The sequence below is a fragment of the Prionailurus viverrinus genome, chromosome X, assembly GCF_022837055.1.
Source record: "Prionailurus viverrinus isolate Anna chromosome X, UM_Priviv_1.0, whole genome shotgun sequence".
Taxonomy (NCBI): Eukaryota; Metazoa; Chordata; class Mammalia; order Carnivora; family Felidae; genus Prionailurus; species Prionailurus viverrinus.
The window spans coordinates 105,543,385-105,652,275 of record NC_062579.1 but is presented as its reverse complement, the minus strand read 5'-3'; the positions used below and the strand labels follow the sequence as shown (position 1 = coordinate 105,652,275).

The window sequence follows — 108,891 nt, the reverse complement described above, 5'->3', positions numbered from 1 at the left end:
TGACCCCATCAGTAGAGACGAGTGTAAAAATGGCACCAGGTGGTCCGGTTGTAGAAAGAGACAGGAACTCAGGGGAGGTCTGTATGCTTTCAGAAATGGGAGAGGCGCCTGAAGTCAGCTCCGTTTGAGTCTTAGGGGGAAGCAAGTTTGAAAGAGATGTGTTGATGTCTACAGGATTCGATACTCTGGTTGTCCCGGAAGTGACGGTAGACATTTCTGGAATGTGAGCATCTCCTGTGTGGCTTGAGAGAGAGGTAGATGTAGTCTGTACACTCCCAGAAGCGGGAGGTGAAGCTGAAATCCTGTCAGGTGGAGTTGCAAGTGGGAAGTCTGAAGGTGAACGTGTTTGATGGGTGGAAATTGCTGGGCTCTCAGCAGCTCCTGTATCTGTCATTTCCAAGGATGAAGTACTCTGGGAGTCTGAAATAAAAGGATTCTCTGCTGGGGACATTTCTGTCACCTCCATAGTTCTAGAGGTGTTTCCCAGGGATGTGGTCATCTGCTCTTTGTCAGAAGGCAAGGTAGAAACGTCAGTCACTAATAGGGTGGGGACCAGTGTGTTTCCAAGATGCGCTGAAGATTGAGAAATGTGATCATCTACTGAAGTACTAGCCTTATGGGCAGACGTGTCTGAGGACATGGTCTCGTCAACAACAGAGGTTTCTGTGGTGCTGGTCGCCAAGCTAACAACATCCCCACTACTGCTGAGAGTGTGCAGAAAGCTGAGAGCGTGGGTGGAAGTCTCCTCCACTTGAGATACAGGTCGGGTCGTCACTGGTGTAAACCGAGTTGAGATCACACGGGTGGAGGACACAACAGGAATGTTGTCAGAGACGGACTTAGAGCAGACAAGAGTGGGTGTAAATGGGGTTACTGTGTCAGCCGAGGTGAGGTGATGGGTGGTCTCAGCCTTAGTTGCCACGGGAGTGGGAGGTCTCCACGAGGGGACTGGACGTTCTGTCAGAGAGAGGACTGTCGCGGGTGTTTTACTGATGGCGATCACTGTGGCTCCTGAAGTGGTGTGAATCGAGCGTCTGTGTGTAGGCATGCCGTGGCTGGTTGCCGAAGCAGTCTGACCCAAAGGTGACACTGAAGCTGTGGTCGCAGGAGCTGATGGCACAGGGGTTGCTGAGGAATGGGTAGCTGTAGGCTGCGGAGGCAAGATGCCAGCAGGCGAGGACATAGCTGTCGTGTCTGTAGGGATAGTGGCAAAACTGGTCCCCAAAATCCTTCTGGTGGAAGCGCCCAAGGGTTCAGGGAATGTCTGTGCGCTCCCAGAAATGGGAGATGGGGTTGGATTCCCCTCAGGCGGAGCCTCTGAAGTCCAGTGTGCTGTGTAGGTGTGGGTGGAATGAAAGATTTCTGTGGTTCCATCACATGAACTCTTAGGTGTGGTCTTCATCGATTTTGTAGAAAGCCAACTTCCTCTCACCTCAGTAGTTGCAGTTCTATTCTCCAATGGGGTAGTCAACTTTTCTATATGGGGAAAAGGGGAAATGGCGACAGAAGCTGTTACCCTTTGTGCAGATTCATCCGTTGCTTCCGGCATTGTTGCAGATGGAGGACGCTCAGTTGTCACTGCTACAGTTGATTTTCCCTCAAGACAATGGGCAGTTGTTTCTTTCCTTGTCACAGTAGCCTCATATCTTTGTGTTTTTGCAGACTCTGCTACGGGGGCCGTTGCCCCTCCACATGCAATCGTACCACTTGTCTCTGTTAGGATGGTCTCAGAAGCGCTCTCCTCAGTAGAAAAATTTGGTTCAGTGTCAGCAACGGTAGATGCACCTACTGGGGGAGCAACTGTCTCCCTTGGCGTTGAAAGAACCTCACTTCCAGCTGCTGTAGACATAGGGGTAGTTTTTAGTAGGAAGGTGGTGAGTTTAAACTCAGGCAGTGTGCTTACAGATGCGGGTCTTGAAACTGTGGAGAAGTTAACAAACAACCACGAAACCGTCGAGTTGGATAGAGCTGTTGTGTATCTGTCTGTAGTACCATCAGCGGTAATAAGAGCATCGGCGACAGGGGTAGCCTCACTTTCTGAGGGTGCTTCTGGTGGGAAACCAACAGGACTAGTTGTGGACGAATGTTCTGCATTAGAAGCACTCCCATGGAATGCTAGTGTCAGCAGGGTCTGGTCTGGCCTGGAAGCCCAAGTGGCTTCACCGGTGGAGAGTAGTTGGGCACCATCATCAGTTATGGATGTGGGACCAGACTCATATGCCTTGACTGTGGAAGCTGATCTAGTAGAATTCAAAGAGGGCATGTTTCCACCATCTGTGGGGGTATTCTGGGTATGTGTCGGCCCAGCTGTTGTGGGGGGGAGCACAGTTTCAGCCACCGTGGCGGCAGCTGTGACTCCAGGAGTCGAGGCTGGATGTGTAGTCTCAGCGTCACTAACTGTCTGTACATCCTGAGCTCCGGTGAATGGAGAGGATGTCCTGAAAGAAAGGGCCATAGAAGAGGCCTTTTCTGGTATGAAAGTAGATATCGTATCCTCCATTCTGGGTGAAGAGACGTCCTGGAAATCTATAGATGTCAATTCTGCCTCAGCTGTTCTTGGCACAGGCATCATCTCAACGGGCCTCGTTGGGGGTGGTTTTGAATGAACTGTAGATGTTATTTCTGTGTCAGTTATTGCCAGTGTCGATGCTGTCTGATTTCTAGGAAATACAGAATGCACTGGAGCAACTGTGGAGATGAGCACAGACCCGGGTGGGAATGCGGATACAGTCCCAACATGAGTAGCTGTAGCCGAAGTCTGTTCCACCGTGGGCCGAGGCACTGTTCCAGCATCTGTAGATGTAAGAAACTCCTGGCTAGCTGTGAAGATAGAAAGTGCCTCAATACCTGTGGATTTCTGCTTGGGCCAAGATGTTGTAGATACGGGTGTTGACTCAACAGATGAGAATACAGATGTTGTCTTCATAATGGCCGACTGAGATCCAGTCACTGAAGTTTTGGGTATAATTGAATCCTTGGTAAATCCAGATGTGTACGGAAAATTAGTAGCTGCAGTTTGAGGAAATGTCTCAGTAGCAATGGCTTCAGCCATTTTTGTTGTCCCGGTGCTCTCTGAAGATGGGGATTTAGTTATTTTCGTGGAATTGGTGGTAGCGCCTGTGGAGGTACCCTTGGTAGGCAGAGTGATGGCTGCTGAAGTTGACAAACTGTCTGCCGTGAATCTAGCAGTCCCCGCTACGGATGTCTTTAATAATTTGGGGGCGGTCACTGTTTCCAGAAGTGGAGACGTTGTATTGGAATATGATAGGGTTGCATAATCAGTTGCAAATACAGGCATGCTTTTAAACATCATTGTAGAAGAGTATACTGTCTCTTGCGGTTTTAGTCCAGTAACTTGGGATGGAGTTGTCACATCTATTTGCTGAGAAAGAGTTGTACTCATTTCTTGAGTTGTTATATTTTCATAAACAACTGAAAAATGAGAAAGCACGTGTTACTTTGGATTCAGCTTTGGGAATCAGAGACAATTCTGTTAGAAAGAGCTCTATAATTTTTTCTTATATTTTTAAGAGGAGATAAACATCTGATATAATCAAACCACTTGCCTACTTGGTTTTTCTTAAGATAATTTTCTACTTTCTAAAATCTCTATATTGTTCTCAAAAGGCCCTGGTTAAGTAACAAGTAGAAGGACATCCATTTCACAGTGTCTCCATTAAAAATTGGAGGCACCGCTAAAGGAGGGATGAATGCTAGAGTCACGTACTGATTAAGAGGTTTAGCGCTGGGAAATGCACCAATTTCTTGAAAGACACAAGTGATCAAGACTCACTTAAGAAGAACTAGGTAACTTGAATAGTCCCATATCTATCAAAGAAGTTGTACTGTGTAGTTAAAAGTCTTCCCAAAAGGAGGGACAGCTTTGGATTCAAATAGATGTAGTTTTAAATCCTGGTGCCATCATTTTTCATTATGTAACCCTGAACTAATTGTCTAACCTCTCTGTGCTGCAATTTCCTCCTCTCTAATGCGAAAAAATAACAGCTACCTTATAAGATTGTTTTGAGAACTGAGCTAATGCATATAAAACACTTAGCATAGCACCTGGCACACGGTAAGTGTTCAAAAAGAAATTTAACTGCCATAAAGGAAAGTTTCAGACTTGGTCAAATTTCTATTACTCTTCTAAGCTGTATAAAGATGTTTTGATCTGGAACCTCAAGCTTAAACTTCTTGAACATGCACTACACACACACACACACACACACACACACACACACACACATATTTGTCAATAATGTATGTACATATATATAATAAATTTGTATTATGTACATTCCAAGCATACACAAAAATAGAAATGTCAAAAGGATATGATAAAAATAAATAGAAATAGAAGCTTTATAATATCTTCTTCCTGCACTCTGATGTACTGTCTGTGTGCCCCCCTAGAATTGTGTACCTCACTTTGAAGACCACTGGGGCCTAGATTTTATCTCAATTCAAGTGAATTAAATTTAACAAGTATTATGAATGCTATTCTGGGTCGTGTGAGAAAGAAGTATATAGCTCTCACAGCATGATTCCTTCCCTCAAAGCGCTCACACTTACATTAGAAAAGTCTTATATTACTGAAATGTTTTTAGACAAAATATAACATAACATTTTTAAACAAAACACTGAAAACAATAAAAAATAATAGTACAGTGTATAATAAAGTGAACAATTTGGGGCGCCTGGGTGGCTCAGTCAGTTAAGTGTCCAACTCTTGATCTCAGCTCAGGTCTTGATCTTAGGGTCGTGAGTTCAAGTCCCATGTTGGGTTTTGCACTGGGCGTGAAGCCTACTTTAAAAATAAATAAATAAGGTGTGCCTGGGTGGCTCAGTCGGTTAAAAATCCGACTTCAGCTCAGGTCATGATCTCACAGATTATGAGTTTGAGCCCCGTGTCAGGCTGTGCTGACAGCTCGGAGCCTGGAGCCTGTTGCAGATCCTGTGTCTCCCTCTCTCTGTTCCTCCCCAACTCATGTTCTGTCTCTCTGCATCTCTCAAAGATAAATAAATGGGGAAAAAATTTTAGTAAATACATAAATAAAGTGAACAATGAAATATAACCAGGTTCCAAATGTCTCTGAATTGCAGTGGGAGAGCAGTGCAGTGAGAGATCAACACAGGCTTCAAACTAATGAGGAAGCTTTCTTCTAGAAGATGTTGGCCTTTGAGGAATGATGGGATTTGGGTAGAGAATCAAAGGCACGTGGCAATGAATGTGGAGGCAGCGGAAGATCAGTCTAGCTAGGAAGGAGTATGTTGGGTAGGGCTGGGAAAGAATGTCAGACTAGGATGTAGCTTGAAGGGGAGGGTGGAGAAACAGGTAACAGAAGATAACGTAGCAGCTTCCACACACTCACTATGAGCCAAGCGCCGTACTAAATGCTATCCCATTTCTTTTTTAGTAGTTTTCTTAAGTTTATTTATTTTTCTTAGTAATCTCTACATCCAACGTGGGGCTCAAACTCATGACCCCGAGATCAAGAGTTGTGTGCTCTTCCAAACGAGCCAGCCAGGCACCCCATGCTATCTCGTTTAATACACCTAACAACCTTATAAGGTGGATATTACCATTACTCCCACTTTAGAGGCGAAGAAACAGAGTATTGGCAACTTTACACGAATTGCTCAAGTTCACGGTTCAGACCAAGGTCTGTCATCCATGCTCTTAAGCACTCCACCCTTGGAAAGGATGTAGATTCTTGAGTGAGGAGAATGAAATGAATAAAAGTAGTCTTTAAAGCAAATGACTCTCGTGGCAGTGTACAGGATGGGTAGGAACAGGAAGGCACTGAAAGCAAGGAGATTCTTTAGGAGGCTGGTAGGGTCCTATTCCTCACCTCACTCCCATCAACTCTGAGCCAACCCGACTATCCATCGCCTCCATACTTGCACTTGAGAGGTCAAGCACTGCTGGCCGTGGTCACACAAGGGGATGAATTAGTGTTTCTATAAATTCCTGATCACCACCCCCAAATAAGCCTCTCACACTGCCCAGCCACCCTACTATTTTCTCTGCTCAATTTTTGCTACTACTCTCTACAATAACTATTTGAAGCCTTCCTCATTACCAAACTCTGCCCCCTCACCCCGTGTTTCTTCTGTAACTGTGCCCCTTACTTTATAGGACAAAATAATTGAAGTGATCAGAAACTCAGCTGTGCTACTGTCTCAGTTATCCCTCACCGGCAGGTATGGCTCCTTTTCTTAAGGAGCCTTTCCTTCCTGATTTAAAACATATTCCAGTCTCTTGTAACACAAAATAAAAGCCCTACATCGGGGGCGCCTGGGTAGTCCAGTCGGTTAAGTGTTCGACTCTTGATTTCGGCTCAGGTCATGATCTCACAGTTCGTGGGATCGAGCCCCGCATCGGGCTCTGCACTAACAGCGAGGAGCCTACCTGGGATTCTCTCTCTCCCTCTCCCTCTTCCCCTTCCTCCCTCTCTCTGTCTCTCCCTCTCTCTCCCTCTGTCTCTCAAAATAAATAAATAAACATTAAAAACAATAAAAGCCCCACATCCCTCTACAGGTACTGCCCTGTCTCCTTCTTCCACTTTAAAGAAAGTTTATCTATACTGGCTGTCTCCACCCTCCCCGGCTCCTTTCTTTAGCCCACACTGAACTGGGTTTTTTGTCATCATTCCACTGCACAACACCCACTAAGGCCACCAATGGCTTCCATAAGGACAAATACTATGGATACTTTTTCAGTCTTCATCTTACTTTACCTCTCGACAGTTTTGGACAATGTTGACCACTCCCTTCTTCTTAAAATACTCCTTTCATTGATTTCCGTGACGTAACATGCTCTTGGGCTTTCTCCTACTTCTCTGGCCACTCCTTTTCTATCTCTTTTGCAGACCCATCCTATTTAACCCAGTCATTAAACATTAGAGTTCCTCAAAGCTTGGTCCAAGCACCTCTTCTCTTCTCACCCTGTGGTTTCTTTCTTTCTTTTTTTAAAAATATTTATTTATTTTTGAGAGGGAGAGACAGAGCGTGAGCTGTGGAGGGGCAGAGAGAGAGAGGGAGACGCAGAATCCGAAGCAGGCTCCAGGCCCCCAGCGGTCAGCACGGAGCCCGACGAGGGGCTCGAACTCACAGACTGCGAGATCATGACCTGAGCTGAAGTCAGACGCCCAACCGACCGAACCACCCAGGCGCCCCCTCACCCTATGGTTTCTTCACACACCTCCATCTTCCAGTTTATACCTATACACAGATGAATGACAAAGTTGTATCTCTCGACCGGATCTCTATTCTGAGCTCCACATCTGTATACCCAATTGCTTACTTGACATCTGTTGGCTATCTCATTAACCCTTCCAACTCAGTATGCCCCAATTTGAACTCGGTCTTCTCTCCAAACTGGGTCCTCCGTCAGGACTCCCTCAGTGAATGGCATCATCATGCGTTCAGTTGCACAAGGCAAAATCCTCTCCCTCTGTCTCCTTCTTTTTCTCTCTCGCCTGCCATAGCCAACCCATAATTTTGTCCTATAACTCTTATCTCCCAAATAGCTCTTGACTCCATCTGTTTATCTCCATCTCTATCACTTACCACCCTGACCAAGCCCCCATTGGCCTCTCACCTGGACGACTGCACAGCCTCCCACCTGATCTCTGCTTCTGCTCTTGGTGCCCCTCCAGTCTCTTCCATAAGAAAATCAGGGTGATCTTTTTTGAAATGCAGATTTGATCATCTCTCTCTCTCTCACACACACACACACACACACACACACACACATTTAGCTCCCTTTAGTGGCCTTCCATTACTCCTAGGATTAAAAACAAATGTGTTTCTTAATAGAGCTTATAAAGCTATACACAGTTTGGCCCCTACCTACCGGTCCAGCCTCACTTTGCAGGACGTTTCTCCTTTGTTTCTTGGGCTTCGGCCCACCAGCCTCGTTTTAGTCCTCCAGTATTTGGCATTCTCTTTCCCACCACAAGACTACCCCCTGTGCTGCTCCCTGTACTTGGAATGTTCTTCCCATCCTTCTTCATTCGATTAACTTCTCCTCATCCTTCAGATCCAAGCTCATGCATCACTTCCTCAGGGAAGACTGCTACCTCCCTTCGCCTCCAGGACTGGATCAAACCAATCTATTCTAGGCTCTTATGACAGCCCGTACTTCTTTTTCACAGTAGTTGTCACATCTGCAGTTTTACACTGGTGTGTGCTTATCACTACTGTCTGTCTTCCCCACTACACCATGTGGGCAAGGACCGCCTCTTTCTTTGCTCACCAGTGTAACCTTAGTGCCTGGCATAGGGCCTGTCACATGGCAGGTGTCCAGTAAATATTTGCAGGCTAACTGAACAAGTGGATGACAAGGGGTTGGAATGAAATAAGTCATGCTGGGATTCCTAAAGGAAGAATTGACAGGTTAGAGTAACGAAGAAGCTTACGAGATGAAGAGGACGGAAATCTCAGAGAGCCCAAATTTTGCTTTTGGGCAACTTGGAGAATAGCAGTGATACTCATAGAAAATAGGAAAATTGGGAAGGCAGCCTCTCTCAGAAGAAAAATATGCAGTTCTGACTTGGGTAAGTGGAATTTGGGGTGAAGAACATCCACGTGAAAATGGTGCATAGTAAAATTCAAGACTGAGTCATAATTTTTCTCTGGTTCAGATCACCCAGAATGAAATCCTGCATATTTACCATTGGGAAGTTAGCATTTTGAATTTATCCACCTGGGAAGCCTATTACTTATGATGTAGAAATAATTATGGTGGGGTAGACAATCTACTAACTTGTCTCACTGTCTTGAGCATTAAAATTACCTTTAATTTGCATATATAGAAATTCTGAGATGTGTGTAGGATGTTCTTTAGGATTTTGTGGTCATTAGCAAGTAGAATGAATGGCAATCAGAAGTCTGCAACTGACTGTACAGTCAGAGTTGACAAAAGTCACACATGTATAAAGTCGCCACACACGTGTATAAGGGGAAAAGTCTACGTTATATAAAAAGCACTCTCCCACTTAATTTTCCAACATTGTTTCGATGATCAGAGATTCGCATTCTGTTAGGCCCCGTCGAGAAACTGCTACACTTCTACAGCACAATATTTATTTCAAGCTTTCTGCCTTCAAATTTGTCCGTAACTACAAGCAGAGGGAGAATTGTCAGGGTTTTTTGGTTTCCATTTTTGCAGATGGCTTTACCACAGCCAACTGGCTTAGCAAAGCTGTTAAAGTGTCACTTATATCACATTTGAGGAGTGTGGCATCCCAGAGCCTGAATCACTCTCTGTGAATACACTAATTGTTGAGAAAGAGTACACAATTTCCAGTTCTTTACAAATGATTCATGATGGAGCTGCATTTACTTTTTAGGAAAACAATAAAATACTGAATACCGCAAAAGTCCAAGTTATCTTCTTTGATGCAATATTCAAAAAGCACCGTTACAGGAGTCCTGATGAGTAACAGGAAACTCTTTCAGAACACAGAGGATGGGAGTTAGGTATGATATTTTTATCTGAAGAGGGCTGAGCTATAGATGTTAATTGTTATTAACACTTCCAGTAAGCGTCTCAAAAGAAGCATAAAACTTAGAAAAGGAAAAACAGATGAATTGAACAAAATTGTCAAGCAGGTGGCATTTTAAAGTAGCAGGTATCTCTTGGAAAATAATGCAACTTACATCACTTCACTTGAATCCGAAGCCTGGATTTATATTTCAGCAAACCTCCCATTGAATCTTTAAGATGAGAGTTTTTTCCCAGAGGGATTAGTGTACCAAGTTTTTCCTCTAGTGTCTTTATTAACAAATACTCAAGTCTTCCTTAATTAAAATCACAGAATCTTTTTTTTTAATGTTCACGTATTTTGAGAGAGAGCACACGAGCAGGGGAGGGGCAGAGAGGGATTCAGAGACAGAATCCAGAGCAAGCTCCACACTCGGCACGGAGCCCCACTCGGGGCTTGATCACGTCACCACAAGATCCTGACCTGAGCTGATATGAAGAGTCAGATGCTTAACTGACCGAAGCACCCAGGCACCTCCAATTCACACAATCCTAGAACTAAGTCTTGGAGACTGGATTCAACCACTTCATTTAGATATTAGGCCCAGAGAGGTACAGTGCTGACAGGATGAGATTTCCACAGATGGAAAAAGTAGAGAAGTAAGACAGTACATGTCAGTGTTTCAATTATCTAGTACCCATAAGTGCATGCCCTCAATTTACACAGAACCACCACAAACCTAGGAGAAAGAAGAGACTCTACCTTAAAAAAAAAAAAACAAGGAAAGACAAACTTAGATAATAAAAGCCAAGTTCTGCACATGCTGAATAGCTCAAGAATAAGCAATCGTCCAAAATAATGAGACATAAACCTTAGAAGAGAGTATCACTGTGCTAAACCAAAACAGAAAGGTGCCCTTGCAGGCCTGGGCATTGAAACTCAATGGGAGTCCCAAATTATAGCCATGCCCTGAAACAATACCTGCCTTGAAGAATCATTCATATTCCAAATAAAGGCAATCCAATCAAACGTCAATAGCTTTTTAACCAAGATTTATAGGAATTAAAGATTATTTCAAACCCCAAGTCTGCCAATGAATTACAGTGGGTTAGCAAAGATGTTCAACTGATACAGAAAAAGCATTTGACAAAATCGCACGTCCATCCATGATAAAATCCCTTGGCAAGTTAGGAACGGACAGCATTTATATCAACCTGATAAAGAACATAACCAAGAAACTTACATATAAAATCAACCATAATGGTGAAAGACTGAATGTCTTCCCTCCAAGACTGGGAACAAGGCAAGAATGTCTGCTCTCACCACTTCTAGTCAACATACTATTGGAAGCAGAGACATTCCAGTAAGAAGAGAAAGAAATAAAAGGCATTGCAGGAACGCCTGGCTGACTCAGTAGAGCATGCAACTCTTAATCTCAGGGTTGTGAGTTTGAGCCCCATGTTGGGGGGTAGAGTTTACTTAATAAAAAAAAATTAAGTCATTGAAGATTACATGATTGTCCATGTTGAAAATCCCAAGGAATCTTTAAAAAAAAAACAAAAACAAAAAACTCTTGAAACTTAGAAGTGAGTTCAGCAAGGCTGGATGGTACAAAATGAGCACTAAGCCAAGAGTTCTTAGGCTTGACACCAAAAGCATGATCCACAAAAAGAAAAACTGATAAATTGGACTTCATCAAAACTAGAAGCTTTTGCTCCATGAAAGCCCGTGTAAAAAGGATCATAAAAAGCAATCTACAGACTAGGAGAAAATATTTGCAAAACATATATCCAACTAAGGACTAGAATATATAAAGAATTCTCAAGACTCAACAGTAAAACAAATCCAATTTTTAAAACTAGGCAAAAGACATGAATAGCTCACTGAAGAAGATGTACAGATGGCAAATAACCATAGAAAACGGTGTTCAACATCATAAGGCACCAGGGAAATGTAAATTAAAACCATAACGAAACATCACTACACACTACCAGAATGGCTAAAATAATAAATGCTGGCAAGTATGGAGAGAAAATGCATAACTCATCCATTGCTGGTAGGAATATAAGAAGGTACTGGCACTTTGGAAAACAGCCTGACAGTTTCATAGAAAACTAAACGTGCAACTACCATACAGCTCAGCAATGACGCTACTGGGCATTTGTCCCAGAGAAAGGAAAATTTGTGTTTACACAAAAACCTGTACACAAAGACTGTAGCAGGGTGTGGTGGGGGGTTTTTGAGGGGTGGCTATAGCCAAAACCTGGAATCAGTCCAAATGCCCTTTAATGGGTGAATGTCTAAACAAACTGTGGAAAATCCATACCATGGAATCCTACCCAGCAATAGAAAGGAACAAACTATGGATACACACAACCTGGAGGAAACTCAAGGGAATAATGCTGATGGGGGTGGGGGGGGTGGGGCAGAGCCAATGCCAAAAGGTTACACACTGTCTGATTCCATTTATTAACATTTTTGAAATGACAAACTTTTATTTTTTTTTTAAATTTTTTTTCAACGTTTTTATTTATTTTTGGGACAGAGAGAGACAGAGCATGAACGGGGGAGGGGCAGAGAGAGAGGGAGACACAGACTCGGAAACAGGCTCCAGGCTCTGAGCCATCAGCCCAGAGCCTGACGCGGGGCTCGAACTCACGGACCTCGAGATCGTGACCTGGCTGAAGTCGGACGCTTAACCGACTGCGCCACCCAGGCGCCCCGAAATGACAAACTTTTAGAAATTGTGGACATGGGGCGCCTGGGTGGCCCAGTCGGTTAAGCGTCCGACTTCAGCCAGGTCACGATCTCGAGGTCCGTGAGTTCGAGCCCCGCGTCAGGCTCTGGGCTGATGGCTCAGAGCCTGGAGCCTGTTTCCGAGTCTGTGTCTCCCTCTCTCTCTGCCCCTCCCCCGTTCATGCTCTGTCTCTCTCTGTCCCAAAAATAAATAAAAACGTTGAAAAAAAATTTAAAAAAAAAAATAAAAAAAAAGAAATGGTGGACAGATGAGGGGTTTTCAAGGGTTAGGGAGGTGGGGGGCAGAGGGAAGTGGGGAGAAAGGCAGGAGAGAAGTGGGTGTGTTTATAAAGGGCAACAGGAAGGATCCCTGCAGTATTGAAAGTGTTCCCTGCCTTGACTGTGGTGCTAGATGCACAAATCAACACAGGGGATAGAATTATGTAGAACTTAATACACGCAAATGGGTACAAGTATTAAACTAGAGAAATCTGAATACGGTTAGCAAGTTGTATCGACATCCACATTCTGGTCGTTATGCTATAGCTTTGTAAAAGGTTACTCTTGGGGAAAACAGAGCAAATTGTACAAGGGATCTCCAGCTGCATGTGACTCTACAGGTATCTCGATTGAAAAAAAAAAAAAAGGCAAATGCAAAAGCCCACACCGTGCAGGTAGTTGAGTGATAACTGAATGTCCATTCCTACTGGAAGGACCACAGAAGCCATGAAGTCTGGCCTCCATCTTTGAAGGGCTTGCAAACATGTTTTGCCACATTCATTCTGTTTCCACTTGTGAACAAGTGATCATTTGCACAAATGATTTGCATGAGCTTTGGTATTTCTGTATTAAAGTGGGGATAATCCACGCTAATTCACAGGGGCCTGTGGGCTTAATTGCCATTTGCTCCTTCACTCTAGACAAAATTGTATTATTGTAATCATTGGGAGCCAGAGAACAGAGGTATAGAGTAGCTGAATATTTATGAGGCATTTTGTTGCAGGTGTACCTGCCAACAGAATATTAAGTAGAACATTTGCTAAGGTACCAAATTCTGCTTATGCTTTGGGTATATCACCTCATATTAAATCTTTGTGGTTTTCTAGCCTACATATTGCATCTGGCTTTTTCTTCCAATCACGACCTTTGGAAATATAATTCAGAATGTGTTTATTAGATTTGTGAGAGATAATAGTGACCAGAAACTGCTACAGACAGATCTGCCCATGGGGCAGAAGAAATACAAAACGAGCATCTTTAAGATGATGACAAAAATATACATGTTTCAAAATGGTGTCTGTATTCAGTTTCCAGGAAAGGACATGAAAAATGAATCCTGAGACAGGGAGAGAGACAGGTGAAACCTTCTATCTCTGAATCTATAGGAGAACGTCACCCTGTGCAGGGGAATACAAATAAGGAAGTTCAAGGAAACTACAAACAGCCTCTGCTTACCTTTCGTGATAAAAAAACGAGGATAGCCCAGAGACTTGATATACAAGGGCCAAACCAAATTGCCTTTTAGCTAGTAGAACCCATCGCTATGGAATCTTTCCTATCAGAGCTGATAATTGCTTAGCGGGCTTAATAGTGGGCCAAAGGCCTCAGAAAGTGCATGAATGATATAATCAATCTCTGCATATTCTAAGAATGGTTAGTTCACAGTAATTCTAAAGCAGCTGGAGCATTAGATCTCTTAATAAACCTGAGCAAATCAATAGCTCCACCGATACAGGGGCTCTGAGTTTCGATACAGTGCAGCTTTCCCGGGATGGGCTTGGTTCATGTTATTCCACTCTTTTCCAAGGGGATTTCTCAACTCCATAACCAGGGGCTCATTTCATCTGAGCGCCTTTGGGAAGACTCTTCGTCTTCGTACATTCACAACTCAGAACAAATCCTTTGCCGGATCATGTGTCTGAGCTAAGATTAGGCAATTATACTCAACATAACCTGGAGAGGAAATTCAGGTTGTGCTCAGTCCCTAATGGTCACCTCAAGAAATTCCTGTCACCAACCATTCCTTTTTAAAACACTGTAGACTTTGTCACAGCTGAAACCTGGAAATAACTTCAAAGTCCTTCAAAGAGAGGTCATCGAATAAATTATAGGAGACCCTTACTCTCTCATACTAACCCACACCCTCCTCCCAAAAAATCAGGCAACTCTATGTTCTGTATTTTCGGATATGGGAATGCCTCCAAAATATATGATTAAATGGATTTTTAAAACAGATACGAAGACTATGCACATAATGATGATCCCAACTGTGAAAAAGAAAAACAAAGACTATTTACAGGTAAACCAAGCTTTACATTGTGTCTGCAAGGATACAGAAGACATTGTTAACATTCATCACTTTCAGGGAGAGGAACTTAAGGCAAGAGGTTGACGAGAAAGGAGGCTTTTACTTTTTTTTTTTAATTTATTTTTTTAATTTTTTTTTAACGTTTATTTATTTTTGGGACAGAGAGAGACAGAGCATGAACGGGGGAGGGGCAGAGAGAGAGGGAGACACAGAATCGGAAGCAGGCTCCAGGCTCTGAGCCATCAGCCCAGAGGGAGGCTTTTACTTTTAATTTATGTCCTTACTCATTGTTTGAATTTTTACCAGTGTATCTATTGCTTTTACTTTAAAAAATAAATCCATCTTTTAAAAAAATTTTGTGGGAATGCAAGCTGGTGCAGCCACTCTGGAAAACAGTATGAAGTTTCCTCAAAAAACTAAAAATAGAACTACCCTACGACCCAGCAATTGCACTACTAGGCATTTATCCACGGGATACAGGTGTGCTGTTTCGAAGGGACACATGCACCCCCATGTTTATAGCCGTACTATCAACAATAGCCAAAGTATGGAAAGAGCCCAAATGTCCATCAATGGATGAATGGATACAGAAAATGTGGTATATATATACAATGGAGTATTACTCGGCAATCAAAGGGAAGGAAATCTTGCCGTTTGCAACTATGTCGATGGAACTGGAGGGTATTGTGCTGAGTGAGGTCAGTCAGTCAGAGAAAGACGGAGATCATACGACTTCACTCATATGAGGACTTTGGGAGACAGGGAAGATGGGCATAAAGGAAGGGAAGCAAAAATGATATGGGGACAGGGAGGGGGACAAAACAGAGGAGACTCACAGATGTGGAGAGCAAACTGGGGGTTGCTGGAGGGGTTGTGGGAGGGGGGATGGGCTAAACGGGTCAGGGGCACTAAGGAATCTACTCCTGAAATCATTGTTGCACTAGATGCTAACTAATTTGGATGTAAATTTTTTTTTTGGATGTAAATTTTAAAAAATAAAAAATAAAATGAAAAAAATAAAAAAGAATTTTTGCTACTCAATAAAAAAATAAAATAAAATAAAAATAAAAATAAAAAAATTTTGTAATGTTTATTTCTTTTTGAGAGAGACAAAACACGAGTGGCGGAGGGGCAGAAAGAGAGGGAGACACAGAATCCAAAGCAGGCTCCAGGCTCTGAGCTGTCAGCGCAGAGACCGATGCAGGGCTCGAACTCATGAACCGTGAGATCATGACCTGAGCCAAAGTTGCACGTTTAACTGACTGAGCCACCCAGGCACCCCCAAAAGAAACCCATGTTTTTTTTAAATTTTTTTTAATGTTTTTATTTTTGAGACAGAGAGAGGCAGAGCATGAGCAGGGGAGGGGCAGAAAGAGAAGGAGACACAGAATCCGAAGCAGCCTCCAGGCTCTGCACTGTCAGCACAGAGCCCGACACGGGGCTCGAACTCACGGACTATGAGATCATGACCCGAGCCGAAGCCGGACGCCCAACCGACTGAGCCACCCAGGCGCCCCAAAAGAAACCCATCTTAATGAATAGTTAAATTAATAAAATAGCTAGTAAAAATGGTAAATCAATTTAAATTGCTAAAGCTTATGTTCTTTTCCCTTGCAATTCTACTTTTACTAATGTGCCCTATGAAATTGCTAGCCCACGTATACCTAGATGTACGTACAAGGAAATTTATTACAGCATTATTTGTAACTGCAAAAAATTGGAAGCAACTTAAATGCCCATCAGTAGTGAGTTAAATAAATCATAGTACATCTATACAATGGATAAATGCAGCCCTAAAAACAGATGAGGTTGATCTAAATGTACTGATACATCCATGATAATATTAAGTTAAAATACATCAAATGATAAAATAATACGTATGTACGCATATATTATTTTTGTTTTTTTGTTTTTTTGGTTTTTTTTTAACGTTTTTTTTTTTTTTTTTGAGACAGAGAGAGAGACAGAGCATGAACGGGGGAGGGGCAGAGAGAGAGGGAGACACAGACTCGGAAACAGGCTCCAGGCTCTGAGCCATCAGCCCAGAGCCCGACGCGGGGCTCGAACTCACGGACTGCGAGATCGTGACCTGGCTGAAGTCGGACGCTTAACCGACTGCGCCACCCAGGCGCCCCTGGTTTTTTTTTGAAAACAAAACACACACGCACAAGCACACATTATAAATCTATAGAAAAAAATCTAAAAGAATAGATACCTCTGTGGAGAGGGTGTGGAGTAGGTTTTACTTTATATTCATGTACTTTGTCTTGTTTGAGTTTATATTATAGTAAACTCCATATAATAAACAACCATAATGTATTGCATTTGTAATTTTTTTAAGCTTTTCTTTTTTTTTTTTTTTTTTGAGAGAGAGAGGGCTCAAGTGAGCGAGGGGCATAGAGAGGGAGAGAGAGAATCTCACAAGGGGTAGAGAGAGGGAGGGAGAGAGAGGGTTGGCGGGGGAGAGAGAAGTGGGGCTCACCCAAAGTGGGCTTGAACTCACAAACTGAGATCATGACCTAAGCTGAAGTCAGACGCTTAACCGACTAAGCCACCCAGGCACCCCTATTTTTTCTTCTTTGAAGTAGGCTCCATGCCCAACGTGGGGATTGAACTCACAACCCTGAGATCAAGAGTCACATGCTCTACCAACTGAGCCAGCCAGGCACCACCTGCATTTGTAATTTCTAAAACCGAAGAAAAGATGCTTAAAAATGACTCCAAAATTAAATTGCTAATGACTGGCAACTTGCTGTTGTTATTATTTATCACTGTGTTGTCTAAATATTCCAGAGACATCTCCAACTATAGTGAATGCTTGCTTATTAAGTCCAGGTAGGGTTCGTGGTTTTCAGGAAATGTTCCCCAAAAGCCTTGTTCTCATGAATATATAAATATATACATATATAATTTATGTGTCAATAGATTTATTGAGATTTGTAACCTAGCAATGTGCTCATTAAAATTTATTTGTTAAAGGTCATCATCCTTCTATGGACCATAAATACCAGTTTATTAGGCAAAAGCTGAAGCTAGGCATGTTGTAATCACTCCTATTTATTCATGTAACTGCCCCCTTTTCCCCATATGTCATGTGGCCAGGACGGAGGTAGAAATTCTGTGGTGTTACAGCTCCTTCTGTGGTGAGCTGCAGCCAGTAGCCGAATCGCCCCAGGTGGGTTATTAGCACCAGCAAATCCCTTCAAAGGAAGCTTGTAAAACAGTGGTCATAATCTTTTGGGGGCCACAGACCCCTAGACATAGTCCTGCACGGTGCGGGGGTGAAAGAACACGAGCTTTGCAACAGGACAAATCTTTGCTCACATCTCAGCTCCGCTAATTTAATTGGTGACATCAAGCAACTTACTTAACCTCTTTGAGCCTCTCTTTCCTCATCTGTAACATGCCTGGTACAGGGAAAGAACTTCGTAAAATGTAGCAATTTATCAAAATACTTTTGAATATGATGGAAACTATAGACTTCGTCCTCAGGAAAAAAGAATCCATCTTGCATTTTTAGTATGTTGCATGCAATTTCAAGGGCTTTGCCCACCCATCGAGGCCATTCTGGACCTCTGGACCCCTGGTCTAAGGTTTAGAAAGAACATTTGAAGAAACCTGAATAGTAGAAATAATCTTTTCTACTCCTTTTGCTGGTTGTCATTTCAGATTGTGTTTTCTTTTCCTTTTTGTTGTGTTGGATTATTTGTGTATTATGCCTATCAGGACTCAATCAGACCAAGAAGATAGATTGTACATTAAAGAGTGTACAACAGAGCAAAGTAAATGGGGGTTGTCTAGCACTTTAACGCATCAGTTAGATTTAGCATTTTACCAACAAAGTGGTAGAAAAGGTCATGGCAATTCACTAGCCAGATTAGGTTTTCAAAAACCACTCCTGAGCATATGGATTTAATAGAGCCATACTTCCGGTTCTTTAGATCAAAGATAAAGTTACTTTAAACTGCTTTGGGTGAGCTGTTCAGGCTTAACCTGCTAGTCCTTAGCTCCTTTTTGTAATCAGAGCCAGCTAGGACTATTCTCTTTTATTTCCAAGGCTTCAGAAAAGAGAAAAACCAAATGCCTTCAGGTAGTCACCCAAAGGAATAGCATTCCGGTTCCTTTGCTTTAGTCTGATCTCCAAGAAACACAGAAACCCTCTGGAATGCACCTCTGCCATTAAATCAAACAGTACCCAGACACTGGTGAAAACATATCTATATAATCTGTGAGAGCCTATTAAGCATGGGTCTAGCCCTCATTCCCTTGATACCTCTCCCCCAAATCCATAAGAATCGTCAATAAAACCTAAAAATGAGTGAACATTTCAGGAAATGAGAAAAAAAAAATCCCATCTGGATGTTGTTATCACTGACTTTACCCACACTCAGGACCTGCTACTGCTGAGGGTGGAAAAGATTGGATTTGAGGGGAGAATGGGGTTGTACAGAGAAAAGCAACCCTATATTTTCTCATCGAAATTGGAAAGAAGGAGAAAAATAACATGCGTCATTCCAAAAAGCCAGTTTTGTTACAAGAACTCCATCCCAAACAGTTCTCTAACATCATCATTGCTCACAAAAGAAAAATGAATTGGTTTATAAATCCCATTGCTTGCTAAAAAGGACCCAGGACTCCTTGGTAAAATGGCTGATTCTTGAGCTTAGCAGAAAAAGTACAAGATGAGCCTATAACATCCTGTTGTGCTGAAACTAAGGAAATACTCAAAAAAAAAAAAAAAAGCTGGGAACATGTCAAAAGGACACAGGAGCCAGATGGAAGGACTCCCACTGGCCAAAAGAGGGCCAATTTGAACATCAAAATAGATGATAGCAACAGATTGTAACCCATCGAATAAGGGAAGAATCCATGAGTTCGTGTTGGTATAAACACATAAACAATGGAAGGAATATATAAGTAAATGTGGAAGAAGAAAACACTCTCCCTTACAATAAAATACGAACTAATACATGTTGAAAAACAATGGAGTTTTAAAAATCATCACTTTGCAACCAAGTCACTGAGGCAAGAATCATCAATAGATGTAAAACTACTGGGTGAAAGTTTGCTAATAATGGGATGTTTACATAGCCTCCAGATATTCCCCCCGGAAATTAGTTAATTACAAAGGGGAAAATAGGAACTGCACAGTGGAGAAATCTAGAATCATCGTCAGAATCAAATGATCATCGCCAGTAGTGGGAAAAATTGGCATCATGAAAGACAGGAAAGGACTAAGGATCTGTTCCAGATTCATCTAACGAGACGTGGTAACTAACTGCGATGCATGATCTTGAATTGGATTCTGGACCAAGCAAAAAATAGCTATAAAAGAAATTAGTAGGATAATTGGTTAAATTTGAATATGGAGTATGAATTAGATATTCGTGCTGTATCGGTGTTCCACAAAGAGAATGTCCTTATTCTAAAGAAGTACACACTGAGATATTTTGAGACATTTAGGGGTAATGAGGCATTATGTCTGCAACTTACTCTCAAATGATTAAGAAACAGGGTGTGTGCGTGTGTGTGTGTGTGTGTGTGTGTGTGTGTGTGTGTGAATGGAGGAAGAAAGACAAGGAAAAAGAAGAATAAAACATGGGGAAAATGTAATAGTGAATGTGGGTAAAGAACATATTGAAGTTCTCTGTCCTGTTGTAATTTTTCTGCAAGCTTGAAACCATATCAAAATAAAACACACACAAAAAAGGAAAGAAAATAGTATTTGTCCTACATTAAAAAAAAAAAAAAAGATGACAAAACGGTGGCAACCGTGGGCCCCTCTGAAGAAAACAGAGCCTTGGCCAAGAGTGGGTCATCCAGAGCAGCAAGCAGACGACTGCATCAGCACAACCCTTGCCTAGGAGGACAATTCAGAAGTTACTCACAGCAGCGCAGTCTCATGTCAACAGTTGGGATGATCTTGTTGATGAGCCAAACATCTTCTTCCCAACTAACTACGTTTCCACCCAAACACTTCATAAAGTCCTCATTTTCCAGGACATGGTCCCAGAGTTGAAAGTAGTACAAGCTGCCAGCGAAGCCAGGCAGTGGGCTTTTAACCTGGCTGTCCCAGTTCTTGAGAAAATGTCCTAGAATCAGAGTCCCGTTAGGTGTCAGGCTTTGTGGTTGATCCATCACTACCAGTATCCTTTCTGTATTCAGGAAGAGCTCTAATCTGCCCTTGACACCATCCCATAGCAAGCAGATTGTATGCCACTGAAACGGAGCCAGTTGGTAACGGATATAAAAAGTCTTCCCCAAGTTGGACAGTATTAGCTGCTGATGGTCTCCTGCAAGTCCAAGGTCTATGTCTTCTCTGCCCAGGAAGGTGTTATTAGTAATATAGGAGAAGGCCATCCAATCGCTTGATTTGTCATCCACGAATACCAGGTCAATGCATGCTGTGAATCGACTGAGTTCAGGAACCGTGTTGGTCAGGCTCACGTACGTGTCAGCTCTTCCATAAAAATCCAGTCTTTTTCCTTTCAGTGAAAGTGCATCTGTCCAAATTTGGGGATAGGGGAAAGAGAAAGCAAATGAAATTTCAGTAACAAAAATTCAATTTTATCATCTTTGGCCACATAGTCATATCCAGGTTACACAATACCATTATGAGTCAATACTGCTGCAAAACAGCCCAAATAATGGAGATACACAAATCATCTCTGTTTGACATTGGCATGTGACATTTTTTGGCAGAAGAGTTTCTTCCTAATTATATTTTGCCTGCGCTAATATGAAAAGTCAGATTAGTGTTCCCAGAGCACACACCAGCTGGACATTTCGGGGAGGCAGCTAGAAGTATGTAAGTAGTTGGCAGGGAAGAGGCCAAAGAAAAGGCAGCTTGGACTTAAAATTTGCTGCACATAATCTTCGCTCGTGTAATCAAAAGATAGCTATTTCCATCTACCTAACTGCCTTATTATATTCATGGTGCAACAGCAATTTATTTCTCCAATGCCTTTTCCTGAGCCAAATTACTTGATTTATTCTGTCTCTGGAGACTGCGTCTCGCTGAAGGCACCGACAGGGGCCCAGAGGGTGACCAGGCGGACAATACCGAAGCTTCAAGGCTTCTGTCTGCACTCAGAAATAAGATAAATGGCACTGCCTTGAATGTACCCCAATTCCCCCCTTCCAGCTCCTCACCAAGGGAGCTGCGTATCTTTAAGAGGTTCCAGGGGGCCATGGACCCAGTTACCACTGGCTCTGGAGTCAATGAGCCTGGGTTGGAATCTCAGCTCTGACATTCATCAGCTGTGTAACTTTGAACACGTACCTTAACCTCCCCATGCCTCAACGTTTGCCTCAATAAAATGGGGAGTCAGGGCCCCAGTATGCAGGCACAACTCGGGCCCACCACTCACATTATAATCTACACCAGATAATACCCCTATCTAGTGACCTTACAAGCTTGAAGATTCAGTGAGATGATGCATGCCAAGCCCTCTCAAACATTGCTGAAGAACATGGCCATCAGTACAGTCATTTCGTGGTCGATCTGGCAATATCTATGAAAATTTAAACTTGAGCATGCCCTTTGCTTCACAGGAAGCCATTGGTGAATGGTGACAGCATCAGCGTTACAAACCTCACACCCCAGGCCACGAGGCAAATATCTGAGAATTGGCAAATATCAACCTAATTCCAGCCCCAGCACGGTACCTGACAAACCAAAAAGAGCTTTATGACAGAACAGAATTCCAACCTCTCTCTGCATTAGGGATGTGACCCTGGGACTGCCACTCTACAACTGACAGTGTCCTGCCAGAACAGCACACTACAAAGGCTGGCAGGAAGTGACCGCTTCCCTGCTTCTGGAAGATATCCCCAGATGAAAGCTTCTAGGTATTCTCCAGCCCTACAATATTCTCTCGCCCTCCATTCCTCCACTGATGTCTTGCAAAGGCAAACAAGTACGTGCCTGCCCACACGCACGCATGCGCACACACGCGCACCCCCCCCCCCACCTCCCGCCATGTGCCGGAACCCATACCATCCACCTGCCAGTGAGCTATTTCTGAACTGTCCATGGTGGATGAGCAAATGTTTATTTCTATCCCTGGCTTATGTGATTATATTATCTTATCATCTTTCATGTGGCTAATAAATCTGGAGGTCATCCCACAAGGCGATAATCACTATGAAACCCAAATCTCGATTATGGTTGGTTAACTGCTTTTCTGTTCAACCCCCCAAAATGACGTCAAATACAACGTTTAAGAACAGGTTTTATGATGAGCATAAATCTCCAAGGCTCATTTGTCCTTTAAAGGAGAATGTATCATAATCCCATATTATCTACAGGGCCCCTCCTCTCTGCAATATACTCATATAAAGCCAGTTGCCAAAGGACACAAACATGCAACATGACTACATCAGAAATATAAAAAGATGGCCCCTCGCTATTTTTGAAACACAAGTTACAACAAGGAGATAACCATTTTTACCTTTTGAAATGATAGCACTTTAGACTGAGAATAGCCAGCATTGACAAGCTTGTGAGGAAACAAGTCATTTTAATACACTGTCGTGGGAGCACCAATTAGTACGATCTATTTCTTTAAGTTCATTTATTTTTTAGTAATCTCTACATCCAACATGGGGCTCCAACTCACAACCCTGAGATCAAGAGTAGCATGTTCTACTGACTGAGCCCGCCAGGCGTCCCAAGCATGTGGCTCTTGATCTTAGGGTTATTTATAAGTTCGAGCAACACACTGGGTACAGAGATTACTTTAAAAAAATTAAATCTTGGGGCGCCTGGGTGGCTCAGTCAGTTAAGCGTCCAGCTTCGGCTCAGGTCATGATCTCACGGTTTGTGAACTCGAGCCCCGCATCGGGCTCTGTGCGGCCAGCTCAGAGCCTGGAGCCTGCTTCGGATCCTGGGTTTGTCCCTCTCTCTCTGCCCCTCCCCCACTCTCGCTCTGTCTTTCTCTGTCTCTCAAAAAATTAATAAACATTAAAATTTTTTAAAAAATAAAAATAAATAAAATCTTTAGGGGCACCTGGGTGGCTCAGCTAAGTGTCTGACTTTGGCTGAGGTCATGATCTCATGGTTCATGAGTTCGAGCCCCACATCAGGCTCTCTGCTGTCAGCACAGAACCTGCTTCAGCTCCTCTGCCTCCCTCTCTCTCTGCCCCTCCCTTGCTCATACTTGCTCTCTCTCTCAAAAATAAACATTTTTTTAAAAATCTTTAAAAAGAAAAAGAAGGCTCCTGGAGGAGGATCAATGTTTTTTAGCATATTCACAAAGATGTTCAACCAGCACAATAATTCAGTCTTTTTTTTTTTTTTTTTTTTGTAAACTCTACTCTCAACTTGGGGCTGGAACTCATGATCTGGAGATCAAGAGTTACCTAGCTCTGCTGACTGAGCCAGCCAGGCTCCCCAATACAGTCTTTTTTTCTGACGGGCAATTTGCCAATATCTATGAACACTTTCATTGTGGATAGCTGTGTATATACTTTTGACCCATCAATTCCATTTCTATCAATTTATTCTAGACAAATGTACATGTATACAACAATGAAAGTACCAGGATATTTATTGCGGTATTGTTTGTAATTGAGAAAAAGTAAGAATATTTGTATGTCAGTCCATAAGTGACTAGTTAAGCAACTGTTACCTCTGTATAATGGACAATTAAAGCAAACAAGGTAGATCGATATAATCATGGAGAGATTTCCAAGGCTCCATATTATATGAAATGTGAGTTACATAAGTATAGACAGAATATCATCCTACTGTTTAAAATAAGAGAAAAATATGTGCCTTAGCATAGAAAAAAAGCCAGAAAAACACACACCAAGCAGTTAAGAATGAGTATCTTTAGGGGCGCCTGGGTGGCTCAGTCGGTTAAGCGGCTGACTTCGGCTCAGGTCATGATCTCGCGGTCCGTGGGTTCGAGCCCCACATCGGGCTCTGTGCTGACAGCTCAGAGCCTGGAGCCTGTTTCAGATTCTGTGTCTCCTCTCTCTGACCCTCCCCCGTTCATGCTCTGTCTCTCTCTGTCTCAAAAATAAATAAATGTTAAAAAAAAATTTTTTTTTTTAAAGAATGAGTATCTTTAGGTGTGAGATTTAGGGGGACTTTTACTTTCTATGTTACTTATTTCAGTAATATTTGCACTTTTTATTTTTTTGTTTTTAATGTTTACTTTTTATAGAATTTTTCAAAATTTTATTTATTTTTTGATAGAGAGAAAGAGACAGAGCGTGCGTGGGGGAGGGGCAGAGAGAGAGGGAGACACAGAATCCGAAGCAGGCTCCAAGGCTCTGAGCTGTCAGCATAGAGCCTGACATGGGGCTCGAACTCACGAGCCATGAGATCATGACGCTTAAACAACTGAGCCACCCAGGGCCTTAATGTTTATTTATTTATTTATTTATTTTTTGAGAGAGAGAGTGTGTGAGAGAGAGAGGGGCAGAGAGAGAGGGGAACAGAGGAACTGAAGCGGGCTCTGTGCTGTCAGCAGAGAGTCCGATGCGGGGCTCAAACTCACAAATGGTGAGATCACGACCTGAGCCAAACTCAGACACTTAATGGACTAAGCCACCGAAGTGCCCCGATATTTGCAGTTTTTATACAATCATGTGTTAAATTTATAATCAGAAAAATAAAGATGGATGGATGGATGGATGGATGGATCGATCGATAGAACCACTTGTAGCCATACTTGAGACTCTGTGTTTCTGGGGGCAGAGGTAAGGTCTACCTGGATATGAGCAGAAGTTGGTGTAATGGAGTCCAAAGAACCAGCTCTGAGTCCTAGGTCTGCCCCTTGCTCACTGCATGAACGTGGACAATTAACGCACGAGAAAGCTTTTAGGACAGTGGCATTTAGTGAGCACTGTATGAATGTTAAATACACCTACGTCACTTCTTTGTGTCTCATTCCTCCATGGTAAGATAGGAATAATAATTACCGTCCTCGCAGGGCCATTGTGAGAGATGGCGCAGTAGTAAGTGCCATTTAGGTTTTATGTATGAAATGTTTATAAACTGTGAAGCCCCGTGTAAATGTCAGCTGCCATGTTCACCACTGTCATTATTAGAAGTCTCTTTCTTCTCCCAAACCTCTTTTGTACCCTCACACAGGCAGGAGCGTCTGCACGGAGCCCTGCTGCAAGCCCCCGGGCCCCCAGCTGGGGCTCAGAGGGGACCAGGCTGTGCCGAGGCGGGACAAGGGCTTTGCCCTTCTGTTTGGACTGGCGAGCAGCGTTCTCAGCTGGGCCTCTCCAGGGCCTGCTTCAAAGGCCACTTGTGCCTTTGCATATGATTTAACTATCCATTGCAGATGTCTGCTTGGACGCTGCCATCTGTTCCCTGGCAATTTTCAAGCCCAAATTGCATGATTGCTCCCCCGAAGCGTGTTCCCTCTTGATTTGGCTCCTCTGTGTCTCCTCGCCCCTATCCTGTTTCCTTTTATTTTCAATTACATTTATTGTTTTCCTCACTTAAAAGAAAAACCCTGTTTCTTCCATTATAGAAGTGATACTGTGCATGCTTTTTAAAAGAAAAAATGGAAAGCAGTAGAAAAGTAAAAAGATGAGAACAAAGTTAGCCAGAGCCCTACCACCCGGAGACAACATGTTGGCAAATTTCCTTTGGCGTTCCTTTTCTGCCGTGCACGAGTTTTGTTTATTTCTACGTGGCTGAGATCATATTGTATGGAAAATTTGGTACCCTGCTTTTCTCACGTAACATGATGACATAAGTATCTCCCATGTTAGGAAAAACTTATGAGCCTCGTTTAAACGGCTCTGTTACAGCCCTGGGAGTGCCAGGCACCATTTTATTTACATTGAGAAAATTCACATACTACAAAATTCACCATATGAATCGTTTTAAAGTGTACAGTTCAGTGGCAGTCAGTACATTCGTGATGGGATATGACCATCACCATTATCTAGTTCTAGAACATCCTCAGCCTCCCAAAAGGAAACCCCATATCCGTCAAGCAGTCAATGACCCTTCCCTCCTCCGTCCTGCTGGCAACCACTAATCTACTTTCTGTCTGTATGGATTTGACTATTCTGGACATTTCATATAAATAGAAACATCCAAGTGACCTTTCTAGTTTCTAGTTTCTTGCACTTCGCATAATGTTTCCAAATCCATCCATGTTTTAGCACGCATCAGTACATCATTATTTTTTTTTAAGATCTTTTTTTTTTTTTTAAGTAATCTCTACACACAGCGTGGGGCTCGAACTCACAACTCTGAGATCAAGAGTCACACGCATTTCCAACCGAATCAGCCAGGCACCCCAATACATCATTATTCTTGATGTGGAATGACATTCCATTGTAGGGATATACTACATTTTGTTTACTGACTCATCTGTTAATGGACTTTTGGGTTGTTTCTACCTTTTAACTATTATGAACAGTGCCTCTGTGGACACTCATGTCATTTGTTTTGTGTGAACATGCCTTCGTTGCTTTTGGGTACATATCTAGGATGGGTCACGTAGTAATTCTATGTTTAACTTACTGAGTAACAGCCACTGGTTTCCACAGCAGCCACTTCATATTCCCTCCAGCAGTTTATAAGGGTTCTAATTTCTCTACTTCGTCACCAACATTTGCTATTTTCCATTTCTTTAAACTAGTATTATAACCATCACAGAGGGCGTGGAGTGGTGTCTCCCCATGGTTTTGGTTTACATTTCCCTAATGACTAATGACATTGAGCATCTTTTCATGTGCTTGTTGGCCATGTGCATATCTTCTTTGGAGAAATGTCTATTCAAGCCCTTTGCCCATTTTTAAGTTGTGTCATTTGTCTTTTTGTTGTTGAATTGTAAGCACTCTTTATATGGTCTATTTTTTTAAATTTTTTAATGATTATTTATTATTGAGAAACAGAGAGACACAGAGCATGAGCAGGGGAGGGGTAGAGAGAGGTAGAATCCGAAGCAGGCTCCAGGCTCTGACCTGTCAGCACAGAGCCCAACGTGGGGCTCGAACTCACAAACTGTCAGATCATGACCTGAGCCGAAGTTGGTCACCCAACCAACTGAGCCACCCAGGCGCCCCTGTTCTATTTTTTAAAAAATGTTTTATTATTTATTTTTGAAAGAGACAGAGCACAACTGGGGAACAGGTAGAGAGACGGGGACAGAGGATCCAAAGCTGACAGCAGTGAGCCCGATGCGGGGGCTCAAACTCACAAACCGCAAGATGACCGGAGCCAAAGTTGGACGCTCAATGGACTGAGTCACCCAGGCGCTCCGATAAATATTCTAGATCCTAGGACCTTATGAGATGTGTGACTGGAAAACATTTTCTCCCATTCTCTAGTTTGTTTTCTCAGTTTCTTGATAGTGTCCTTTGATGCATAAATTTTTAATTCAGATGAAATCCAATTTATCCATTTTTTCTTTTCCTGCTTATTCTTTTGTTGTTGTTGTTGATTTATTTTGAGAGAGAGAGAGCAGGGGAGGGGCAGAGAGAGAGAGAGAGAGAGAAAGAATCCCAAGCAGGCTCCGCACCGTCAGCAAGGAGCCTGACACAGGGCTCGAATGTACGAACCATGAGATCACGACCTGAGCTAAAATCAAGAGTCAGATGCTTAACTGACTGAGCCACCCAGGCGCCCCACTGCTCATTCTTTTGGTGTCGGTTCTAAGACTCTATTGCCAAAACCAAGGTCATGAAGATTTCTTCCGTTTTTTATAGTTGTTCTTACGTTTGATCTTTCATCTGCTTTGACTTAATTTTTGTACATGGTGTGAAGAGGGAGCCCAACTTCATTCTTTTTATGTGTTTATATGTATATGTGTAAGTTTACATGTCCAGTTGGGCTAGCACCATTTGTTGAAGAGACTATTTTTCCCCATTGAATGCTCTTGGCCCCCTTGTGAAAAATTAACTGACCATACATATATGCATGGGTTTCTTTCTGGACTTTCCATTCTGTGCCATTAACCTATAACTGTTCTGATGCCAATAACATACTGTTTTGATTACCATAACCTTGTAGTAAGTTTTGAAACTGGGATGTGTGAATTCTCCAATTTTGTTCTTTTTCAAGATCGTTTTGGCTATTCAGAGTCCCTTGCAATTCCATATGAATTGCACAATCATCTTTTCCTTATCTGTTAAAAAAAAAAAAAGCCCTTGGATTTTGATAAGATTTGCAATTAATTTGTAGATCTCTCCGGGGAATATTGACATTTTAATATTAAATCCTGTTATCTTTTTTTTAAAGTAAGCTGTATGCCCAATAAACCCAAGATCAAGAGTCAAATAGCTCTACTGACTGAGCCAGCCAGGCACCCCAAAATCATGTTACCTTAATATTAAATCTGTGAATGTGGGATCTTTTCCATTTATTTAGGTCTCCTTTAATTTCTTTCAGCAATGTTTGCAGTTTGAATGTAGAAGTCTTTCAACTACTTGATTAAATTTATTCCTAGGTATTTTATTCTTTTTTTTAATTTTTAAAAATGTTTATTTATTTTTTTTAGAGAGAGAGAGAAAGACAGAGCGTGAGTGGAGGAGGCGCGGAGAGAGAGAGAGGGAGACACAGAATCTAAAGCAGGCTCCAGGCTCTGAGCTGTCAGCACAGAGCCAGCCGCGGGGCCCGAACCCACAAGCCACAAGATTATGACCTGAGCTGAAGTCGGACACTTAACCGACTGAGCCACCCAGCCGCCCCATAGGTATGTTATTCTTTTATATGCTATTGTAAATGAAATTATTTTTGTAACTTTGTTTCAGATTGTGCCTTACTAGTACATAGAAATACCACTAAATTTTTGTGTGGATCTTGTGTCTTGCAACTTGGCTGAATGTGTTTATTAACTTAAATGTCTTTTTTTTTTTTTTTTGCAGATTCTGTAGGGCGTTCTATATGTAAGAACATGTAATCATCTGCAAATAGAGATGGTTTTACTTTTTCTTTCCAGTTTGGATGCCTTTTATATCTTTTTCTTGCCCAAGTTCTCTGGCTAGAACTTCCGGTAATGTTGAATACAAGTGGTAAAAAGTCTTGTTCCTGATCTTAGGGGAAAGTTTTCCGCTTTTCATCATTAAGTATAATGTTTACTGTGGGCCTTTGCTAGATGGTCTTATAAGCTGGAGGAAGTTCCCTTCCATTTCTAGTGTGGCAAGTGTTTTAGTCATGAAAAGGTGTTGGATTTTTGTCAAACTTTTTTCCTGCATAAATTCCACTTGGTCAAGGTATAGAATCCTCTCAATATATTGCTGGATTCAGTCTGCTAGTATTTTGTTAAGAATTTTTGTGTCTAGGGGAACCTGGCTGGCTCAGTGGGTAGAGCATGAGACTCTTAATCTCAGAGTCGTGAGTTAAAGACCCATATTAGATGTAAAACTTACTTAAAAGAAAAAAAAAAAAGAAATTTTCAGGGGCACCTGGCTGGCTCAGTCAGAAGAGCATGCGACTTTGGTCTTGGGGTTTGTGGGTTCAAGCCTCATGTTGGATGTAGAGATGACTTAACAATTTTTTAAATCTTTAAAAGAAAGAATTTTGCATCTATACCCATAAGGGATATTGGTCTGTATTTTTCTTTTCTTGTGGTGCCTATGTCTGCCAGCTACCTTTTTTTTTTTTTTAACTCTCTACCAGATTGATAGAGCAAACGATTGTGTCCCAGGTCTGTCTCTGGCAGATCCTGGGGGGAAAATAAAACTCTTGCTATAATGATTACTCAGTACGTAATTTTATTTTGCTTTTTGCTAAGTTCCAAAGCTGCTCTGCCTGGTGATGCCATGTTTACACAATTTTGAAGCAGAACTGAATTCACTGAGCATGAAGTAACGCCAGTTTTTCCCAGAATGCTCCAACTCTTGTATTGGCTGATTTTTCAGGGCAGTGGCTTAACCAGAGTCTTGGCCCTCTACTGCCAGTTTCCAGTGCCCAGCATCATGGCTGGTACATAGTAGGTCCTTTATAGCTATTTTCTGATCAATGGTTTGCCCACCATTAGGGCACTGAGTTGGAGCCTAATGGATGGCAGATAGAGGGCCGTTCCTTGTGCAAAGGCATCAGAGATGTGAGCGAAGTATCTGACATAGAATGAGAAGTTCTGAACTGTAAAGTTTCCTCTTCCTATCGGACCCCCAAAGTCACAAATACATTCATTTTAAAAGTCATGGAGTAAAAAGCTTAGAATTCTAAGAGACAAGCAATCCAAATGATTCTTTTTCTGCACAACCCCTTAATTTTCTGCAGACAGCATTAAGCAATCATCAGATATATCCTGTATTTGTTTCTCTGTCCTCTCTAGGCCATGTTTCTCCTTGCAATGTTAAAGTGTTTCAAAACTTAGGGGCCTGAGATTCTAGATACACTGCCTTGAACCATCTTAGGGGGAGTGGACGAACGAAGCTCATCACAGTCTGGCACCATAGGCATGGCCTGGTCTCTGTTTCTCCCCCCGATGAGGTGACCCGCTCTCCTCTATTTTACTCAAGATTTCCAATCCAGAGAGCCTTACTGAGCAGTCGTTTGGGTGCTGTAACAAAGTACCACAGACCAGTGGGTTGAACCACAGACATTTATTGTCCCACAGCTCTGGAGGCTACCAGCTGACATCAAAGTGTCGGCAGCGTCCTTTCTTTCTAAGGGCTCTGAGGGGCAAAACCTGTGCCTTGTCTCTCTGCTAGGTTCTGGTTTGCTGGCAACATTCGGTGTTTTGTGACTTCTTTTGATCTCCCCCAACCTCCACCTTTGTCTCCACATGGCCCTCTCCCTGTATGCGTGTCTGTGTGCAAATTTTCTTTTTTTTTTTTTTTTATTTTTAAAATTTTTTTTTTCAACGTTTATTTATTTTTGGGACAGAGAGAGACAGAGCATGAACAGGGGAGGGGCAGAGAGAGAGGGAGACACAGAATCGGAAACAGGCTCCAGGCTCTGAGCCATCAGCCCAGAGCCCGACGCGGGGCTTGAACTCACAGACCGCGAGATCGTGACCTGGCTGAAGTCGGACGCTCAACCGACTGCGCCACCCAGGCGCCCCGAAATTTTCTCCTTTTATAAGGACACCAGTCATCTCAGATTAGGGGCCCACCCTACTCCAGTATGACCCCAACTTTACTTAACTAATTACGTTTGCATTGACCCTACTCCCAAATGTGATTACATTCTGAGGTGCTGAGGGAGAGGACCTCAACATATGAATTTGGGGGGGACACAATTCAATTCATAATACTGCATAAGGCTCAAGGCCCAGCTTACCACCTGGAAATACCTCCTATCAGAAGGGGGAGACAAGGCAGAGCAAATTTTAGGGAAGGGACCCACCAGAGGCATCGGCTGCTTTTATACCCTGGAAAATCTGCCCACCCTGAGGACGGGCATTCTGCAAGGGTACACCATGCCTGCCTCAACTGGGAAATGTCAGCACTCGCTCCTAAAAGGGGAGGGGGCAGACCCTCATTTCCATAGTATGCAAAACCTATACCTGCACAAACTCTCGCAAATGAATGTTCAGGAGCATGGAAAACTCTTGTAGACCAGGTCTGAGTTCTAGCAGATCCGTGGCTGTCTGAGTTGATCTATGGATAGGTGCTTGATACTGGGGAGCTCCGTTACCCACAACACCATGGTCATCACGTGAACAGCCATAGGGAATGGGAGTTACTGCCTGATACCCAGTGCCTACACTTCCCGCTGGTCTTGTGAGTAACCGGCTAACCTGTGGATAAGCCAGATCTGTCATATGTAAAAGCATCCACCTTTGAGCCTCATTTCTGTCACCAGTCACTAACCACAGAGTTTTCCAACACACCTGCTCTTCCAGGCCACAGGACGCTGACCACATATGGGGCCTGTCAAGAATTCTTCTCAAAATAGGAAGCAGAAGAATCACCCCCACATAGGTAATGTGATTGTTCCTTAAATTTTGGGTCCAAGGCCCATGTCTTACCCAACAAAATGGATGTCTTTACTCAGAAAGCCAGAAGAACCCTGGAGAATTCATCTACTCAACTATGTATCAGTGCTAGAGTGAACTCATATTCACCTCAGGTCCTTGGCCCTAATCGGCTTACATTCCTGAGAGAGAGGTAGTCAATAAACAAGTAAATATAAGAATTACAAATTAGCGATGAATCATGGGAATCTACTCCCGAAGCCAAGAGCACACCGTATACTCTGTATGTTAGCTAACTTGACAACAAATTACATTTAAAAAAGAAAAAAAAAATTACAACTTGTGGGGTGCCTGGCTGGCTCAGTCGGTAGAGCTTGTGCTCTTGATCTCGGGGTTGTGAGTTTGAGCCCCATGTTGGGCGTAGAGATTACTTAAAAATAAAATCTTAAAAAAAAAAGAATCACAAATTGTGAAAAGTGCTCTGAAGGAAATGAATAAGCTGATGAGTTAGCTAATGGGGATAAGGCGAATGGGAATATCTACATTAGACAGGATAGTTTGGGAAGACCCCTCTGAGAGAAGAGTCGTTTCCACCCAGTTCTAGGAGACTAAAAACAGCCAGGGCTACAAAAATGTGGAGTAAGAGTGACCCAGACATGGGTAATAGCATATATAAAGGCCCTGAAGTAAGACTGTGCTTGACATGTTCAAGGAATAGGAAGGAAGCCAGCACGTCTGGGGTGGAGTGAGAGAGGCAGCATGGTAGGAAACGAGGCCCAAGAAGCAGTGGAAGACCAGATCACGCAGTGCTTTTTAGGTCTCATTAAAGAATTTGGACTGGGGTACCTGGGTGGCTCCGTTAGTTGAGCATCCAGCTCTTGATCTCAGCTCAGGTCACGATCTCATGGCTCGTGAGTTCGAGCCCCACATCGGGCTCCTCGCTTAACAGAGCGGAGCCTCCTTGGGATTCTCTCTGTCTCCCTCTCCCCCTGCCCCTCCCCTGCTTCTCTCTCTTCCTCTCGCAAAATGAATAAATAAACTTACATAAAAGGATCTGCAGTTTATCTTTAAAAAAGAATTGCGATTGTATTCTAATTGTCATGGAAATGTATTAGCAGGTTTTGAGTAAAAAAAAAAAAAGTGACAAGCTCTGAGTTGACACGTTAAAGGATTGCTCTGGCCGTGGTGTGGAGAATGGGCTATAGCAGAGCACGAGTAGAAGCAGGAAGACCAGTGAGGAGTCTATTTCAGGTTTATTCCTCATCTCCTGCTCCATTCTGCAACTATTCAGTCCCTGACCTGTCTTCATCCATTCTTGCTGGCTCGGCTCTCAACCCTTCAACCTTAGGACAGACTTGGTTTCTTCTTTTTGACCCTTGGTGTTCTTCTAGGAACATGGCTTTTTTCCACACTCTGGCTCCATCCATTTAGAGCATCTGAGTCTTGTGCCCAGTGTTGCCCTTAGCCCTCTATCCTACAATGACCCTCACAGTTGGGGAAGCTGGTGACTCGTCCGGAGCCTGAAGGGAACCGAACCTTAGTTATGCCATTGTTTCAAGGACAGAATCCTCCCCCACCCCCCAGGAAGAAAACGATGAGCTTCTCGCCAATTGAAGAAAAATTAGAATTAATTATTTGATAACCTCAAAAAAAAAAAATCATTGTCTCGACCCATGGTTTTGAGACTTAGTCTGGAAAACCTTGTGAATGCTTTAAAATGACTTCTTGGGGCGCCTGGGTGGCGCAGTCGGTTGAGCGTCTGACTTCAGCTCAGGTCACGATCTTGCGGTCCATGAGTTCGAGCCCCGCATTGGGCTCTGGGCTGATGGCTCAGAGCCTGGAGCCTGCTTCCGATTCTGTGTCTCCTTCTCTCTCTGCCCCTCCCCCCTTCATGCTCTGTCTCTCTCTGTCTCAAAAATAAATAAACGTTAAAAAAAAATTTTTTTTTAATAAATAAATAAATAAATAAAATGACTTCTTCAGGTTGAAAATCTGCCTATCCATCATAATTTCCATTGACCAGTGACATTCCTCACAAACTCATTCTCATTTTCCAGGACAACACATTCTTCCACTTTTTTCTTTCATGACTACAGGAAAGACTTCCAGATCCCTCTGTTCCTAGATCCCTCTATTTCATGCCCCGTGACCCCTCAAAAAAAAAAAAAAAAACCACGTAGAGTCTGTGTCACATATAGCATCACCAAACAGGAGTTCAAAAATGTGTGATTTCAAGTTGCATTAATTTATTAAATAAAACAAACTTAGTGAATCAGCAAATAGGTACCTAATGCCTAACCTGTGGGTCAAGTCCTATGCTGTATGTTTTGGATAGAGAAATGGAGAAAACAGCTTCTGGCCTTTGAGGAAACAGGCAGAGAAAGATAAATCAACATCTTAGCAGGTAGTCAAGGCCAGGTGACAGAGTCGCCGCTGTGCCCCATAGGTCCCATTTCAAGCTTTATTATGAGAAACATGGTTTCCCATCAGGCCCTGCACACAGCAAGAAGCCAGTCAGTGTTTGTTGTTGATGGTGATGATGATTTGGTGTTTTTCCAGAAGATTAGCACTCAATCTGAGGGCTATTCAAATTAAACCCCAGGTCTATTTCATCAAGAATTGTCACTCACTGGCATGCATGACCTTTTAGCTAAAGACTGATGTGCTAAGTGAACAATGTTATCAACTGAATTTACTTAATATGGACCAAGTTGCAGCCTTCCAGGACGACCTTTTCCCCGAAGTCTCCAAATTACCAGCTACTTCAGTTCAATTGTCTTAATCATCTATTCACTGCAGAATAAAAACAAAGACAGAATCTATCTCCAGTCCTGCCACAGAGCCTAGGCAAGGTCTGGGCCACCCCAGAACAGATGCCTGTTTGTCACCGTGGATCAGTGACCAGCTTTTGGCACGCCTCAGTTTCCCCATCTATATTCTATGATTGATTGTTGCCATGTAAAGGAGATAAAGGTGATATCATAATCAAATAAAATAAAGAAATACACAATATATACATAATAAAATAAAGTAAAAGAAAAGAATAATGACCGTATAAAACAATTTTAAAAACTGTTGGATTTAAAATACATATTGTATTTTTAAAAAGTTTTTTAATGTTACTTATTTTAGAGAGACAGAGAGAGTATAAGTGGGGAAGGGGCAGAGAGAGAGGGAGGCACCGAATCCGAAGCAGGCCCCAGGCTCTGAGCTGTCAGCACAGAGCCTGGTGCGTGACTCAAACCCACAAACCGTGAGATCATGACCTGAGCCAAAGTCAGATGCTTAACCGACTGAGCCACCCAGGCGCCCCTAAAATACATATCTTAAAAGAAAGAAAGATGATATTATCGTGCTGCAGGGAACTTTAAATACAGCATTTTGCATGAGAGAAAACAGCCCAAAAGAAAACTGAAAGCTTCTTTTAAGTGTGCATTAGCCATCAAATGGCATTTCAGAGCTGCATTAAGAAATGTCAAAGACAGCGCCTGCCTGGCTCAGAATTTGCTTCACGAATTTGCTCACACAACTTTTGACCTCGGAGTTGTGAGTTCAAGCCCCATGTTGGGTGTGGAGGCTACTTTATTTAGGAAAAAAAAGAAAATGAAATGTCAAAGACAATCATCCAAACTACTGGGTACTTGAAGCCAGTTTTCTATCAGTCTTACACAATCCTGAGTGAATGGATGCATTTACTGAAGTTTCAACTTGTCCTGCAGCCATATTGACCCAAAGGAAGCCGTTGAGAGGCAGCCCCACGACTTTGCAAATGGTTCATTTCACCTACTGTATATAAGACATTGAAAGAAATCACAAAAGTACATTTTCTTACCTGAGAGAAAGGTACCGCTCAACATGAGAATCAATCCATAAAACTTCTGACATATGATGTGTTCTTTCATTGTGTAAACCTGTGTTCAAAAAGTCAGAAATATGCCCAGCTGAGATTCAGAACAAAAGGTTTATTTCCAAAAAAAAAAAAAAAAAAAAAGGTTTATTTCCAAGTGTATGTGACCATACTTCTCCCTCCCGTCCAATGCAAGGCTTTTTCCTATTGCTTAAAGCCATGTCTGCCAGCCGCAGTATAGACGCTTGCCTGAGTTACGCAGCCTGGCTGAAACCTCACTGATTGGTTTATTTGCATACCCTTCCAACAAATTGTACCGAGTGCCTACATGTGCCAGAGCCTGTGTTACACGCTGGGAATAACAGTGCTGGGAAGACAAGTTAGCCCAGAGGGGAAGACACACATCGAATGTGTTAATTACAAAATGGGGCTGCACTCAACCTTAATGCACACATCTTCAACCCAACAACTTGAAATTGTAATGATCCGAAACATTTGGAAGAAATGGCCAAGGTAACTCCTGAAATCATTTCTATTTTTAGAGCAGACCTGTTTAGAGAGACCTGATCACCTCCTTCATTCACCCAGCTTTTCTCCTTAAAAAAAAAAAGTATAATTAAAGCTGCTTATTTGGGGAATACCCTGGAAAGCCCCCTTCTCCAGCCAAAACAGTGTTAAAACTACAAACCTTACAGAACATATTACAGAAGTTTGGCAGTAGGGTGCTGATGGGCCTTTTCTGATTTTAAATAAAATGAACTTCGGAATGACTTACAGATTTAAACATTTCTTTTCCTATAGGATAATGCAACATATTGTATTTCTTCCCCTTCTAAGTGCGAATAAGAAGGGAATCTGTATGACTTGGATGGATTTCCTACACCACAAACTTAGAAGTGGGGGAATGTCTAAATCTCTTACGACTTGTGAGATGAAATGCAGCTTAAATTCACAGCGCTGTAAGGAGGACCAGACTGAGAATCCATAACTAGCTGTGAGCCTGTATTTCTGTTCCTTCATTTCCCTGGGCCTCAGTTTCCTTATCTGTAAAAATGGAGATAATAATCTGCCTATTTCCCAGAGCTGCTATACAAGAGGATCAAATAAGGTGATATTTCAAAGGCAATTTTCAAAGTATAAAGTGCTATAGAAATGGATATGATTGCTATCTATAAAATGGAATTTTCAGTAGCAAACAATCCAATTTATATCTTTCTTGCATTTCCTCTAAACTTTTATAACAATTCCAATGTATGTTTCAGAAACTTACCTGGCACCCAATAAATAAATCGTGGGACACAGTACAGAATACTATGCAGCCATTAAAAGGAGTCAAGTAAGTCTCTCTGTCTGTCAGGTATGAAAAGGTGGGTGGGGAGACGGGATGGGCCCTGAGGACTTTCCTTTATATACAATGCCATTCTGAGCTGCTCGGCTTTTCTACGATCATCATACATTACCTATGTAATTTTTAAAATTGAAGGAAAGGAGACAGGAAGGGAGGGAGGGAGAGAGGAAGAAGACAAGATAGGAAGGAAGAATGGATACTAAGTAGGTTTCCTCTATGCCTAATACCATTCTGTACTGTTTGAGTATTTTATACTGAGCCTGCATGCCTCGTATAATTTTACAAAATGGAAAGAAAGATGGGAAGGAGGAAAAGAAGAGAGAGAGAGAGAGAGAGAGAGGGTAGAGATTAAGGACCTGTGTTTTATACCTCTTACAGTTACATGCAATGTGGTTCTTTTGTGCTTAATAGGTGTTTTCATCATTGAAAAGAAATTTATTTATTTATTTATTTATTTATTTATTTAAAAAAAATTTTTTTTCAACGTTTATTTATTTTTGGGACAGAGAGAGACAGAGCATGAACAGGGGAGGGGCAGAGAGAGAGGGAGACACAGAATCGGAAACAGGCTCCAGGCTCCGAGCCATCAGTCCAGAGCCCGACGCGGGGCTCGAACTCACGGACCGCGAGATCGTGACCTGGCTGAAGTCGGACGCTTAACCGACTGCGCCACCCAGGCGCCCCTTTCATCATTTAAAAGAAATTTAAAGGCAGGAAGAAAGGAGGGAGAGAAGGAAGGAAGGAGGGAAGCAGGGCAGAAGGAAGGGAGGGTGGAAGAAAGACGCTTACCTGAGAGCTGGATTCCTCCAACTTCCCACCCCGTGTCACTGTGGGGTCCAGAAGGAGAATTTGCTTCACGAATGACCAGATCTGGTCTCCAAATCCCTACGTTTGATGTGAAATGGAACGAGCCAAACGCAGGAAGGCTCATGATCTGCTGGCCATGCCTCAGTCACCTTTTTTTTTTCTTTCTAGATCAACTCAGCCTCTCTGCTCTTAGCTTTATGGGGCTTACTGACCAGGGCAGATCCTCTTTCTGTGGCTTGCAGTACGTCACGGGGCTGCTTTCCCGAGCATGAAATCAGCCCGAGCAAAGTTCTCAGGTTATTACATCCCTGCAATTACCCATTAATGTGAGGGCCCCTTCCCAGTGCTCACCAAGGATTATCTTCAGTTGCTAGTTGATTATCACTTTAATTAAGTTGGATGTATTAAACCGGTATTTGCTCACTTAACTAAGGCTCATTTCACTTTATTGAGAACTGGGGGGTGGGGGATGGTGTTCAGACCGGTGAGCAGAAAGCAGAGGCCAGGCAAGGATTAACATGTTCACATCTCACCCCGTCAGGACGACGGGGCCAGCTTTTTACCCTCACCACGGATCCATTCTTCAAAGTGCTTTGAAAAGAGATGTACAGAACTGGTTTTGTGGCCTTCTCAAGAGAGGGATGTAGTTTTGTGCTCCAGAAGGTGTCATTACAGCGCTTTGGAATGATGGAAATACCAGCAAATCCCATCAGGCTTCCAGGGATGATCCCCGCCAGGCTCTGCACTTCCAAGGTCAGGGCCCTAAGTTCAGAGGGTACAATGACACAATGACTCGCTCAAAGTCACAGGGATGATGAGAGGCAGAGCAGGAGTTACGACGACGGAGGGCTCCTGGTTCCCAGGCCAATGCACGGTCCTCTCCCTCTCACACCTCAAATGGAAAAATTCAGTTTGCTAACAGACTGAGTCGACCTGCTACCTTCAGGCCAGTGGCTCTCCGCAGGGGAACGGGGAAGGAGGCAGTGTATCAGAATTATCCATCACTCACCCCCCAGCCCAGAAACTGTTCGTGGTACGGCGGATGAGAGCCCAGGCTTTCCTGAAAGATAGATTAGTGTTTGATTCTCAGTTGTGTGACAGACAGCCAGGCTCTTAACATCTCTGGAGCCAAAAAGTGTCCTCATTTGTAAAAGGTGGCTAATGCCACTCACCTCATATCCCTGTGAAGATTACATAGGACATTCGGTGCAAAGGGCTTAGCCCAGAGCCTGGCAGGGGTCCCGGTGCCCCCGCTCCTACCTAGAATGCCACTGTCTTCTCTTCCCACCGTGCACAAGGCTAAGCTTTTGTGGCCTGCTCCCCACATGGTCCACACAGCTTACAAGGGAGCGTGGGGCGATTGTCAAGTGTCATCTTAGCACCTCCTTGGCACTGATTTCTTTTTCACGTCAGGCCCGCTCATTGGTCTGCCTCCCCCCTACCCCCATAACCCGATGAGCTCTGGAAGGACAGTAACTCCGTGTTTACTCAGTGGCTCACACGCTGCCTGGCACATAGAGAAAATTCTCTGGGGGTGCCTGGGTGGCTCAGTCGGTTGAGCGTCCAAGTCTGGATTGTGGCTCAGGATGTGATCTCGAGGTTCGTGGGATTGAGCCCTATGTCGGGCTCTGCTCTGGCAGCATGGAGCCTGCATGGGATTCTCTCTCTGTTCCCCCACCACTTGCTTGCTCTCTCTCTCTCTCTCTCAAAATAAATTAATAGACTTAAAAAAATTCTCTGGAAGGAGACCCTGGTGAGAAGGGTTGATTCTAGAAAAGGAGACTGAGAGGTCTTGGATGGGAGAGAAACTTACATTTCTCTGGATAGGCTTTTCTTCTGTTCAAATTTTCATCGTTTGCAAGTGTTACTTTTTAAAAAAAAAAAAAACCACTATGTTTATTTATTTATTTTTTAAATCCAACATGGTGCAGGGCACCCGGCTGGCTCAGTCAGTAGAGCATGCGACTCTTGATCTTGGGGTTGTGAATTCGAGCTGCATGTTGGGAGTAGAGCTCACTGAAAAATCTGATGTAGTGTAACTGAAATGGTGGACTGGAAAATGAAGCGTGCAGAAAAATGAAGAGGCTGGAGCCCTTTGGTTGAGACAAAAAATGTCACCTGAGGAGGGAGGCTTTCAGTGGGCATCTTCCATCCTCTGGAAGATTAGAAGGAGAAAGTTGAGCATCTGTTCTCTGAATGTACAGAGAGAAATAGGAAACGGACTGCAATTGCAGTGGGAGGTGTGAGTTAAACATAAAGAACTAGTTACTGCTGATAGGAGTTGATAAACACCAGAAAAGGCTGTCACAAGATGTGATGAGCCATCCGTACCCAGAAACTCAAAGGTCTAGACAGCTCACGTGGCTTTACTGATTTACGTGTCCTCTCACAGAGAGAGATGGCTGAGCTTATGAGACTCTGTCCCCGTTTCTGACACTAGAAGAGACCTTTACTCTGGTGAAGGTCCCCGTTGTCATCATCCCCTCTTCCCTTCCTGGGGTGAGCATCCCACCAGGCCAATTTCTCAACTGGAAATGTCTCTGGAAATTTCCATACAACATGGCCCCCCCCCGCAAACCAGCTATCGAGTTCAGGTCTCAACTGTAGATACAGGGAAAGGATCCGACGCTCGGGGAAGAAATCATCTGTGTTGGGGACTTGCTAAGAGATTTTCTTTTTTTTTTTTTAATTTTTTTTTTTAACATTTATTTATTTTTGGGACAGAGAGAGACAGAGCATGAACGGGGGAGGGGCAGAGAGAGAGGGAGACACAGACTCGGAAACAGGCTCCAGGCTCCGAGCCATCAGCGCAGAGCCTGACGCGGGGCTCGAACTCACGGACCGCGAGATCGTGACCTGGCTGAAGTCGGACGCTCAACCGACTGCGCCACCCAGGCGCCCCACTAAGAGATTTTCAAGGACAACTTTGATTAGGTCCGCTTGCCACCTTACACGCTACCATCCAGCTGACTCCCTGCTGGCTCTCATTCCCACCCTGCCTCCGTACGTTTGCCACATGTGTGGGCAACATGGTGATGATGACGATGACGATGGTGTCCATGTCTAGTGTTTTTGTGGTATAGATGAGATGATATCTGTAAAGCACTTGGAGCACTGCGTGGTACATAATAAATTTATAAGTCTTGGCTCTTATTCGCTTTTCTTCTGCACCTTGCTTTTCAAGCTCGACAGTATTCGTTTAGTCAAGAACGCTCGGCGGTTGTAAGATGCTGGGGCTTCAGCAGTGACCCAAACAGATAACCTCTCCCCCCTCACAAAGTTGACGTGCAGGCGTTCCAGCCACAGCGCGGTGGTCAGCGTGCCAGGAGCAGAGCAAGCCAAGGGGACAAGAAAGAGCAAAGAAGCAAGAGACATAATGGAGGGCCAAATCACACACGCTCTGGTGGGCCACTTCCAGAACTTTGGCTTTACCCTGGAGAAATGGGGAGGCAACCCGTGCAGAGTGTTTCAACACTTGCGACTTCAAAATAACATCGACCTTGCAGAAGAGTTGTCAGAAAAATCGGTTGTTAACATTTTGCCACATTTGCCACATCCCTTTTTATGTTTATTTCTGAAATACTTAAGAGTAAATTGCAGCCATGGTGCCCCTTTACCCTGAACACCTCAGCTGGCATTTTCCTGAGAGCAAGAATAGCTTCTTACATAACCACGGTATAATTATCAAAATTGGGCAATTTACCTTGAGGTAATATTACCTCCTATACGGTCCACGTTCACATTTAGCCAACCGTCTCACTAATGCCATCTTTCATGGTCTCCCCCTCTGATCCGGGAGCAATCTAGGATGACAAGCTGCTTTCTCTGCCATTATTTTTTAGTCTCCTTTAATCTGGAAATATTCCTCAGCCTTGCGTTGACTTTCATTACATTGACATTTTTTTTGAAGTGTATGCCCCTGCTATTTTACTGAATGTCCTTCAATTTGGGTTTGTCTAATCTTTCCTCAGAGTTCAGGCTGTGTGTTTTAGGCAGGAATAGCACAGAAGTGCTGTTGGGTCCGAGGGACATCGCATCAGGACACACAGGATGTCACTCTGTCCCATTATTGAGAATGCTAACTTTGATAACTTGGTTAAGATGGCATTTGCCAGTTCCCTCCACTGGAAAGTTATAATTTCTCCACTTGTAATTCGTAAGTGATGTGTGGAAAAATACTTAGAGTCCGTGTAAATATCCTGTCCCTCCTTCTTTTGGGGCCGCTGTAACAAAATACCACAGACTGGGTGACTTATAAACAACAGACATTTGTTTATCACAGTTCGAGAAACTGGGAAGTCCAAGATGAAGACACCGGCCAGTTCAATGTCTGGTGAGGGCCCACCTTATGGTTCATAGACGGCCATCTTCTCCTTCCATGGCCGGAGGAATGAGGAAGGCCTCGGGGATCTGTTTTATAAGCTCTCCTAATCCCACGCAGGAAAGCTTCACTCCAGTGATCTCCCAAAGGCCTCACCTCCAAGTACCATCACACTGAGGGTTCGGACTTTGACACGCAAACTTTGGTTCCTTTGAATTCTATTGACCATACCGCAATTAAAAAACAAAACAAAACAAAACACGCCATTGCAAAGAAAGCCCTTCTGTAGCCTGGTCCTTGTGGACTTCTCCCGCTCCATCCCCCACTTCCTTCCTCAAATCCTACACTTTGCCCAGAGCGAAACTTCTACAGTTCCCCCAAATATTCCATTCTCTTTTATCCTTCTGTGCTTTAGTGAATGTTGTTCCTTTTGCTTAGAATATTCTGTTTTCAATGTTTATTTATGTATTTTTGAAGGGGGGGGGACCCAGAATCGGAAGCAGGCTCCAGGTTCTGAGCTGTCAGCACAGAGATGGACTTGGAGCTCGAACCCACAAACCGTGAGATCATGACCTGAGCCGAAGTCAGACGGTCAGCTGACCGAGCCACCGAGGGGCCCTAGGAGGATTCTCTTTTTAATGTTTAGTTTATTAATTCTGAAAGAGAGAGAGAGAAAAAGCATGAGCAGGGGAGGGGCAGATATAGAGGGAGAGAGAGAGGGAGGGGCAGAGACAGAGGGAGAGAGAGAGAATCCCAAGCAAGCTCCACGCCATCAGCTCAGAGCCTGATGCAGGGCTCGAACTCACGAGCCGTGAGATCATGACCTGAGCTGAAATCAAGAGTCAGATGCTTCACTGGCTAAGCCACCCAGGCACCCTGTGCCTAGAACATTCTTTTCACAGCCTGTCCCCCCTGCACCCCTTGGCCACCTAAAAATTTCCTACACATCCTTCAACAGTCAACACGGCTATGTTTTTCTTCTGGGAAGTCTTCCCTGAGCCATCCCTTCTCCTTGCATCCCATCCTGGGTAGAAATTATCATTCGGGCCATTGAGGCACCAGCGTTACTCTCCTTCGGTCACCTTTCTGGACTCCTAGGAGAGATAAAAGTCCCGTTTTCAGGTTCTTTTGTGTCCTAATGTATCAAGGGTAATGATTGGCCCTTGATACAAGTTGACGTAAGTGGAGGCCCAGTGCTGGAATCCTTGGGACTGAACAGTGGTAGCAGGATTTCTAGGAGAGCCGAGGCTTGCTCAGACCACCCCGGCGATATAGGTAGGCCAGAATTCAAAGGAGCCTGGGGCACAGGGAAGTGGGAGACAGGCTTAGTTAACGAAAAGATACAACTCAGTTGAGTTTGGGGGCATCCGTAAGACTATGCCCTTTCCCTAAGTGGCCACCAAATCTTTTATAATTTTTTTTTTTTTTAGAAATGTTTATTTCTTTGTTTTGAGAGAGCGAGCGAGCACAAGTGGGGGAGGAGCAGAGAGAGGGGAAGAGAGAGAGAATCCCGAGCAGGTTCCGTGCTGCCAGCACAGAGCCCGATGCGGGGCTCAAACCCGCAAACCGTGAGATCATGACGTGAGATAATTAAATGCCTAGTGATGGGACGCAGTGAGGTAAACGATGTAGGCATTGCTACCCGGCGTTGGGGGCTACTGATCTTGTCAGGATTCGTCAGGAGGGATCACGTGCCTCTAGACTGTAGTTGACCATGGGTAACAAACTGTGGAAAGCAGAACTGAGGATGAGGAGAGACACCGGTACTGTGATTCATAGAGAGGCAGCAGTCACTCACAGTAGCCAGGAGAGGGAGATGTTTGGCATTTTGTGGGTTGCACCGTGATCTTGGTTTTGTCTGCACTTAGACAAAATGATGAAGCAGGCCTTCTTTGATCTTACTCATCCTGGTCTTAGGGTAACCTTGGCAAACACGGATGTTCTGTAAGATTGTTCGTGCCCAACAGGAGAATAACTGAGTCTACCTGTGGGTACCAAGCCAGCTTGTACTCCGGCTCAGCTGCGAGCCTCAGACCACTTCCTGGGTGACAGGGGCTGCTTCCTTTCTTTCTCTTTTGGCCAAGGACACGTGAAGTCCAGCTACAGGACATTACGCCATGATACCCAGATTTCCCTACTACCCATCGAGATGGTTGTTTGGAAAACACAGTCTGTAGCCGGGCGGGGGTTAGTCCCTCCTGCTTGCTGCAGGATGAACTGTTGCATTCTCTGATATGCAAGTGACCGCACAGGAAGAGGTCAATATAGAAAGATGGGGAGGTTTGCATCGGCCAATGTAACACAAGCCATTACCAGAAACAAGTATCAGTAGCAGGTCTTAAAGTCAGGGGCCTAGACTATGAAACCCAGCGAACAAAATCATGTCCCAGGATCCAATCAAGTCTGTTCTAGACGAGCGGGTGGCTTTTTCCTTTAGCCTAGTCGCAAACTCTTCCGCTTGCTCTGTATTATTATTGGCATAAGGGTAACAAGTAATATTTGCTGTAGCACAAACTCTCCCTTGGCTGGCTAGGAGGAAATCAAGGGCTAGGCCACTGTCTGTGAACAACACTAGCTAATGAATCTAGACGACTTTGTTGGGCTTCCAGAGCAGAGGTGTGGCAGAGACAAGTTTGGGGCCACCTGTCTGGCTGCGTTACCCCCATTATGGAACTGCAGCTCCACGTGTAGGCATAACAAGGGAATCAATTATCCCTCTTGCGAGTTCTCTTGAATAACCTATCTTTGCCTCGTTTGGGAGGCTTCTGGGTGTCTTTCTCAAGGTATAAGGCTGATAGCTGCATAAGAAGTAGTACTCTAGTGAAGCACAGATTATATTAGCAATAAAACTATGATTTACCACTATAGGAATAAGCCAATTTGTGTCTCTCGAGACAGACAAATCCCTTTAGTGGAGCTAAACAGTCCGTGCAAAGCAGGTTGAAGAGGACAGACCATTGCAACCAGAAGATCCTCAATATCAGGGCCCACTCTTGATCGACTAGGACTTGCTGATGAGATTATAAGGGCTTCAGCAGCAGCATTTTGTTGACGTGAGGCCAAGGTCCAATTTTTATAAGACTGCCGGTCGGGGTTAACACTGGGAAGGAAACAAGTACCAGAAGGGACCTGTAAAAGGGAATCTACCTCCTGAGGTGTTGAAAAGAACAGCTATTAAATTTTTGTCAGCAGGGACAGGTAGGGGGCAACAGAGCCAGCAGTCAGTTCAATTCAGGGCAGTGGTTACAGAAAAAAAACACATAAGAGGGTTTGGTGTTTTTCTTAAGAGGTAGAACGAGACCTGAGGAGGCAAAAATAATCGGATGGAGACGAGGGATGTCACATTAGTGTTCTAGAAGGCATCAAAATAGAATAATAAGCAAGATGTGTAGAAGAATGAAGGAACAAATTGAGTGCTGAAGAATCAGAACATTAATCTTGTTCTGTCGTCTCGGGCAGAAGCTGCCCACCTCTGAAGTCAGCAGCTTCTGGAGGATTCCGAAGAATCCCAGGCTCACGATCTCCAGGTGGGATGGATGTCTGCGAATCAGGATGAAGTGACATACGTCTTTTAAGGTGGAAATCATGAACTCGGGGATCAATACCTCGGAGCTCTACTGCTATGACAGCTGTTAACGGTAGCCAATAAGGTCCCTTCTGTGAAGGCTCAAGAGCAGTTTTTCTCCAGCCTTTTCCAGAAGACAAAATACCCAGCTTGCAGAGCATGCAGAGGCTGTTTGGGTAGATATTTGGAAATGTGGCTTGCACCTGTTGGCGATAAAGCCGGAGGGATGGTATGAATGTCTCGCATGAGTTAATCATACCTGCTTATAATAAGGGTAGAATCTAAGGCTGGGGCGGGGGGGGGGGGGGACGACAAGGGGTGAATTTCCCAAACACTTAGGGCTTATTATTTCACTAATCACTTTTTAAAGTTTATTTATTTATTTTTGAGATAGCGAGCGGGCGGGGAAGGAGGAGAGAGAGGGAGAGACAGGATCCCAAGCAGGCTCCACGGTCAGCGGAGAGCCTGACACGGGGCTCAAACTCACGAACCTTGAGATCATGACCTGAGCTGAAACCAACAGTCAGATGCTTAACCGACTGAGCCACCAGGGCACCCCCTCATTAATCCTTACTAATTCATGAGATAACTCGCCAGACTGAGAGGGGTTGACCTTATAGACATGAAAGCTAGCGGTAATACTTTAAGCTATAGAAAGTTTTAAGGTTTCCGAGAGCTTTGTTAGTTCTACAATCGGAGTTCCATTTATTCTCTTTACTTTTCATGAGGACTCTGGATGATAAGGACAGTGTTCTGGGTAAAAGAGAGACGTTTACAGAGCTCCTTCATAACAGTGCTGGTAGATGAGTTTCTCTGTCGCTAGAGAGATAAGTTGGAATGCCCCAGACTGGGAAAAAAAATGAAATCAAGATTGTATTTTTGCCACATTTAGGGCCTGTTATTGTGTTGAATCGTGTGCCCCCAAAATTCATATGTTGAAGTCCTCACCCCCAGGACCTCAGAATGTGATTTTCTTTGGAGACAGGACCTTTGCAGATACAATTGGTTCAGTTAAGATGAGGTCATCAGGGTAGGCCCTAATCCAATATGACTATAGTGTCCTTACAAAAAGGAGAAATTCAGACACAGACAGGGAAACTAATGCGAAGAAACACAGGGAAAGGCAGCCATCTACAAGTCAAGGAGAGAGGCCTGGAACAGACCCTTCCCTTACAGCTTCAGAAGAAAGCAACCTGGGGTACCGGGCTGCCTCAGTGAGTAGAGTCCGGGACCCTTGATCTCAGGGTGGTGGGTTCGAGCCCCATGTTGGGTGTAGAGCTTCCTTAAATCAATCAATCAGTAAGTAAGTAAAGAAGAAGAAGAAACCAACCCTGCCTTCATCTTGATTTCGGACGTCTTGCCTCTACAGCCACGAGACCAACCCATTTCTGTCATCCAAGCTAGCCAGTCTGTGGTACTCCATCACAGCAGCCCTAGCCCACTAATACAGGGCTGCACTCTCTGAGAGGAAACGCTTTAACCCACCCTGAAAACAAACAATAACCGGGCATATTTATAGCCCATTGAGGAGACATTTGTATAAAGCCTATTTGGAGGTGTTCAAAGGGCCCTCCAGGCTTTGGGTCGTGTCAATGACCCCCTTGACAGTTTGACCAAGATGGTGCTGTTAGCTGGTACGGCACGTTTTGACACCTTTATCTTTTGGCATTTGGTAAATCTAGGCGCAGACGACCAATGAGGCCATCTGAGCTGATTTCATTTCTGTGATAAGTTTCTATTTTAAGAGTAAATTTAAGCCTGTGAGAGCATATCCAGCTTGTCAGTTTGGGTTTTTGTTTCTCACGGATGAACAATTAACAAACGTAGTTGAATCGGCGTTCCTCAAGGGAGCCTCTACAAGGTCTGTGCAGCGTATGGATAGGTGCTTGCTGTTTTTTGTTTGCTTGTTTAACAGAAGCCAACAGTTATGGGGTTTCCTTTCTCGGGCAAAGGAAGGAGGCCGGGTTCATAGCGTTGCAGCAACCTTACGAGAGGTAGGTAACAAGCTAAAAGGTGGTGAGCATTTTTTTTTAATACAAAGCATGAAGAGCTCTGAAGTTTAGTTAGAACTAGCCTCGCTGAAGTTTCCACATGTTTACCTGCTGCTGTTACAGCTCTTAAACCAGGGGGATGTTAAAGCAGGCGTGGCTGCTGGGTCTGACGAAAGACCGAAATAAGCAATGGGCCTCTGATGAGGGTCTCGGAGGAGGAGCTCGTACAGCAGGACCCCGGGGGGCCTGGTCATGCTTTTTATGAACAAAAGGAGAGGTGGGATTGTGAATCTAGAATTCTGAACAATTTTGTGATAACGTCGTTATGTAGGTCTTTGTGCTTATACATAAATATGTTTCTTCTACCTTGAAAAATATTTGATCATTGAAATATATTCATGTATCACCTAGTCCTGGTCTACCTATGTCATAGTTCAGGCCGGGTCATAGTGGGTTGATGAGCACACAATAGGGCAGTCTGGGTGGGGCCTGGGTATACATACAGGCTTACCGCCTGGGACAGCTCAGACACCAGAGAAGAGCCTAGATGAAGACATCGGAAACCCACCTTCGTGGCGAGGCTCCGATCCAGAGAATTGCCAACGTCCATTCACCCACCACGCAAGCAGTCCGGTCAGAAGAACAAGGTAATGGGAGGTGGGGTGGATGAGGCACACAGGACAAGTAAGAGTGATCACCGAGCTAGGGCTTAGAGGTGAAACTCTCTGAAGAAGACTATTTCTTTACTATCTCTTTATTCATTTAGCCTGTTTGTTCCAAAATGAACTGGAGATAGCTTACAAGGATTCATTCAATACAGTAATCTAAAAGAATCTTAAAGAAATACATAGAGGGCCAACGGATAAGGGTACTGAGCAGTTAAGCTAGTCCAGAAGCCAGGTAAAGATCCAGTTCTGACACTGGGTCTCAGGACAAACTAGCAGCAAAAGGGAGCATTTAAACTAGGGGAGAGAGGGTTTCAAACGAGACGGTGGGCCTGGGCTTGGAAGGAAAAGTAGCACTTGTATGAGGGGGGATGAACTAACAATATTTCGGGCCAGGGTGAGCACTGATACCTTCGTGCCTAGAGCACACATGGTGGGGAGGAGCCTTGGGGATTGAATGGGGCTGGAGGGGACTTAGCAAGCCACATGGGGTCCTGAACGCCCCCCAAAGGAGCAGGACTGGGCTCCATTGCAAAGGCTCAGCAGTTTACACAGGCCCTAAAGTGTGAAAAGCTGAGATATGCCTTAGAAAATGTGTTGAATAATAAGGTAAGTGATGCATCTCAATGTGACTACATCTAAATCCCTAGGTATGGGAACAAACAGAGATAAGTGTCTTTAACAAGGGTAACCTGGTTACTGTGATGTAAGAAGTCTGTGACACCACAGAATAGGAAAAAGGAAACTACATGGAGGTACCAGGGCAAGAAAGACTTCAGGAAGCTCCTAGTTAATAATGGCCCTTTTTATTTGCACCTGTGCGGCCAGGGAAGGTTTTCAGAGGGAGAGATACGTTCCCTGACATTACATTCATGTGTCAGCACAAGGTACTCTCAGAGTGGACCAGGAACCCATGGGAGGAAGGAGCCATGATGCTTCCACTGTGAGGCGTTGATGACCTAACAAACTAAGGACTCCCATTGGTGGAAGCTGGCCAATGGCTGCCTCCTTCTTAACACATCCTCAGTGCAAGAGCCAATGTGCTTGAGTCCCACCTCGGCACCCATAGTATAGGGGAGGACGGTTAAGAGGAGTCTGGATGGCCCTCGAAATAGTGTTCCCTGTAAAACATTTCGAACTCCAACACTAAATCCTGCTCTAGGGGATGCAACGTAGGGTGGCAGAAGTCATCCCTGATAGCACTATGCACACGTCAGCACAAAGTGCTTCCTGAGTGGTTCAGGGACCCAAGGGGAGGGGTGGGGAGGAGCCATGATGCCTCCTTTGTGACGTCTTGATGACCTAGAAAACTAGGGACTCCCATTGGTGGAAGCTGGCCAATGGCTGCCTCCTTCTTAACACATCCTCAGTGCAAGAGCCAATGTGCTTGATTCCCACCTCGGCACCCACAGTATAGGGGAGGACGGTTAAGAGGAGTCTGAATGGCCCTCGAAATAGTGTTCCCTGTAAAACATTTCGAACTCGAATACTAAATCCTGCTCTAGGGGATGCAACGTAGGGTGGCAGAAGTCATCCCTGATAGTACTATGCACACGTCAGCACAAAGTGCTTCCTGAGTGGTTCAGGGACCCAAGGGGAGGGGTGGGGAGGAGCCATGATGCCTCCTTTGTGACGTCTTGATGACCTAGAAAACTAGGGACTCCCATTGGTGGAAGCTGGCCAATGGCTGCCTCCTTCTCAATCACATCCTCAATAGAAACAGCCAATGTGCTGGCTTGTCACATCAGCACCCACAGTACAGGGCAGGACTGTTAAGAGGATCGGGATGGCCCTAGAAGGTAGGGTTCCCCCTACCACAGAGAGCTCACACACTGAATCCTGCTCTAGGGGAGGCAATGCAGGGTGGCAGAAGTCATCCCTGACATCACTATTCACACATCAGCACAAGGTGCTCCCTGAGTGGCTCACGGAGCCATGGGGGGGGGGGGGCGGAGGGGGCAGGGGTGGAACTATGATGCCTCCTTTGTGACGTGTTGATGACCTAGGAAACTAAGGACTCCCATTGGTGGAAGCTGGCCAGTGGCTGCCTCCTTCTCAATCACATCCTGAGTAGAAGCAGCCAATGTGCTTGATTCCCACCTCAGCACCCATAGTATAGGGGAGGACTGTTAAGAGGAATAGGGATTGCCCTCGAAAGTAGTGTTCCCCCTACAGTATTTCGAACTCACACACTGAATCCTGCTCTGGGGAAGGTAATGCAGGGTGGCAGAAGTCATTCCTGACATCACTATTTACACCTCAGCACAAGGTGCTCCCTGAGGGCCTCTGGGACCCAAGATGGGGGAGGAGCCAAGGGCCTCCTTTGTGCTGTGTTGATGACCAAGAAAACTAAGGACTGCCACTGGTGGAAGCTGGCCAATGGCTGCCTCCTTCTTAATCAGATCCTCAGTAGAAGCAGCCAATGTGCTGGCTTGTCACATCAGCACCCATAGTACAATGCAGGACTGTTAAGAGTTCAGGATGGCCCTAGAAGGTAGCGTTCACCCTATCACAGAGAACTCACACACTGAATCCTGCTCTAGGGGAGGAAATGCAGGGTGGCAGAAATCCCTGACATCGCTATTCAAACATCAGCACAAGGTGCTCATTGAGGGGCTCTGGGACACACAGGGGAGGGGGGGTGGAGCCATGATACCTCCTTTGTGACGTGTTGATGACTTAGGAAACTAAGGACTCCCATTGGTGGAAGTTGGCCAATGGCTGCCTCCTTCTCAATCACATCCTCAGCAGAAGCACCCAGTGTGCTTGATTCTCACCACAGCACCCATAGTATAGGGCAGGATGGTTAAGAGGAATCTGGATGGCCCTCGAAATATTGTTCCCTGTATAACATTTCGAACTCACACACTAAATCCGACTCTAGGGGAAGCAATACAGGGTGGCAGAAATCCCTGACATCACTATTCACAGGTCAGCACAAGGTGCTCCCTGAGTGGCTCATGGGGCAGGGGGGAGCCATGATGCCTCCTTTGTGATGTGTTGATGACCTAGGAAATGAAGGACTCCCATTGGTGGAAGCTGGCCAATGGCTGCCTCCTTCTCAATCACATCCTCAGCAGAAGCAGCCAATGTGCTTGATTCCCACCTTAGCACCCATAGTATAGGGGAGGACTCTTAAGAGTAATCTGGATGGCCCTCAAAATAGTGTTCCCTGTATAACATTTCAAACGCAAACACTAAATCCTGCTCTTAGGGAAGCAATGCAGTGTGGCAGAAGTCATCCCTGATAACACTATGCACACGTCAGCACAGAGTGCTCCCTGAGTGGTTCAGGGACCCAAGGGGAGGGGTGGGGAGGAGCCATGATGCCTCCTTTGTGACGTGTTGATGACTTAGGAAACTAAGGACTCCCATTGGTGGAAGCTGGCCAATGGCTGCCTCCTTCTCAATCACATCCTCAGTAGAAGCAGCCAATGTGCTGGCTTGTCACATCAGCACCCATAGTACAGGGCAGGACTGTTAAAGGGTCAGGATGGCCCTGGAAGGTAGGGTTCCCCCTATCACAGAGAACTCACACACTGAATCCTGCTCTAGGGGAGGCAATGCAGGGTGGCATAAGTCATCCCTGACATCACTATTCACAGGTGAGCACAGGGTGCTCCCTGAGGGGCTCTTGGCGCCACGGGGGGGGGGGGGGGGGGGGCATGATGCCTCCTTTGTGACGTGCTGATGACCCAGAAAACTAAGGTCTACCATTGGTGGAAGCTGGCCTATTGGCTGCCCTTCTACTTTGTCACCAACACTATCAGCAACCAATGTGCTCCTCACCACCAGATGCTTTCCAAATCATAGGGTCAAGCCATTAGGAGGAATAGGGGTGGTCTTGGAAGGTAGTAGTCCCATTTCCACCAACTAGACCTCATCTTTGGTAAAAGACCTGCACGGGTAGTATTTGTCATCCCTGATATCACTATTCATATGTCAGCAACAGGGTACTCTCTGAGTGGCGGAGGGATCCATGGTGGGGAGGAGCCATGATGCCTCCATTGTTGGGTGTTGATGGTCCTGCAACTAAGGCTTCCCGTTGGTGGATTCTTCCCAAGGGCTGCCTCCCCCTGCATCATATCCCCTGTATCAGCAGCCAGTGTGCTTGTTTACCACCCCAGCACCTCAAATCATAAGGTCTGGCCATTTAGACAAATAGAGGTCGCCTTGGAAGGCAATGCTCCCCCCATGACACCTCCACCTCCACACAGTACAATCCACCCTGGGGAAGGAATTCAGAGGATTCCTGAAGTCATCCCTAACATTACCATTCACATGTCTGACCAAGGTTCTCTCTAATTGGCTGAAGGGACCAATCAGGGGTAAGAGCCAGGATGCCTCCACTGTAGGGTGTTGACTGGCCTCTGATTACATATTCCCATTGGTAGAAGCTGAGCCAATAGCTACCCTCCTACTTAATAATAGAGTCTCTCTGCCAACCACAGTGGGGGTTTGTGTCAGATCTAAAGGTGAAAAGGTCTCTCCCCCATTACCACTCCCCTGAGTATACAAAAAGCCTAAGTGGGTTTTAATGAAGGGATTATTATATCTTGAGACATTAAGTGATAAATGTCGCTGAGAGTTTGTGGAGTAGGAAAGACAGTATTGCACAAAATGGGAACGTAATTTTTAAACCTTTCCACCTAATTATATGTAAATGTATATAATATATGATCTATATAATTTATATATTATATAAACATATAATGTAAAAACATTGCCAGTCAGAAAAGGTATGGGTCTTTTCCTGACCCCATTTGAATCTGTTGAAAGGGATTTTAATTTCCTTTTGGGATATATATATGAACTGGGTCGTGGTTGCTATGGAGATCTCAAAGCTCATCCTAACTTCTCCGTGGTTATGTCTGAAATTATGTCTTTGGGGAGATTCAAATTATGAGAATGAGGACTGTGGGTGTCTGCCTCTCAAGATGCCACTTGTTATCAGCTACCCTCATCTACTAAACTAGAAAGACTCATAGATTCCCAATCTTAATAGATGATTACATTTCATAGTAGATCTTTTATCCTGTCAACCATCCTGAATAACACACCAAATTAATTTGGGGGCATAAATGGATGTGCTTTTTAGGAGAGTTTGGCTCTATTTTCAGCTGTGAATTATGCATTAGTAAGAATTATTTGGACAGCATTCATCATCATTTCCGAAGTTAATGAAATTCCATTACACTTCAGTACATTTTCATTTCACCCAGTGGTAAATTAATTCTCCCTCACTCTTTCTGTCTCTGTCTCTTGCTGCTCTTTTGCATCATTTACAGTAGTTACAGAGTGGGAACAGGGAGAGGCTTCCTAAGTAGAATAAGTTAAATAAGGGCCAGGAAAGACAGATGTTGCTGATTCCCTCTATAATGGCGATGTGCTCTATAACTCAGTGCCAAGATGAGGAAGGCTGCTTGTTTTCACAGCTGTCACTGCTGTTTCCACTGCTCAAGAATTCAGGGCAGGGTCTGGGTTCTGGGACGTAGCTGGGCTACAACCTAGAAGTCTGGCATACATCTCCTCTGCTTAACACGCAGCTCACAAGTGTTGTGAGCTGCCCGCAGGCAGTGCGTGCCACCCAGTCACATTGATGAATAGATGGCTTGACCTGGGGGAGCTCCGTGGGCAAAAGAGAGGGCCAATAGCATTGCCAGGTCCAGCTTTGCCCCACCCAGGAGAAGCGAACCTGGAGCTCTCCTAGGTGCTGGATGTTCACCTTTCATTGTCATTGGTCTCATCCTTCCTGGTCCCACCCTACTTCCAACCTAGTCATGGCTCAAGCCAAATCCTGCTCCCACAGGTCCCCTGCCCAGTGGCCAATAAATCCCTTCTTCTGTCTGGCTCTCTAGCAACTGACCAAGGTGCACCCTGGAAGTGCTTTGACCCCCACTCACAGGAGGCTCTGCCTGTTTCTAGACTCTTCTTCCAGCTAAGAGTACACAGGTTGAAAGGGAATTCTGGCTCAGAACTCAGAAAGAGCAGGGTTGGAGTGCCTTGGACTTCCATGGGAACACTGCCAAGTTCTGTACCAACGTGAGTCCTAGTTTCCACAGCATGAAATGGAGATAATATCTCTCTCACAGACTCATTATGAGCAAGATATGAGATAATGTATGGGAAAGTATGGAGCTCAGGGCCTAAAACGTGGTAAATGACTGTTATTATGATTATTACTGGCTCATTCTAATGATGTTCGCTGACTGCTTTCTGATTTCCTGCACCTTTTCCCTTCAGGTTGCTGTTATGCACAGCCTCCTGCCCATCCCCCACGAGGCTTAGAGGGGGAATGGGAGGCACTAAAGTATGGCAGTTCCAGCACCACTCACACTAACACCCCCAGCTTCCCAGTCTAAGCCAGTCTAGGCCCACCTTAAGCAAACCATTTGCTTCCTTCTCCATTCCTCCCTTTCATAAGTTATCCCAGACAGCTTTGCTTACATTGACTATTTGGAGGTTGGCATTCTGCCTACAGAAAGTGAGGGAAGGGTAGGGCTTCTATCTGTTCCATTCAGCCCAACACTGAACCCTGTCAGGCACTGTGCTAGGCAAAGAAATATTTATCGAGCACCTATTCCATCTCGGGCACCACACTAAACACTAAAGATTTCATGATTGGCAAAGTTAGACATGGTCCCTGATCTCACAGAACACAGTCTACTAGGGGAGGAAGATATTAATAAAATAGACATGTTAATGATTTAACAACTCCAAACTAAGATAGGTGCTCCTAAAAAGGTGCTCACCTTTTTACCATAAAGGTGAAGCAGCTCGTGAAGCTTCGGGTCAGCTTTAGGGCTCCTCATCTGAATAGGCCCCTGTAAGTGCTGGGAGACGCTGGGAGTCAGAGTGTTCTAGATGGAGAGAGATATAGATATGAAAGTCACCCTCGAGATGATGCAGGACTTGGAACAAAGAGGAAGGTCATCTCCAGAGTGTTTACTGATTTAATTATATAAGTAATAGGTGACATATTATCAACTTGCAGCCTTTGGGCAGATGTGTGTCTCATCTAAGAAACAGAATGGAACCTTCGAATCATTTATAGAGGGAAAGGGCTCCAAGTTCCTAAATATCAAAACCATACAAAAACAAGTCTGTTTCCATGGGCGAAAAAGTCCTCAATCAATCAATTCTGTCAGAGCAATTAGAAATGATCCCAGTCAGATGGATTGTTTTCTGGTCGATGGTATTCGGCCAAACTAACCGGAATGAAATCAACCAGCTGGCAATCCCATTGATTGTACAATCATCGGTCATTTTTCTAGTCCAAAAAAAATGACCTTCCCATGAGCAATTCAGGCATGTAATAACAACACAGACTCTTGCTTATGTACCGTAGTCATCGCTTTGGATTACCCTTCAGCTTGATTTAGTTGCCCTGTGTAACACAATGTATATTTATTCAGATTATGTGGTGTTCTCTATTTCAATTAACTCCAGACAGGTCCCCTCTAGAGGTAAAAGACAGCAGAAGTTTATTTACCTACATTAACCAAATTGGCAGGTAGTCAGGCAAACAGAACCATGGCAACCTCTGTCTAGAAAGCTGCCCAGAGCTCACGAGCCAGGAGGGTGATTTGAGTCAGGTGGAGATAAGAGCGTAACCTTGACTGTAATTCATAGTTGTCAGGGAAATGGCAGAACTGGGGAGGTGCCCTATTCTTGCTGAAAGCAGAAGCCATTAATGTGGGGAAGTAATTAGTATTGATTGAGAAAGGTACAGTAAATCCTGGGACCACGTGCATCCCCTTATCAGGAGATGGTTTCCAAGGGTCACCAATCCCAGGAAGCTCAGATTGTCGTGACTAATTTGGAACTCGGTAAATCTGTACATAAACCTGAGGACTAAAAGGCTGCATGATGCAGTCATTAGAGGGACCATTGAATTCGACCTGGCTCCCAGAGGCTCTGCAAAAGGAGAATTACACCAAATGGTCACAAGGTCTCTCCCTCTGTCTCTCTCTCCCTCTTCCTCCCCCCCCCCCCGCCCCGCCAATTTCACAAACTCCTCCCTACTAAAAACAATCTACAAAAGTGATCAATTTCTTAAAATTGAAAGGAGACATGTATTCTCCAGAGGGGCACCTGGCGGGCTCAGTTGGTACAGCATGCGACTCTTAATTTCAGGGGTTGTGGGTTTGAGCCCCTTGTTCTGTGTAGAGATTACTTAAAAATAAAATCTTTAAAAAAAAGAAGTAGGTTTCTAAAGTATGTAATTCTAATAGAAAGAATGTCAAATAAACTCCCCACCTTTGGACCAGGCTTCAGGCTGAGACCAGGAACTTAAGTGTTTCTCCAGAGTTCATTTCATTCTGGAATGATTTAGTCACTCCATGACACGTGGTCACTACTGTTTTTAGCTATTGCCCCGGTCAGGACCCTGCTTATAACAATACTTTCTTTCACCGTGGACAAGAAAAAGTCCATTCTAGACAAGAGACCAAATTAGTACACATTTTCATCCTGCTGTCCTTGAAGATTTCTCCTCTCACCAGCAATGTAGGAGAGGTGCAAATAGCCTGCATCCTTGCCAGCATTTTGATAGTATCAGTTTTGTTTTTGCTTTGTTTCCATTTGAACCATCCCGATCTGGTATGCGGTGGTATCTCACTGTGGCTTTAATTTGCATTTCCCTCATGACTAATGGGGTCAAGCATCTTTTCATATGCGTATTTACCAGCATTGTGCCTGACACATAATAATTGCTACCTGCCAAGATTTCAGGTGGTTTCTACCCTCTTCTTCCCAAATGCGCGATTTTTAACAGAGGCCATCAAGAGACCAGATCTTACCTCCCCGCTGGGGGTTTTAAGTAGCTGTCACGTGCTGTAGGAGGAAGGCCTTGGGGAGCCAGGGAGACAAAGGGGTGTCTCTGGGAAGTTCTCAAACACCACACCTTGTAAGGGAGCACAGACTGCTGGTAGTAAGAACTGTCCTAATTCTAAAAGTTCTTTTCAGTACTAAAAGTTCTTCCCAATTCTAGCTTCTCTGGATTAAACACACACACACAGACACACACACACACACACGCACACACGCACACACGCACACGCGCGCGCAGTTTTCTCTTTTTAATTAAACAGTTGTTTCCGTCAGCTGGATTGGAAGGTGGCTTGTAACCAGAACTGCCCATGCCGGGCTGGCTGCCTTATTACAGTTATGATTCATATCAAATGAGATGAGAACATTTACTATCTTTACAGCCTCCCTTCACACTCTGAAATCAAGTCTCTATAGTTTCTCATTTCTTTTGCTGTTTAACAAGAAAAAAGCAACTTGATTCTTGAAGCCTGGAACCTGATTACATTTTGACTCACTCAATATTTATTGAGTATCTAAAACATGCTAAAACTAGGCTAGACAGCTGGGGGGGGGGGGATTTCATGAAATATGGACCTAATCTCAACCCCAGGAGGGCAACCTGTGGTCAGTATACCTTGGGTTTATTTCAGGAAACAGCGGAAAATTCTGCTGGTCGTCCACGCTTGGTACATGGGGCCGAGGCATGAGGCAAGCCTCCTTAAAAAAAAAAAAAAAAAAAAAAAAGTGGCCTTTTTCTTTTTTTGATGACCCTCTGAACAAAGTTTCCTTTAGTCCCGGACTCACTTCCTCATTGTAACAGCATTCTGTGCTTGTGTTTAACTATTTCCTGTTCACATTTTCCAAACGGCCTTCTTATTCTCTGCCTTATCAAGAACTACAGGGAGACAGCATAAAATGTTATATAAGCCTTAGCCTGTATTCTTAGCCTAAAGAACCTAAAGAAGTCAAAAGGGTGGGGAGAGGTTACTCACAAGAGTAACACTACTATTGTGAATATTTTGTTCAACTTACAGAACTATGTACCTAACAGATGAGAGATCGATGACAGATAGATGCTCTTGTTTAAGGGAGCTCTCCACCTAATCGATAATTTAATGGAAGTTGGACGAGATCATATTTGACAGCAAACACTGGAGGGATGTCCATCCCTTCCAGTGAATAATTCTGTGCATGCTTGTGTATTACTGAAGAGAACTTCATGTGAGCGAGGAAGGTTTGAATCACTTACCTACACAGTCAGTTCTTAATTATCCATGTTAACAGAGGGAAGCAATTGCTCTGATAAGCTGAAACAACAGATAATCAAAAATTCTTCTCCTTAATTAGTCACCTGTCCTCCTACAGTCTGTCTCCCCCTCCGCCCGCGCCCAGCAAACGTTTTTTGTTGTGAACCAGGGAAAATGTTTTCCCGGGGTAATCTCTCCCCCTACAGGCAACTAGCCTACCAAACTGGTCGATCAGTTCCCCGAGGAGAGGCTCCTACACTCGTTTCGGGCGGGGTCGGTGGGCGGCTGGCGAGGAGCGACTCTTCCTCTAGCTGGAAATGGGCCGGTCCACTGGCCAGCGTGCACCCGCGCACCTCCTGCTTCCGGTACTGGCGCATCCGGGAGGCCAAGGGAGGAGGCGGGACCGGGTAGTGATCAAGGGCTGGGAAAGTCAGGGGGAGCTGTGGGACTCTGGGTAAACTGCTCCCTGAGCCTCAGCTTACTTAGTTGTGAATGGGGATCACAATGAATACCTCATTGGCCTTTTGTCAGACGTGAATGAGATAATGCAAAGCCCCTGGTGACGTCAGCCATTTTATCATTATCATTATCATTATTATTATTGACTGTGCCAAGAACAATTATTACAAGAGTAAATGGATCCCCTCAACTAGGAGCTGTGAGCTTGCTGCAGGTGATTTATTATAATCGTACTAAAAACTTCTGATTGTTGAAAACACATTCTAGCAGATGCAGGTTACCCCGCAATAACCCTTGCTTTCATTCTCATTCTGATAAGCCTGGCCGGCAGAGGAAAAGGTAAGATTACACCTGGTGCCCTGGGAGCCCCGGGCACGCCCCCGAGGGTGGGAATGTCTCTCCGGAAATTGAGATTCCCTCGCTGGGAGCCTCAGGGGGTCCCGATGAGCACTTCATTCAGCACGGAGCACCCTGTAGCGCTTAAAGCTCCGGGAAGCGGGTAAGCGTCCGCTCCTCCCGGTTTCCGGTCAGACCACCCTCTCTTCCCCACCGGAATTACTCAGGCTTCCTTTAAATTTGTAAATATCGTTCATTACATCTCCAAACCTTGCTCCCGGCCTGGGAGCTATTCTCTTCGGAAGGTGATTTTGCAAATAATGTAACCTCATCCATTCTGGGTGGACTTTATCAGACCAGCTTTCGGAATTCTGGGACCCGTCTACTGTCACCGCTGCCTACGTTAACTACCTGTATGACCTTGGTCAAAACACTGGTCCTCTGTACTATGAAATGGGTTGCCCTAGAAATTCTCTGAGGCTGGTTCCTTCCTGCTGAGACCTTCCAGGGTTCTAGGATTCCTGTCGGGTAGGGGAGAGCGTGGAAAAGGACATGCACAGGCACAATTTGAAGGAGGCCCGAGATGGCTCAAGTGTACTTAATAATACGGCCCAGAGAAGCTGTTCTCCTAACCCCATTTTAGGCAAAGGGAGAGACTGGCCTGCAGAAACATCGCAAGATTTAACGTATCTGTGAAATCCCATATATTATCTGATCACTAACATGATTTCTGGTACTTTTTCCCTAGGCCTCCACAGAGGGACCAGACCTTGCCCAGAGGCCATGCTCCCTTCCCTCACTAGGTGGCAGCAACACTTAGCTTTGCCCAATAGAAAAAGGGTCCGTTGTCCCTTGTATGACTAGCTCAATCATCTAATGTTTGATTGGGGAGCATCCCCACGCCTTTCGTTTCGATTTCTGCTTGTATTTTCCTGAACAGCTAGTAATTGAAAATAATGGGACCGATTTCAGGAGGAAAGCCAGAAAAGAACCAAAGCGGTAACTGAGTAGGACCCTTTAATTTGTACAGGGTGAAACAGCTCTGGCCAAGGTCCTACAGGTAGGTGAAGTGGCAGACTGGGAACTAGAACTCCGGTCACTTAAGTCTCAATCCCAATCTCTTCCACGCTCCTTCTTTGGGGAGGTAAATATGCCCAATGGTTTCATTTAGCAACTGTACGCCCTGAGGCAGATTGGTGAACCTCTCTGGACCTGGAAGCAGTTCCTCATCTGTAATAAGGCCGTAATAATAGTATCTACTTCCTAGGATTTTACAAGAATTAGGGACCAGGAGTGCCTGGCTGCCTCAGTCGGTGGAGCATGTGGCTGTTGATCTCAGGGTTGTGAGTTGAAGCCACAAATTGGGTGTAGAGATTACATAAGGAAATTTTTTAAAAAGGAATTACAGACCATGTGTGGAAGGGACAGAGAAGCACGTCACACTCAGGGAGATGTATCACAGGCAGGTGTGTCACACACAGGTATGCCTGAAGACATTTTGTTCCACAATTTCCCACAGCGGAGCCCGATACAACACACTATGTACACAGTTTTCCTTCTCCCCACACAGGGCAGTGCATGCATTTAAAAGAAAAATTAATGTTTAGTTTTGAGTGGGAGAGAGACAGAGCATGAGTGGCGGAGGGGCAGAGAGAGAGGGAGACACAGAATCCGAAGCAGGCTCCAGGCTCTGAGCTGTCAGCACAGAGCCCGACGCGGGGCTCGAACTCACGGACCGTGAGATCATGACCTGAGCCGAAGTCGCACTTAACCGGACTTAACCGACTGGACTGAGCCACCCAGGTGCCCCAGCGCATGCATTTTTTAACATAAAGCAATAAAGCTAGCCTCAGGAAATCAGGAATGGGAGAGGATATTCAAGGCCTCTTTCAAAGCTAACCGTCTCCCAGCAGTCTCTGATTCCGGTATGGAGGTGAACTGTGCCTAACTCCAGTCTCTCCCATAGGGAAAGAAGGACGAGGCGGCTGCTGCTTCGGTTATTACCTTCACCTCCATCACTCACCCGCTACGGTAAGACAACGGTAAGACCTGCGACAGTGGCGCAGGGGCTTGCTCACAAGACGAATCTCTTGAGTACCACACCCAATCTAGTTCATCCGACTCCATTTGAAACATGCAGAAGACTATCAGATCCGAGGACATCAACACAGGTAAGCCTCAACTTTCTCCTTCCAGCGCCATTGATTGGGGGCGAGAGCACTGCATTTGTAAATACAGTGAAATTGTTCTTAGGATACACACTGTTGAGTCTCTCCAGAGAGCCTAGGGCCGGGCTGGGTTATGTGTGGCCTGTTAGAGGCCTAGAGAGTGACTGGAGCTAAATTAAATCCAAACGATGATAATGCCTGACGTTGATAAAGTGTCTACACGTTTATACAATGTTTTGTCTACTCTTCACAAAGCACTTTGGGATTGTGGTCTCATTTGATCCTGGAAACAACACTGGAGTCAGCGTGGCAGATAAGTTACCATATCATAAATGAGAGTATGAGAGGCAGGACAAGATCAAGCACAAAGATCATTGAAATCAAACACACACGAATTCATATCGCTGTGTGCCTCTGGGCAAGATAAAAATATTTCTTTTTTTTTTTACGATAAAAATATTTCTAAGCCCCAACTTCCTCATCCACAAAATGGGGATGATAACGGTGTCCACTTCAAGGGTTGTTGTGAGGATTAAATGAGATGATGCATGATGCATGGAGGCAAAGGGTCTTGAGTCAAAAATGTCCCTTATCTTTCTTCAATCAGCGACAGTTTGTTGGCGACAGAAATCAGAACAGGCACCCCAAGCCCAGTGGGCCAAATGTTCAAATTCAAGCACGCAGACACATAGATCTACAGTTAGATTTTTCTTTGTGAAATGGCAGGCTTTTCTTCAAAGCCCAAATCGCCTTTTTGTTCATGATGGGAAATTCACAAGTGAATCCCCAGCATTTTATTTGGTGAAGTGCTTGGGACAGTCACACCCCATGTGAGGCTTTGTTAGATTTTAACACAGAAACCGTTCGTCCTGTTCTGTATCGTCATGGTCACTTCTGCTCCAAGACACTGAGTAGGAGGAGGAAGTCAGAAAAGGGCCAGGAAAGGACTAACACTGGCAAGGGGTGGGAAAGGAAGTTTCAGGCAAGAGTCCCAAGTTCCTCTTCTATGCCTCGACAGAACACTTAAACACTTATTTTCCCAATGATATAGCCTCTCATCACTGGGGACACACAAACACAGTCAACTGGTGGTATTTCTCTGGAAAGCAATCTGGTTTGAGAGCTCTTTCTGTGTTTCCTTCCATTTTTGAGAACATATTCCAAGGAAACCACCCCAAAAGGGGCGTGAGGGTGGGAGGGTGGTAAGCTATGGAAGATTTTCCAAGCCCCACTGTTTATAATGGTGACACACTGAAAACAACCCACATGTTCAATAATGGGGCAAAGTATCTAAAAAAGAAGTAGAGTCTACTGACCAGATGGAATGTTCTTTGGGCAGTAAAAGGGTAAGTACTGGGTCTGTGTTAAGTGAAAAAAGGAGATGACAATGTGGTATAGACACAAATGTTACAACTATGTAAACCTGAAGTATAACATGGACGTGAATATAAAGGAAGGAAAATGTTTAGTGGCTAGAACGTGTTCATTCAGTTGTGTATGGCTCTTGCCACTTTATAGACCTTGTCTGGTTTGATCTTCATGGCAACTAATCATCTTGTCAATTTCCACACACAACAACGCCCCGCCCCGTGCCAGGATTCTCATCCGGATTGTGTTATGATGGCATTTTTTAAATTACTGTTTTCGAAGTTTATTTATTTTGAGAGAGACAAAGACAGTGCAAGTGGGGGAGGGGCAGAGAGAGAGAGGGAGGGAGAGAGATTCCCAAGCAGGCTCAAACTCTCAGCCCAGACCCCGTGAACCGTGAGATCATGACCTGAGTGGAAATCAGGAGTCAGATGCTCAACCAACTGAGCCACCCAGGCACCCCGGAAGCTAAGTTTTAAATCTCACCCTCTCAAAATCGAGTGTCTTTGAGCTCTCAAATAAGTCACAGTTTTGAGTTTTTCTCTTTCTGGTGCTTCTGAGAATCCCAGCTCAGCATGCTCACTCCAAAGTATTCCTTAGCTTGTTTTGAAAGGTATGGTGCAAAATGCCACCGGAGAAAAATATAACTGACTTTTCCTATTTTAAAACAATACACAATTCAAAATATTATGTTACTATCATTCATAGTTCCACGAATTTTGGAGAGCATACTGAAAGTGCTTCCTTTCTACCACACCCAGAGAATTGGCAGAGATGACGGGGAGTGGGAAATGTACTGAGAAAGAATTTGGAACCATGCACAGATAGTGTAAGTGAAAAATGTTGAAATTCTGTGCTGTGACATCCCCAAGGCTAAAGGGAAACTTGAATCTGCTTTGGTTTCAGTTAGCGTTCAAACAACCTTATGGTGGAGGAACTATGTCCCCTAAGTGCGAGCTGTCCTTCGGGGCTGGGTGGAGTGCAGTGTTGAACCACATGACCTGGGTTAGCCGCGACAGACCTGAGGTTCTTCAAGGCCCTTGTCTTTCTCCTAAGAGAACTGTTCTCTTCAGGGCACCTGGGCGGTTCAGTTGGTTAAGCATCTGACTCTTTTTTTTTTTTTTTTTTTAATGCGGTACCTATTTTTTTCAAGTTTATTTTGAGAGAGAGAGAGAGCACGCTGGGGGTGAGATCAAGCCCCGTGTCAGGCTCTACATTGACAGCACTGAGCCTGCTTGGGATTCTCTCTCTCCCTCTCTCTTTGCCCCTCCCCCACCCACGCTTTTCCTCTCTCTCTCAAAATAAATATTAAGAAAAAAAAGAGAGAACATTTTCTTCTTGCAAGATCTAATAAGGCTGTGTCCATTTGCAAGAAATGAGGAGAGTGCGAGGATCCTACTGGCTACAATCTATGTTTGGGCTATAGCTACTCCTGCCTTGTGCCTTCTCTAGGAGGACATGTGCCTGCAGGCAGGGGACAGGGTCTGTGACTGCAAGAGGGAACAGACCCTACCCTGTCCCCTTCTGAAACAGGCCTTCTCCTTTCTCCTCCCATACAGCAGGGGGAAGCAGAGAAGAAAGGAGGGTGGGGAGCAGCAAAGCGTAGTGATTCTGTGAGGCTTCAGTATTCTGGTTTGCAAGATTTCAAGTGTATGAATGATTCCTGTGTTCGTCTCCCCCCAAACAAGCCTCTTTGTTAGACAGTTAAGCACAATTATTATTCTTTGCATGAAAACTTGATCTCTTGTCTCTGACTGCAAACACCTCTTCCAGCATCCGAGCTCCAAAATGCTTATTCTCTTGGTCTCCTCGTCTTTATTATCCTATCGCCTTGTGAAACATCTCTAGCCCTCTGGCCACAAACGAAAACTTATATAATGACAGCATTTCTCCCAGCACCAATTTTCTTCAAATGAAGAAAGCGTCGAATTACCTATTCCAATCTGCACCGTGTGCTACATTATCATTGTTAATAGCATTCGGCATTTTAGGGGATAATTCTACTGGCCTCATGGCGTAATTGGCAAGCGTGAGTGAGACGGTGTGAAAAAAGCATGTAACTCAATGTATATTGAGAATGGAACCTGATCCTTTATATCAACAAAACAGGTTTTTTTTAATAGGTAGTGTTTTATTTTATTTTTTTAACGTTTATTAATTTTTGAGAGACAGAGTGTAAGTGGAGGAGGGGCAGAGAGAGAGGGAGACACAGAATCCGAAGCAGGCTCCAGGCTCCGAGCTGTCAGCACAGAGCCCGACATGGGGCTCGAACTTGCCGCGAGATCATGACCTGAGCTGAGGCTGGACCCTTAACTGATTGAGCCACCCGGGCGCCCCATCAACAAAACAGTTTTAAGCAACTGTTATTATGCTCATTTTACAGACGAGGAAACTTAGGGTCAGTATCGAATAGCAATTAAGTGGCGGGACTGGGACCCAGGCCACCACACCATAATAGGTAAAGGGGAATGTTTGGGGACTCAACAAGTTAGCCAATCTGTTACTCTCCTAGCCAGTCAGTTACTAAATTTTGAAAGCTTATATAATGACAGCATTTCTCCCAGCACCAATTTTCTTCAAATGTCATTTCCTCCTTCTATAAACAGGCTGCGCACATCCCTGACTCACATTTGAACAAAGTCATTTCACATTTTGAATTTTCTTTCCCCTGCAGTCAGCCCTATGGCAATGCCACAGGCCTGGGGCCAAATGCCAGCTCATAGCGGAGGATGTGTGAATGCCATAGGCGAAGAAAATAGCATGAGACTAACTGACAGTGGTCCCCAAAGTGCAATCTTACCCAGAGTTTCCCCAGCAGGCTGTGGATTAAGATATAAATGACATATGGAGATGTCAGGCCTGCTGTGGCCCATGTTCCTGTCAAGTGCGCACACTGGGTCATTTTTAATCATGCAAACGCCGCCGAGCAGGCTTCCCAAATATTTCTACAGAACTAAAATTGAAATCAGTGTTTTATTTGTCACACCTTCCTTCTGAAGTCAGACTCATCTGCAGTATCCCACTGTACACACATCCAGAAGGAACCAGAATTTGGCACACACACCCTCCTCCTCCCAGAAAAAAAGAACTGGTTAGTTCCAGGAGACTGAACAGTTCCTCCTGGGTATGTTTCAGTTGAATTAATCATCCCCAGGCATAATAATAAATATCACCACCAACAACACAAACCCGCTACGGAACACCGTGCGGAGTTCTGAGGATAACATGTGTGAAAATTTACCATCCGATAAATAGCAACCGTTTATGCAGCCGGGTGGTAAGAGCTGCTTCTTCCAGGAAGCCTCTCGGGTTACGCTGCTGCTTGGTCATTTCCCCCATTCCCACGCCCACCCCCAGATTCAAATAGCAACTGGGATCTTGCTACTCTTCTTCCCTTGGTGTACGCTGCCACGCACTGTTTTTAGGGGCCCTCACTTGCTCTGGCTCCTCGAACCTCTCTGGAAAGCTCCAGAACTCTGGACTCAGTTTATCCTGAACTTGAATCCTGCCTCTGTGTGGTGGGGAGGAGTAAAGCGGCACGCAGGAACCAAGGCGTTTGCCTGGTTTTGCGCCCGCAGAAAAGCGTTCCCGGAGGAGGTAATGGGAATTGAGTCAGAGAGGGGCCAACTCGTTGGACCCCTCGCAAAAATCATGGTTGTTCAATATCTTTTAAGCATGCCTTTGCCAATGTGGCCGTATCGCAATCTATTTCCCTCCCATCTCCCTTTTCCGTTTCATTGGGAGGATATGGGTCAAATTCCAGCTGGATTACATAATGGTTCCCAGCACCCCATCAGCAATGCTGACTTCTTTTTCTTCCAAAAGACGATTTGGACAGTCTTTCACGTGTGTGCAGAGAAATGAGCATTAGGTGGGGTTCCAGCTGTGGGAATGTGAGTCAAAATGAAGGACTAAAGTTCGTGGCCTTGACAGTCACTCCTAGCTCTCACCTTCTGTGATTGTCTCAGTAATATCTAGAATCTGAAGAAAAGCAAAGCCAAGGGTATGTGTCTTTCACGAGAGCAGAGATCTATCGTCTATTTTCCCACCGGTCTCAGGAATAACCTGTGCTTTTTCTCTTCTCCGCCCATCCACCCCAAGAGTCTTATCTGAAAACACTCCTCCGGGGCCCGGAGGAGCTGGCTCTTGGGCCAATCTGACTGTGGGAAGTTTTGCTCTGTGTTGCTGAGTCCTTCACCCTGGCCGCACACAGGGATGAGAACCCATTGGCAAAACTTGCTTAGGCTCTTGGCTGCCCAAGTGTGCATTCCTCTAGACCCACGTGCCCTGGGGAGTGTACACACAGGTCCCCTTGTACTCTGGGGCCCTTTTTTTCTTTCCTGAAAGTACACATTCTCTAAATAGATCTGCCAGTTGGCCCTGAAGGAACAATGGAGTTTATAGTGCAGGCTTTCAACTACAACTGTATCAGCCCATTGACAAACAATTAAGTTTTGCAAGAGGAAATTCTTTTTTTCTTTAGATTTTTAAAATTTAAAATTTTTTTTTAACGTTTATTTATTTTTGAGACAGAGAGAGACAGAGCATGAACGGGGGAGGGGCAGAGAGAGAGGGAGACACAGAATCGGAAGCAGGCTCCAGGCTCTGAGCCATCAGCCCAGAGCCCGACGCGGGGCTCGAACTCACGGACTCACGGACCGTGAGATCGTGACCTGAGCTGAAGTCGGACGCTTAACCGACTGAGCCACCCAGGCGCCCCATAGATTTTTAAAATTTTAAAGTAATTTCCACACCCAACGTGGGGCTTGAACCCACAACCCTGTGACCTATAGTCACATCCTCTACTGACTGAGCCTGCCAGGCGCCCCAAGTCTCAACGTTTTAAAGACCTAAGAGGTTTTAGAACCGTACGTGGTACCAGATAGAACTTGATGATTCATGAAGTGCACTGTATAAATATGGATCAGATGCCGTCCATCTACACAGCCTTCAAACATCTAGACCAACCCCAAAGCAACAACCCATTCCTTCTGCTGCAGAGGCCTCAGTTTACCATATGATAAACTAGAGGCTGAGTGTAGCAGGTAAAGAAAGAGACAGGACCCACCCCAAATCTGACCACAGCTCCCTGGGAAATGTCTCTGCCCCTCCGACTGTCTGTCTGTCTCTCTCCAGGAGAGGAGTTTCTTTCGCATTGCACTTCCTGTGTGTGATCTGGAAGTTTCTCCCTCAGATCGTCCAACTATCTCCTTTGAAAATGTAGGTGCCTATGTGTGGTGGAGGGAAAGAGAAGGAAAACCAAGTATGTTGTGTGTCGTATCAGACTCTGGCATGGGAAACTGTGGTACAATAATGCTTTCAGGCTACCCTGCTGCACCTCCCCGAGTGTGATGCCCTCCCTCCTCTGTGATGCCCTTTCCTTGTGTGTGATGCTCCCAGGCGACACCTCGATGCCTTGGCTTTCAATCCACCCTAGTAGGGTAAAGCAGCTGCCTGCCCTTAGTAACAAAAAAAGTGTTAAGTATCAGGAAGTACTAAACACTAGATCTATATAAGAATTTTCGTATTTATCACCATCAAAGCATATATATGAGATATATGTTATACAACTAATAACACTTATAGAATCAGAAACTGTGGGAATGGGGCCCAGCAATCTGCATTTTAACAAACAGTCCCGACTCCTCTTCTCTCCTCATTTTCTCCCATCTGGATTTCACCAAGTTTTAGCTCTATTAGAAATTCCAAAGTGTCTGTAAAGGGCACTTCTTGATATTTTATGCTTTTGGTATCCTCTGAAGCTTCCTTTACATTACACACCTGTATTTCGAATGAGAAGGCCCGGCCCATGTTTGCTCTACTTTATTTAAAGTCAAGAGGGAAAAACTGAGGACATTTTCTTGCCCTTTAACAATAATTTTCAGTCTAGACCTTTTCAACCCCCCAGTGGCCACCCAAAATGTTTTCGTTTCTTCCTCCTTCGGTACTGCAGAGGCTGGTAGTACTCTCTCTCATTCATTCAACAAACATGCCTTGCAAGATAAACTGCAATAGAGGTGACACTTTTTCCTTGACATTTGCATGTTGAACTCAGTCCTGAGTACTGAGCATTGATTGATTCTGCTCAGCCTTTCTAGAAGAAAGCTGCTTAAGAGGAATCATATTTATCTCCACTGCAAGTCACATACTAAATACGCATTTTCAATGGTTTCCTATTCAACACTTTGAGTCCATTCTCTTAAAGGCTTAAGACACAGCTACAGACACTTGGGGTTGGGCCATATAGTTGTAGGAAGACTTTACCATTATAGAAAGTGCAGCTTGAGAAGGCTCAGTAGCCTGAGTGTGGGGACTGGGTCAATGAAAAAACAGAAGCCACGGGTTAGGAGTTAAGAGTGGACTGGAGATTGCCACCTGGTAAACTGGGAGACACAGTGGAAGGATTATTAGACACACATACATGGGCTTGAGTCCAGGCCCTGCCACTTCCTAGCTGTGCTAACCATGGACAGGTTAGGCAACCTCCCCGTGCCCGTTGCCTCATCTGTAAAATGGTAAGAATAGAAGCTACCTCATAAAATTGTGGTGAGGCTCCTGTGAAATAATCCATGCAAAGCCTCTTGCACTGCGCCTGCCATTGGGTAGGCACTGGACAAATAGCACCTCTTACTATCTGCCCTAAGTATCCAAGATGTACCTACTACTCCCAGCAGATGGCCACTGCGGCCACCACACCCTTCCCCTCTGAGGTTTGTCCGAATTTCCAGTTTGGAGGGAAATATCCCACCCCCCCCCCCCGCCCCCGGCCCCGAAACCAGTGGTGGTGGTCTTTTCTTCCTTTCCTCAAAAGCTCACTGTCCCCACTGTGGTGAGCTCAGGCCAGGACGATCAGCCCCCAGACCACCCCAGAAAGCCAGGGAGTCCCTAAAAAGAGAGGGCACAGAGAACAAGGCCACCCTGGTTCTCCAAGCAAAGACCAGGTGGGGAAGGGGTGGGGGGTGGGTGTGAAGGGTTTTAGCATGGGGGGGGGGGGCGGGAGGGGGGTGGCGACTGCTGGGGTAGGAATTCCAGAGCTGGCAAAGCTTTGAGAAATTACCAGAGCCTGAGGTAAGCCTGTAACGTAGGAGGGAAGAAAAGTGCAGATTTGGGGAAAGAAAGGAAAATGTGAGTAGATTTGGCAAGACATGAGTCCAGAATGAAACCTCACTCTTCCCCCTGCATCACAGCCGGGCTGCAGCAGATGGGAGGGAAGAGTCAGAAATGAGAGGCGAAGGAACTCAAAACCAGATCCCTGCCTCCACCATGTGCACCATTGGCTGAATCTGACAGGTAGTTCCGGGATGGACAGGAAGAACCAGCTCAGGGCTGTGAAGCTTCAAAGTCACACAGTACAGTGCCGTGGTCATGGCAGTTTTGATGCAAATGTGAGTCCGCCGAGTGTTTATGTGACATGTGAACTCAGTTTTAAAAAAATTTACCGCTTAATAGAAAAAAAAAAAAAGGTGACAAATCCGAGACCCATTGTGGCTGTGGTTGCTGAACGTTCTTCCTGCTGGTGTCAGGTCTAAGGGAAAAATATAGCCAAGTGGGAAAAAAAGTGAGCAGGATTCCAGTTCTTTTTTGCTCACTGGGGAACGTATGCTTTCCAAACACAGGAGGCGAGGAGCTGCCTGGGTTCTTTCCCAGATGAGTCTGGGTTGGCTCCAGAGGAATAGACTCATTCTACCCAAGCTGGCAGTCTTTACTTCCAGTATTTTTCGGAGAGATACACAGTTTCGTGGGGGCTTCTCAGGGAGCTGCTCTAGCTACAAGGAAACCTCCAAGGCGGGGGGCGGGGGGGGGGCCCTGACGTCTCATAATCAGCATAGAATCATCGGAGGGCAGGGCTCCTTCCCTGCCTCTTTCTCCCCAATCTGCCAGGCTCAGAGTGGATGGCCAAGAAGTTTGAGTGACTCCGCCTTTGGAATTAATGAATGCATGCTAAACTTCACGGTGGTCTATCAAAGCGAGTCCTGAGAAAGAAGGGTTATCTATAGATTAAAAGAGACTTAAAAGGTATAACCATGCCGTGTGTGAACCTTGTTTGGACTTTTTTTAAATGTTGATTTTTGAGAGAGAGAGAGAAAGCTCATCACGAGTGAGGGAGGGGCAGAGAGAGAGAGGGAGACAGAGGATCCGAAGCAAGCTCCGTGCTGAGAGTGCAGAGCCCAACGTGGGGCTCAAACTCACGAACCTCACAAACCATGAGAGCGTGACCTGAGCCAACGTCAGATGCTTACCCGAATGAGACACCCAGGTGCCCCCCCCCCCGCCTTGTTTGGATTTTTATTCAAACATAAAAAATAAGACAGTGGAGAAAACTGAACACTGATGAGGTAGCAGATCATTTTATTTGCCCTGCACCATGTTTTTCAAAACTTTGAATGCCGTCATCTAAGAGATTTTACATTAAAATCCAGATTTCCAGGCACGCCTGGATGGCTCAGTCAGTTAGGCATCTGACTCTCATCCCTCTGAGCTCTTGGAACACACTTTAATTACTCACCCAGCTCCCAGCAAACCCTGCCTGCGTTTGATTTTTGGTAAACCTCCTCCCCCCCACCCTCCACACCTGGGCGGGATTAAGGCCTTTAAAGGCTCTACAATGCTCGAAAGATTAGGGAGGGTTCTTCCCCAGTATGTGATTTCAAATCAAATTTTGTTTTTATTCAAAGTGGTGGTGGTTACAAGACAGCTGAAGACACACATTCTAGATTTTAAAAATTCTCCCGTTTTTGTATTTTGAAAAGTTTCACACCCGCAGAAGAATTGCAAGAACAATAAAACAAACATCTATAGGCCCATCTAGAGTCACCAATTTTTAACATTTTGTGATGTTTGCTGTTTTTTTCCCTCTGAACTGCTTGACAGGAAGTTTCAGACATTATAATGATTTTTCCCTAAATTCTGCAGCATTTTTTCTGAAAAAGGACATTTTCCTACGTGACCACAATATCGTTCTCACGCCCATGAAACCTGACCTTGATACGATATTATCCAATACACGTTCATATTCAAATGTATCCAGTTGCCCAGTAATGAATGCTCTTTAAAGTTATTTTTTTAAATCTTGTTTCTAATCAAGGACCTTGTTTCACATTGTGTTTCACATTTGCTCTCTGTAGTCTCCTCTGATCTGGAACACTTCCCCGATGTTTGTCTTTAATCTTTCCTGACATTATTAACATTTTGAAGCATCCAGCCCGTTGTTTCGTAGAATATATCCACAGTCTGGATTTATCTGAATGTTTCCTGATGGTTAGATGGGTTTCAATATCTAATAATGGGTTCAACATTTTGAACATTTTTGCAAGAAACTACAAAGGTGGTATTGCATTTTTCTAGACTGTCTGTCTGTGAAGTTCTAGGTGAAGTCCTCAAAGCTGAATTTGTGTGTATGTGCCTTGCTCGTGCCTTAATCACATGCATGTCTTACTAATAATCATGGCTACCATCATGTGTGTCATGCAAAACATTGGTCTGCATATACAGAGGAGCGTGGCTTTGGGTACTTTATAATCCCAAACTTCCCCCACCCCACCCCACCCCTGACTCCCACTGCACCCCCGCCTATTCCCCTACCAGTATTTTCTTCTCCATATCCAGTGTTAAGCTACAACCTCACCGCCACTTATTGTCCATTCTTTAAATTTGCTAAATCTGTAGGTGTAACATGATATCTTGCAGTTTTTGTTTGTATTCTCCTGACTGCTAGAGTTTGAGCATTTTGTTTATTGATCACTTGTGATTTTTCTCCTGTGAAAGACCTGCTTATGCCTTTTGCTCACTTTGTGGAGGTTGTCTTTTTCTTATATATTTTTAGATCTTTATGCATTCTTGATGCTAATTTATGAACTATATGTATATCTGTAAATCTCCACTCTCATGAAACAGTATCGCTGAAGACTAAGCACATGGAGACTGGTCAGACATTTTGGGTTCAAATTCCAGTTCTGTTAGTAACTGTGACTGTGAATAATTGAATTTCTCTCTGCTTTCCTTTTGTTATCTATGAGATGGGAATGATAATGGTACCTACTTTATCGGGTAGTAGGGGGATTAAATGAATTAATATATGTAATGCAGTTAGTGCGTGGTACATAGTAAGAGTCAATAAATATTTGCTGTTATTAGCTTCTTCCATTTTATAGCTCCCATGTAATTTTGAGATACAGTGGGCTCATCAAAGTGCACATCTCACAAGTGATCTCCTGACCCCTACCTGTGGCCGCATCACAAACCCCTTCCCTACAACCATGTGCCACACCACACTAATCACAGGGGTGACTTGACCTCGTACAGGCAATCACGCAGGAAGTGATGCCTGCCCCTCAGTGGTGTACGAGGTGAATTAAGTTTTTTCTTTGTGAATGGGAAAAACATTCCGCAATCATTTTTTCTTTCTTTTTTTTTTTTAATTTATTCTCAAGTTAGTTAACATACAGTGTAGTCTTGGCTTCAGGAGGCGATCTTGAAGGGCCGCCTCCAAAACCTAGAGAGATTAATGTCAGTTAAGTCCTCTCCTTCACTGTAAAGACCCACAAACACCCTAAAGACAATTCATGCAACTTCGAGACCTAACAGGAACCTCTCTCCCAGCCTGTCTCTGGGCCTCTTTCCTCCACTTGGGCCTTTCTTTCTGTAGTGTTTCAAAGATTAGCAAACTCCGGATGCAAGCGCACCAATGACGCGCTCAGTATAACGCTCCCTAAAGGAACGAATGAATGAAGGAATGTTACTGCGTTGCTAGGTAGACTGGATGAAAGTAAAAAAAGAATGTTGGATGGCCCACCCGGCCAGTGATTGGCTGGCCCACGCAACAGAGGAGAGGGTTTCTTTAGACAAGTAGGTCGCGGCTCAACAGGTCACGACCACGACGTGGTGCGTGGGGAGCGGCGCGGCAGAGTTTGCGGATCCGAGGTGGGCGCGGCGGCTCTTCTGGCCCCGCCCCGCCTCACCACGCCCCCTGGCGTCGCGGCCAAGGCAGGCGAGACGGCGGCGTCGGAGGCTGCGCACTGGGCCCCCAGCGCCGCCAGCGGTTCCCACCTCAGAGGCTCGGAAGATGGCGGAGCGTGCCGGCACCGGTGGCGGCACATCCCTCAGGGGACTGCGCGAACGGATGGGTGAGCGGCCTGGCGGCTCCGGGGGGAGTCCGGGCCCGTGCGGGAGGCGGGCTGCTCGCGGCCCCAAGGACCATTGGAGTGGCGCGCCGGTCGCCAAAAACTTTTCTCTGAGGTGGCCTCGCGCCGTCCGGTCCTCCCCTCACCCGCCCGGGAGTTCCCTAGGACGGGACGCGGAACCGTTGGGGGACGGGGGCGGGGTGAGGAGACGGCCGGCCGGCACCGCTGACGGCCGAAGTCCCGTGGCCAGCGGCCCAACTGCCGCGGCTAACGGTCGAGCCCCGCGGGCGGGGCGCGAGGGAACTAACGGGCGCGGGCGGCGGGGGATGGGGGGAGGCGCGCTGGGACCCCGGACCCCGCGGGCGGTCCCGGGCTCCGCCTGCCGTTGGGGGACGACGGACGCGCCGCGGCCCGGGATGTGCGAGAGCCGGCCGGGACCCCGCGCGCCGGGGCAGCCCTGAGCCGGGAGTTTTCCCTCTGGCCGCGGCGCTCGCGCTCCGATCGCCTCCCACGGTCGCAGTCCTCGCTTCTCCAGAGGTGCTTAATGTCCCGCTCCCTCCCTGTCAGGGTCCGGTGGGGACGGAGCCTTGGGGGGCTGTTGCTTTGAAAGTTGGGAAGAAACTTGCCTCTCTGCTCCTGATTTGCTTGCTGTAGCACATGACTTCGCCAAGATGTCACCTTCCGTGGGACATCTTGCCCGACCCTAGGCTGCAGCGAAGGGAAAATCAGCACTTCAGAGCCCTTTCTCCTAAATCGGTCCCGTCGCCAAAATGTCCCCCCGCCACCCGCGCCTAAAATCGCTAATTTTCTAAAATTTGGCAGCGCGTTGCTTAGCCCAGGAGGCTGCTTCCGCTAGCTGAGCGAAATGGTATTTCTTGCTTGTGGGAGGTTGCTTGCTGTTCTCAGGCCAGCTTCCTGTTATATGAGCTTGAATAAAACCATCTTAATTGATTTTATTGAAATCCTTAGGGATATTTTCATTTGCATTTGAAAAATTAAATTACCTTCCTTCGGAATACTTTGAATCAACTCCCTAATGCATCAGTAGCAAGTACCCTTTCCTTGGGAAGTCAACCCCTTCTGTCCCTAGCTTATTCTGCTTCACCTAGAGAATTTGCAATAAGTTCGGATTGTTTCATTGCTTGTTGACACCTAAGGCTCTCTGCCATTGGTTTATTGCAGTGATTCAGATTAACCAGCATTCTGGATAAACCGCTCCCCTCCCCCCCAAAAAAAAGCATTTTTGGAAAGGATATTGAATGTTGTGAAGTATTTTAAATTTTTGAATGAGACAGTTGCTTGAATTCACAGTATATTTCAAACCAAAAACTAAGCCATGCAAAAAGGACTTAACCCAGAACCGCAGTTGACCTTGCTGCCCATTTCATATGAGGAATTGAAAATATCACATGTTACATGTTAGAGTTTCACAGGGTACCAGCTTAACTAGATTTGCCCTGATGGATTTCCTGAAAGGGACAAGGACTCTTTGAAATGTTTTGCTACTTTGTGAAGTGAAATGCTACTGTCACAGTTACTTTTTATTCTATTACCCAAACAACACTGAATAGCACTAAATCTGTTAATCTGGGCAATTTCATTTCCTGCTGGGAACCTGGCTCCCAAAGTTAAAACATTGTACTAAACAAATAACTTCTTCAGGTGCAGGGTAGTAGTGGGTCCAGCACAGGGCCAGCAGCTGTGGGAGTGGTCAGGTATTGATTGAGCTGCTGGAACTGTCTAGTGCTAGACCCCCTAGTGCACTACATCCAGCAGGAGCCCATGATAGGACTTGGTGGCAATTACTTTGTTTTATTCTCTTTTCCAAATAACAGTGAGTAACACTAAATCTGTTAATCTGTAACAATTAGTTTCACAGTATGGTGGTTCTCTGCCACACTCAAAGCCTTTTTTATTAAAAAACCTTTCAATCATTTTTTACAATCTACCCCTTTGCTACCTAATAAAAAGAGTAGTGTATGTGATCTAATATTTCTAATGAGTACAGAACAAAGGGTTTGGGGGAAGAAGGATCATGGTGGGGAGGAGCTACGGATTTTATGTTGAATTCTGAGAGTGATATCAACAGCAGCACCTGTGGGAGACAACTTAGAATTGCCGAATAAGTATTGGGATGAGTATTTTATCATTGGCATCTCATGGGATTAAGCATTTGGAAGATTATTACCATTCTTGAACTAGTTGTCACAGAAAAGTATTCTTCCTTTCTTGCATTTAGTTTGCCCTAGTGACACAGATCCTGTGTGTGTGCTTGGGGGGCAGACAAAGAGAAGCTGGAACTTTCCACTATATTGAAGTTGGTAATGAGCTAAAACGCTTTATATCCAAAAGAGGCTTCAAAATTTCAATGACAACTTTAAAAAATCTATTAAATCTAAAGCATTTTTTAACTTTGATATCCTTAGTAGTGGCTATTTTTGGTTCAGTGCATTCTGAGGCTTTTACTGGGCTTAATATCCAGGATGATTGAGTTTGTAAGTTTTCCCTTATAGGAGAATGGTTTTCTAACCCCCCCCCGCCCCCCCCCCATTGATAAAAAATGTTTGTTTTTGAGGGATGGGTAAAGAGAGAGGGAGAGAGAGGATCCAAAGCGGGCACCAAGCTGACAGCCAGAGAGCCCTGAGGTGGGACTCAAAACTCACCAATCTTGAGATTGTGAGCTGAGCCCAAGTGGGATGCTTAACCGACTGAGCCACCCGGGTGTCCCAAGAATGGTTTTCTTCTAATGTCTTTCACAAGTTTTTTCTAAATTCAGGCCTTTCTTAGCAAAGCATAATAGTGTTTTCTTTTACAAAAATAGTTAAGTGCTTTATTTTAAAATATTTCCATTGCTTATTTTCTTTTTTAGTTTTTAAGTTTATTTATTTTTAGAGAGAGAGCGACTGGGGAAGGGGCAGAGAGAGAGGGATAGAGAGACAGTCCCAAGCAGGCTCTGATGGGGGGCTCGAACTCATGAACCATGAGATCATGACCTAGGCCTAAACCAAGAGTCAGATGCTTAATCAACTGAGCCATCCAAGTGCCCCACCATTGCTGTATTTTCTTTTTTTTTTCTTAAAAGTTTTTTAGCATTCATTTTTTTGAGAGACAGAGACAGAGCATGAGCAGGGGGAGGCAGAGAGAGAGACAGAGACACACCATGAAGTAAATGGTGAGGTAATATACATTATTATAGCAATTTTTAGTTAAGTACCATAAATATAGATTAAGGTTCATATTTCAGTTTTAATAAACTCTACACATTTTCTTAATCTCCAGGCAAAAGGTAACTTTTAACTTTAATTTGGGATTCAGAATTAGTACAGGACTTAAACTGCATCTTGCTGTAACCTTAAAATGAATGGTAAGTGAATTTCCTCATTCAACGGAGTTTAGTAAAATACTCTGTTAAGCTCAGACTAAAGCCTTTGTCCCATTGCCTGAACATTTTAAGTGGTTTCTAGAACCTGTCCTTTTGGTAAATGTATTTCTTGCTGGTAAGAATTTGGATATAAAGTTCTAAAAATCAGACGATATTATTTCCACATTGACCTTTATGGTTTAGTTCATTATTCCCACCACAGCTAATTCTGAAGTTACTACTATTTAATGAGGTCTTTATGTCTGGTAAAATTGTATATTTTGAGAGAAATTACCCTTAGGGTCAGCTAAATTGTGCCAAAATATGGACTTTCTTTGTTATTTCTAAGCAGGAAAGCTGAATGTGCAGAATCAACTGTTGTTTTTTCTCTGCTCACATAGACATGTTACAAATAGGAGGGAGTGTATAGGAGGGTTTAATTAATTTATAGACTATATTTAAGAATTTTTCTTAATGCACTGTACTACTTAAATTCAGAGGATAACTTCTGGTACATAAAATTGCTAGTTGTTGAACTAGGAAGGAAGCTGAGAAGAATGTAATCTTCAAATTTACCTAAATCATGGATTATCTGAGCTGTTAGGTCTCTGGGGTTAAAAAAAAAAAATCCTTTTTCCCTTTTGAAAGAGCACTATGACAGCAATTGTGACATCACTTTCAAGGTTACTCTGTAAAATGATTTCTGGATATCTTTCCTCAGTGGCAAGGAACATCTCAGAGTCCCTTCTTTCTATGAGGGCAATGACAGCCACTCTATTCCTTTAATTATTTTAACTGTCCATCTTCCACTGTTCTATTTTTTCCTGACATGTAGAAAACAATTGTACGCAGTATCGCCGCAGGGACATATTTCCTAGGCTTTTACAAGGGTAGAAGAGAGTTTTCAGTGTTAATCTCCAGATCCTTCCTGAAGATGCCCAGCATTGTGGGGCATTTTAGATATGGCCATACGTGGAATTAAAGGGTTCAGGGTATCCTCTATAGTAATTGGTGTATCATCCTAGAATTTTAGTTTTTCTTACTCTCCTCAAATTGTGCTCCCCTAACCTTGTATTTCACCTTTATTGAAGTTATTTACTACTTTTGGGCCTGTTTTACAAGGCATGTGTAAATTTATCTTTGCCTGACACTTTTCTACCTAGAATAATAGTATCTCAATGGAAATTCCTCCAGTGCTTCTCCACCTTCACTGTGCATTAGAATAGACCTTTTAGCAACTGATAATGCCTGGGCCCCCACCCCAGAGACTGGGGGTGGGGAGAAGCAGTCATTGCTAATACATTGCTTAATGTATTTAAAAAAATTTTTTTAATGTTTATTTACTTTTTGAGGGCAAGAGAGACAGAGTGCACGTTAGCGGGGGAGGGGAAGAAAGAAAGGGAGACACGGAATCTGAAGCAGGCTCCAGGCTCTGCACTATCAGCACAGAGCCTGACACGGGGCTCGAACCCACGAACCCTGAGATCATGACCTGAGCTGAAGTCGAACACTTAACTGACTCAGCCACCCAGGCACCCCCATTGCTAATGTATTTTTAAAGCAACTTAGGTAACCCTAGTGTTCAGCCACAGTAGAAAAGCCCACATGTAGGTAATTTATAAATTTACTTCTTTAATATTGGCCCAATCTTTGAGCATCTCACTGTTGACACTTCTGCTTGTAAATTCAGATCCATAAATGCCAACTCTTTTCTAAATTCCCAATTTATGGCAAAACAGTTTTTCCAATTCCTTGCCAGCTCACTTTTTCTAGTACTTGCTGTAATGTCTTGCCTGATGCATTTTTGAAAGCTATTAATCATTAGTTCCTACTCATCCACAAGCTTGTGCTGCCACTCCCACTCACAGCTCTCTCCTTATGTCTACTGGTATGCCAGCACATCCACAGTAAACAGCTTTAATTCTTAAACTGTTGTTGAACGTCATAGGTACTCAGTATGTCTGTATTGTTGACCTGGATTAATCTATCATGATTTTGCCTTGTAGATGAGATGCTATCCTTTATCATCAAAGACGACGGCCTGTGCTTTGTTTGCCTCCCCCTGTATTAACCGTATTCTTATTATCTAATCCCTTCCCTTTATGTTCCTGTGTTCTAGTTGCGGCTGCTCACGCCATGGCCGAAGAAAGACGGAATCAGGGTGGTTTTAGCTCTGCATCTCAATCCTCAAATATAAAATCATCATTCAAGCCAGGTATAATTTCTAGAATGCTTTGTGATAGATGTCAAAGTGTCATGTCATTAAAATTTGATATCCTATTTAATGTCTTACTTTTTTCTCTCTTTTTTTGTTTTTAGTCATAGATGGATCTGTCCTTAAAAGTGACACAAGGCAGAGATTGGCGAAGGAGCGCCGAGAAGAAAAGAAAAGACAACAAGATGGTATATTTTAGATTTTTAAAAAATAATCAGAATGAGTGAATTTTCTTGTAAGGTTATGTATTTCCAGAGTGGTTTTGCTTACTTTTCCTGATCTGTTTATATCATAGATTACATTTTTCCTAGGATGTATTATATTGCATTCAATGATTATACTAAGTAAGATAAAGAAGGCCCAAGAAAAATATTTGATTAAATTGTTTAATTTTTGAAGTAGTAAATTCTGTTACCTCCAATTTTCTGAAAACTAAAATATGAAAATTTCAACATTTGTAGAAACCAGAGGAATGGGATTTCAATAAAAATGACCCTAAAAAGGAAAATGAAGTTGCTAATAATCCTAACGTACACTTCTTAAGTGTAAATTAGAATCTAAAAGAATATCCTTCTACAACTTAAGGGACTGCTTTTTCAACTGCATTTTTGTCTGATCTTTGAAATCCCCTGACAAAACTTGTGCTCAGCTTCATTCAAATGGATATCGTTTGTCTTTGTTTTAATGAGGAGCGGTTTCTTCCTGTAGCTCTTCAGAAGAATATTTTAGAACTGCATAGATGCTCTCCAGGCTTTAGTGATGGGAAATTTGAAGTAGGAAAACATCATGCTGTTCATAATGTGGTACATGACTAAATCCATGATTGTACAACTGGCACGCTGAGTGTGGTCTGCATAGATGAGGCCTTTGAAAGCAGTTTCCTAAGAGAATGAACAAAAACATTCTGCCTATATGTTTTCTTTTTATTTCTTATTTTAATGTATATAGCAGGTTAATCTGGTGGGGCTTAACCTTGGCTCAAATCACCAGAAATACCACATGAAAGAAAATATTTGTTTTTAATTTGGAATCTTAGTTTGGACAGGATATGAGTGGTCATCTAAGCCATCTCAGTTCTCTGGAGTTAAATGAACACCCAGGGCAAATACTTTAGTGGCCATTCTCTTACACTCACATAATCTTTTGTTATTAGCATAGGTTATGTTATTTTTAAGAGAAGGAGATATATTACCTTTTTCTTTCTTGCGTATAATGTGGAAAAGTTAAATATTTGCTTGGCTCTTACACCTTGAAAATGTATTGGGAATATTTCAGCCAACAAAGAAACACAACTGCTTGAAAAAGAAAGGAAGTCCAGGATCCAGTATGAAAAACTGATGGAAGAAAAACAACGAAAGCTGAAAGAACAGAAAGAAAAGGATGAACAGCGGAGAATATCCGCAGAAGAAAAAAGGAAACAAAAATTACAGGAGGAAAGGGTATGTATTTTTGTAGCCTGTTAATCAGATGACACACTGTGTTGCCCAGCACCGGACCACTTTTTTCTTAGCCCTTCTGCCTTTACTGCCCCCTCCCCTGCCAAAGGAACCATCTCCAGTTCTCGCTGCTTCCCTTCAGTGGTAGAGCCTCTTGTCCCTGTCGTGTCAGACCCCTGAGTTTAGAACCACTAGCTGATGTAAAAGAGGAGCCTTGCAGGCCCGGGAAGAGAGCCCTTCCACTCTCCCTGACTGACCCTTCCTTCCACTGAGACTCTGGAATTTGTCCTGATAGGCTCCCCATCGTACTTCTCATGGCGGCTCCTCTGACTGCTTGAGTGCAGGCCAGTCAGAGGGGAGCACACTTCCCATCCGGCCTCCCCTGTCTTTTCTCCTGTGTGCCCCCCCCCCTTCCTCATCACGTGTCCCCTGCAGTCCCGCTCTTTCCCCTGCCATTCTGTAGTCCTGCTGCTCTCTTTACCTTTCTGGACTCTTGGTGTCTGGCACCCTGTGGGTATGAGTCACTGCCTTAGTAATGCCCTCTATTTCCCCTTCTGTCGCACTTCAGTCAATTTGTCTTTTATTGTCCGTACTTGGGCATCTGGCTACCTGTCTTGTTCTGCCTGATTCTCTCTGACATCAGATTTTTCTCCTGGAGGGTCACGCCACTGCTTTACTCTGAGGATCCTTGACTTCTTGTGAATCTGGCATGTTCTCTGGGAAACCATTCTTTTTCTTGCTGGCATTTCTCTCTTTTTCTTTATTCCAGTGATTCTCAAGTGTCCCTAAATCTTAGTCTGTCTTCTGGTTCTCCATCTGACCTTTTTCTGCCTGAGGTGCTTCACTTTTCTTTCCTCTTTCTTTGTCTTAGCTTTTCTCTCTTTTTCTCTCCCTGTCTTTGGGCTTTCTGCCTATTCTCTCAATATGTGTGTTTTTATCTCCCCCTCTTTTCTTCTGTTGCCCTAATTTAAAGTTTTCTTTTTCTGTCCTTTCTTTTTGGTTCCATTTGTCCCCATGAGGCTTCTTCTCTGTGGTGCTCATTTTCCCTCCTTGTGAAGCACAAGGTTGCTCTCACATGCCTCAGCCCCTGCCCCATCTGTGGACCTTCCTTATTCTGGGACTGTTCCCGTGCCATTTCTTCCCCATCCATGGTCCACTCACTACCACTTCTCTGTCTTCTGAACTGTTTTCTGTGGTTGTTTATGCTCTTTTTTCCATATTCCAGAGTATTTGATGAATTCTCCTTCAGAATTTCTATCACTCTCCATCTTCCTCTGTGAAAGAGCTCCTTAATTTGCTTCTGTGGTAAAGAAAAGGAAGGACAGGGATAGATTTGAGCTAAGAGACTGAAAGAAGGTAGAATAGAAAACTGCAGGGTGGGGGAGGGTCCCTGGAGGAGAGAGACTCCCAGGGACTTAGAGAAAAAAAGATCATCTTAGAGAAAGAGGAACCTCAGAGAGATCCCAGAGAAAAGAGAATGTAACATAATGGCACTGCAGAGGGGGAGGGAGCCAGAGCTGTGGCAGGAAGAAACAGGAGGAAGGACCAGGAGAAAAGGGACAAAAGAGAATCAACCTCACAAAACTAGTTGGGGGCTGGGTGGCCAGGCAGTTCCCGTGAACAGAGCAAGAAGGAACCCTTGGATACTGTGAGCAGCCTGCAGGTAGAAAAAGAGAATAATTCCTTAGAGCAGGGAGAAAACCCAGACTCCATGGTGCTGAGGAGGGGTAAGTGTGGACAGACATAGGAGCCAGGACAGGAGCTTAAGTAGGAGCCACAGATGCAACTGGAACCTGAAAGCACAGAGAGCTAGTGCGTTTGGAAGCAGGGGATAGAATTCTCAACAATCAGTGATGTTTGAATAATACAAGACAGATTATGGTTTTTAGTGTTTATTACACTTTCTGGGTTTCTGGTAATTTGAGGCAATTTTCTGTTACAAAATATCATTTTAAAATATTGCCACTAGATACATTTCATTTTAAGAATTGCAGTTGCTTTTCTCCTCAGGGGATATGGGTGAGTCTGCATTTTCCTAGTATGTTGGTCTTTTCCCTCAGAGAAACGGTGGGGGCATTATAAGAATGATGTTGCTATGAAACGGTTGTTGTCAGGGAATAATACAAAGCCTCCTGGCCCTGCAGTTGATTTGTTTACCTGAGTACAGTCCATGGTTTGTTACAGCACAAAATTATCTGAGAAAGGAAAACCATGCATGGCTGTGGGGTTGTTTTGTCACAGTGTGGTGTTTACATTTGAAAAGCTGTTCTCCTGAGCAGCTCGATTACAGTTGAGGTCAAGGGGCACCTGGCTGGCTCAGTCATAAGAGCATGAGCTCCACATTGGGTGTAGAGATTACTCAAATAAAGAAAAATAAAGTTGAGGTCCAGACAAACACCTTGATTATCTTTTTTTAACTTTATTGAGGGATGCCTGGGTGGCTCAGTCAGTTAAGCATCCGACTCTTGATTTTGGCTCAGGTCATGATCTCAAGGTTTGTGAGTTCAAGCACCACGTCAGGCTCCGTGCTGACAGTGCGGAGCCTGCTTGGGATCCTCTCCCTCTCTCTCTGCCTCTCCCTTGCTCTCTCTCTCAAAATAAATACACTTAAAAAAAAAAAACTATTGATTAACAGTAGAACTGAAGATCTTAGAAATGTGGGTATTATAGATGACTCTGGCATAGATTTCACTTATATGTATATTAGTTGATTTTTTTTCTGCCTCATTCTACAAAGAATTTAAGGTTTTATATATATATATTTTAAATTAAGTTTATTTATTTTGAGAGAGTGTGTGTGTATGCACGAGTCGGGGCAGGGGGCCGGCGGGGGGAGAGAATCCTAACCAGGCTCTGGTTTGCCAGCACAGAAGCCAACGTGGGGCTCAGTCCCAGGGACTGTGAGATCATGACCTGAGCCCACATCAAGAGTTGGACGCTTAACCGACTAAGCCACCTAGGTGCCCCTCCCAATATTTTTAACTTTTACCTGATGTCCCCTAAAATTTTGCTTGATACAAAAATTTGGTGATGGGATGGTTTTATAATACACAAAAAATTGTTGGTGTTTATTTTAAATAGGAGAGATTCAAAGCCGTTGTTTACCGTACACTGGAACGGAGCAACCGTGTTGATCATCGTCAAAAAAGATGGTCGTGGGAAGGCTCTACAACCGTGAACCCTGAGACTAAAAATGGTAATTAATACAGCTGTTAAACTTGAAGTTCATTCAGGTTCATATTTGGATATTGGCTATTGCTACAAGGTGGCTTTACAACAAGATTTTGAACTTTGTATCCCAAATGAAAATACTGCCATGTACTCTTTGGTGTGCACAATAAATTTATATTGTAAGATTGCAAAAGAAATTTCATTATCGTTTTATCCATTATATCTAAAATCTTACCACTTAAATTTGTTATCTCTGGAAAAATGATTAATAATAAAGCTTTATACAATTTTATCCAATGCATATTTTAAAAGTAAATTGCCCCATTTACTATTGAGGGTACTGTACATTTTCCTAAAAATGGGCATAATTTTAGTTTCATAAAACTTAAATCTCTGTCATGTATAAGGAATGACCATGAATATTGTGCACCTAATTAATGCACGTCTATACTCGATAGAACTACATCATGAACTCACTTTGTTTCAGCTAATGATGCTTCTTTTAAGTACAGTAAATATTATATCTTTTCTCAGCTAATAAACGTTCTGTATCTACTGAAAAACTTGAACAAGAGATTTCCGGTTTACACAAACAAATGCCTATGTCATCTGCAGGTGTTCAGAATTCTGTTGCCAAGAGTAAGTAGTTATTTCACGTGTTCCACAGAATTTTAAACCAATGAAATCAATTCTTTATGTATTTTTTTACAGTGCTACTTATCCTTTAGACTGTAGAACATTTAAATTTATTTCAGAAGAGCACCACCTTGTTTTACAGTAGATAGCGATGGTCATTACAGTTTTGGATTTTCATCAGTATTAATCCTTATTTCATGATTTACATATGAATTGTCAGATGGCTTTGTTGGTCTCAGGTAGCCCAAACTACAACATATTTTGACTAAAAGACATTGCCGGTAAGTGGCACAATAATTTGTTATAAAAGTAATTCATATTCTGCCAAACCAGTAAATGAAATTGTTTTTCCTAGAGAGTAGCTAAACTAGTTATTCATTTTCCATTAAGTTTCATGAATATCACCTCGTGTAAGGACAATGTTAGCATATATACTCCAACAGACAGGTTGATCTGCTTCACATATATTTGTTATGCATGACAACCTTGTAAACTTGACAGGCAAGTATAATTACCTTCCTGGTTTTATAATTAATACCCCAGGAAATTCAGTGCTTTTCACTCTATCATGCTTGTTTATGGTTTATATTTTGGTCTTTTGATAGATGGATCATGATGTTGAAAATTGTACATTTTAATAATAAGTTCATGTTTTCCTCCAAAGCAAATAAAGTGATACCCATGTTTAAGGGGAGAAGCATTGCTAAGCTCCACTTTACAACTCTTCGCAGTGCTAAGGTGGTGTTCTTTAAAAGAAAACAAAGTTATCTAGTATGACTACTTCAAATACCTTTTGCTTCTCGTGTTTTTCTTTTAAGAAAATCTTACCTGAGTGTGTGTCAGTGACCATTTCTGGCTTGTTGCACATGGTGCTCCTCACTGATAATTGAAATGGATTAGGCAGCCATACCCATCAATCAAAAAAAAATCCTTTCCAGTGACAGAAACAGAAGTGACTTTGGCAGGAAAAAGACATGGCAAACATATTACATCTTCCCACTTTTGTGCCTTATGAATTTAAAAAATGCATAATTATGGTCTGAATTCAAAAATCTTTCTTTTGTTTTATTAGATACCTTGACCTATTTTTGAGCAATGCTATAAAATTCCAGTACAGCAAAAAGATTCTGGATCTCATTAAAGTATAATTAATTGTAGCAGTAGTTAACCTAGTGGAAAAGATTTCCATTTTTATCCAGATATTACAGTTTTTAAATGTTGAAAAGGATTTTTGTTTTGTTCATACTTACATTATGTTATTTATACTTTTAGGACTCCTAATTTCTAACCACGAGCTTGAGACGTCTTTTGTTGTTTGTCAGTCTGTGGTTATCATATTTTCTCTCATAATGGTCTAACAAAAGTTGATCCACTTAACACCCTAACTGTTGATAGGCTTTCCCAGAGCACTTGTGTGTAGCCTGGGTTCATTCGTAGATTAACGTGGGAAGGTTTTCGCTAGTACCTTCCTCGTCATATACTAAATTTATTATTCCTTAGTTCAATCATTGCAGTGTCATATACTTTTATTTTAATATATCTTAATTGTTTCACAAGCATTGACTCTGTTTTACTATCTAATTGCTCTGAGGAGTTAGCAAATATTTCTTCCACAGACACGTATGCCATTTTTAAAAAATTTTTTTTTAACTTTTATTTATTTTTGAGACAGAGACAGAGCATGAACGGGGGAGGGTCAGAGAGAGAGGGAGACACAGAATCTGAAACAGGCTCCAGGCTCTGAGCAGTCAACACAGAGCCCGACACGGGGCTCGAACTCACGGACCGTGAGATCATGACCTGAGCCGAAGTCGGACGCTCAACCGACTGAGCCACCCAGGCGCCCCACGTATGCCATTTTTAATATGTGCAAACACTAGTATGCTTTCATTAATAGGTTTACTTGATGTATCAATGAGACTTGTAATGAGGAGGAACAGGTGATGACTTTCAAGGTAATAATTAGTTAAATCGCACTGAAGGAGCAATTCCAAGTAACTTTTTAGATGATTTCTTTACTAGTTTTTAATACAAGAAGGTATGTGTAGAAGATACTTTTGTGAAATAACTTACTTAAAGGTACAGTATATTGCACACTCTGAGATGATGAATGTTGTGATTAATGATGCCAGGGAAAATAAACCCAGTATTGGCGGTGGCTTACCTTTGTAAAATCTCTTCAGATTGGAATGAAATCTGTTTGATCCAGAGAGATGAACATTTCAAACTCAAATTAAGTTCATACTGTAATAACCTGTAATGTTTTAAATAGCCCTGTTTTAAAGCTTGGCTGACTCAAATTGTCTGTTTTTCTTCTGCCACTTGCTGACTCAGTAACTGTTCACACTATCTTGTCATTTCTTGCGATATGATGGTAAAGGATATGTGATTTAATCACACGATTGAATCGATTATACCTCTGGATCGTGCTGTTCAGTTACATTACCAGTTCACGGATTTTCAAATGATGCTACGTTGTCAATATGTACAGGTCCCCGATTTAGTTTACAGGTTCCCAAAAGAGAAGTTATTCTTAAAATTTTTTAAATGTTTATTTCTGAGAGAGAGACAGAGCACCAACAGGGGAGGGGCAGAGAGAGAGGGAGACCCAGAATCCGAAGCAGGCTCCAGGCTCTGAGCTGTCAGCACAGAGCCCCATGCGGGGCTTGAACCCACAAACCGTGAGATCATGACCTGAGCCAAAACCAAGAGTCAGATGGTTAACTGACTGAGCCACCCAGGAAACCCAAGAAGTTATTCTTTAAACAGACATTCCTCAGTATTCTGAGCCAGAACATTTCAAGTGAAATGGAAAAGTGTCTACACAAAGCATGTTTTTCATTAGGTTGCTAAAATCGCGACATCTATGCCAAATGTTAACGATCATTTTTAAAAAGTTTAAAGCCATAATCGTTATAACTAAAGTATACATTACTTTAGTAACAGATGTCATGGATTGTGTCTAAAATTTAAAATGAATGTTTCTAATTTGGGAATATTGATCTTGTCAGGTAGTATTAGACATTTTCCTCTTAATTTTTACTGTTTTTTTTTCTAAATACTTTTATTTCAGATAACTTAGAGTAAATTAGTTTTAAGGTTGGGGATGTAGAATCTCTACATAAGATTTGAAATTTAAATAAATTCTTATAAGCAAGAGTAAAGAAGATAAAAAATGTTTGAAAAGAGGAGTTGACTCCTAAAATAACACAGTTAAATAATTTACAAAAAATAATTTTCCTTTGCCCTTGATCTCCAGAAACAACAGAAAAGAGAAGTTCGTCTTTGAATAGAAGATCTAACAAACTGCAGTCACCTATGGAAACAGAAAAAGTAGAAGAAAAACCAGGTGGTTAGTTATTTTGTTTTTAATTTTTTTTTAATATTTATTTCTGAGAGAGAGAGAGAGAGAGAGAGAGACAGAGCACGAGGAGGGAAGGGGCAGAGACAGAGAGACAGAATCCGAAGCAGGCTCCAGGCTCTGAGCTGTCAGCACAGAGCCCGACGTGAGGCTTGAACTCACCAACCACGAGATCATGACCTGAGCCGAAGTCAGACACTTAACCGACTGAGCCACCCAGGTGCTCCCAAGTACCAGTCTTAAATAGTGGCTTAAAAGAGATTTGTTTATGTCAACATTTTGTTGCTTGAGAAGTTGTTCCTAAAACTGGAAGCCAAAATATCCCTTAACATTTGGCTGAAGCCAAGAGTCTGTCTTTAAATGAAATATGTAATTCTGCCATCATTTGAGCAGGAGGTCTGTAATGAAGCTGAGAGACTAGATTGCAGAGTGTTGGTGTAGGTATAGATTTGTGTCGGAGGACTTGATGCTCTTCAAATACTTCATGAGTTTGCGTTTAGAAGTTCTAAGTATTGGCCATAATTTGAACTTAAAAGCTTTGTTCTGTTGCTTCGTGGCATTACTCACATCTAACCTTTGTACATGTTTGAACTGTTGATTATTATACAAAAAAATTCATACTTATTACTGAAGTACTTCTTTATTTAAAGTTTCTTTCTAATACCTTTCCTCTCCTTTTCTCTGTCAAACACAATTGTTGCTTTTTGTTTCTACCAAACCATTCACTTACAGAATGCTCTCCAGTTTGTTGATTAGGGTCAAATCCCATTATAACAAATGCCATTGTCACAGGGATATTTATGAACATAAAAATTTATTGGAGCAAGATATTTAGAAGATGCACTTTTAACAGAAGAATTCAGTCAGTCCCTTGGAGCTTTTGGCAATGAATCTGACCAGAGTAGGGTTGTCAGTGGCAGATATGTGTAGGAATCCATGTCAAAGGCGTTTTGCGTGATAGACATATGCGAGCTCCTCTGCAGAGACTCCATATGTTGGCTAGGACTCTGTTAAGTATGCTACCTAGATTTCTTCACTGGGGTTATTATGTATCCTGGGGGCCTTTGGTTCCTTACTCAGTGCTCTCTTCCCCAGCAAGGCAGTCTCTGGTGGCAGTGTTCATTCCCGTTCTGGATGTATTGCTCTCGTTGCCTCTACTTCCAGGCTGGGCAAGTTCTCATTTGCAGCAGTTCGCATTGCTCTTTGTTGCTTTGCATTTATTTGTGAGACCTCAACTATGTCTGTTCTCCTCATTCAGCTCGTCACCAGCATACCAGTCTTCGGGAGAATAATTTAATCAGCCGCCTGCTGGTCCCAACAAAAGCTTCAATAGCCAGGAGCAAAAGTGCTGCTTCATTGTTGGTCCCTGGAAAAGAAACCCCAGGTAATAGGCATAGGGCAGAAAGCCTGAAAGTGTTAGTATTTGCACTTAAAAAGCAGGTTGTATCATTTAATTGGTTGCAGTAAGGCATAAAAATAATTTGAATCAGTGGTTTCCAAATGACTGATTTTACCCAACAGTTTTATATTGCATGTTTATTTTATGCCTTCTAGCCTGGTAGATTAGTTATCTGGGTAATGGGTAATTTATAGGATGAGATAGGTAATTATGGTGGTTGTTACACTTTTACATGATTTTTTAAAAGATTTTTTAAAGTAATCTTTACACCCAACATAGGGGGCTCGAACTTAGAACCCCGAGGTCGAGGGTGGCATGCTCTTCCAACTGAGCCAGCCAGGCACCCCTAAGTTTTTAAAAGCTCTATGGGTTTCTCAACCTGTGCTTAAATGTGTCACAGCACTGTAAGAAGTACTGGATGTTAAAAGTATCTGGAAACTTACAATATAGAGGGAGAAAGTTTTCTACCTCACCCGACTTTTTTTCCTAAAATATGGAAGAGTAACACTGATCTGCTCTTTAGCTTTTAATTAAGGACATAAAGATTGTTAGTAAAGTAAGAACAGTCTTCAGGCTTAGGTGGATTTTCTCACTTGCAGGTCACGTAAAGTGTCAGACATGCCTGTGGAGGGTAAAATGCACTGTTCCCATCATTCTTTTCTTTCTTTTTTCCTCCACTTTTTTTCCCCAGAATTTACCCCAGCACCTTTGTTTTTGTCTTCTGTTGTTATTCATATGATTAGTAAAATAAATCAGAATGCTGTCACAGACTTTCTGGTAGTGCAGCTTTAGTTCTTTTGGTTCCAATTTCTGAATTTGTTTATGCCTCATTATAGGATGTCAGATTATTTTCTGCCACTCTCCCTCCAGTCTACTGTAAGATATTTCTTTTATTGCTTTTATTTTTGTTTAATATTTTACTTCCATTGAAAATGCAGTATCTTATCTTAAATTTCTATAGCTAATAGAAATCTAATTATTACATTTAATATATTTTCTTAGTGCAAACTGTCAATGTTAAATCATGTGACTGTTTAGGTATATACAATATGTAAATATAATACTTTTTCCACCAAAATGAGGGCCTAAAAACATTTAACTTAGTCACATTTTTTATTCATGAGTCGTCAGTCTTTGGTAATTTGTTCTATTTTGGTTATTTGATGAGATCATGTAAAAGTTTACAGAGGAAGTGACAGATGTACCAAGTCTTAAGAAAGCTATCACCAAATACTTTTTAAAAAACAGTTACTTTTCGGGGTGCGGGCGCCTGGGCAGCTCAGTTGGTTGAAGCATCTGACTCTTGATTTCAGCTCAGGTCATCATCTCACGGTTTGTAATTTTGAGCCCCGCTTGGGATTCTCTCTCTTTCCCTCTCTCTGCCCCTTCCCTGCTCATGCTCTCTCTCTCTCTCTCTCTCAAAATAAATAAATAAAACTAAAAAGTTTAAAAACAATATTTACTTTATTAATCAAGCAATGCATATTTAGTGTAGAGAAAATTTTAAATATAATTTACTATTATCCCAATAGCCCACTCATGACGGAATATTTGTTTATATATTTTCTTCACAAGATAGGGTTATAATCTGCTTTTGTTTAATCTGGATATATATCCTTTTCTGTGTCCAGAAATTGTATATTAATACTCTGAATGACTGTCAGTATTACCTAAATTTCCTGTTGAATATTCGGATTATAGTTCTCATTGTTTCAATATTATCAATAATGCTATAATAAGTAACCCTTATTGCATACATTTTCATATCTGATTTTTTTTCTTAAGGATAGACCTAGAAGTGAAATTGTGGCAACAAAGACTATGAACTTTGTAATGGCTTTTGATACATTATTGCCCCAATCCCCCCTACCAGGAACATGTGCAAATCCACGACCTCACCAGCAGTGTGGGGCTGCCTCTTTCCCAACGTTGCTATTACCACTTTCCACCTTCTTTGCTGGTACCGAGTATTACCATTTTTATCCATTTATTAGGCAGAAAATATTTAGATTGTGAAATCTGGAAGAGACCTTGAAAATCCAGCCCGTTCTGATTAATGTGTTATTATAGTTTTTATTATGGGTGAGAAAATGCTCTTTTTATATTATATTCCAAAATAGCCATATATAGAATTTCTTGCATAATCACTTGTAATCGTAAGATCCCTGGCCCTGGTTAAGTTGTTTTAGATTACTTTTAAAAAGTGTTGAACATCTTGTAATGTTTTATGAAAATCACTCAACCGTAGTATGATTAAATGAGAAATGGCAGGGAGCCTGGGTGGCTCAGTCAGTTAAGCATCCTACTCTTGATTTCGGTTCAGGTCGTGATCTCACGGTTCGTGGGTTCCAGCATCGCGTCTGACTCCACGCTAACAGCATGGAGCCTGCTTGGGTTTCTCTCTCTCTGGCCCTCCCTTGCTCACGCGCATGCTCTCACTCTTGCTCTCGCTCTCAAACTTAAAAAAAAAAAAAAAAAGATAAATAGCTTATTGCAAACGTCAACTTGGGAGACGCGTCTTCTTCATCTATAGTAGACTGTTGCTTTCACGACGCCTCTTGATGGTGGCACTTCTGAAGTACCAACTTTGTGATACTTTTGTCCTGTGTCTGTGATCCATTTCACTAAATGCTTCTGTGTTGGGCATAATCCCTGCAGTTTCCTAATGAACACGGTCTCTCTTCTCTCTTCCTGGTCTCTCTTCTCTCTTCCTGTTCTTCTACTGTTAACAAGGTGTGTTTCTGCCTTGTTGTCAGGTTGCTAAGCGTAGAGAATTTCATTCTGTCCTCATTCACCCATAGGCAACCGCTATCCTGTACTACAGTATGTGACCACGCCCCTGCGTGGCCATAGCAGTGATGAATTGAAGAATACCATAGTGCTTCGCAAGTCAGCAATGGCTGTGCCTCCCCAGGAGAAAGTGGGAGCACTCCCCAAGGCGAAGGTGGAAGCGCCCCCCAAGGCGAGCACGAGTATGGAAGTGGCCTCCAATGTGAATGTGGGAGCGATCCCCAAGGTGAGTGTGGAAGTGGACCCCGAGGCGAACATGGAGGCGGCCCCCGAGGTGAATGAAGCAACCCCCCAGGCAAGCATGGAAGGGTCCCCTGAAGGGAGTGTGGAAGCATCAGTTCAAGCAGGTGCGGAAGCACTCCCTGATAGCGTGGAAACATCCCCGGAAGTGAGCGTGGACATATCCCTCGAGGTGAGCGTGGACCCATCCCCCGAGGTGAGCATGGACTCGTCTCTTGAGATGAGCACGGATGTGTCCCCTGATGGGAGCATGCAAGTGTCATCTGAAGCAAGCGTGGAGGCATCTACCAAGGCTGGTATGGCAGCGTCCCCCAAGGCTAGTGTGGAAACGCTCCCCGAAGAGAGTGTGGAAGCATCCCCCGAGGCCTTCCTGGAGGTGAGCGTGGAAACATCTTCCAAGGTGAAAGTGAGAGATTTTCCACAGGTTTATTAAGTGCCTTTTATTGCCCAATTTTCTGTTAAAATCTGTGTATTTAGTTGTGTAGGTCATGATAGGTCAAGTTTCACAACATAAGCAAGTTCTTAGATAGTATTCTGCAATAAAATCAGTTATATAGGATAAGCCACTTTAATGATTTAAAATGATGATACTCGTTGTACCAGTTTCCCCTCAAAGCTGGAATATTAGTTTTTAGTAGAAAGGAGGAAGTATAACTGTTACAGGAACTATTTCTAAACTGAAGAAAAGTTGAAGAAGAAATATTACAAACCTTTAATTAGGATTTAGAAATAGAGTCAGGTTTTGAAGGGAAAGATTTGTTTTTAATTATTTCTGTGAACTTCTTGAAATTCGTAATCTGAATTGCTAGTCTAGAAGAACATATCTGTGTCTAATTCTCATGCTTGAAAAGCTCCTTTTAAGGAGCTAAAATTGTATTATATGTTCAGGGTATGTTGGTCTTAAAAAGGCAAGCCAGCTGCAGAAAGGTAAATGCTGATCTCTTAATCTGACTGTATTGGCTCTGTTCAGAAACCAGAAATGGACAAACAGGCCTCCAACCCTGGTACAAAGAAGCGCCCATCGTCACACATACCATGTTATAAATGGCCATCTTCTCCTGCAAGTGGGTGGCGCCCACCCTCTCCCATCAGTGTTAAGTAAGTAGCTTAATTGCAACTGTTCCTGATAGGTGTTTTACCAGGATAAATGTCACATCAGTGTTTCATAAAGGAAATAATGGTAGTATGCATTGTAAATAGGAAAAAATCTTCAAAAATGGACTGACTTCTGTTAGAAAATATCTCCTAGTACCAAGACATTATATTTTATGAAATGGCACATTATAAACTAATGTGTTTACTTTATTTGTACACATATCTACCACAAAACTGTATCCAACTTCCCCCACTAATGGTTACTTTTTCTCAGCAGGCAAATGCAGAAGAATCGCCCCCCGTCCCCATCACCTGTCAGGTCAAAACAGTCACAACCTTCCCTTTGTTACAAAGTAATTCCTGTTCAGCGTAACCTACTTGCGCAAAATGTGTTAGGTACTCTTGGAAAGAGAAGAGAAGCAGTTCCTAAAACCACTAGCAGCTCTGAAGCTGTGAGCGAAAAGCAGACGGTCTGTGAAGGTAAGTTCCTTCACTGAGAAGTTTATTTTGGCAACACGGGAAGTCTTAAGGTAGTTAGAAATGGTCACCTTTGTTTTATTCCCCAATTCTGAGAACTTTAGGGTGTAAGCTTTCTTTTGATGAAGAGAATTTAGCCAGTCATTGGCGCACTGCTTACTTTTCCTTGCCAGAGCTTCTTCCCTCCCACCCCCTTGTTGCGGAAAATCCATTTTTGGAACTAATGTTAAAAGTACTGATTAGATGAGTGCATTGCTGTAGGTGATCCCTAGGGGTCCCTTCCAGCTTTGATAGTGGATGGTTCTGTGAATGGCCCTAAGGTATTGTCCATCTTTGGGGAGAGCACATGTGGCCGTATGTGGCTGAGCGGATTTCCATCAGGAGCTGAAGGTCCGTTTCCACACATACACCATAACGTGTCTGAGCAGTATGTGGGTTCCTAAAAGTCCCATATTGGCATTTTGCCTGTGACATGTTCTTAATGTCCATAGACATTATTTTATTTTATTTTACTTTGTTTTTTTGCCATTATTTAATTTTAAGTACACTAGTAAATTTTGCTTTTTGAAGGAATTCCACAGTGATTTCTTTATGACAGGAATGATAATTTTATTGCAAATTATTCATTCCTGATGTATTAAGATCCTCATTTTCATATGTTATTTACTTATTTATTTTTAAAGTGATTTATTTTGAGAGAGTGAGAGCACTTGGGAGGGGCAGAAAGAGAAGGAGAGAGAGAGAATCCCCATGTGGGGATTCGAGAGAAGCCCCGATGTGGGGCTTGAACTCATGAACCACGAGATCTTGACCTGAGCTGAAGTCAAGAGTCAGATGCTTAACTGACTGATCCATCCAGGCACACCCCAATATGTGATTTATTTAAAATAGTCATCACATGGGGCACCTGGGTGGCTCAGTTGGTTGAGCATCCAGCTTCAGCTCAGGTCATGATCTCACAGTCTGTGGGTTCGAGCCCCGCGTCGGGCTCTGTGCTGACAGCTCGGAGCCTGCTTCTGATTCTGTGTCTCCCCCTGTCTCTGCTCCTCCCCCGCTCATGCTCTGTCTCTCTCTCTCTCCTTCAAAAATAAATAAAAACATTAAAAAAAATTAAAAAAAATAGTCATCACATGGACTGAAACATTACAGCATGCCCCCATGTGGTCACCTTATTTTACTGATAGTCTTGGTTTCTTTGGTTATGTAGTTAGCCACTTTATGACCAATCAAATATAATAATTCACTATTACCAACATTCATTTAAACAGTAGTTATTTAGTGACAATTATGCACAAATTTCAAAATGCATGCTGGGTATGTTCTTGTCTAGTCAAGTATTTGTATACTTCATATAGACTGGGCATAAGTTTGTCTTCCTCTGTGTTCAGTGCGTCTTAATCTTTTTTCCCATAGGGTCATTTTAGTTAGGTCACTCTCAAAACAGCTAAACCAAAGTGGGAGTACATTATTTTGGAGCAAGGGGATGTTAAAAAGAAACAGACTGCTACTTCTGTTATTGGGAACGGGATTGAGGTTTTGAACAAAATCTGTTCTTTTGGTCACTTACTTACAGATTGCATGTTATTGATAAAATCTGGACCATGTATATATTGAGTTTTTAATATTGTTGGTTGTCTCGCACCTCTTTATTGGGCTTAGAGGTATGAAGTTCCCTAAGCTAACTGTTTTGCATGTTGTGTTGATTTCAACTAGAGCCTAGTAGTAAAAGCACACCAGGGACTATGAATGCTGAGGAGGCAACAAAAATTTTGGCAGAGAAACGGCGCCTTGCTCGTGAACAAAGAGAAAAAGAAGAAAGACTACAAAAGGAAACAGAGGAAAGGTAGGTACCCTCAGGTTAAATGTATTATAAATGATATGAAAAATCAACGAGTAACTGACTTTTTCTTTTTTTTTTTTTTTTTTTTTAATTTTTTTTTCAACTTTTATTTATTTTTGGGACAGAGAGAGACAGAGCATGAACGGGGGAGGGGCAGAGAGAGAGGGAGACACAGAATCGGAAACAGGCTCCAGGCTCTGAGCCATCCGCCCAGAGCCTGACGCGGGGCTCGAACCCACGGACCGCGAGATCGTGACCTGGCTGAAGTCGGACGCTTAACCGACTGTGCCACCCAGGCGCCCCTGACTTTTTCTTTACTGTGAATCAGAAGTGACTCCTTGCCTTCAGAACAAATGCGGGAAGCCTGTCTAGCAGAGAGGATGCTGGTGTGTAGGTAGATGGTATAGTTGTCCTTAGTATCTGTGCATCATGTGTCATTAAGTTGTACTGTAAAGATGCTTGAGACCAGAACTTGTGTCGGGGTCCCATATCTCGGCAAGAACACCTGGGTGATCATGCCAGACTGTTTCGGTTGGCATTCATTGGAGTCCACCCCTTTGTTTCAAAACTCTTTTGTAACTTTAGAATTTGTAAGCCTGGAAAGTATACTTCCTCATGTTTTGCTAGAGGTGCTTTCCAGTGACCTTTGTGACGCCTGAATCTCCTCAGTCATTGCTGGAAGGCTTTCCTGTGAGCAGCAAACCTCATGTACAGTTGTGTTCATTCTGATTCCATCTCAAGGTTTCTTTACCCTCAGTCTTAGAGCGCAAGAGGGGGATGGGCAGAGGGAGGGAGGGAGAGAGAGAGAGGGAGAGAGGGAGAGAGGGAGAGAATCTTAAGCAGGCTCCATACTCAGCGTGGAGCCTGATGTGGGGCTCGATCCTGTGACCCTGGGATCATGACCTGAGCCAAAAGCAAGAGTCAGATGCTCAACCAACTGAGCCACCCAGTCACCCCAACCCTCACTCTTGAAGCTCACTTGATTTAGGGCTCTGGGATATAAACCTACCTACTGCCTGCGAAGAATAACTACAGTCCTGAGTTGTTTTTTAAGTGGTAAGTATTTGAAATGCAGTCACATGCTTTCAGTGTACTTTAAATGAGTTTGGAAGAAAGGAGAAGGGGATGTTGTGAATAGCAAAAACTGTTAACTGGAAGGCCATCATTCATCACTTCATGTAAACAGCTAATTTAACGTTTTAAAACCCCTGCGTACCCGTCATTGTGGATGGGGCTTTCCCCTGGGCACCACCAGACCCTCCTTTAAATTACATATGTGTAAATAAGGCCTTTTGGAGGGTCCCATGTGTCTAAAATAGTTAAGGAATGTTTTTCTTTCTCTCATTTTAGAATGCAGAATGGCCCATTATTTGATAGAAATCTTTCTACTCCCAAGAGCTGGTTTCCCACATTTAAAAAGGGTGAAATTGGGCAAATTTTGTACAGTAACAACACAGAAAATGTAGCGAATCTGGTGTAAAAATGTAAGTTGTGTTCCTATACACAAGCAGTTCCACTATAAAAGTGCACGTCCAGGGTCACCTGGCTGACTCGGTGGAGCATGTGACTCTTAATTTCAGGGTCATTTCAAGCCCCGCGTTGGGTACAGAGGTGACTGAAAAGCATGTACTGCTGCAACCTCTGTGTGGTAGAGACCGAGACAAATACTAAGAATTGTTTAAATATTGTGTCATTAGGAAGGTGAAGGAAATGGCAGAGAAAGGAGTTGACACCCAAGGAGAAGAGTTCTCAAAACTCGAAGATGGACAAAGACGCGATGAAATGAAGAAAGGATGTACAGATCCGGAAGACCAGAAAGTGCTGCTACAGGTTTGCTGTATCCACTCTATTGGCGGGTGACCAGGTTCTAAAATTCAGTGGAAGCCCGAGGCAGCCTTTGTCCAAGAAAAGGGAGGACCAGATGCAGGCTTCTCTGGCTGCATTTTTCCAGCACAGTCTAGCCATTGCTTGGTGCTGCTGCAGGTCATTCTCAGCCACCCTTGGCACAATCCTAGAAGATTCTCCAAGTGCAACTGAAGCAGAAAGCAGCAAATTATAGATTAGTAGTGTTTTATTTTGTCTACATAAACAACATTGCAGCTTGGCTTCAGAAAATCAAATTGCTCACAGATTAAATGTCCTAAGTGAGTTTTTCTGACCCTGCATTCTGTGGCAACACTCACAGCCGCACTCCAGACACACTTCCAGCACAGATGATAAAAAGTACGAATACCTCTAAAAGTTCAAAGCCCTCCATGGGGCGCCTGTGTGGCTCAGTGGGTTAAATGTCCAACTCTTGATTTCAGCTCAGGTCCTGATCTCACGGTTCATGGGATTGAGCCTCGTGTCGGTCTCTACACTGACAGTGAGGAGCCTGCTTGGGATTTTCTCACTCCCTGGCTCTCTGCCCCTCCCCCACTCAAGTGCATGCTCTCTCTCAAAATAAACTTTAACAAAATTTAGAAAAGAATAAAGTCCTCCAATTCTCCAATGTCTCACCCATGCAAATTCAAATCACTAGGTAAATAAATCCACAAACTGAGCTCAGACTGTACTCAGTTTGAATTATTAACATAGTCCACTTTATATTCCATTTTTAGCCTATCCCTTAGTAAAATCAGGTATATGTTACATAAATGATTGTGTGCGTTCGCATTCCTCAAGAACTACCTTTAAGGATCCTTTCGGTGCTTTTGAAAGGTGTAAGACTTTTCAGCTCCTGTTGCTGTGTTCATGGATAGCTACATAATCACATACTTGCAAACTATAGTGGCCTGGTAACCACTAATGATAACCCTGGGTCCTGGAGGGGACTGACATGGCTTCTAAATCCTCAAGATAATAGCCTAGTTTTGTGCATTTTAGCTAATGCTTTGAAAATTGGTAATTCATGAATGTTGTGCATATAGGTACTGTCAGTCAAAAGGTTACATTCTTTTATGCCAGATAACATTTTACTATTTAACTTTTTCAACTGATGTTCTTGGTTATCACTTATATATTGAGATCAAAATGGTATTTTTATACAAATTTTCTAGAAGGGGGACACCAAAATAAAAGCTGATGAGGAGGCTGACAAACGCAAGAAGGAGCACGAGAGAATTATGTTACAGAATTTGCAGGAGAGATTAGAAAGAAAAAAGGTACTCTTTCTGTTTTGGGAGTTTGGTTCTTTTTGGAAAAATGTTGGGCACATGATATCAAAACGTGTTCTTCAAAAATCACAAATAAGTGGTACGCTAGCCTCTGGTGGTTTTCCCACTAGAACTCTCTAATCCAAGGATCTCACCCTTCCTGCATAGAAGGGTCTTCTCTTACCATACCTCTCCATCATGGACCACTGGTGACCATTACAGTGACACCTCCATATTCACTGACCTCTGGAAACGGAGTTCGTTTGAATAGAATCACTCCAGTCATTGGGAGGGGTGGATGGAAGTTAGTGTCTTCTAAACTAGGCTGGAAATTGCAGCAGCTTGAGCAAAGGAAACAGAAGGGTGCAGGCTTCTCTGAAAGGCCAACACACAGGCTGTTTGTAAGGTAGGGCCTCCCTTTGTGCAACTTAATTGGCTCGTCTGGGAGCAGAGAAGGCCCCGGCCCAGGCTGCAAGGCCTCTGTTGAGAGACGGAGGTCGCCCTGAGGAGGCCAGAGAGCTACAGTTCTCCTCACCTTCAGGGAAGGAAGTGTGCACCAGGGAGAAATTTCCCTCCTGGGTGTGCGCCCTTTCCAGCAAGAAAGTTCTGATAGTGTCGCATCAGTGGGGGTGCAGTCTTTTCATTAATATCTGCTTCACTCGTGGTCTATTCAGACTAAAGTACATTAAAAAGTCCTCACTGGTTTGCAGCAATACATGCTTAGTTTAAGTAATGGGTGTCTAAGTCTGTGAACTTCGGAGTGAGAAGTCATTGGATCTGTGTGTTAGGATAGCTAGTACCCACTCAAGACATTTTCTGGACCGACTGAAACTGGGATTGGAAGGATTCTGGTGGCCGCCGCAGGGTCTCTTGTCTGCTAAGTCTGTGGCTTGGGAGCAGTCAACTGACACTGTCCACTTATGGGAAACAGAAGTAATCAACTTCTTCAGGACCACTGTTTTGTTTTTAATCTGTTTTCGTGTTTGAATTTTTATTTTCCTTTAGAGAATTGAGGAAATTATGAAGCGGACAAGAAAGACATATTCAAATACCTCACAGGTAGTCTATGCGTTCCTGCCAGCGGTGCCTAAGAATTCCTGTTGCTTCACCTTCTTGCCGACTTTTTCATTCTTGCCAGTCTGGTGGTAATTAAAGTATCACACTCGCATGTCTCTGATTAAATATTAAAGAGGTTGAGCATGTTCTCCTATCTTTAGCTGTCGTGTTTTTTCTTGTGTGAGATGCTTATTCAGGTCTCTGCCCAAAACTGTTGGGTTGATTTGTCTTTTTCTCACTTGTAGTTCTTAAAATGTGGATGCCACTACTTTCTTGCTTATATGGACTCCATATATCTTCTCCCAGTTTATTTGTGGCGTGTCTTAATGCTGCCTGCTATTGGATAGAAGTTCTTAATTTGCACACTATTGAATCTGTTAATATGTTTTGATGATTAATGGAGTCGAGTGCCTTTTCATCTGCTTTTTGGCCATTTGAAGATCTGCTTTGGTGAAGCGGCTTATCAAGTCCCTTGCCCATGTTTCTGTTTGGCGGCTGGCCTCTTTCTTACTTATGTGTAGGAGTTTTTACCTGCTCGAGTTATGAGCCCTGTCCATGTGTAGGTATTGCTGTAGTTCGCCTCGTACTCTCAGAATGCCTTTTGCTGAAGAAGTTCATTTTAGTGAGCTCAGATTCAGTGGTTTTTTTTTTTCATTTATGGTAATTTTTTTCATTTATGGTATGCTTTTTGGGGGTCTATCTCTATACCCCAGCATCCTGTCTTTTGATGCATCTAAGACCCCTTTCCTCCAGAGTCTGTGCCCTTTACCCTTTGTGCAACAAGATTGATATTTTGGTTGTTTACAGTTCCCCAGCATGGTCATCCATATCCTGAAAATTCAGAATAGAAATGTCATTTCTGGAAAGTGCAGGGAGTCACCATCTGAAAGATCATTTAGCCCACTGGCTCAAGCAGCAGCCAAGAACGTTTTTTAGCTATTTATCAATCGTCCCTTCCTTGGCTTAGTTAGGGCTCGGAGCACACAGAGAGGCCACATGCCAGCCCAAAGCATTGTTCCTTGGCTCCCACTCTTGAGTGTCTTTCCCTAACTGAAAGACACAACTAGGGCCACTCTTTGGGGCCAAAGAGTTTAGATTTTTTATCTCTTAATTAAAATTAGGCAGCAGTCCGGCATGAAATCTGTTTTCTTTGAAATAACCAAGTCAGGATAATGGAGGATTAGATGTAACCATGACTTCTTTTCTCATCGTAGGCTGCAGAAACATTCGGTGACAACACATATGAGGAGGACGAAGCAGATGATGAGGACGAGTCAGAAAGCGACGATGACTCCTTCGATGACCTACATCCATCAGGTTTGCTTGCCTTTTGAGTTCTGTTCATCACCATTTAAGAGTTAACTGCCTGGGTTCATCCAGGGGCTCCTCTGCTTCTGAGCTGTGTGGCTTTGGGCAACTTACTGAACCTCTCTGTACTCAGTCTTCCTACCTGAAAAAGGGGAAGTGAATGTTCTCTTCCTAGTGTAGCACGAGACTGCAATGGGATAATCCATGTAGTGCTAAGAGCACCTGACACGTAGGAAACTCTCAATAAAGGCTGCTACAGCAGCGACTGTTCTTGTTTTGCAGGTTGTGCCATTACAGTGTAGGTGGTAGCTCGTAACTGAATGTGAGGGTTACGAGCATGTCACAGCTCAGGGCCTCACATGGCATCCATGACTGATGACAGGTGGAATGCCGCTTTGCACCTCACTGAGAAAAATAGGATTCCTGTCGTGATCTGAGTGTTCTCTGAAACGTATGGCTGATTCCCTTCTGAGTAGGAACCACTTTATGGCAGCAGTACTAGGAACTTGAGAGAACACTGTTGTCCACGTTTTACCCCACAAGTGGATGTGAACAGGCAAGTCAGGCGTTCTGGGTACCAGGGATACAGACAGGAGGAGGTGTGGCCCCAGGAGAGCCTGTGGGGAGATAGACGTAGGAGCAGACAGTGACCCTGCCACAAGCTGGCCAGCCCGAATACCGTGAGCAGTAGGAGCAGGGCCAGGTGTAGGGTCAGCTCAGGGCGCTGAGGAAAGCTGAAGGTAGAGGGAGCCTTGGCATCAAGACTAAAAGAACAGGCGGGGTTGGCGAGGTGGGCAGTCAGGAGGAGGGGTAAGAAGCATGCTGCCTGCTGCCCTCTGCCCTCTGGCCTGTCTTGCCCGGCAGAGGAAAGAGAGCAAGTTCCTTAGAGGTGGCCCCTTTGTTGTTTGAGGCCAGAGTGGGCCTGTGTGCCGGGTGGCGGCTTACACCCCAGAATACTGCTGCGTGGCTCTTCCTCCTGCCTTTATGTGGCCGGCCGTACTCCGGCCCGGCAGGATCATGGCCTTTGCCTCTTGTTGTCTGCATTGTTGAAACTCCAGTTTTAATTTTCTTCCTTTCTTTTTCCAAGCCTTTATAAATGGCATGGATTCATCCACAAAATTCAAAACACATTTTAAAAACATGAAGAAGAACACTCCCAAGCTGGTGTTTTTAGACGCCACTTCTGGCCAAGTCCATAGAGAGACAAAAACATTTTTTAATGGCGACATGAAAACCTTCAGACAAAAAAGTGCGAAAAACCCTTTGACTCAGGCGAAGGGTACCAGGTGAGTCCAGTGAGCCTATCAGAATACACTCGGTGGGAGTCCTACATGAGATTAGTGACTGAGGTCTTAGTTTGTACCAAGCACGGTGTCAAGCACTTCCAGAAACAAAGTAATCCCCACAGCAGCCTTTCTAGGCAAGGGTTATCATCTTCACTTTTACAGACGAGGAAACTGAGGCACGGAGAGATTACAGGTCTTAGTTGCCCAACATCCCACCGTTAAAGGGCAGAGCCCACATTCAAACTAGATACATCTGACTCTAAGCTGTGCTTTTGTGCACACTGGTTAGCATTTTCTCATAAAATCAGGGAAGGGGGGGGCACTGAGTGACTGCTGCATACCAGGCATCTTTTGCTGCTTATTTTAATTCTCATTGTGACTCTGAGTTCAGTATTGATGTCATTTTACATATGGGGAAACTGAGGGTCAGAAGTTTGGTTGGAAGAGTGGGAACAGATTCTTGGAAGGGAAGGCTCCCTGGGGATTCCCTAAAGAGACACTTAACCTTCAGGGCCCGTGGGAACACGATGGGCTGAGAGGCGCAGTGTCGGGCCAGCACGAGCGCTGGAGCTAGGAGAGCCACGTTCGTCCTCACTGCACTGCATGGTTGTGTCTCAGGTCAGAGTGAAGTAGGGATGGGGCTTCTGCATCCCTGCACACGCAGCTGCTCTTAGCCCTGCTTAGTGTTTGCTGAACCCTAGGACTTTGCAGGACACAATTTGGAAACCAGTGTGGTCTGTGATCTCCAGGGTCCCTTCCAGCCTTCCTATTCTAGGATTCTGAAGGTTAAGTTACTTCCAAGGCATTTCTTAGAAGTTAATTAAAGGATAAAGCTGCTTTCAGGACACAGCCTTGGTTCTGGGACAGTCAGGATTCTAACCCAAACCTCTCTTTCCAGACCGTCCAGCAAAAGAATGAGCAGCCGAGCAACAAAAACCAGAAAGGCAAGTGAAACCAGCAACACCGTGGGACCTAACAAAAGTGTACATCCAGAGGCACAGGAGTGGATCTGTGACAAGATTGTTGACATCAGAGATGACGCAGAGTCACTCATGTCCAGTATCCCTCCTGATAGCCGAAAATACCACCTGAAAGGTTCCATCACATTCCATCAAAGTCCCCAGATGCCTTTAGATGACGAGAAAAACAAATGTGTACCTCCTCTATTGGGTAAGGCCTCATCCTGTCTTCACACTGTTTGAAAGGCAGTTGGCCGTGAACCCTCCTGCTTTGGCTTTTCCAGGGCTTTCTTGGCACCTTGTAACTTCGGAGGTGAGACGGGAGACCGTGGTGGATCCAAACACTAGGTTGATCTCAAAGAGCTTCCATTAAGTTGGTTTTGAGAGATGGGGCGCCTGGGTGCCTCAGTCGGTTAAGCATCGGACTTCGGCTTAGGTCATGATCTCACGGTTTGTGGGTTCGAGCCCCGTGTCAGGTTCTGCACTGATAGTGTAGAGCCTGCTTGGGATCCTCTCTCCCACTCTCTTTCTCTCTGCCCCTACCCCACTTGCACTTTTTCTCTCTCTCAAAATAAATAAATACACTTAAAAACTTAAAACGTTGGTTTTGAGAGGGTAGATAACTTGATTTTAGTTTTTATGCCCCGAATTTCCTATCAGACATATAAAATAGGTTCTTTTCAGCCCCCAGTCCACAAGCTGCTTTACAGCATACAGGTAACCATTTAGGGCAGAGGTTAGTGAGGCCTTTGGAATTAGTCTCTCTCTCACCCTGAATTTCCAAAACCAAAAGGCCTTTGCTTTTCTTTCCTCAAGAAGCTGTCTTTGAAATTGAGAGGCAGCTTGGGCCTATTTGGGAGTTGGAGTCATGGGGAGTATTTAGTACAAGGGCACCAGTGTGTCAGCAACTTGGATTGGGGAGGGGGTTGCCAAGGGTCCCGGGGCCCACCCCGAAGGGAGGCTGAGGCCCAGTGCCTGTGCAACCAGCATCTTCTCTACTAATCTTTCTTTTCTTTTTCCCTCTGGTCAGACATGTAAACCTCGTGCAGCCCAGAGGAAGATTCATCCTCCGCTCTGGATTTCAATTGCTAGGCCCATCTCCCCACATTTCTCTGCCTCTGACTTGAACCTGGCCAAGAAAATGACCATCCAAGAAGGAGAAAAACATCAGTCACCTTAACATGTGTCTCAAAAGATGCGCATACCACCTTGATTCTTGCCCACAGCAAGGGTTTTGAGTAAAGACCTGTTTTTGTTTGTCTGTAGAAACCTCCGCTGTCTTGTTCTTGTTTTCCAGCCGGTATGTGTGAGTGTATACACCAAGGGTGCCTTTTTATCAAGTGGTAACTCTTGAGTTTCTAAACCAAGGAGTAATTTTCTCTCTTAAAATAATGCTTATTGTGTTTAACAGTTACATTACTTTAACAATTCAAAGCTGACATTTGATCTCATAGACGACTTGATGGGGGGTGCGAGGAACTCAGGATTGCTCACAAGAGCTTTGCTAGATTGTTTATAATGAACGGGAGGTTGCAAAATATAGTTATAAGTTCCATGTTACCGTTATGTATGTTTTTAGCTCTGCCATCACCGGAGTGCACAGGCCCCGGCACTCCCAAATGCCCCCCAAATGCAGGGGTCCTAGAAAGTGTCGTCTTGGGACAGTTTAGCACCTTTCGTGCTTATCATCAGTCTTACCTTTTGAAGTGCACGGGGGGGGGGGGGGTTTATTTCCAAAAACGTGCACTGTTTTTATTGTGCCTGCAGCACTATGTGGCTGTTGTGTGGTGGGGCACGTGTCATCCCCCCAGTGGATTTTGGCGCGCCATCTTTTTCTCCTCGTGCTCTCCAGTCCTGCCTTCGGTCTGCGCTCAGCCTTGGCACGTGGAGCCGGACTTGCTCGGCCTTCTCTAACCACTGGCTGCAAGTGAGTACAAGAGCAGGGCCATTCTTTCTTTGGTCGCCGTGATAGATAGGCGCGCATGCGCGTGCACACACACGTACACGTTTGCACACGTTTGCATGCATGTGCGCACACACACGCACACTGGGATAGCTTCCTGAGATCCATCAAATTCTGCTTAAACCAGCAACTAAAACTTGAATGCACAATAGTTGTCCTACTGCTGATGAGTTTTGTAGTGAATCACAAAGTTTCAAGCAGGCCCATGTTCCTTTCTAGCCACCGGTCTTGGATTAGTTAAAGGAAAGAATTATTCTTTCCGATTCCTTAGTTCTTTGCCATTCAGTGTACTGTACCAGTGTTACAGATAGAGCTTGGTGCCTTAGATTTGAAAACTATTTTTATACACTAGCTCTTTCATGAAGAAGGCAGAGACAATCATCCTAACAAATGAGTTTCTGGTATTTTTCTGCACAAATGTCACATGTTGGAACACTCCGTTATTCTTCTGTTCATATGTGTGCTCTGTGAAATAAACTTTGCAAATAAAGCAAGTCTTCTTTTCACTATAATAACAAAAAAATATTGTTGCGTGGTGTAAAGGTGACCCCAATTGTTAACCAAGCTTTGAACACGGGCAAGAGGCAGTTCAATAAAAGGTAAGCAAATCCTCTGATGTTCCCTTTCAGCCACTTGGTGACTTGGTAGAGCTCCACTCCTGGGACATTAGATGTGAATTTTCAAATTCTGCACCTATTTCCAGGGCTCATTACTCTGGCCAGTGGTGGCTCTTTCTTCTACTTGAGGCCAGTAGTTATCAACCATCTGTTTACTGTGGTGAAATTCACAACATGTCCCAGTCTGGTGGCATTTAGTGCATGCACGGTGTTGTGCAACCACCACCTGTACCTGGTTCTAGAACGTGTATCTCCTCCTCAGAAAACCTGTACCCTTTAAACATTCACTCCCCACCTCTCCCCCCCAGCCCCTTCAGGGGCATCGCTTTTGGTGCCTGCCATGGCGGGGAACACTTGACATCTTTGAGTGAGTGCACGCGCGGGCAGTGATTGTGCTTCTCTACACATCTGTTTGTGACCTTGCTGTTCCTGTAACAGCTAAAACGGATGTTCGGATCTGCCTGTAAGTCTTGAAACGCGTTCTGGTCTGTTAGGTTTTTTGATCGGGCGAGGTCCTGGTTTACAGTCTGTGGGGTCTGGCGCTTAGGAGATGGTGGCAGCCACCCCCACTTCCCGTTCCGTATTGTTGGGCTCCACATCGGAGCTGTTGAAGCAGGATGTCGTGTGGTGTGCACACAACCCGAAACGTGGCCAAAGCTCCCTGTCTACAGCTCCGAGGTGGTGGCCGCCGGCATAGCCTTACCCCCTTGCCGTGCGTGGGCTGGTGCCCGGGCCTGTTAGGGGACAGGGTTGCTTCAAGTTTCCTCTCTGGGTAGTCTCTTGGCATCTCTCCCCCTGACAGGTCCCTAACTTCTGCCAGCGGGTTCTACGTATGAGCATGTCTCCTACGCCTGTGTCATCTTGCACAGGTACGAAGCCTTCGAACAGCTCTGACCCCTGGCAGCCACCGCGGTGCAGTATGGGATGCTGCAGAGGGTGGCAGATGGACTCGAAGTCCTGCGTCTTAGCTGAGGTGGCCGTGAGCTTGCTGTGTGACTTCGCGTGCATTTTCACATGAATTTGTGCTGCGGTCTCCGAGTGCCCTTTTAGTCCTGTGGAATCACGCCTTGGGGCAAGAGGCAGAGGATCAGGAGGCGAGGCAGGAACAGGAGCAGGAGCCAGTGCCAAGAAGCAGAAGCCTGGAGGCAGGCCGGCCGCCACATTTCATCAGGGGTCTGTGCCCTGTGGCCCGCTGGGTGCCCCGGGCCCCGCAGGCCTGGCTCATTGAAGCAGGCCCTGGAGAGGCCACCTTGCCGCTGGTCTCCCTCTCCACCGATCCAGTTCCAGGGTTCCTGGATGGGTATATCCAAGGGTTCCCCAAGTCTCGTAATAACTGCAGTTACGTTTACGCGTGCCATGATGCCAGGTACTTTATTAGGCATCTTTTTAAAACCCTGTGAAGGTGGGTATCCATTTTTACCTAGGAGGACACAGACTTGTGGAGATTGGTACTTGTTCAATGTCGTACAACTAGGAAGAGGCAGAGCTGATGCCCAAATTCAAGGCTGATTGTAGAGGCGACACCTCATCCTGCTTCGCGAGTGGGAAGGGTCTTGTGGTTCATATGGTAGGTAATATGCCGTTTGGGGCCGGAGATGAAAATAATTGCTAACGTTATTTGAGTGCTTTGACCAGGTGTCCATCGCCCTATTAGGCATTTGTATTATTACCGTATAATCTGCGTGTGATTCTGGAGGGTAGGAATTCGGTCTCATTTTACAGGCAAGGAAACGAACTGAGTGAGGTTAGGTGAACTTGCCTGTGGTCTCAGTGGCATAGAAAATGGCAGAGCAGCTGGGATTTGAACCCAGGCAGTCTGCTCCAGAACCCACCCTGTTGACCACAAGTAGGTGCGTTCTGGAGATGCTGATCCCCCTGGTTATGCGGGAGAAGAGCATTTTCTGATTAAAAGTTGTCAACTAGGAATCTCCCCTCCTTCCTCCTGAGTCTTAATGGGTCAGTCTTCAAATGAAATACCGAGCAGAAACCGGACAGTTTCCTCACTGTGATGCATCAGACGCTGCCCCTACCCTGGGGGGCTCACCATTTCTATGGCAATGTCCGGTCATAAGTGATAGGCTGGAGATTTGTCACTCGTTAGCCGTGTGAC

At 44.0% G+C, this 108,891-nt stretch overlaps 2 protein-coding genes and 1 non-coding gene across 7 annotated transcripts; 1 reads left to right on the top strand and 2 right to left on the bottom strand.

Annotated features, from left to right (window-relative positions):
* Positions 1–17,129: 17,129 nt before the first annotated feature.
* Positions 17,130–17,202, bottom strand: TRNAK-CUU (transfer RNA lysine (anticodon CUU)). Its single transcript has one exon. It is a non-coding gene; the product is annotated as a tRNA-Lys (tRNA).
* A 3,136-nt stretch (positions 17,203–20,338) lies between these two features.
* LOC125157347 (adhesion G-protein coupled receptor G4-like) lies at positions 20,339–59,294 on the bottom strand. Its single transcript, XM_047843964.1, has 5 exons — positions 59,206–59,294; positions 58,374–58,456; positions 55,681–55,788; positions 36,217–36,295; positions 20,339–21,038 (listed from the first exon to the last, which is right to left on the bottom strand). The coding sequence occupies exons 3-5, from the start codon at positions 55,738–55,740 to the stop codon at positions 20,416–20,418; spliced, it is 762 nt and encodes a 253-aa protein (XP_047699920.1). The 5' UTR covers positions 55,741–55,788; positions 58,374–58,456; positions 59,206–59,294; the 3' UTR covers positions 20,339–20,415.
* MAP7D3 (MAP7 domain containing 3) lies at positions 48,793–106,654 on the top strand. 5 transcript variants are annotated; one of them, XM_047843959.1, is made up of 20 exons: positions 48,793–48,910; positions 61,748–61,952; positions 79,918–80,013; positions 80,118–80,201; positions 81,289–81,452; positions 84,531–84,645; positions 85,155–85,259; positions 88,516–88,608; positions 89,876–90,001; positions 92,818–93,422; positions 94,017–94,144; positions 94,416–94,621; positions 96,332–96,461; positions 98,156–98,288; positions 99,497–99,601; positions 100,598–100,651; positions 101,863–101,965; positions 103,044–103,242; positions 104,141–104,186; positions 105,232–106,654. In XM_047843959.1, exons 2-20 carry the CDS (start codon positions 61,916–61,918, stop codon positions 105,379–105,381), a joined length of 2,679 nt encoding a protein of 892 aa, XP_047699915.1. In that variant the 5' UTR covers positions 48,793–48,910; positions 61,748–61,915; the 3' UTR covers positions 105,382–106,654. The 5 variants fall into 5 exon arrangements, with proteins under 5 accessions (XP_047699915.1, XP_047699913.1, XP_047699914.1 ...); XM_047843957.1 differs by lacking the exons at positions 48,793–48,910; positions 61,748–61,952 and adding an exon at positions 74,307–74,440 and having other exon boundaries at positions 88,516–88,605; XM_047843958.1 differs by lacking the exons at positions 48,793–48,910; positions 61,748–61,952 and adding an exon at positions 74,307–74,440 and having other exon boundaries at positions 94,419–94,621.
* The last annotated feature ends 2,237 nt before the right edge of the window (positions 106,655–108,891 follow it).

What these genes read in the sequence shown, in the direction of transcription:
- LOC125157347 (XM_047843964.1), bottom strand. Translation starts at nt 55,740, where the DNA reads ATGAGGAGCCCTAAAGCTGACCCGAAGCTTCACGAGCTGCTTCACCTT. An exon ending in TTCACCTTTATGGTAAAAAG is followed by an intron (nt 36,296 to 55,680) that starts GTGAGCACCTTT and finishes TTTTGAACACAG; the next exon opens with GTTTACACAATGAAAGAACA. An exon ending in GAGCGGTACCTTTCTCTCAG is followed by an intron (nt 21,039 to 36,216) that starts GTAAGAAAATGT and finishes AAATTTGGACAG; the next exon opens with ATGCACTTTCACTGAAAGGA.
- MAP7D3 (XM_047843957.1), top strand. Translation starts at nt 74,380, where the DNA reads ATGGCGGAGCGTGCCGGCACCGGTGGCGGCACATCCCTCAGGGGACTG. An exon ending in CCCTGGAAAAGAAACCCCAG is followed by an intron (nt 90,002 to 92,817) that starts GTAATAGGCATA and finishes ATTCACCCATAG; the next exon opens with GCAACCGCTATCCTGTACTA. An exon ending in CAAAAGGAAACAGAGGAAAG is followed by an intron (nt 96,462 to 98,155) that starts GTAGGTACCCTC and finishes TTGTGTCATTAG; the next exon opens with GAAGGTGAAGGAAATGGCAG.